Raw genomic sequence first — 137,079 nt, forward strand, 5'->3', positions numbered from 1 at the left:
TGGTCCAGAAGGAGAAGGATCGGCAGTGCCGGGGGTTGGAGCTCATCGCCTCTGAGGTGGGCTATGGGATACTTGGGACAGGGGGTGTGCCCAGTCCTGGGGGCCGGTCCAGGGGTACCCCTGCTCAGGTGGGAGCTCTGCTGCCCTGTCTCTGACCCCCTTTTTTTCCCGCAGAATTTCTGCAGCCGGGCAGCACTGGAAGCCCTGGGCTCCTGCCTCAACAACAAGTACTCAGAGGGGTACCCTGGCAAGAGGTAAAGAGTGGGAGCTGTTTCTGGGGTCAGGAGGGCACTGGAGGCATCGGGGGTCCTTTCACAGATTTAATTTAGCTGTAGGAAAGGTTAAGGGGAGCCCCAGAGCAGGAACAGGGAGGCTGTAATCTTCACCAGGGTCTTCTGTGGGGCTGGTGGTGGGAAGGCTTCCCATAGCCACCTCCCTGCTCTTCCAGGTACTATGGAGGAGCTGAGGTGGTGGACCAGATCGAACTGCTATGTGAACAGCGAGCTCTGGAGGCATTTGACCTGGATCCTGCCCACTGGGGTGTCAATGTTCAGCCCTACTCGGGATCCCCAGCCAACTTTGCGGCCTACACAGCCCTACTGCAGCCCCATGACCGCCTGATGGGGCTGGATCTGCCTGATGGGGGCCAGTAGGTAGTGGGGTGCAGTAGCCTGGGGCCTGATGCTTTCTGGGGGGTCCAGCCTGATACTGCACCTCTGCCTTCCCCTGCAGTCTCACACACGGGTACATGTCGGACATCAAGAGAATCTCAGCAACTTCCATCTTCTTCGAGTCAATGCCCTACAAACTTGATGTGAGCCAAGGGGGCAGGTTTCTGGGGGAGGGTGGGAGCTGCTGGCCAATCTGTTGATGCTGATGGTGTCCCTGGGGTACCCAAGATGCTCTGCCATCCACTGCCCTATCCTTTCCATGTCCTGACCATGTCCTTGTGCCATGGGGTGCTTGGGAGCTGCCCGTGGTTCAGCCAAATGTGCTGTGCCTCGAGCTGGAGGCAGGGAGGTGCATGTCAGCAAGCTGTCCTGTCTGTCCATCCCTTGCAGCCAGCCACGGGGCTGATTGACTATGACCAGCTGGAGGTGATGGCGCGGCTCTTCCGTCCTCGTCTCATCATCGCCGGCACCAGTGCCTATGCCCGCCTCATCGACTACGCTCGTATGAAGAAGGTACAGGCTTGAGAGCTCCATCCCGGGTGACAGGAGCTCTCAAGCCTGCAGTGGCTTCAGGGCAGTCACATCCTACTCGTGGACATGGGGAAAGGGACACCCCATGAATCCCCATGCCCTGCATCTCCAGGTGTGCGAGGAGGTGAAAGCATACCTGCTGGCGGACATGGCGCACATCAGCGGGCTGGTGGCAGCGAAGGCCATTCCTTCGCCCTTTGAGCACGCAGACGTTGTCACCAGCACCACACACAAGACCCTGCGTGGTGCCAGGTGAGGTCCCCATGGTGGGGGAGTGCGAACAAGAGGTTGTGTTTCATAATCTGGCTGGGGCCAGAGCTGAGCGGGAGGGACCTGTGGGAGGGTGGTAGCTGTGTTGGCACTGCCCTGTGGTGCCAGGGGTCCAAGCCCCTGCTCTGGGGTGACTGTGCGCAGGTGGGAGGAGTGGTACCAGCTTTTTCTTGCTGTCAGGTCAGGACTGATCTTCTACCGCAAGGGTGTACGCTCGGTGGATAAGAAGACAGGCAAGGAGACACTCTATGACCTGGAGGACAAGGTCAACTTTGCTGTCTTCCCCTCCCTGCAAGGGGGACCTCACAATCATGCTATTGCTGCTGTGGCTGTGGCCCTGAAACAGGTCTGTGCTGGGGTAATGGGCTCAGGGTTGGGAGTAACCCAGGCCCCACATTGACTTGGTCTGTCCCCTGCCAGGTCAACTCACCAGCTTTCCACCAGTACTGCCAGCAGGTACTGAAGAATGCCAAAGCCATGGCACAGGCCCTGCTCCAGCGTGGGTACACCCTGGTTTCAGGTGATGCATCCTTCCTTGCATTTTTGGGGATAAGGATGGATGAATGAGGCTGCAGTAGGATGCAAGTGGGACCACTTGGTCTTGGTGCCCCTAGGCAGCAGTGGGGACTGTGAGATGGTTGGGGGGGCAGAGAAGGGGGTGCAAGGCAGAGTGGGGCTGGGGAGGTGGAAAGGGCACAGTGCTGCAGAGCAGGGAAGGCGCTGGGATTTGGTGGTGAGAAGAGGGGTTGTTTGGGGGGTGCTTAGGACTGACTGTCACTCCTGACCCCTTTTCCTTGCTTCCCAGGTGGCACTGACAATCACCTGGTGCTGGTTGACCTGCGGCCCAAGGGCATCGATGGTGCACGGGCTGAGCGGGTGCTGGAGCTCGTCTCCATCACTGCCAACAAGAACACATGCCCAGGAGACAAGAGTGCACTCACGCCAGGGGGGCTGCGCTTGGGTGAGGGATGGGTCCTGCTTGGGGATGGGTCTTCCTGCCTCCGTCCAGTCTCTTCCCTGGGGATGGTCCCCAGGCTTTCCCCCTGGCGCATCCCCCCTCTGTTTCACCTCTCTGAGGGCTCCACATGGGAATTTGGAGCCAGTTCCTGTCTTAGAGAGGGGTACAGAACCCCATGTGGAGACCTGTGGTGGGATTGGCTGCTGCAGATGATGCCCCCAGTCCTGATGGGCTCCATCCTCCAGGTGCTCCAGCACTGACCTCTCGCCACTTCCGTGAGGAGGATTTCCAGAAAGTGGTGGCTTTCATTGATGAGGGTATTGCGCTAGCCCTAGACGTCAAGAGCAAAACCAGTGAGTGAGCAAGGCACCCCCTCTCCCTCCTTCCTGGGTGCCAGCCAGCACCTGTGTGTTTGGGGTGTGGATGTGGTGCCCTGAGGTGGTGCCAGCTGTCCTCCCTTGCCTGGGCAGGGACAGGGCTGCTGTAACGTCCCCCCACCCTTCTCACTGTCTTCCTCTCTGTCCCCAGGCAAGCTCCAGGACTTTAAGACCTTCTTGCTGCAGGATGTGGAGACGCAACGCCGCTTGGCTGACCTGCGCCAGCGTGTGGAGACCTTTGCTCGTGCCTTCCCCATGCCTGGCTTCAGTGACCACTGAGCAGAAGTTCTCACCCCTTCTGTCAGGCCAGGGCTACCTGGGAGCAAGGGGAGGCTTAAATTTCCCCCTCTGCATTCCTCCTTCCCCTTCATCCCCCACCAGCACCTTTGGGATCGGCTGAGGTGAGGGGCAGCCCACCCCAATCCTGCTCTCAGTGTTAGGGTACAGAGATGACCCCCAGACCCTGATGGGGGGAGGTACCAGTCCTTGCTCCAGCCTTGTCCCCTCTGCCCAAGCAAGTCTTGCACTTTTCTATGGTAGGCGGGTTGCTAATAAAAGTGAGGGCAGAGCGAGCATGGCTATGCAGAGCTGTGTAGGTGCTGAGCTGGGGTGGGAGAGGTCAATGATAGGGCATTGTGGGGGGACAGTGTCCCTGGGGCCCCTCAGCACTGTGCCAGGGCACTGTGGTTGGAGGCAGAGGCTCAGTTCCTCGTGTTCCCCTGTCCACAGTTGCGCTTCTGTGACCCTGGTGTTTCACTTAGCAGGTTCTGAGGTGGGGGTTTACACTGAGCCCTGGAGCAAGACAGGTACAGTGGGGACAATGTCCCAGGCTCCCCTCCCTGCTGTTCTGCTGCTGTGGGGTGCAGAGGTGCAAGCAAGACCCCTCCTTTGCCCCTTGCTCCCCATGGCACACTGCTTGGCTGGAGGCAGCCCAGCCTCTGGCAGGCCAGGCAGCTGCCTCCCCCCCCGCCCCCCCCCCCCGGCATGTCCCACTCTCCTTGGTCATCTGTTCCGTATTTACTGGCTGAGAGTTCCCCCGCAGGGCCTTGGCCAAAACAAACAGCACCAGGCGCAGCTCCTCTGCCTCTGGCACAGGCCAGGCCCTGGCCCCATGGCATGGCTGGTGAGGAGTAGGGGCTGCCCACGTGTGCAGGACATGCATATACATCTATATGCATGCACATATGACCCCTTCCACCCCACCCAGCTCTTTTCCTCTCCGGAGGGGCTGGGTTGGGACCCAGCGTGGTCCCTAGGCAGTCCCCAGGGTCCTGGAGCGTGGGAGTGTGGAAATGCAGCCCCCAGAGGCCATGAACCGCAGCTTCCAGCAGGACGTGAGCCCCCACCCCAGCCTTTAGGGGGAGGATGTTGAATGTCGCCTGTGTTTATGGGCCTGGGAAAGGGCAAGCATAACCTATTTTGCTGCTTCCCCCACCCCACCCCCCCAATAATTTATTACTCTTCTGTGAGTTTAAAGCAGGCAGGACACAAGGGCGAGCAGCATGCCTGGCAGGGTGGACAGGTATGTTGGTGACAGTGGTCACATCACTGCAGGGTGATGCAGTTTATTGGGGGGGGACACAGCCCCAGAGTTTGGGGGTGCTTGGAAAGCAGCCAGGCCAGTGAATGCAGAAACTTGGAGCTCTGGGGCAGGCAGGAGCCAGGAGGGCTGGTGGGGGCTGCAGCAGCACTGCCAGGGGTGGACATGCTCTCCCCTGACCTTGTGCCGGAGCACATCTCCAGGGCAGCTCAGAAACTGGGACGGTCCTTCTTGAGGCTCTTGTAGTCGGTGGAAACTGCCAGAAACTGGAGAAGGGAGGGACATGAGAGAGGGTTGTGTGCCCCATGACCGTCACTGCAGCGCAGTCTTAGTTGTGACATGGGGGGAACAGTGCTCCCCTCCCTAAATCTGAGTACAAGGAGCTGGAGGGCTCATGCACCTCTGTCCCAGGGCTGATGCCGCCTCTCCCCCTTCCTTGAGGAAAATGCGATGTCTTGCCCTAAACGGCCATTTCCGCGCCCCCAGAGTGCCAGGTCCCCAGTTCACCCAGTGCTCACTTTATACTGGTCCGTGGGGCTCAGCTTATTCCAGGGTTCAGGATTATTTTTTCGATCCCAGCTGTAAGTGATGATGTGCCATCAGTGCCTGTAAGGAGGGTGGGGGGAAAACACCCAATCCCACAGCCCCACCCTTCCCATTTTACCCCCATCAGTGTCCCCAGCCATGGCTCTCTGCAGAAGTAATCCCAGAGGCCATTGTAGCTGCACACCCCAGTTCTGCTGTAGTTGGCAGATGGGGGGCACTGGGTCCTTCCAGCCCCCCTGAGTGAGAAGCTGGGGTGGGAGTCAGGCAGGCTCCTGCCCAGGCTTGTGCCACAGCCAGGACTGGCTCACCCATGCTGCTGGCTGGCCCCCACCCTGGCCTACAGGCCACTGCTCTGGCAGCTGGATGTGCAGGGGTGCATGTTTGCCCCAGCCCCGCTCCCCCACCCGGCACCTCTGCAGGCACTGCCCTGTTCCGGCTGCCTTCTGGCCTTGGCTGCCCTACCTTGCCCCCTTTCCCCAAAAGCCTCCCCACCATAAGCCACACATTGTACCCCCTCCCCTATGTTTTTGGGTGGTGGGCAGAGAAGGTCTTGGCTGCTCTGTTGTGCGTGCCTGCCATGGGCAAGCGGGGACATAGCATCTGTGCAACATTTATGAGTGTGCAAGGCAAAAGCAAAATGCATGGGGTGGCTGGTTTTGGTTAGACGAAGTCTTCCCAAAGAAGACATGTCCAGTCCTGTCCCAGGAGGGGTTGTAGAAGGCCAGCAAATCCGTGGGATGGGACCCTGGAGACAGCAACTCACGTGTTTCCCTGCAATCCTCTGATGTTGGCAAAGAGCAGAATTTTCCATCTGGAAAGATATGTCTGTGTGCGTGCATGCGTGCATGTGTGAAGGGGTGTGTGTGTGTGTGGTGGGTGGCTGTCCTGCAAACGCAGACCCCTGGAGCTGTTTAATAGCCTGCTGTTGTTTTATCCCACTTGACACACGCAAGCACACCCCTGTGCTTCCACCATCAAAGACAAGGTGCCTGGATCTGCTAATTGCTGAGCTAAGTACCCTGGGCAGCTGGCGTCAAATTAAATCAATGAACGTTTTACTGGGAGCAAACAAATATTAGATAGGCATTAGACAGCATGAGGCTGCAAGGACCGTGGGCCACTGAGATACAGGGGAAAAAACAAACCAGCCTTGTGCGCCACAACATGCCTGTCAGTCCTGTGCCACTCCATCCACCCTCTATTCCCCATCGATCCAGCCTCGTATCTCTCTCCCTCTCTCTCCCTCTCTCCCTCTCCCTCCCTCCTTTTCCTCTCCATTCATCCTCACACACTGTTTTTATGCCTGTCCATCCCTCTCTCTCTCCCCATTCCTTCTCCAACCATCCATCCCACTGGTTTCCCATTCCTCTGTCAATCCATCCCTCCCGACACTGTCTTTCCCCTTCACCATCAGTCATATATGGCTTTTATCTGCCTTATCATCTACCCATCCATCCTGCTCCTTTTGGCATCCCCATAACTTCTCTCAGTTTCTCCTGCCAACCTGTAGTTTCATGGCAGCTGTTGCAGTGCCCAGAGAAGCAGGTTGTAGCCCCCCCACCCTCAAGCACGGAGAGGGCAGATGGTGCCCCAGCTTCCCTCACCCTCCTCTGGGCGCCTCTACACCTGGATTTGGCTATCCCCCCCCCCCACTGCTTGTCATGCAGGTGTCGGAGTATATCCAGACCCCTTGTGCCCCCAGGCATCAGCTCAGTCAGCTCCAGGAGAGTGGGACGAGTGAGGGGTGACCAGGGGCACCTTAACCCATACCTGACGTCTGGGCTGTACAGAGCCAGCCTCAGCAAGTAGAGGACAGCACTGCCTAGGCCAACACTGATGAAGCCAATGAGGGGAATGAGCTGCAGAGAGAGAGAGAGAGAAAAATGAAAAATACCCCAATAAAATGAATATTTATCAGGCCGACTGGAGAGTGAAAGGGAGAGCTGACACACCAGGAGATTTACAGGGGAAATATGGCAGAGCAATCCTGTAGCTGGGCTGTGGTACACAGTGTAGCTGTCAGCTTGAGTGACTGAATTAAAAGAGGGCGAGAAAAATCGGCTCATGTTGGAGAGGAATTGGATTTGGAATGAGAAATTACTTTCCCTCTGCCTGCAGCTGCCGAGTGCTGGCGCTGACTGGTGTGGCTGCACTTGCGGGCCTGGGGACCCTCTTCCCAGTGTGCACAGTGGCCCCAGTGAGGGGCTGAGCCTCAGCTAGCAATTCTTCCCCAGACAGTGCCCCTGATCCCTTTGGTCAGGCATTCCATCCCCCTGCAGGGCCAGGTGTCACACCAGCGGCCAAGATGTAGGGTCCACAGTTCTCCAGGACATGGTGACAATGCAGCTTGGGGAGCACTCAGTGCACCCCCCCCAGGAGATGCTGCAGCCCTGCAACAGGCATCCCTGTGAGCAGGAGGTCCCTTTGCCCCTTCCACACACACAGGGGCTTTTAGCGTGCCTTTACAGGGTACCAGATCCATCTTCTTGTCTCCACTCCCCCTCCGCTCGTGCTGGTGATCCCCCAGTGCCCAGGGGGACGTGGCCTCAATCGGAGCTGAGACGAGGCTGCTTTGACCTCCCCCAAATTGCCGCAGCCTCTGTGCCACGGAAGACGGTTTGAGCATAATGAACCTCCCACCATCCTGTGCCCCTGGGAAGGCAAACACGGCTGATGCCTCACAGTGCCCATTAACGCGGCACGGGGAGCGGGGCTGGCGGCACGGCAAGAACTGTGCGTGCAGTTCCCGTTGCCAGCACCTGAGCACCTGGGTTCGTTTTGCAGTTCTGCTTGGCAGCTTGAGCTCTTAGCAAGTGTCTCTGAACCCCTACCTGCCCACACAGCACACAGTGACTCAGTTTCCCCATTTGGGTGAGACTGGGTGGGGGAGTGAGTCTAAAGCATGAAGAAAACAGGCGGTCCAAATCCTTCTGTTCTCTGACAAGCACCTCAATGACCTGCATGGGGAGGGGGTCATCTGGGGAAGACACCTGGGCAGTCAGACGTCCCCCTCCCCAAGTGCTCCCTGCCCAGCCTTCAGTCCTCATCAGGCCTCCCCATCCTTTCCCAATGCCCCCAGCAAAGCCCAGCTCCTGCGCAACGGTGTCCATGCCCCAGCCAAGCAGTGTTCATGCTCATGCTGGTTGATCAAGTGCCCAGCAGATGCCAGCGCCAGTTTGGGAGGTTGGAGGCATCAGCAGATAATGATCTTTTGTGCCGTGTGCGGCTGGGTGCCAAGAGGATCTGGCAGTAGCCACTACCCAACAGCACCGGCTAATCGAGACAAACTCCACAGCATCGGGAATTGTGGTGTCTGTTGGAGGAGATTTGGGGCGACCGGTTCGTCTCACCATCTGTTGCTGACACCTTCAGGGTAATAAATGACTGGGAAGAATTCAGGGTGGGGGAGCTGGGGGAACCACTCATGCAGCAGGTGAGGGGTTCTGGAGCTGCAGGTGCAAGCAGTGGAGCCTGTTCCCCCCCCCCCAAGACATGCACAGAAATAAGACATCTTGAGAGACTGACATAAGGATCAGAGATTGATTAGGCATACGGCGAGTCAAAATGCTGTTTGTGCATTGTTTGCCCTTTAACCCTTATTGTGGGGACCTGTTTGGAGGAATGGCAAGTGCTGCCCTGCTTCCCAGGACCCTTGAAGCCCCCTGGCCAGGCATAGCTGGTCCATGCCACAGCCCAGCTGCTGCCCCAGCCACTCTCAGCACTTCCAGCACTGCCACAGTACTCCCCTGGCATGCCTGGGACGTTAATTGCTGCCAGGCAGGTGGGCAGCCGGGCTGCTGCAGGGGGAGAGTCTATTGCCAGGTGAAAGTGCTGTGGTACCTGCCTGGCAGCAGCTGCAGCTGATCATATGTAATGGATAACATGTCAAAAATTGCCCCAACCTCTGCCAGCAATAATCCTAATTAACACTGCTGACTGCATGCCAAGTACTTCACTTACAGGCCCCCAGGACCACCTCCCCTTTACACATACTGTTCAGCCTCTCTGTGCCCCTCAAGTCCCACACAGCCCTCTTGCATGAGTTGGGGAAACCATGGCAGGCATGAACAGAAAAGACCCAGAGCACCCCATTCTGCACACAGAAACACACAGCAGTGTCCCAAAGATACAGCAGAAGCCCTGGTCTGTGCTGTTAATCCCTCCACTACCACTGAGGAGGTGAAATACACCCAGGCATCCTGGCTGCCCATGCTCCTGATGCTGGCAGCACGCAGGCACCTGCCTTTCCCTGAAAGAACCCAGCGCTACGGTGCCTCCTTCTCTGGCCTTGGCCTCCCCTCCCCTGCCTGAGCTTGCCCGAGCCAGGCATCCAGATTCTCAGCCATGGCTCATCATCCTTTTCAGCCTGGCTGCTCAGCCTTCCCAAACCCAACCGCCAAGACCTTACGTGACCTTCAGCTCAGCATTTGCAGCTTGTTAACCCTCCCCAGGTCCCCAAAGGGAGGGTCCACACTGGGCAGTGGGGACAGGAAAGGGGGGCTCTGGGGACCCCCTGACAAGGCCATGTCCCTGCTGTGGGTGGGCGGGGATCCAGCATGGCAGCAAAAGAGGCTCATCCTGGCAGGGCCTGGACACTTGTCCAGCTGCCCCCATTTCGGTGGGTCTGTTGGTTATGAGGGTTAAAGCGTCTTTGTATACAAAACTCTCAGCTTGAAATTTTGACAGCAGAGGACAGGGACAGATCTGAGCTGAGAGGATGGAAATTGGCACTTCAGTCCCGAGGCTGCCAGCGGGAGTGGGAGGGGGCTTGATTTCCATTCCCATCTCCCCAAATATGCCCCTTGAGCAGTGTGCAGGGGGCAGGACATGGAGCAGCACCCTTCACCCCAGCTGCTGCCTGTGGGAGTGCCTGCCAGGGTAAGTAATAACTGTCAATGTGCTTGAAGCCCAGCCTGGCTCAGCGAAGGAGCCCTGGCCCCTTGGCAGTGCTGGAGGGAGGGAGCAGGTCAGACAGCACAGGATGGTCTCACATCTCCTCAGAAAAGGAGGTTTGGGGACTGCTGGGACCACCCAGCTTACCTGGAGAATGCTTCGAGAGCTGGGAGGACAGCATGAAGGGGAAGCTGGCAAGCAGAACAGCCCTGGGAAGGCACAGGGAGGGCAGAGAAGCTGGACCAGGAGGCTGGGAAGAGGTTTGGAGAGTGGAAGAGGGGTTTGGAGGAAGGTGCAAAGGGCATTGGAGGGCAAGAGGAATGGGGGTGGTGGGAAGGAGGGAGACGGGTGTTGGGAAGCAGGGTTCCTGAGGCACATGGGGAGAGAAGGAAAAGGGCGAGCCTGGATGGACAGGAGCTGCAGAGAGTACCTGTGACAAGGAGAGGGGCAGGAGGATGCAGAGGGATGGAAAGGAACAAGGGAATCCCTGGAGGGAGAGGATGTGGGGTGACTCACTCCGGGGTGCCGCTTCACATGCCGGGAAAACATGGTTCCAAGCAGGGCGCCCTTCATGGCGAGGGTGTGAGGAAGGTCTGGCTGCGATGACAGGCTCCCGAATGCTGTCTGAGGATGGAGGGTGGGCAGGAGATGTGAGGGAGGTGTCTGCAGCAGGGCTGGGAGGGATGGGGCGGGACAGAATGGGGATCCCGGCCAGGGACATCGGAAACTGTAAGGGGAGAGGGAGACTGAGGATTAGGTTCTGAGCCCTGGCTGCACTCTGCCCCTTTCAGCCTCTTCTGTATTGAGCCTAAATGACCAGGTTAACAACGAGCTTTGGGTTTGGACATCTGAGGTCCTCGCATGCTGCTGCACCCCAGACTGCATTCATGCCTCAGTACAAAGGGGTAGTCACTTCCCTCCACATGCAAGTCCTTCACAGGTTGCTCTGCACCTTCCTGCCAGGGCAAATGATGGGTCGTGTGATTTGTTATGAAAACTTTGCCGATGTCTGCTGCCTCCCCTCAGCACCCCCCCCTCCACCCTCCCGTTCATGATAAATGACATAACATCTAATTTACATTTAGCAATGCAAATCTCTCTGGCAGTAACAGATGCTGCTGTACATATGGAAACCAGCTATTTGTATACACTGGCTCTTAACAAAAGACTGGGGAGGTGGCTGGAGTGGGCAGCCGAAAGAAGCAGGCTAGAACTGAGCAGTGAATGGACCCCCCTGACTTTTATCCAGGGGAGGTGGTAATTCTCTGGCAGTGGCAAGAGACAGTACAGCCTCTGTCTAGCCCCCACTGTGCAGCTTTGAATTGGAGCACCCCAGGGAGTCTGCTCTCACACACACACACCCAGAGCCCTGTTGCTGCCCCCAGCCCTGTAGTCCAGTCTTCCTCCCCATCTCAGCACCCTCCAACCTAGCACAGCCCAGTGCCATTGGTGCCACTCCATCCTAACCTCATTTCTTTCAGCAAAGTATAAAAGGACATAGGGGAGAAACTTCTTTGGAGTGTGTGGAAATAAATAAACAAGGTCTGAATTGCAGCCAGCAGCGCCATGTTGAGGCCTTTGTTGATATAATTAGAGTTTTGAAATGGGATTGATTAAGTGCCACTCCCCAAGACAGAGTGCATCCTGCCCTCCGCACAAGCACGTGCGTCCTTTGCTGTGTTCCTCAGACAACAGCTGCTGTGGCACAGGGACGAGTGTGGCATGTGGGGAGGGTGTATGTGTGCGGGGTCACATAGGGGTGTGTGGGAGGGGTTCGTACACACGTGTGTAAGTGGTGGGACTCGTGCAGTGCCATAACCCCTTTGGAGCTCAGCACCAAAGCACTGACCAGGGATCCTGAGGTGTCCAGCAGCACTAGAAGCCTCGGAGATCTGTGGGATCCTGGTGCCATCACAACCAGGTCTGCTTCGGAAAAACCTGTATCTCTGCACCCCAGCCCAATGCAAACTCCAAACTCACTGCAGACAAGCCCAGGACTTCCCCTAGAGATGCAGTGGGATTCCATGCCCACAAAGCCCAGCTGTCTCCATGCTTATTAATGACTGTAATTAAGAGAGTTTAATTCTGTGCCATGCTTCCCTCTTCTGTGGTGATTACAGCGCATGCCCAGCTGCTCAGGAGCCCTCCTGGATAGGCCACCTGCAGCCCCTTGGGAGCTACCATGGTGAGGGGCTCAGCCCTTTGGAGTGCTGGGGAGGGCTCCGGCATGCTCCCCACCCACCCTGGCTCCTGATAGAGACATGATGAACACCAGCATGTAGACACTGCTCCTCTTTCATGACTTCTCCTGGCTGGGACCACACATCTGATGGGTCAGCACTTTTGGGGAAGAGCAAGACAGCCCACAAATACTTCTAGAGAGAGAAGAATTCCAGGAGCTGATCTCAAGAAGCAGGCACCTGCAAATGTAGAGTGATACATATATGTGCATCTAACCAGCGCTGTGCTCACCTACATATGCATGCCAGTGGCACATGCCTGCCTGCACAGTTACACATACCTGCACACACGTGTACAAACACCTGTGCAAATGCACATGGACGTATGGATGCCTTTATAAGCATACATATGGTTGCACATGCACATACACACAAACGCATGTGGTGAGGTGCACACACGTGTGCTGGTGTAGTCTCTGGCTCCCTGCAAGGGCTTGTGAGGAGCTGCCCCCGCAAGGTGGGAATCTGAAAAGACAAGTGGGGTGGGGGGCGGGACTGGAGAGAGCTGCAGGGCCTTGGTGTCTCCACTCACAGCTGTTGTGGCGTGTTATTTTACAACCACTCCAAAAATATTATTCAAGATGAAGGAGAATCACGGCTGCTGCGAGCGAGCGCAGGGCCGTCGTGGGGAATTTATCATTCTGAATTGGGTGCCCCCTTCACAACGCCACAGTGATGAAGTGCTTCATTAATGGGAGATGCTGCAGCTTGGGGCTGAACGTGCCTGCACCTGAGCATGCAATTTCCTGACTCGCAGCCGTGGCACTCAGCCCCTCCCGATCTCCATACAGCCCCCGAGCCACCCAAACAGCCTCCTCGGTCCACACAGCCCCATTGCATGTGGCACTGCCCCACGGTTCACAGCCTCCCTGGCCCCACAGCTGGCACCTGCTTGTTGTGTCCCCCCAGTCCTGGGAGGAGCTGCCCTGAACCTTTTTCTGGTGGTAACACAGGGTCATCCCTTGCTGCTAACAGGGACCTTTCCCTCCTTAAGGCTCTGCTCATGCTGAAGCTGTAAATCTCACTGGATTTTGGCAGGGCACAATGGAAACCATAATAAAAAATTCATACCAACTAAAGCAAACAAACAATAAACAAACAGCCAATAATTAAATGGTGAATTAATGGGATATATTTCATAGCCCCACAGAGACACACTGCAGGACAAGCCCCAGCAGAGGGAGAAGCATCCTCCCAGTACCTAGCCTCTCCTTGGAAGAGAAGTGCAGTCCTAGCCCTCAGAGCTGCTGCCTGGGACCCCTTGGCTGCACCCCAGTGCATGACTGGTCCAGCAGGAGCTGGTGAGGCTGGGCAGCTCTAGTGTGTCCATGAAGGGCATCACATGCCAGCGCTATTTTGACAGGTCATATAATGGTGGAGCAACCACTACCCTTCCTTCCTGCCAGTCATGTGCACATAGTGCTGGGATTGTCCCACTTCCCCTCACCTTAGGCTAGTGTGTGATGTCATGCTGTAACCATTGACTCAGATCTCCTTTCCCTCCCACACAGGTAGGGAAGGAAGGGGAGAAAAAGAGAGAGACTTTACTGGACCGAAAACTGAACTACAAAGCTTTATTTAAACACTAGTGATAAGAGAAAAGGTATACAATTATATACAAATGTATTCAGGAAATGTACAGAACCCCTGTTGCCTCCCCCCACCCCCAGCAACTCCCACAGCACTCTCCTTAGCTGCAAACAGTCCCGAAAAGTCCTGGAGCTGCCAGAGAAACTGTAGAGTTATGAGAGTCAGGGGAGCTCAAGCTTAGGGGTTAATGGCGATGAATGGGCAGAGTCCTCCCTGGATGCCAGCCATGGATGGAAGAAAAGGGAAGAAGAAGCAGGAAGCAGTTGTCTCTGATCTTCCTCTGAGCTTACGTAGATATATGGAACGGAATATCTCTGGCCAATTTTGCTGTCTAATTCAGCCTCCTTCGGGGAGGTTACAGATCTCTCTGTAGTGCCTGAGCCGGCAGAGTACAGATGTGACCTTGGAGACCCAGCAGTTAGAAAAACATTCCAGCTCTTATCAGCCCAAGCTGGGACACTTTGCTACTAGTTAAAAGTAAGCTTACTGAAGGAAAAAAAAAACCAAACACAAACAGTAAAAGGAAAAGTGGCTTCATCCTAGTTCAAACCAGGACACATGCCCACCCCATGACACCACAATCTCCCCCTCACTCTTGCCCAGGCCATAATGTGCCTCTGAGCACACCTGCCTACCACCACCCAGGGGCTGGCCCTGGCACCACCCTTCAAGACCTGCTCTTCCTTTTCTGGTTCCATAGCTGCCAGCCTCAACAGTGTGCTGGGTTCTGAGAGGGGTAGGGGTGACCCCCACTGCAGCCCCCCCATAGCCACAGAGGGCAGGGGCTGCAGGACGGGAGCCTTGGCAGGGAGGGTCTGGGGAGACAGCATGGAGGTCAGCTCTACCAGGGCTGCTGTCACACCAGGAGGCGTTTCCTGGAACCATCCCCGCAATTAACCACCAACTTGGTCCCATCCTGCAATATTGATTTTTTTTTTCCCATGGTTTTCTGAAGAAAAGCCCAAGCCCAGATTTGTGATTTCCAAAGCCTCTTTTATAAATAACCAGGGTCACCAGCTGCCAATTACTGTAATGCTGCCTTGATACAATTTAATAAACATAATAGCCTCTTCCTTCATTGTGACAAAGATACTGGTGGGGACCATGCTGTGCTGAGCAGAGGAACACAAAGCTGAGGCACAAGCACATGGCTGATACACACACACAGAGAGCTGAGACTGCCCCTTCTGCTGCTGCCACCCACTGTGTGGGGCCCTGGGAGAGGGCTGGGGGACAAGGACCCCCTGGTAGACACAGCCCTCATGGGACTGGCCGCAGAGCTGCTGTGGTCCCCGCTCAGCAAGGGATTCAGGGGATTCAGCCCAGTACCAGGGTCAAAGACCCCAGGCCCAAAAGACCCTGTACCACAGCCTCCCAGGGAGGCACTTGAGTGCCCTGTGGTTCCAGATGCAGAGTGGGAGAGCACCCTATGCAGCAGAAGAAGGAATGGGTCCCATCTCCCACATGGGGGCTTGTGCTGAGACCCCAGGAGCCACCACCTCTCCAGCTCTCCATGTCCCACCCCCAGATGTGTTGACTGATGCTAGAGTCTCCAAAATCAATTCCCATCCCCGCCAGGACACAGCAAGAAGGCGACAAATCACGGCTGCTGCTCTGCAGCCCCAGAGCCTCATTCTTCTTGCTGAACTTCATAATAAGAAATCAATGGCAGACGCTGCACTTCTGATGCATCTCCCCTGGGACAGGCAGCAGGTCCTTGGTGTCCCCACCCCAACTCTTGGGTCCCTTTGCCAGGCCCCAGCTCTGGCGGGGCCCACAGTGCAGGGCAGCTCCTTTCCTGTTTGTAGACCCTGACCCAACCCTAGCTCTCCAAAGGCTCCTCTCTTGGATGTGTGCAGCTGAGTACATTCAGCCCTACGCCGTTGAGTGGGGCCAGGCTGATTCCCACTGGCAGTTCAGAGGCCTGAGTGTCCTGGCCAGGAGCTCTGGCAGGTCCTGTCCTGCTGCAGCCTCCAAGGTGGTTGTGGGGTCTGGGGACCCCAAATGGGTCCCTGCACTATCATGGAGGGGTTGGGGGTGCCATGTGGCACAGAACGTGGCAAGAGAGCACCTGGCAGCCCCCTCATCCAGACCTGGGGCGGGAGGGTGTGCAGGACCCAGGCATCCTGCAGGCACAGATCTCGAGGAGGGGGGGGGGGGGGGGGGGGGCTTGCGGGGGGGGGCACACAGCTGCTGTCACGCGGCAGCTCCAGCAGCTGCAGAAGGGCCTGGGCTGGGGAGAGCCGCTCCAATTAGCTGTAATCGCACTTCCCCACGGTGCCTGACACCGAAAAACCTACATAATTACCAGCAGCGACAGGGAAGGCAGGACCAAGCGCTTGTGCTTAATTGAGTGTTTACAGCCCTGGGAGGGGGGGTAGTGGGCGATAACAGCTCTACAGAAGAGCAACCCCCCCACCACAGCCACAGAAGACACAGGACAAGGAAGGAGAGTACAGCCACATCCCTTTGGGGCAAGGTTTGCTCTGTCTTCACACCCCTTCCTGAGGCATCCCTGTCTCCAGGCAGACAGGACAGGTAGTCCCTGCCATGGCCACCACCAGCGGCCCTTGAGCTCTGGTTGACTTGCAAAGGCATCTGCGGGAGCTGGAGGTCTCACACCTGTCAGCCAGGCTGAAGTCCCCAAGGCCAGCTGGGAAGGTTCTCCACATCCAGAAGTTCCCCAGAGGTGGTGATGGGGCACAGGGACACACCTGTCCAAGATTTCAGTCTTCCTGGCAGGGTGGAAGACACAATCCCAGAGGGATGACCAGGTTTTTGTGCTGGAAGGCTCACAAAAAGGAGGGGTGATCTGTGAAGTTGTGACAGGCACCAGACTATCCTGTGGCCAACACTGGCCTGCCAACACTGTCCCCACCCCCCGCCCTGGTGGACAAAGCTCCTACCCGGCTGTTTTCTCGTTAATTTTTCATGAGAGTGATGGTAATTCTGCTCACCACATTGCCACGACCCCCATAACAATGAGCCCCAGTGCTACCACCAGGCTAGGCAACTCTGGTGTCAGGAGACAGCTGGAGCCAGAGGTCTCTAAATGGGGCACAGCCAGGGCTCTCCCCTCCGTGCCTGGTGGGCCCCTGCTGCCAGAATGAGAATGTGCTCCTGCATGTCCTCCTGTGTGGTGTGCATGGGGGCCACACGTGTGAAGTATGCACACAGACATATACATGCCAAGACACATGGGAGGATGTGCAGCAATAGGCTTGCAGGGACACACATGGAGACGTGGAAATACAGGCACAGAGATACGCACATAGAGGCATGCAAATAAAACTGCATGCATGTGCATGTGACACATCTGCCTACGCCCCCCCCCCCCCCCCCCCCCCCCACTCCCCCCCCCCCCCCCCGGCAATCTGACAGCCTGGAGGCTTTGCAGCTCATCCCATCCTGGAGGTGCTGGAGCTGACATCTTCCCTGCCCTTTGCTCTCTGTGCCCAGCAAACAAACCTGTGGGATGGGGTATCTAGGTTAGAAAAGTGTTTTCTATATACTGAAACTAGGAATGTCTGGGGGTGTCATGAGGAGAGTGGGGCACATCAATGTCCCTGTGCAACCCAAGAGGTGCCTGGGCAGAGCCCAGGTGTCCAAGGCCAGTCCTGGTGGATGCTCTGCAGCAGCCCTGTGGCTGCACAACACCACGATGCTGAGCAAGGAAGGGTTTAGGAAGGAGAGGAGGGGGGCAAACAGCTTTCTGCCATACCAAGTTCTGCCTGCCTGGTTGTCTGCCACTTTCTGATGTGCCCATCTAGAATCACTAATTCAAATAAACCCAGGCTAGATTAATTTTCATTTCCCCATGCAAATCAGTGCTAATTAGGATGGATTTAGTTCACATCACAGGGGCTGTGGGGACAGACTCTGCACACGGTCATCACTCCCCAGCCAGGCTTTGGGGTGTTTCATCCTCAGTTAATGATTTGGGAGGGAGGACCCCACAGTCTGGAGGTCAGGAGCCAGGGTAGGGGCAGCAGGTAAAGCAGGGATTGCTCAGAAAACCCTGGTCCCTCAGGCCTGGTGCAGGATCCCTGTGCTGGCCAGCATCCCTCCCCTGCCACTCATCAGGACACCCCCTATGCTGGAGCCAATTCTGTCCCCTGCAAGCCAACCCAAGAGCTTATCACTGCCTCTGATTAACGCACATGTGGGATATTACTGGCCCACAGAGGTAATGAGCAAAGTTGATGGGGCAAACATGGGTGCCAGGGAGACAAGGGGTATCTCACCACTCAAGGGCTCAGACCCATTGGGGGGATGGTGCTGGAGTAAGGGGCTACGGATTAGCATGAGACATCTACAGAAGGTGGCAGGGGTTCCATGGGGGCCCCCCTTCACCAGAAGCCTTTTAAATGCAGAAGGAACTCTGGTCTAGAGGCTGGCCGGCCTTGCAATGGGGAGCAGGTGATTGTCCCAGCACTGGCACATCTGGGACAGGCTAGCCGCATCCAGCAGGATGAGACTGTCCCCATATGACTGCAGTCTGCCCTGCTCTGCAGTGGGGCCAGGGACAGCACACCCCCCTCCAGCTCTTTCAGATTCTGCCTGTGCCTCCTCCCTTGCAAAATATTTAACTAATTAACGTTGCCTGCACGCTCCAGTTTATGAAGCTTGTTGTTGAGCCAAGGACGTCTGGCTGCCTCAGAGCAAAGACAGTGCACACTGCAAATGGGACCCCTAGGCACAAAGGTCAGCCACCCAGAGGGGCTGGGGCACCTGGACTTTCCCCACTGCTGCATTCGGTACATGGCTGAGCCCCCTCCAGCACTGGCACCCATGCTCCATGCTCAGCACTGCACAGCACACAGCTGAGACTAGCCCTGTCCCACCAAGCACCACACAGACCCCAGGACCCATGTCACATACATGCTGCATAGCCAGTGGCTTGCCCCTGGGAGAGGCCTCACTGTGAGTGGGAGACACAGCAGCAGTGTCCCCCTGTGCCATGCGTCCACACTCTGGCTGCACCACCTTTGCTCCCATCTCTCCTTCCCTGCTGAAATATTGTTTTCCTGCTTAATCTCACTCCCACCCCACAGCCCAAACGCCCCCAAACTCGTATGCACACCCAAGCATCCCTGAGCAGTACTAATCCTCTTCTGCTGCACCAGAGAGGCTGGGGCAGCCTGGAGCAGGGGCAGGAGGGGGGCATGCACCCTGCATCCTCGTTTTCACTCCCTTAGGTGAATGAGTGGGGTGTTTACAGCACTGGAAGAACAGGAGCCCTTATGCTGGTCTCTGGGTGCAGGAAAGCAATGACTCTGGTGCAGTTCCATGTCTCCAAGGGGTACAGCCTGGACGTACGGACAGCCCTAGCAGCAGGATGCTGGTCCCATTGGCTCTCAGCAGCATGGGTGCCTGCACTCCCAGCCCCCTCAGATGTGCCTAGAGACAGAGAGAAGCAGGGGGCTCAGCTGAGGGCTGTGTTGGGCATGACACTGTGCCATGCCATGGGGGGGCTGCGCAGCATGGCCAGGAGTCTAGGTGGGCTGTGAGGCCAGAGACAGCGTGACAAACAGCCAGAGGCAGTGCCTGCCTTCTGCCCTCATTAAATCCCCATAACAAGCTCAGCACTGAGCCCTGGGGCCCAGCTGGACTCAGAGCCGGTCATTACTGCTGACAAGGATCTGTCAAAGTGGGAGGTGTGGTGTGTGTCCCATCCCCACAGAGCTGGGGACACCTACCTCTGTAAATCTTTCCAGTTCCCCATGGGCCCTTTCCTTCGAGCCAGGTGGGAATTTAAGTGTGCCCTCCCCTCCATGTGCTGGAGCAGGATGGGCTCCCCCTCCTTGCCCATACTGCTGCTTGGGGATGGGGTGAGACTCGAGGTGCAGGGACCTGTGTGAGGACCCTGGGACTCCCACAGCAGCACTGCTGGGGCCACCAGGAGAATGCAGAAGAGAGGAAGGGGCACAAGGAGAGAGTGGAGGCAGCCCTGTGGAGAGAGGCATTGGTCCAGGTGGGAGGCAGCAATGGCAGGGCACTCATCCAGGGTGAAAGGGAGCAAGACTGTGGGACAGAACTGCTGTCGAGCCCTGGATTTCCCCCTCCAAGCTCCTCTCCCAGGACCTGCCTGGAGCAGGAGAGATGGAGGAGGATGACAAGCACCAAGCACAGCCTCCCCCGCCTCGAATCCCCGAGCAGCGCTGCTCCTTCCCGGGAGCACCCTGGCACAGATAAGAAGCCCCGGTGATCCCCAGGGCACATTTAATCTGGGACAGGACAGTTATTGGATAAATACCATGAATATGTAAATTGCATTTATGCTGATATATGGCTGGGGGGGCAGGTGGGGAGGGGAGACAGTTTAGTTTAGTTTAATGCATTTATTTCCCTGCCTCGAGATGGAGAACGATCTCTGAGCACTGCATCTGCCAAGTCAGCGGAGATGATTCAGGGAGAGCCAAGCAGACAGGAGCACCCCAGGGCCAGGCTGGATGTGAGGGGACTTACCTATGGTGGGCAGGCTGTGGGGTGCACCAGCTGGACATCTCCACCTCCCTCCGCACTCCTTGGACCTCACTGTCCTTAAATGAACCCCAGAAGGGGTGCACAGGAGGCAGGACACCCCATCCCCTCCATGCCAGTGCTGCTCTCCTGGGATGATGTATGGATCCAGCATGACACCAGTGGTATTTCAATTAATTTCTGGGCCTTGCAAAGACTCCTGACCTTTCATGAGACGTAGAGAGAAATTGAGGCGATTAATCTGGTGGGTCAGGGTGGTTCCACCACTCTGACATTCTCTATGTGTTACATAGGGTTGGGGTGGGTGGCAGACCCCTTTGCATAAACCAGCTGCAGAAGATTTAGCAGTGAGATGCTGAGTGTCCCCATGCCAACAGAGTCACAGCTCCTCTCTGCAAACAGCTAGGTCACAACCAGGCTGTTTGCACCAGGAATAGAAAAAAAAACACGAGGAAAACCAAACCCTAAACTTCTATCCCTTAGCCACACAACAGAGGGTTGTACATCACACTGCTTCTGGAGCACGTGCTCCCTTGAGCACACACAAACATGTCCACACTGGGAGAGCATGCAGCAAGTAGCCCTCTTGGATGCAGAGAAGCAGACACGACCACTCAGCACTACCCATCCTCTCCACAACCCTCATCCCATTGCCCACGAGGTGCAAATCACACTCCCCACCTCTCACTTACCATACAGCTGCCCCCATCGAGGAGTGAGGAGGGCAGCACAGGACTGCAAGAGGCTGCGTGGAGTACCTGGGCACCCCGGATGCACATGGCAGAGCTGGGAGGGGGGGGGGGGAACAGATTCACCTCTTGATTTCCTATTAACTGCTGATCAATCCAATTAGATCCTGCATGTAATGAAGGCCATCTGCTTGGTAGGGCTGGGCCCCAGCACTCCCTCCCCATCCCAAAGCATGTGCTATCCTGTGCAGCCACTGGAGAAGTCCATGATCACAGCAGGGAAGGGATCTGGAGAAGGGAGGTTGATGAAAGGGGTTTTACCCAATTTTTCAGATGAGTCTAATTAAGTTGTTCTCTTCAGCTGTTAAATTAGCTGGAGTCCTCCCCCCATTCCATGGGTGGTTTCCCTACTTCTCAGATGCAGCAAATCAGCTTCCAGCCAACCCCCGCTCTGCCCCACCCCCCCCTCCCCCTGCAGGGCTCTGTAAATAAATAGATAGTCCCAGTAAAATTAACCATATGAGGAGCTGCAAATGAGGTGGAAAATTTTAATGGTTTGGCAGTTAAAAGCTGTCTGACAGGAGTCAGGGATGTGAGTGGGCAGGGAGGAAACAGTCCTAGGAGTGTTGTATTGCCTTCCTCCATCCCCAGGCCTCTCCTCGATTTCGATTATTCTCTGCTGTCCTGGAGCATCCCATTTCCCAGCTAGTGGCTGAGATGCTGGGACTCGGGGAGGAGTTCCAAAGAGACCAGACATCTGTGCCTCTGCCCTCATGCCCTCTACCCAGCAGCAGACTGCAGCAGTCTCTGGGACACCTCCTGGCCCTTTGTGGTGCCAACGTGACCAGAGGTTAACCTGGACCAAGTCGGAATAGTCAGAAGTAGCAGGTGACTGGGGCAGAGGGCCATAAACCAAATTAGCTGGCAGCAAGCCCTTGGGTGAGGGGGTCTAGGGATGGGTGGTACCTGCTTCCCTGCTCCATCACCAGGACCTGCTCCTGAGCACCAGCAGCCCTGGCACAGCCCACTTGGCCAAAGAAGGTTGGAGGCAAAGCCCCTCCGAAGCCGCGGGGGAAGCAGAGCCATCTCCATACCCCCACCGACGCATCCCTATGGCCGCCCGTCACTTCAGCGAGGGCACGTCCACCTCGATGCATTGACATCTCCTGATGATTCTGCAGGCAGTAGAGGCAGAAGGGAGGGCACAGCTGCTCCGGGACTAGGGGAGCCCCTCCCCACGCCCTTGCCGGTGGTCTCCCCGGGGCGGCCCTGGCAGCGGGGTGCTGTGGCTGGGCGTAGGGCTGCGGGACGAGCGTTCGCCCCTCGCTTCGGAAGGGGGCGGCAGCGCTACGACGCCCTCCCGAGAGGCTGGGCTGGGGAGGAGGGCTACTTTGCTCCTGAATTCCCCCGTCCCCTCCCCAGCTCCTTAGCGACTGCCCGAATGTGAACATTCATGGCCGTGCCCAGGGTGACAAGGACGAGGCTTCCGCCACCTACATAGCAAGCAGCCGGCCCGGGTGGTAGAACAGGGCAGGCAGCGACCCCGGCCCCCCTGCACTCTTCGGGGGGCACCCACACACGGACGGGGATAGTGGAGCCGGCGGGGGGGGAACTGCCCGGGGGGCGTCAGCGGGCGCTGCCTCGAACCGTCCGCCAGGAGGCGCCAGAGCCTCCACCACTCACGCTGGCTCATTCGCGTATTTCTGCATACGAAGAGGTCGCGCGGCGCGTCAGCAGCGCCCCCGCCCGGCCCGCGGCCGCCCGAGCACAGCGGGACCCGTGCCCAGAGCCCCGCCGTGCGGCCCGGTCCGGCGGGTTCCACAGCGATCACGACCTCGCTGCGGCAGCCGCCGTCAGCGGCCTGGCCTGGCTGCCCCGTCCTTCGGCTGCCTGTCGCCATGGCGACGGGCGGAGTGTGGTACCGGCCGCTTTGCCTCCGCCCTGCCCATCCCCGCGGCCCCGGTTCCGGCCCGTCACCGTGGTTACCGTCCGCGTCACAGCTCCGGGACGTCACGGGCGGCCCGCGCAGCCGCCTCCACCGCGTCGCCCGGGCACCTGTTCCTGGCTCGGTTATGGCCCCCTACGTTCCAAGGACTTGTCCTGTCCCCGTGCTCCGTCACCTGTCGCCCGCTGCCCCTATTCGGCCCCCACCAGGCCCCGCGCCAGCACTCGGCAGCGCGGGCTGCGGGTGGGGTGGACCTGGAACCCCAGGGGATGGAACGGGGACGTCCTGTCCCCTTTCCTTTATACTGGGACCCGGTCAGCTCTGTGCATGCTCCTGTGAGGACCCCATACGGGGTTCTGGGGTGGAGAAAGGTGGGTTGTATGCCCACACGTGTGTGAAGCAAAGAAGCAAGACAGCACCGATGCTGCCTTATGGCCTGGTCTGCAGCAGCTGGGGCCACGCAGCCCCACAGTGACAGGCCTCCCCCATGAAATCCAAACCCGGGAGAGCAGGAAGTTGGGGACCAGACATGTATTGCCACAACACAGGGTTACACAGCTCAGAGCAGTGGGACAGGACTGCACTGACACCCCTGAGACACCCAGCACCCACCACCTCATGCAGGGGGTCTGGGTGGCCTCCAAAGCAAGTGCCCCCTCCTTGCACCCAGTATGTCTGAAGGCACTAAAAACCCCACAGAGGAAACAGCCTGAGAGGCAACTACCATATCCCCCAGCCTGTTCTGGTCCTGACAGAGATGGTCCCCCCCTGGAGACCTCGTTGCTGCAGGCATGGGAGATGGGAGTGCCTGCCATCCCCATCCCTGTCCCCATTCCCATCCCTGCCCATCTCTGACAGTTCACAGCTGGGGGACGCTGGGTCACTGCCTCACTCAGATCTCCTGCAGGAAGTCCACGGGGAAGAGCCCCACTTTTCGGCCAGTGTAGACTTTCACGTAACCATTCACCTCCTCACCTTTCTGCACCACAATCTGGGGGTGAGAAGGGTACAGGTGAGATTCTTGGGGCCCCACAGAGCAGGGGGAAGGCAGGAACCCCCAGGCAGGGGAAGGGGGCTGGGCAGAGCAGGTCTCATCCAAGGGGCTGGGGGAGGTGGGCCATGTGAGGCTAGTAATGCGGGCCAGGGCAGAGAGCAGCTGTGGGGTGCAGCAGGATGTAAGGGCAGCCATGAGGAGTGGCTACCTGCCAGAAGGCTGGGGCAGAGCTGCAGGCAGGGAGTTGGAGGACCACAGGCTGATCCTGTCTCACCTGATCCTTCTTGAGTGTGATCTGCCCAATCTCCCGGTTGCCCACAAAGGAGCGTGTCACCTTGTGCACGCGCTCGCCTGCCCGCACCCGGATGATGAAGTTTGGAGGGAAGTAGCCAATTTTTTCACCAATCTTCCCCTGAAAGAAGCCAGTGGATGGGTGCAAGGTAAGAGTTGGAGCCAATCTGTATAACACCCAGATTCTCCTATCGCAAACAGCCTGCAGATTTTGGGTTGACATGAGGACACAGAGGACACAGCAGATTTAGGGACCTGTGTCCCCCAGAGAGTGCAATCTGCACTCCTAGCTGACCTCTCCCTTTGCTTTCAGCTCTCCATCTTTCCCCTCTGTGCTTGTAGGACACCAGCCTTACCCGCCACCACTCCTCATTGGAGTCATCAACCACTGTGATCTTCTCCCCTGGTCTGTGAAGGGAAGGAAGGGCTCAGTGTCAGGGGGGCAGGGACCCTGAGACACCTAAAATTTACAACGAAAATTGCTCTTCCCACAGCACCAGCTCCTAGAGCACTATGTCAGAGGTTGAGGAATGCACACAGCCCATGGGCTCAGGGACAGGCAGGTCTTGTACATGAGCAGCTCAGCCTCAAGCCTGGGGTGCAAGAAATCAGTGAAACCACATCAAGACAAACATCAGCAGCCTTGAACATGAGGCCAAAGCCTGGGAGCTGGGAGAGCAAGGCCCCTGCTCAATGTGTAGGGCATTGGGGCAGGCAGAAAAGCCACAAAACCCAAACCACAGCCAGCATGGCTCTAATTTCTGCCCACATTCATTCACAGACCTCTCCCAGCAATGAAAACCTCACTGTTGAGGTGAAGACTTCTCCCTCTCCCCGCTAGACATGTCCCATCCTTCCCCTCATCACTCCTGTGCCCACTACATGGCTGGGAACTTACGGGAAATCCAAGTCATCTTTCTCCAGGGCTTTGAAGCGATAAAGTGCCACAAAATAGTGAGACTGTGGATAGCCACCACGAGTTCCTGGCTGTGGCTTCTTGTTCTAGAGGAGGAGGAAAGAGGGGTTTAGGGCCCTAGAGAGACTGAGGATAGCTCCGGAGAGCCCAGCAGGGAGATCCCTGCAGCCGATGCTGCTCCAAGGCTGTGGGCCTTTGGGGCACAGGGTGAGAAAGATGCCTACCTTGTCATCTGTTGGACTCTTCTCAGTCTTCTTGTTCCCTTCAGAGGTGCCTGGAAATGGGGGGAGGGGTTACATCTCCCCTGGTACTGTCTCTTTGCCCAGGACCAGTCTCCTCCCAAGGATCTCCTGTGCCCAGGTCAAAGAGGGGAAGCAGGGAGTCCCAGGGTGGAGAGCTAACTGAAGACCCCCTTTCTGCAGGGCAAAGCCCACCCTGGGAGGTGCCCCAAGTACAGTCTCCCCAGCAGGCACCCTCCCTGCCCCATGCTTCTGGCTGGAGGTCAGCCCCCCTCCAGTTCCTTGGCCATCACGTGCAGTCAGTCCTGCTGCAGCCTCAGCACTCACCGCGCTCAGTTTTGCCATCTCCTGGCTTTGTGGCCTCTGATTCCTCATCCATCATAGCAGCCAAAGGCTGCAAGGCAAAGAGCTGTCAGGGAGTGCAGAGCAGGCAGGGAGGTGGGGGTGGCAATGGGGTGCAGGCTGTGGTGCCAGGACCCTTGGGCATTTGGACCACTAGGCCAACCCTGCACTCACATTTTTCTTGTCATCCTGCCCTTTCTTGCGCTCCTTGTTGGCCATAATGACACCTGTCCGAAGGGTCTCAAACACGGGGTCGCTCCTGTTGGCTGCTGCTGGGGCACAGGGATAGTGAGAGGGGTTCAGCTACAGGATGCACCCTGATGTGGGGACACTACTTACAGAGTGGCTCCTTGACGCAGGTGTTTTGCTGGTCACTGTAGAGGGGTGAACTGTATGCCCGGCGAAACCCTGGAGGCTGGAAAGTAAAAGGAAAGAGGGGTCAGAGCATCAACCACCACTCAGGTCTGTGGACCCTTCCATGAAAGCTGAGTGGAGGAGCAGGTGGATGCTAAGGAACTCAGAGCTGACCAGCCAGCAGGGGTGGTTGATGCCTAGGCAAGTCATGGTGCCTGGGTCTTGGTCACAGAGACTGAGCTGGCTGCTCCCTCCTGTGGTGTTTTGGTTTTCCCTGTGAGGAGGTGCCCCAAGCTCAGAGCTGGTGGAAACACTCACAATTTTGCCGAAGCAGCGCTGCATCTCCACATAGGACTGGCAGTGGTGATGGATGTTGGTTTTGCAGTTCTTGCACCTCAGGCCAAATTTGTTGTTGACTGGTGGTGGGGGTGGGCAGAGGGGTGGAAAGGAGAGGCAATGTGACACTGCAGCCATGGAGATGGCTGGGCTGGAGCCCTGGCCAGCCTTGGCCCCCAGCCCTTGCCCTGACCACAGCCCCCAGCCCCAGCACCCTCAAGACTCACGGACAATCATGCGGGCACAAACATCGCAGAACTTGGGCTTTTTGAAGTAATGATCTTTGAACTTGTGGGGTTTGTCATTTACAAGTTTCTGGGGCTCAGGAGGGGGCTCAGGCTCCTCCTCCTCCTCCTCTTCATCCTCTTCATAGATGTAGTAGATGGGTCCCCCTGAAGGGCTGACCAGCTCCCCGTTGGGCTGTGGCTCTGGCGTAGTCTCCTCCTTTGGCTTTCGCTGGAAAAGTTGCTTCAGCTTCTGTATCTGCTGGGGCAGGAGAGGATGCGTTGCACACTGCAGGTGCATCAGGGGAGGCAGGCAGGGAAGCTGGTGCCTGGCTCCCCCCCTCTTTGCTCTGACCTAGAGACTCCTCCTTCCACAAGTGGGAGGAGATCCCAGGCATCCTGGGGCAGAAATGCTGCAAGGACAGGGACCCTTCACCTGGACCTGTGAGATCGCCGTGAAAGGAGGAACTGTGACTCCTGAACACGATGTAGACGTGGGCACTCTGGGGACTAGTCAAGCTGGGAAATGGCTACCCAGTGCCCAGCTGGATCAGGATCCAATGAGGCATTCTTGGCCTCACACACGCTCCTGGGGCTGAGGCAATGATGCTAGAAAGGTGGCTTCCCACTCAAGGTGCCCTGTGGGCACCCACTTACCCGGCTCTTGGGTTTCCCAGCTGAAGCAGGCGTAGCTGGTGGCTCTGGCACTTCCTTCTCTGTCATGCTATGAGGCGAAAAGAGAGATATCTTGTTGGCTAGGGCTGTTCCCACTGCAGGTATCCAGTGAGGGCAGAACTGGCCAGACCTTGCTGGATGGGAAGTATCTCCCTAGCCAGTGCCTCCCTCTGCCCCAGCAGCATCACCTCCTGCCACTCTGCCTACAGCTCCTGCCCCAACAAGGGCCAGCTCTGCTGTGGGTAAATCTCGGGGCCCCGGGATATCTGCTGGGCCCTCATGCACAGGTTGGAGGACAGCAGGCTCCCAGCCCAGCATGCACAGCACTGCTGCTTGCTTGGTGGACATGGTGCCAAGTGCTGTGAGCCAGTCTCTGGGCTTATCTGCCCATGTCCACCTCTGCCTAGACATCTCCATATCACCATTAAACTGCAAGTGGTGCCACTTTTGCCCGAGGACAAGCATACCTATGATGCTGTTTGGCATGACTGCATAGCCCTGCTTTTGTCTCCACAGAAGCACCAAACAACTATGGAGGCAGAATCTTCTCCTGCATCTCCCAAAACATCCCTGATTTCATCTTTGACTGTCAACCATTCCCACAGTCCTTCTACTCGGACATCACAATTTCTGGTGATACCCCCACTCCTCTCCCCAAGCCCCATGGAAACCAACCAGGATGACCAGCAGGGAAACAGTGATGGGGACTGGAGAGTCCTGGGGAAAGGGGTGCTGGAGCAGCAAAGAGCCCTGGAGTCTTCCAACAATGTGGGTGGAACAGGGGCCCATGAGGCTCAGTGGCCATGATAAGGGGGAGCCGCGCATGGAAACACACTCACGCTGTGTTTGGAGCTCCTGTCCTGCGATGTAAAACCCCACAAAGGGTGGCCGATGTTGGGACCTTGCTGGCTGTGCAGCCCCCAGCCCTCCGTGCAGGCGTGTAGGGAGGGGGGCAGCTGCCCTGCTCCCGTGGGAAGCGGAGTGACAGGACAGAGGGGAACCGACAGCTGAGCGCTGGCAGAGGCTGACGCTGAGAAATTGGAGCCCATGCCTGAGCCAGGCGGGGAGTGGGGTGGAGGAGCCACTGGCTATTTGCGTTAGTAGGTTGCTGGGCGTCACAGAGGCCCACCCACCCCCTGGCATGGGGCAGCAGCAGAGCAGGGGGACACCAAGTGCTCCAGCCTTGATATATTGTTTGATCTCACATTTGAAGCTCCTGCAGCTGGGACGGAAAAAGTAAAGCGTGGCAGCAGTAGAGTCTCTCACAGGGCAGCTCTCATGGCTGCCCCATACTCTCTGGCAGCAAGTCCTGCTGGGAATCCCTATTATGCTGCCCTGCAGTGGGTGCCAGGTCCCTGGACCTATGTCCCTGCCAGGCTGTGGGTGGCAGTGGGGCAGGAGCTTGCACCAAGGCTGGGGTTGGAGCCCATCCCTTCCAGGCAGCTTTTACCTCTCCACTTGCACCTGCTCTTGAAGGTAGCATCCAGATGCTGCAAGATGCTCCAGCTGCTGTGTGCAATGCCATGCTGAGTGTGATCCCAGCCCAACTCCTGTACCCAGAGGGCAGGAGAACACAGTGATACCTGCACCTATTAGCTCAAGGGCTGCTCCCCTGTAATCAGGAGGAATATGTTGCTTCTGGGCAAGTGATACAGCTGGGGACACCTCACACCCCATTCTTGCCATTGCACAACTGTATGGGCCCAGCAGCTAGGAAAAGAGGCTATGAATTTCTGAATGGGAGGAGCAGCCCCAGGTCAAAGTGCTCAGTACTTCTCTCCCAGCCTCAGCAAGCCACGAGCTCACAGTCCTTGTACATGCTAAGCACAGCAGCAGGACCTTGGCAAGAACACATCCTCCTGTGAATGCCCCTTCTGCTCCCTGGCTGTCATCTCATCCAAAGAGGCACAGCCAGCCACTAGCACTCATACTGTCAGAGAATGGGAAAGCAGCGTGAAAATGATGGTCAAGTTTTCTTTTTATATTTAAAAACAACCCCCAAATAAAATAAAACAAAAAAATAACCCCAAAATAATAATCAGATTAAATAAAATGTGCAGTCAACATACCAATCAACACCTGTATGCGCAGTTCAACACAGTGCTAAACGAAACAATATACACAGGGTAAGGTGGGCGGGCACAGGCATCACTCAAAAAATAATAATAATAAAAAAAAAAATCAATTTCTTATCTCTTAATTAGATCCATATAAATATATCCAGGAAGGAGGGGGAGAGAAATGGAGGGCAGAAAGGAAAAGAGAAGGCAGAGGGGAGTGCCCACAGTCCAGTGTGCTCTGCGCCCATGCGTGAACCCTACTGTGAGCTGGCACGCTCCAGCACCCGCAAGTCATAGTTCTTTTTGGCCACACGTAGCTTGAATCGGCTGAGAGAGTTGTTGAGTCGGAGGGAGGCATTCTGGGCAGCCAGTGGGCTGGGGAACACAGCCACGATGGTGTATAAGGCAGCAAGGTCACTGTGCCTGCCGTTCTCTGGAGTCCCATTGTTGTCCCCACTGCCCCCATCTCCATGACGCCCCTGAGTCTCTTTGAGCCACTGGATTTTGGCACCAGCCATGGCAAGCTGAGTGAAGAGCTTGTCAGCCTCTGTCCGTGTGATGCCCTCGGGCAGGTCTGTCACCTCCAGCACTCGGCCCAGCACTGCAGTGGAAAGGCAGCCCATGTCAGCGACAGCAGATTCTTGGGTGACAACAGAACAGCCAGAGCTTATGTGCAGGCTCCTCACCAGCTCTGGAGTTGAAGCAGTCACCTCTGCTTCACTCATGAAAGCAGCACTTTGCTAAGTTGCCCCCACATTAGTAAGGTATTTTTTTAAGCCTGTCACTTCCTTCCCCTCAAACTGCTCCCACCATTCCGCTCCCTGCTATGTCTCATCCTGATCCTTTCTGGTGCCCACTCACATCCTGGTCCCCACATGGCTGCTTCAAGAGGAGACTGGTATTTCCCATTTGCCCAAGGCTCCAGCAACATCAAGTCCTCCTTGCCTCATTTGGCTGGGCTTGGCTTTTCAGTCAGGGCTTTCCCTGGTACTCTGCCCCATCTTCCTACCCTGATCCCTGGGTACCAGAATTAGGACTTAACCCAGCTCTCCTGCCCTCTGTTCCTGGAAGGGAGCAAGAGTGGCTACACCCATGGAGGATGCTGACATGGGTGGATCCTGAACATGACACTGCCTTGTGTGCTTCACCCACAGGGAGGATCCTCTCCTGTGCCTAGGCCAGTGTCATGCCAACCTCTTTGCTTCTGCTCTGTGGTACCTAAACACTTCTGCTGCCTCCTGGCTCCAGCCCTGGTTTTTGAGCTTAGTGGAGGGCTGGCTGAATGGATTCTTTGCTAATATTAACACAGCATGTAACGAATATGTCAGCTGCAGGGAAAGGGGCAGCTCTCCGGCAAACAGCTCTTAAAGAGCCCCCTGCAACAAGCTGCTGTTGTTGGTGACATGGAGGTGATACAGGGGACAAGTCAGAAGCCTTCAGAGAGCTGGTGAAGACTGCCTCCCTTCCAGGCTGTCTGGCTTATGCCCAGCTAGCAAGTCTGGTATTGCTTCTCCTTCCCTCCGTCATGACTATGTGGAGACCTCCCAAGGTGAGGAACAGTGAGTCCCTTTGCTTTGGAGAGAAACAATCCGGGCATTTGAGGCCTTGCAGCCACCCCTGGAAGATCACAAAGCCCTTTACATAGGTGGAGGCCCAGCAGCTCTGGGCCTCACTGGGAAATGGAAGCATGAGAGGGAAGAGCACTTGGGAAGGCAATGGTAGGATCATGATCTCAGGGGTTTGGACACTCACTTTCTGCTGACAGAGAGCAATAAAATCACAGGAGTTCTGCCAGCTCCACCCACTCCATCACTTCAGCCCTAACAGAGGCAGGAATAGGGTCCAGGTCTCCTGGTGCTCATCCTGTCCAACAATTTCTTCCCACTCTTCCTCAAAAGCTTTGCTCTGTGCAGGCAGTGTTTACTGGGTTTCTGAGCAACCCCAGTCCTCCCACCTCCCAACAGGCACAGCTGACTGGGTCTGGCTCTGTTGCTTCCCCCCAAGCCAGGCCTCATGCAGGCTGTGGGGGGGGGGGTGTGTGTTTGTGTGTGGAGGGAGGCAGTGGCAGGCAGAACTGCCCTCCACAACCACCCCCCAATAGGTGAGGGGAATAGGTTCTGTGGAATGCTTGTGTGGGCAGAGATAATATCTGGGGTCTCTGCCAATGCCAGTTATGATCGTGCAGTGGGGACAAGTCAGAGGGCGAAGAGGGAACTGCTTGAGGAGGGTCACTTGCCTACATCACTTGTCCCAAGATCAGTGGATGCTGACTTGAGGGCCTGTCTCTTGCTCCGGTTTCCATGTTTCATTCCAGTCTGCCCCTTCAAGAAGAAAAATGGTAGCGTGTCACCTGAGGAGGCCTTGCAGTGCCCACAGAGCATCCTGGGAGCAGAGGGAAGACCAAACATGATAGGCCGTGGCTGTGAAGGGCAACGAAGATGCCCAGAAGAACCATGCACCCTCTGGAACCTTTGAGGTGACACCACACTCGGGTAGGTTAGATGAGATCAGCCATGGTTCCAGGACACTCGAAGGACTTGGGGCTGACACTGCTTCTGGACAAAGCTGGGAATGGGATGAAATTTTAACCCAATGCCAGGCTCTAGTGAAATCAATTCACAATGGCAGCCCTGCTGGAGGGATGGTAGGAGCATGGGGTAGGTAGCCTGCAACCTAATCAAGGGAATCCAAGCACAGGGCAAGGTGTGAGACTCACTTCTTACCTACTCCTGGGCCCTGATCAGAGAGGGGTTGTCTGGGGGGAGGGGGATGGTCTTGCTCTGCTCCCAGGACAGGAAAGGGTGAGTGGGTGGGGGTTTGGCCCAGTTTTACCTGGTGTGCATTGTAGTTGGGCTGGTTGTGGAGCAGCGGTGGCGGACAGATAGACAGATTATACTGCAGCGGCTGGCCCAGCAATGAGTAGCGTCCATCACCTGCAAAAAGGAAGCAAATGCTTGTGTGGGTCTGAAGAAATCACAGGAAAGACCCAGCCCCATGCTGTCTCCATGCTTTCCCCTTACCTTGTGCTGGGCCCATGGGCCGAGGGAACTGTGTGAGGACAGGGAGGGGGCTCAGCCCCGTGCAGACATTGTTGAGGTTGGTGACAGGAGATGGCGTTGGGGATTGGGTGGGGGACGTGATGGGGCTGCTCAGCTGGGTGCTGGCCTGGGGAAGGGAGAGCATTAGACAGCCCCAGTACTTGTGACTGGTCCCACACCTGTCTTGTCACCATGGGATGAGCCCACCCCTGTCTCCCAGCCCATCCAGACAGCACAGATGGTGGGGTCCTCTCTCTCGCGCCAGGCTGCCCCCAATAGATGAGCTGCCTTCTTCCCAGTCCTCTCAATACCTGAGCACTGGTGTCTGGGTTGTACAGGTCTCCTGGCTTCTGCCCCCGCTGGTCCAGGCTGTAGTACTTACAGTGGCTCCACTGCACCACAGGGGGATTCTGGGGGGCCTGGGGGCCATTGGGTACATTCAGCTGCATCACAACCATGCCAGGGCCTGATGGAGACACCCCTGGGGAGACACGACAGCAGCAGTATTGTCCAGGTTCTGCCCTTTGCTGCTTGCTGTGGGACAAGAGGCAGCCTGTCTGCATATCTTTGCACTCTTCCCTACAACACCCCCTCTGTGCTCTTTCTTCTGCCACTCTTACCTGCCCAGGTGGGCTGAAAAAAAGCCTCACCAAGGTCAGAATCCCTCTCTGATATCACAATTTACATCAGAGAGTGATGACTTTTAATCCAGGAGAAATGTGAGCAAGAGGGGACAAACTGAAGGCAACCCAGGTGATCTCTCTGAGCATCGCAGCAAAACTTCAGGCAAAGGATCTAATTACAGAGCTGGGTGCTGAGCTCTAGTCTCCTGGCTCCAGCTCACTGCCCTGCAGCTGGGACAGGATACAGGAATCCTGATGCTCCTCTCATCCACAGTGCTCCCTGGCCCCCCTGAGCTGCTCTGGTGACACTAAGCCGCGCTGCCAGCAGAGGGAGTCTGCATCCCACAGCAGCTCCTACCCTGCCTGCCCAACATGGCGAGGAGATGCCAGGTTCAGGCCAGAATCAGTCTGGAGCAAAGTTGCTGTGCCACATTCAGGAAATTCCCAGTGGACTATGGGATGGGTACGACTAAGAAAACCCATTGCACAGAAGCTGCCAGATTTGGCTGTGAATTGGTAGCTCTGTTCACTGCAGCTCCTAGGAAACTTGATCCAGTCTGTGCACAGTCAGCGCCAATCCTGACGTCTCTTACCTGAATACTGCTGTTGCATCTGCGGCGGGCTGCAGGGTGATGGGGACTGTGGCATCGGATACTGTTCAGAGCCAGGTGGCTGAAGGAACCCCACCGAAGGGCTGTGAAGGAGAGAGCACTCTGGTGAGGTGCTGGGGAGCAACAGCCCGCCCATCTGTGCAGGCAACCACCAGCTCCCTCTGCTTGAGTTGGCTGGAAACCCAGGTGCTGTTTCTGGAGAAGCACAGGAAGCACTGCATGCTGCAGGACAGCTGGTCCCAAGAAGTGCTCATTATCAGAGCTAGGACTGGGCAAGCTCAAGAGGTGACCAGCATCTATGGTGTCCAGCCATCTCCTCAACCTGCTTTGCCCTTTCAGTAGGGCAGCAAGACCCCATTCTCCCCAAAGCATGCCAGTGATATGGAAGCTTTTACCTGGTGCCATTCTGCTGGGCAGCTGGGATGACACTGTAGTAGATGGGTACCCCCCCAGCCTGAAGACCCCCCTGAACAGACTGGCTAGCTGGTACAAGCACTGGCTGCTGGAAGGGCTGCTGGACGACACTCTGAGACTCATTGGCCACAGGAACCTGTGCAGGGAGGAATGAAGCAGCCCTATGGAATGACAGATAACAAAGAGCAGAAGCAGGGAGAATTGGCCCCAGAGAGACACCAGTGAGGTTCTTACAAGGTAGAAGAGATACCAGATGGTTGTCTACTGCAGCCCAGAGCAATCTTGCCCAGGCAAGGGCAGCCTTTTCCAGCTTCTTTTGCAAACACAATGGCAAAGGGACCAGCTGGACTCAGTCCTCCTTAAGACATGTCCCACACAGGGTCAATGTGGATGTGCCTTCCCCAACCTGGCAAGCATGCACTATCTTCTCAAGCTGACTAAATCTCCATTTTTGGCTCCATCACTCAGGCACAGGAACAGGGCACTTCTTGCAAGGGCCTGCACAGTTAAGGCCCCCTACCCAGCAGCTCCTCATTGTAGACCATCTGATGCCTACCTGATACGAAGGCAGTGGAGTGTACTGGACCATCAGGCCTTGCATCTGGCTCCCCATACCGCTCCTCTGGTTGCTGAGAAGGCCAGGGGGCTGTGCCTGCTGTACTCCCATCATACTCTGCATCTGGCCCCCCATGCTGTTCCTCTGGCTGTTGAGGAGCCCAGAGGGCTGTGCCTGCTGCACTCCCATTACACCTTGGTATGTTTGCTGCTGGTTGGACATCATTGGCTGTAAACCTGTCAGAACAGGGTTTAAATGGAGCAGCTTCCCAGCTGGCCACAGGAGACAGCCCTGAAACCTGGCAGATGAGGGCTCGAATCCTGCTTCTAAAGAGTGTGAAAAAGGTTCTCCTTACAGCAGACGTAAAAAGACCTGAAGGAAACTCCTGGTTTTAAATCCACCTTGCAGCACTTCAGTGCATGCTAGGTGCTGACAGGGAGGGAAAAGACTAAAACAATCTTTGCAGCCAGGCCAAGTTTCAGCTTTCCTCTGCACAGTCAAGAGGCACTCTATAGTCATCTAGTGCACCAAAGATTGGGAGACAGGGAAGAGCAGACAGGCCTCAGAGAGTGCATGGGAGATCCTTAGGAGCCAACAAGAGTGACAGGAAAGGGAAACATGCCCCATCCCCCCTTTTATGCCCCCTTACCAGGCTGCTGGGACTGCTGGGGGAGCTGCTGAGTGCGTTGGGAGCTGTAGGCCACTGGGTGACTGAGAGATCTGTATTGCTGGCTGGAGTTTGGATACTGCCCAGGAGGGTAGTAAGAAACCTGAATCTATCAGAATCAAAAAAACATGGTGATGAGAACACAAGAGGGACTGGGTCCAAGAAAGCTGGTCCCCCAGGACCAGTTTTCTCTCTCACCTGGCCTGGTTTCTGCTGAAGGAAACCAACCAGGGCTTTGGTTCTGGCCAGATGATGGCTCCTCAGCAAACTGCAGCCCTTTCCCACTCCTCCCAGCCTCCACATCCAAGCCTTTCCCAGCACAGTAGTGCAAGAGCACAGTAGGCATAAATCTCATCACAGCTCAGGGGTCAATCCTGGAGGTCATAATGCCCTGCAGAACCCCAAAGAGAGCTTAGAGGTGTCAGCCCTGAATCTGGTCACTGTCCTTTCCCCTAACCACTCTGAGCCAGGAATAGCCAGAGGGGTCCCCAGATAAGTGCTCTGTGAGCTCAGAAGGACAAAGGGAAATCATCCTGTGCCTAGCAAGGGTGTGTGCCAACCTGAAGCTTGAATTCCCTAGTGTTGGTCCACCACAAATGAGCAGCAGAAAAAGGGGACATCCCACTCTCAAGTAACTGCTCTCTGGATTGCTCCCCAGCCACCCCTTGCTTGACAGCTTTGTGTCAAGGTGCACATCCCTTCCAGGCTTGCACATGCTCTTACTTGCTGGGGAGGCTGAATGTAGCCCTGGGGCTGCAGCACCTGCTGTGTGGTGGCCGTGTGCGCTGAGGCAGAGTAGTTGGAGGTGGGAATGGGCTGTCCAGGGGTTGCCATGATGAATCCTGTCTGCTGAGGATGCTGGGAAATGAGGGATGACTGGAACACAGCTGAGGAAGGATCTGGTGCTTCTGTAGAGCCCTGTCGGCTGAGACTGATCTGCCCAAAGGGGTTGCTGAGTTCGTCAGCCTGCATTGGGAATAAGTGGGAAGGATGGAGGAGGACAGCATGTAGGACAACAGTATGTAGCACATAGCTCTGCTGAGCAGAATGCAGACCCCTTCTCCCTACTCTGTGTGCAGGAGGTGCCTCAAGAAAGGTCCCCAGAAATGAGCCACAGACAAAGAGCATTCTGCAGGACAGGGGGTAAGGGCATGCGAGCTGCTGGGGGCCCAAATGCTTAGCGGACACTGGTGACATGCAGGGCCCCACACAGGCAGGGGTGGCCCCCGCCTAAAGGCCATGTCCCACAGGGCATGTCATTCCTGTAAGACGCAGAGGAGAAAACACAGGGCCTGACTGAGACCAGAGGGCAATCATGGCCCCTGGATCCCAGTGCTGGGCACAGGCACTGCTTCCTGGTGGAGCTCTAGGCTTGGCAACTTGCTCTTTCCCAGGCTCTTTCTAAGATCAGCCACCCCAGCAGTGTCCAGCCCTGTTGGGTCCTACAGTCTCAGGCCTCTCACTGCCTTGACCCCACTACAGCACAGAGCCTCCATGAATCCCAAATCCACTGGGTGAAGTCCATGGCATACCTGATTTGCAAAAGCTCATACAACACAAACACAGCACATGAGTACAACAGAGACAGAGCAGAAGAGGAAATGGGGTTTATACCAAGTTGTACTGCTGGGGTGGAGAGACTGGCAAGAGAACCTGGGGGCAGGAGCTTGGAGAATACTGAACAGGCTGCAGCGCTGGGACCGGCTACGACCAGCAGAGAAGGATGTGGAAAGAGATTTGGGTGGGAGGAAGGTAGGGGATGGGAAGAAGGATAGGAGGAAGGAGAGAAAGAAGGAAACAACACAGTTAGTTAACTAAGCCAATTGCAAACACACAGAGGAGGGCATTGCAGAGGGTTGGAAAGCAGAATCAGGGAGCATTCATCTCTGTGAAGACACACAGCCTGGCCATTTTCTTTGTGGAAGCTGGGAAGGCTGACCATGTCCACAAAGCAGCTCTTGCCTGGCATGAACAATGACACAAGTTCACACAGGCGAGCTATGGCCTACAGCAGCAGGTGAGCCACTTTCCCCCAGCACAACCTTTGTATCTCTCCTACTCCACTGCCCACTTGTGTGCAGTACTGAGTCCCAGCTCTTTCTGCAAGTGCTTCTTGGTCTTTCCTGTTGGTAATGTCTTCTTCGCTCTTATCTTCTGTAGGGGTTCCCCTCATTTTGTCACTGGGAGGATCTGCTGATGCCTGCTTATGACAACACCTAACTCAAGCACCACATACTGTGCTTTGGGCACTGAAACTGTAATGGTCAACACTGTTGTTTTTCTGATCACCTGATTTGACCTTTGGTGAAATGGAAGGTACACACACATGGGAGACAGTGCATTTTCAGACCTTTCACCAACAGTCAAACACAGGAAAAAAAGTTTTTCCAGGACCTAAACCATAAGAACAGCCAAACAGCAGAAGATACAGAATTAAACCCCAGCAAGACACAGTGGTCCTGCACAAGCTCCACAAGCCTGCTGTGTGTTCAAAACTTCTACCCAGGGCGCTATGCTCTGTCCCCCATGCCACATTACAGCTCTGGACAGACACTCCTGCTAGCTTTAGTGCTGGACCCTGGCTATCTCAGGGACACACCTCATCTGTAGAACTGCAGTGTTTCCCCTGAGGTTCAGTATCCTCTGCAAAGAGATGTACAACTCTGGAGTCAGTCCAGGGCCCAGGAACTACAAGTACTCCCCATCCTCATACAGAGAGCAACAGACAGCAAGGAGCTGTTCATGTTAACTGCAGTAAAAGCTGTTTGAGGAGGCTTGTTTCCTCCTCCCATTCCAGCCCACTGAAAACAGAATCACAGAACAGCCCGGGTTGGAAGGGCCCTGGGAAGGGTTGGAAGATCATCTGATTCAACCTTTCATGGGAAAGGGAACCTAGATAAGATTATCTAGCATCCTCCCTGTTCAGTTGCAGCTTGAAAACCTCCAGTGTAACTTGCAATTCTTTGCTGTAGGAGACATCATAAGCATAAGATGATGTACGAGAAAGGTTTCCTATAAAACTCATAGGCAGATTAAGGCCCAGCACTGATACGCGGCTCTGAATAGGGCAGGATGGGAAGGTACTGAGGACGCTTCCCACGCACACTGCCCAGCTCTGCACCCACTACACGTGAGGCAGCTTTACTCTCCAAATGTGCCTATCAGGGCTGGCTCCCACACCTTCCCCAGTCCAGCAGTGACAAGGGGCTTGTGCTGTGTTTTTTTACAGCCTCGGGAACACAACAAACTATGTAGCAATGACAGCCACAAGCGCTTTACAGAGGGCTCCATCCTCAGAAATAGCCCTGCAGGCTGTAAAATGTCACTTGGGTTTAACTTGGACAAGGTGTGGAGAATACACTCAGACACAGTTCTGGGTCTACCTCTCCCCAGGACTTCAGGTCACCAGCCATAGGATTTCAGTACTGGGGAGCTCAACCTCAACTACTGTTTGTGATAGTCCCACCCCAGGAGAGCAACTTTGTTACAGAACATATCCCCGCCACTCAGCAAAGGGCTACAGATCCTGTGCCAGGAGAGCTGCTGGCCTGAGCAGATACAGAAGAAGCTGGCAAGTTAAACTGTGAGCATGGCCCCCGACCTTCTCCTGCTCTCTGCCAACAGCACAAATGGACTGTAACTCCCTAAGAGGCAGCAAGGGTGAGGACACCCAAAACCCACTAGGCAAGTGTGAATCCAGAGCACCCTAGATGTATTCTGGCTCTGCTTCTACCCCCACCTGTGTGCCCAAGGAGCTCAGTGAGCCTTGGATAGTGTGCAGCAGCTCACCTGGGATATCATGTGGTTACTCATGGCTGGCTGCTGCTGGGCTGCAGGTGAAAGTCCTTGGGGCTGTGCTGGTGGCTGTTGTGGTGGCTGTGGCTGAGGCTGCTGGGCTGTGCAGGGCAGGAGGCCACCGCTGGGCTGTGAAGAAGGGGATTGGCTGCATGCTTCAGGGGCACCTAGCACCAAACCTTGAACAGAAAAAGGCATGGCAAGGTTGTTTCCTGGGAGAGAAAAACATCGATTTGCTGATGGAAAAAACATCAGAAAATTGTTAGCTTGAGTTCCAGGGTATGGGACTAAACAATATCCTTTGTCTTAGACAACTATAAAAGGAGGGAAGATCTAATGGTGAATATTGAAAAGGCAGATGATGAACCAACAGATTATGCCACCCATGTCCCATTTTAACCAGAGTCACTGACCAGAGCATCATGAGCCCCAGTCCATAGGCTATGTCTGCTAGGTGCCCTTTGGCACAAGGTGTGCAGGAGAAACAGTACAGTACCTGCCCGGGATGTTCTGCTGGCAGCGCTGCCTTTGCTACTCCCGATGCTGTCCCCTCGTGTCAGGATGGAGATGCCACTGAAGCTGCTGGCTTTGGTAACTGGTGGTCGCAGGTTGCGGACAGGGCCATCTGAGTCAGTGCTGCTCCATGGCCGAGGCTCCAGTGACTTCATTTCGCTCTCTGTGCTGCTCTGGCGGCTGCCTGAGGCCCGGTTCAAACTGTCCCGGTTGCCCCTGCAGAGACCAGAAGAGTTAGACTGCACCTTTAGTGGAAAAGGGCAGCAGCAGGACCTGCAGGTACTGCACCAGTACTGCCACACCGGGGCAGTGAGCCCACTCAGCAGCTGGCTCCGTGACACACACACCATGTGGCACTTTGTATAGGGATCTGACAGCAAACCAACACCCTGGGTCGCACGTTTCTTGGGCATGCACTGTGAAGACCCAGACACTGCTGATCTTCCTTGGCATGTGTTGAGAGTGGACTACTGGCCCATTTCCTGAGTCAGATCCCAGCCTGGAAGAGATGCCAGCAGGGTCAGAGCATGATCCCTTGCTAAAGCCCTCCTTGTCTCAGAACAGGGTGCTTTTAACAGAGGCCCTGAGACAGGCTGATGAGACCACTTTCCACACCAGCTCTGGTAAGACTTTCTGCCCAGCTGGAACAGCTACATGCTGGGATATTGCTACACTCAGAGCTGTGCTCCCACCAAGCACCCTCCCTTAGCCATAGGCTAGGTCTGACCACAGCAGGACTTCATGAAGTATTATCAAAACATCCCAAGCAGTGAGGCTGGTGGGCCTTCACTGGTGAGGAATGGTGAGGAAGACAATACTGGAAGAGATGCTCATATAATGCTGCAGGCTTAGCCTGGCAGCAGCTCCATGCAGTCGTAAGGGGAAAAGAGCGAGAGGAAGAATATCAGCAGGTCCTGGGAGGAGTTTCTGAGGTGATGTCCTGAGCTGCTGGGAGCATGTAAAAGCAAAATAAAATACATCTCTTGAAAAACAAGTACAATGGTTATATGTCTAAAGAGATGAAATAATTGGGACTATGCAACCTCAAATGACCAAATTAGAGTTGAGCCAGTAAGCATCACTGTCAACCTCCTGGGCTCTTTCAAACCTAAACTCTGAAAGCTGCTGCTGGGGACGTTCAGGGAGGTGGGGACAGCATGTGTGTAGGGAAGGGGCATGTCATGGCCTCTGTTCTGACTCAGCTGCAAACTCTGGTTTCCTGAGAATACAGACCCCTCTCAAGCCGATTACTGCTAACCCAGGAGCATATTGGTTCTGGTTTTTCTACAAATGCTCTCCTAACTCCAGGCACACTACCACACCCTTGCTCTCTGAGAGCACTGCCCTAGCAGCTTCAGCTATGCCATTCTCTCCCTTAGCCCTACCACAGTCTTTCAAGTGTGTCCACCAGCAGAACGCCGAAGCACACAGATCTGTGCTTCAGCAGCATTAATACAGGGCTTTCAAGTCAGCGAAACAGACAGCTAGATTGCTTTGAATGCTGGGCTTCGAGGGCAGTATGTCTGGAGTTCACACAGACCTCAACTCCAGCACCACCGAGGGAATCCCAGTCTCCTCCAGAGCTTGTCTATCTCAAGATAGACATCTTGTTCAGAGCTCAAAATGGCTGCAAAGTGCAGATATCCTCCCTCTCCATACGATGGGAACCACAAAACAAAGACAGCAGGTTAACCAAGTTCTCTAGGGACTGGGCACAACAGCTAGAAAAGCTCCTACTGTAGCATTGGCTGCAGCTCAGCTCTTAAGAGCTGCAATCACATCAGCAGTGGGTTTTTTGCCATTTTGCTGGGTAAGTTTTGCCACAGCCTCATGGCTGATCTGAAAATTATTTCATCTTGTTCTTTATCCTCATACCTTCAGCAGCCTCCTGCAGCAGTGGTCTGTGCAAGGCAACTCAGCAGGCTAACTCCACCCTTCCAGCCCCTTCACCCACAGGAAAACTACTTAATATGAAGATGCTGCTCAAAAATATTTCCAGTGCCTTCTGCAGCATCCTCTGGTCAAAATGGAAGCTTGAGACACTTCATTTCCACCATTTAATAAACCAGCCTTTATAATCAGGGATTAGGGACAGCCCCAGTTTATCTGGATGCTGATCCCGTCATTCTAAGCGCAAGGGATTTCCTACTCTTTTGGGAAAGAAGAGGTGGAATGCTTTGAAAAGTGCTGGAATCCTCTGGCCTCCCCGTTCCTCCCTGCCATTCCCACCTTCCACCCCTCCATTTTAGCTGATGAATCAGAAAAAAAGGACTCAGAAATTGATGTTGCAAAAAATACAACTTCAGTAACTTCACAAGCAGCCATGCATGGGGCAAACTTACTCAGCAGGAAATTGTACAAAGTCACACAGAGATACCTAAAAATCTGCTTCCATTTGTGTGAACTAGAAGAAAAGCCTTCTTTGGAGATTCTGTCGGTTAACATCAGAAAAAAACATCATTATAGAGCCATGCAGTCCTCCATAGAGAAAGCCAGACATACAAACAGTGTCTGCTAAACAGTACTAACCTGCTGTCAGTGAGATATCCATTCTGGCCAGTCTGGAAGCACGGATAAGACATGGAGGTAGGAAAGAAAAGGGACAGTCAGTAATTTTGAAAGCAGCAAACCTAGGCAATTTGAAAGCAAAGAGGAGCAAAGCACTAACAGTATGGGACTCAGACACAGTTAGTGCTGTGCACCAGTTACGTGGTCACTCAGGATTCTTGCTGAGTCTTCTGCACACCAGTCCCATTCGACTCTTCATCCAGGCCCATTAGGAACCCTTCCTGACACCTGCAACCCTGAGATCTCTCTAAGAGTTTGCAAATCAGAGTCCTTAACTCTCTATTTCATTGCTCTAAGGCAGCTTTGATGGTAGCTTTGTCAATGGAACGGTCAAAGCCAATCATACAAGAGTCCTTATTTGCTAAATGCAGGCCCAATTATCAGAGCCATGAAAAAAAGACAAAGGGCTCAAAGCCAGCCCAGCTCATCCTGCGATAGACAACCCTGCCTCTGGAAGTCAGATACAAAGCACCAGCTCAGCCCATGAACACAGAGCAAGGGCAAGTACATGCCCAGTGTAGAGCTAACATGGGACAGCACCTGCTTTGGGCCTGTGCATGTCAGACAAGCCCATGACCACACCCAGCTGGAGAGTCATCAGCTGAAACCTGGTGACTTGACTAGGGACTAAGCACAGTGGCTGCCTTCACAACCTCCTTGGACAGGCACACAACAATTCCCCTTAGGACAAATGAAAGATGTTGTCCCCAAGATGCTCAAATGCAGCAGGCAAGGAGTTGGACTTTGAACATGATACGAGGCAGACGGGCACTTGGAATTGTCCCTGATTCCATCATTTGCCGCTTGGCACAGCACTGAGAGTTGCCTCCAGCTGGCAGGCAGTACTCAACACAGCAGAGCACAGCAGCCTGAGCCAGATGTGAGCAAGAAACACAGAAAAGGAAACCAGCTTGAAGGAGTTTCATGTAGGTAGCAGAGATCTCAAGGAAGCAATAACCACGCTGCACACTTCGTAAAAAGTACAATAAATGCACTGCCCAGATTGACTCTATAAAGGCACAGAGCCCTGACTGATGCTCCAAGGCCATCATTGTTTGGTCAGGAGGTCGAAGCTGCAGCACTGGAGAGAAGCTTGGGGAGACAGCTGCTGCTCCTTTCAGGTTCATCAACTGATTTGTTAATAATCCCAGAAATGTGACTGCATAAGCTTATTATCTTGCTGGGCAGCAAGGAGCAGAACTGCCTCCTCTGTCAGTCCCCACACATCTACTGCCCCCAAACAGGCAATTTAGGGAAGAGGCAGACTGGGGATTGGAGGTGTGGCTCCTCTATCCCAATGTCTTAGATAATTTTGCTAGGAGCTGGAATTCAATGATAGATACCAAGAACACTGGGAAATTTGTAGAGAAGGCAATGATGAGATCTGACCTTTTAGCATTCTCAAGGACACCTTCTGCCATAAAATTCCAGAAGGTGCCTGGCAAGCAAGTTGCCCAAGCTTACCTCTCGTGCAAATATCCGCTCCCTGACCCGCTGATACTCTTCCTCTCGCTCTTCTATAGATTTGCTTCTTCTCCCATCCTGCAAGGGGAGTCTGATCTGAAGGGACAAACACATCTCAGCGGGTCAGCGGTTGCCAATGGTAGCAGGGGGCACAGTCAGCTGGTGCTATTTTTATGTAGCTGTGCAAGTGGATGTGGAGTACGGAGTGTGTGCACAATGACTGGATGCAATGACACAGCCTCTGCCTTTACACCTACCTTCTGGACACCTATCTCTAGGGATGAATATCCTGGAGGTCTTAGCACAACCACTCTGCCTGAACTCTGCCTGATTTGGAAAGGAAAGATCAGGAAAATTGCCATTGGCTTCTGAAAGGCAATCTGCTCCCAGGGCTTAACAGGTAAATGCCACTCTTTGGAGCATATGCCAATACAGCAAACTCCTGCTCAGTCATGGATTCTGTGCTTCATGGATAGCTGCATTATGTGCAGAGTGCCATCACTGGGAAACCAGAAACTGATCTCAGTGACCAGCTCCTCATCCTCACAACTTAAGTTCAGAAACACAACCTAAAGCAAGGGATAGGGATATGCTGGGGCAAAATAAAGATGGAAGCTGCAAGAGCAAAGAGCATGAGATCCCTGGTGAGAAGGTCTCCTGTCTCTTGCCCCATTTTTTACATTCAAGATTCTGTCTGACACAAGCTGAGAAACTAGCCACAGATGAAATAGCTCTGCATTATGGGTGTGGTGCCACCTGTGACAGCCTGAAGGCAGCCAAAGACTCAGAAGGGGTTTTAGCTCTCATGACTGGCAAAGCTGTGATCTCAAAGTGTTTCATTTTGCTGATGGTTTCCTTCCAGCAGCACTGTGAGGTCCTGATGACTCCACAGCCTGACTCACTCCAAGCCCCTGGGAGGAGTGGGAGAGATGCTTGGCAATGCTCAGCTCTGGGACATCTCAAGGAAACCTTAGCAAAATGCTTCATCTTAAAGCCTGACCCAGTCACTAGTTAATATTCCGGGTACAGAAAAGTACCACCCCGCCCCCCACAGAACCCACACAAATTCCTCATGTGTCTCCCCAGTATTTTATAAAGTTTTCATCATATATCTAGATGCTGTGGCTTGGGTGGGGTGGAAGCTTCTAGTAAAGAAGGTTACTACAGGAAACCCAAAAAAATGCATAGTTGTTCTCATCTTAGAAAAGGCACATTTGACCTTTACAAAGTATGCAGATACCTGACTGCCATCCCCCACCTGATTATCATCTCGGTCCGTGCTGGTATCATCTCGTTTTAGGATAAACCTCTGTGGGAACTCCACATTCTTCTCATCTTTGATATGCTCAGAGAACCTCTGCTCAGGGCTGCAGGAAGAACCAGCCATTGTTAGAAGGGCAAAAATGGGCATAGAACCGTCTTCACAAAACCACTGCTTCAGAGGGAGTGAGAGGGTGTGAAAAGGTGTTTGTTGTGTTAAATCCCTCCTCTGTCTGATGGCAACAAGAGCTCCTGCGCATTCTCTGAGAATTAGAGAGAGCTAGGAAGGGCTTGAAAATACATATGCTTAGGACTGGAAGTGAAGGATTCTTGTCTTCTAGAGAGGGGACCTGCCTTTCTTAGGGAGGTAAAAAAATGTGGTGTGGAATCCATCCTCCTCTGGACCATGTCAGGGCTCTGTGCTCAGGGGTCATGTACCACAATGCAGGGATGGGAAGGGGATGCCAGCCCAGTTGTTCTCCCTTCCTCCCCCTTACATTCGTGTGTTACTGGTCTTGTTGATAATGACCGCCTTCCCAGTTTGGTCAACGTTGTGGTCCATGCCGAAGTAGGCAGCTACCCGGTGCAGCAGCATCCTATGATACGAGGTCATCTGAGGGAACTTCTTAAACTGATTGCTAAGAAGGAGGGAGAAAGCATTAGAATTTAGAAGGCCTTGAAACAGATTATGACAATCTGACACCAAAAGAGAGATCAAAGCCAGAGGTGCCTCAACCAGATCTCAGATCAGACCATGCCACCTATTCCAAGAAGTTGGACATGACTCAAGTGCTGATTCTTACACTGAGCACAAGCATGGGCTTACACTGCTTTGCCAGACAGACTTGAGCTGATTCAAGGGCTCAAGTTAAATATGCCTTTCCTCAAACAAGACCAGCTTGTACAGAAATGTATGTCTCCTTCCAAGAAGGAACAGGAATCATAATTAGTACTTATACTGTGACCTCTCTGATCCTATCAGATAAAGAAGTTTGCAAGTTCTGCTGCAGACACCTATTCTATCTCTCATTCTGGGATGTGAATCCTGCCCCTGGTTTCTCCACCCCCATTTTATGCTAGGAAGAGTAGCACAATGGCACTAATCTCCTTCATCATGGATATAGTGCAAAAGCAATTGATACCAAATCAGTATGATAGTCAGAAATCTTTTGGATGGACAAAAGGAGGTGGAGGATGTACAAGAGAATAGGCTCCTAACTAGTGTGTCCAAAAGGCACTTCCTTCTCCCCTTGGTTCCCAAGCTCCTAAATTGTTACAAACCTCTTTTACTTGACACAAACTTGGTGATGACTTACTTGTTATCACTAATAAATTCCAGAATCTCCTGTTCTAACTTTAGTAGCATCATTCTATCCCTGTTAAGAAAAAGGAAAAGGCCACCTTCAGAAACAACAAAAAAAAAAGCTTTCTCTGCCTGGTATCCCCCTCCCTGCAACAGAGAAAAGTCACAAATATCTGGAGCAAGCAACACTATTAAGAAGGCTTCACATATCCTCCACAGGAATGAACTAAAAAACTCCACATTTTTTCATATATAGTAACTTAATTGCCAGATTTTTTTTTCCAGTTTATAGTTGTTACTTTGCTAACAGAACTCGGCTTTTGCTAATAATGAATCTCTGCTCTGCTGGATGCTCCACTGGTAGAGACCCCAACTTTGCTATTCCTTTGGCAGCACTTGGCTTGATTACACTTATTACTGACAAAGCAGCAGTTCCTTTAGAGACTGGTGTTTGACAATTATTTATAGAAAGGGTTTTAAAGCAATCAAGATTCCTTCCTGCTTGCATTCAAACAAATTACTTTTCCTCTTCCTCTCTCTCCATAGTACACAATGAGATGTTTTGATTGACTGCAGTGTATAGAATTACAGTTGTGCTTTTTGTTTTTATATTACACCAGCTCTAGTAATACTCTCTAAATTCCAAAACGTAAAACAGACTTTCAGGTAGTTGCTATAGTTCCCCGCTTCTCAAGGTACACTAACACATACATACATACACACACATTCAAACAAAACACCATGGGTTTAAGAGTCAATCAAAGCAGCATTGGTTGCCAGGTACTCCCTCCCTTCACTCCATTAGCAAGTACTTTTACTGACTAGGGACCTACCGTGGGTTTTTTTTCAGTGTATTTACTAAAAACTCATGCAAATCTATTCCAGTGGAGTCTGTATATTCCTGGCTGGAATCTGAAACAACAACAGTAGCAGAACAAATTAACAAAACACTGTGACAGAATAAACTGAATGGAAGAGGTGTGTGCCTCACTACATGCATGAGGATTGCTGCCAGAAGAAATTCAGCCTCATTTTCAGCACCAGCTATTCACGACAGGAAGAGAGGAAGAAAAGCCCACCTTGTTACAGAACCGCACAGGCTGGGACCTGTATCACCTGGGCTCAAGTCCAGTTTCTAGCACAGGCTCAGACTGCAACCTCTAGGTCACGTTTCTGAATCTGTAAAATAGGGACTGTATATCCTTTCCCCTGGGGGCAGCAGGAGAATCAGTATGCTAAATGCAAGGTACTATGAGCACAAGGTCCCACTAGAAAGATGCCAGAGAGAGCGAGATCAGATCAGGTCATGGAAAGAAACCTTGCCTCCAAAACCATCAACCCAGAGAACACTCAGGATATCCCATGCTGTTACAGGAGGCCCCTGCAAGTGTAGCATATCATACTTTTGTACAAGCAACTTCTGCACCTTTGATCCCACAAGTTATTTAACTGGAAAGCCCCACTGGACACGTTCTTCCCCTCTCCCAATATTTTTCTTAATGTAATGGTAATCATGGAAAAAAATAGTAAGTTACACTGAATCTGCACCTATGCAGATCTGATGTCAGTACAAGGTTTCAAGGTGCAGTGTGCTCACCAGATTAAATGTTTACCTTTTAGTAACTTCTGTGCCGCAAATCCTACACAGGATCACACAGCAAAAACTTAGCTCACCTCCTTGCAATCTCACGTCTTGCCACCTGTGGCAGGTTTTATAAAATCAAATCTAAACTGAATGCAGAAGTCTATACAGTGGGTCTTCTTGGGTTTGCATCTGCACGTTTAAAAAGCCACCGGATCAATATAAACTATGCTGGAATTGTGCAAGTTTGTTGGGTCATATGCCAATCTAGAGAAACCTTTCTCCTTCCCTGTGCTGTGCTCCCTAAAGTTTGTTATAAAACCGATACATTTCTCTACAGTCATCAGCAGAGTAACTGCTCTGCTTCCGACAACTGTACCACTGGCCAGCGGAATCCTCAAAGCCAGTAAGACACAACTTGCCCTGTTCAAATGAGCACCTGACCTCGAGACAGCATTCTCCTTGGTGTCTTTTCTTTATTCTTGTCTTTTTCTTCTTTCTCAGCCCCATCTTTTGTGGACTTTTCCTCTTCCTTGTCAGAGGGGCAGCTAACGTGCAACTGAATGATATCCTGGAACAAAACAAACCAGGCTGGTCTGAGTAACTTGAACACTCCCTGGAATCACTGCCATGACTGGAGATGCTGGCAGCTGAGAAATGCATCACGGAAAGGCAGGGGATTCAGGTCATAAACCTGAGACATTTCACAAGAGGCCCCAAACTGAAAGCAGCCAAAGTAGTCTCTCTCCCCACCCTCCACCCAACAAGAAGCCTTCAGCAGGCTTTGAGAGGACTCTCAAAAGCATTTTTAACTGTTGAAAACCTGCCTTGCCTGAACCACCTCAGAACCTAAGTTACACATTTCCCTGTTTGAAGTTGATAAAATGCTATCACACTTTGGACTCAGGAGTGCCTAAGGTGAGGTAGGTCCTGCAACATTTCAATAAGACTCTATGATCTAACCTGGAAAGAGAAACGTCATGAGGAGAAAACAGAATATGAAGCAAAAACCAAATGTGGTGTAATGAGTGGTCCCTGTGCCACATGGGGTTTTCTGCTGTTTCTTTTCACCTCCTCTCTTGAGTTTTAGCAGCCCAGCATAGCCTGAGGATTCACTCTGCTTCATGGGAAGAAATGTTAAACAACAGTGGGATATTCAAAGGCAACATCAGATGCCACAAAGACTCAAATTCAAGTTAAAACTGACTATAAAACCACTACCCCTTGTGACAGCTGACCTTTCCTTGTCCTCCCTTCATGCTAGTGTGTTTCTGTGGCATCACAATGTGTGTTTAGGGTCACTTTAAAAGTCCTCCTAGTGACCCTAGAGCTCTAAGTGAAACCCACAAAAAAGAGAGCAGAGGGCCTTTGCAGCTGAGAGCCTCCACACAAGGAAGGCTTAGAGGCCAAGTACCCCATTCACCACAAGGGTGAGGTGGTCTGGGTAGCACTCAGCGCTGGCACAGGCCACGTTTGTCCTTCTCAATGGAAAGTAACATAGAGGTCTCTGATCTAGCACCACAGACCTAAGCTGGTGACTCTGCATGGTGCAGTACTGTATCAGCTGTAGCTAGCCACAACCTCATCTACAATGAGTCTGCTCACATCTCCACACACTGCAACATCCTGTGATTCTAAAAGGGCAGAGAAAGCTCAACCCATCTGCTCTTGCTGGGGCAGACAGGTTCTCAGCGCCTCCCTCGCTGCTGCCCACCTTCAAGCTTCCGCTTCTCTGTCACTGCCCACAAGGGACCACAGATGGGGATCACCTCTGCAGAGCACTGCATACCACTTCTCTGTGGGCTGGCTGCTTTCAGTCACTGTACTCTGAGCTGCAAGGAAAGGACTTGTATAAACATCCTTCCTGTGCCCAAAACCCCAGGGATTTTGTAAAGGCAAAGTGTCATTCCATTTTCAGGGGCATAAACCTGCACAGCTCAAGTAGTTGAGGGTGCCCAGTGAGTTGATGCAGACAATTCCTTGTAAGAGAAGGTTTGTGACTGTAAGCATGTAAGTGGTGCTCGCAGGCATGATTGCCTCCTTCAAAAGCAGCCTCTTGTGAGAAATTCTTGGCTCTTAGAAGCACAAGCTCAGTACAGAACAAAACTTCTAGACAGATGGGAATTTTCTGGGCTTCCACACTCCACTGATTATCTCATTCTAGGCCTACCTGGGATTCCAGAAGCCCATCTACAAAGGGGCTAGACGATTCTTCACATACAGCCAAACTCCTGACCAGTTTAAGTTTAGAATTAGACTGGAGAAGGAAAAGAAAGAGTATAGTTAAGACACCTCAGCCAAAATGCACACACATAATTAGGATCTGAACAAACCAAAATTTGCATTAGAAAGTTCTCTGCCTTAATTCATGTGCTCTTTGACCTCTTCAACCAGAGCAAGTCCAGCCTCTCCCCTCTTCACCTGGCAAAAATTAAAAACATTAAAAATAGATATAGCTGAAGTCAACTATTTTATTGTTTTTTAAGATGTAGAGTGAAAATTGTTACTGTTCTTAATTAAAAGGCTGCCATCCTATTTACACCTCACCTGTCTGACCTGATAACTTTGGTTATTTTGGGTTCTGTAGTAGTGCTCAGAGAAAATACTTAAAATAAAACCTGCAGTTTCAGGACTCTCAGCAAGTTGACTCACTTGGGTGACAAATAAGAAAAAACGTATCAAGGAGTCACATGAGATCTCAGGCAGGATAAAAAATATGGAGAAAGGGCTGAGGTGCACAAATGCATTCTGCCCTACATATGGACAGGGCAGTGCACTGGCCTGTTACACCCTCCAGTTAAAAACTATTTAAGTATAACTGTCTGGTCTCACATTGGAAAATACCACATTTGCTCCCGTAACAATAGCATGTGCATATTAGCAAATCCAAATTTTTTGTTAGTAATGCACACACGGACATGAGTGTTCTAGAACATTGTTTGTAGACAAAATCTTCAGGTAAAAATGCAGCCATTGCGTGTTTTGTTTTGTTTCCTTTTCTTAGCCTTAATCCAAGTTTTTCTCTGCAAAATTTGTTAGTAACTACTGAAGCATCTTATCAAAAGTGGTTGCGTATCTTCCAAAATTTCATTTTTGGCTTCTTGGGCTCTGGGGAAGGGACGAGTGTGGCAGTTAAGATCACTAACAATTTCTTCATGGGTGTGTATTAAAAAGGAGCACTCATGCTCTTCCATATCATGTGCTGAATGCTGCTTCTGGAGACAGAAAAGACTTGAGAGTACCATCCGAAGGCTGGGATCATGACTCAGCTCAGAATGGGCAAAAGAGCAGGACATCAGAAGAGGTCATACCTTGGCTCTTTTTCTGGCATGTCCATGAGTTGAAGTTCGCCTCTGTGAAGAAAGGACAGAGAATGCAGTAAGCTTAATCTTTGTGTAAACTGGAATTGGTATTTGCTGTGCAAGGCAGCAAAACACTGAGCACGTAAAATTACTCTGAAGAAAACCTCTATCTGACAGCAATGGAAGCACGTGCAAACAGTAAGACCTGGAGAACTGTCCTGTCAGGACCTATGTGGGGAAAAACTGCTTAAGAAAACTAATGTGGAATTGACCAAACTCCTCTGTTTCTGAGAGAACCAGCACAACTGTGGGATCACAGGGCATACAGGTGGAGGTGCATGACACTTCTAAATGGGAAAACTAGAAGACGCAAAGGGGGTTCTAATACAGCTAGATCATGAGAGAGACACTGCTGCTCTGATTTAAGAGACACTGAGTCATCTGCCATGCCTACCTTCTAAGAAACCTTTCCCCATTCCGCACTGCAAAGTGACCAAATTCAGGGTCTTTCTGAGCAACACTAGTATCTGCCTGTGCTGCTGTTCAACAAATCTGGTGCCAACCCCCAGCTTTAAATGCAAAAAGCATTCAACACGTTGATGATGGTGGACATTCCTTCAAGCTCAACGAACACTAAGCCAAAAGCATATGTGACAGGAGAGCAGAGAGGCAGGAATGAGTCCCGGCACCCTTAAAATGATACTTGCATAGATTTTTTTTTTTTTCCTTGCTGGAATGAAATCCCAAAATATTCACTTCCTATTTGGGCATTTTTAATAGCAGCAAACAATGGCCAAGCACCAGTCATGACACCAAACTCTCCTTCACATTGTCATTAACTGACCTTTAGGTCAACAAAAGAAGAAAAAAAAAAAAAAAAAGGAGTAATAGTCATGGGACTATGGGACTAGAACCTGGTGACTGGACACACATAACCCCCAGGAGAACACCAGGCTCATTTTCTCCCAGGCTCAAAGAATATTTAAATTATCCCACTCTGAGCAGAACAGATTCAGCTAAAGAGCAGTCTGTGAACACCACAGTCCATACAGCATGGTAGCCCTTGGGAGGTGGTAGTACGGGCTTAGGCCGCTTTCAGAAGGGATAGCAAGTAGCTTGTTTGACAAATAGAAGGAGGTGGCCCATGCTCTGCAAACTGGCAGAAGGGACCACCCACTTACCTGAGATTCCTGGCGTATGCTGACCTCCTCTCCTCCATCCTTCTCCATCTCCTCCTTGCTTGGTGACCTGGATACACATTTGGTTTTGTTCACAGATTCCTCAACCACCTTTTTTTCAGTCTCTTTCATTATTTCCAGTGACTCCTGTGTTGTGCTGCTGTTTGACATCTTCAGAGTCCTGCAACGTAGCAATGGACACCTGCCAGAAGAGGTGACAGAATGGATAAGAAGGGAGTCAAGGGGTGGATAGAGTTTCTATCCAGAACACAAACTTGCACACATGGGTTGTAACTTCTTTGTAACTCATCTTGTGTATGAAGACCCCAAACCAAGCACTCCAATGATAGCCCACCCATTCATCTCCTTGGATGCAGCCCTTTGCAGCACTTGGCTGCACCTGACCTTGCAGGAGTTTCAGTGATTCTCACCAGACTCTGGAGACACCGACAGGGTTGAACAAAGCCTCTTAGATATACAGAGGTCTCCAGTGAAAGCACTCTGCCCTTTAACTTCTTTCACGCGAGGGAGAGACTAAGGGTAGTCCTAATGCTACCAAACATCCAGAAGCAAGGAATTCAGTAGGTGAAATAAACTCAAGCAATGAGAGGTGTACTCTGCCCCAGGACAAACAAAACCCAAAAATCTGCATTTTTTCCTCCAAATCGCAGCCCACTCCTTCTCGCAGTTAGACAAATCTTCAGTGAGAAAACAGCCTCATACCCAAGACATTGCTCTGGTTCTTCCTGTAAAATAAGATAAACCCTGATATCTTTTCTCTAGCTGCCTACGGTTATATACATCAGGAAAAGTAGTAGCCAAACAAAAACAGTCAAATTACAGATTAAGATGAAAAAATGCTTCCTGAGAGAGCTGTGTTGAATTGCTTCCTTTTGATTAGCAAGAACACAGACCAGAGAGTCCCTGAAACCACCTCTGAATTAGAGCGAAATCTAGAAAGGGCAGCAACATGTGCCTCAGTCTGCTGACAGCCTTCAACAGTAGTGAAAACGTCACATACCCATTCATCAAATTAAGAGCTAATTTCAAACCAGTTGTCTAGAATTGAAACATCAGCCCTCTCGACTAACTCAAAGCAGGCCTCTTTGAGCCTGAGTGAGGGCTAAACCAGCTTACGTAGGACTATGGAGGGATTCTGGTACTGAGAAAAATGTTTGTAGAGACATAGCCTGTGCAGAACCCCATGTTCATCCTGATGACAGATGAAGGGGCTGGATAAATGCAGGATAAAAGGCAAGCCCTTTCAGACAAGTTTCCAAAAAGGGGAAGCCTAAATTTGAGAGAGGCTCAAAAAGAACTGGACACTGAAAAACAGAGATGATATTTAACAACTTGTTTTATTAATTACTTTTGCCAAACATGGCTGAGTGAGATCTTGCAGAGATTTAGCAATTCTTGGCTCTGCATGGGAACTGCTAATATTCATTAACTAATTCAGCCTCATTCCCCTTTAATTTGTGGGACTGCTGAACATAAAACATACATTTGACTGTTATTATAGCTACTTGAATCAGTTTCAGATACAGAAAGCAACTGAGCACAATCAACTGCTTCTAGTTCACAGATTCTTATAGGGGTTTATAACAAACTTAAGATTTTCAGGGCAGAAAACACTCCGTGTTACAGGAAAACCCCATGGTTGGGCTGGAGCCAGAGAAACCACAGTACCATGCCTAGGAGATGATGCCAGCACTGCACTGGATCTCAGTGAGAGGATGGGACAGAATGCATACTGAAAGAAGGAGGAAGCTACAGTCACCTTAGCTTTCCTTCACACCTATCACAGCCTGTTCTAGACTTATGATGAGCTTTCCCCAGAAATAAGACTCACTGCTGTCGGGTTCAGAGTCACAGATGGGAGAATGATTTCCAAGCATGTATGTGGCCTCAAATGCCAGGTGGAGAAGAGGGCGAGAGCACTTCAATCTGCTATTCTGAATGCTCATCAATGTAGATCCCTGCAATGCATGGATCACTTGCTGCTCCCCACCACTCCCTGGCACAGTTCCAGGGGACAGCAAGCAGCACCACTGACAATCCCATTGACAGGCATCTCCTGGAGCACTCCTGCAGGAAGCAGCTTCCCTCTGTCATCACTGAGGCATCCATCCTCCAGCTCTGAGGGCTTGGCCTTCATCCAGGTGCTCGGTATCCAGCAGTTGCCAACAGGAACTGCAACTGAGCTCCCAAGTTTAGAGCAAGCATGCTGCATGAGGTGATGAGCCCCCACATGAGGGAGCCGTGCTCAGCTGCCATGCCTCCGACACAGGGAGCTAGGTCAGAAAAGGAAAAGGGAACACTTGCTTGATTTGCATGCCAACCTCCTTAGTAGGAGTCTGGATTATGCAGGGGGTGAAGCTGGTAGACTCTTGCCTTACTCCTTCCCCAAAATGTTCCATGCTGTAGGAAACTGTTCCAGCCTTGTGTCCAGGTCAGGAGCCTGGGTTGTTAACAAGCCAGGAGGATCTGTAGTAGATTTGGAGAAGGGTGGCAGGAGGAGGCACCTGAAATGCACACATGACACTTATCTAAAGGGGGAATTTCTGCACTAAAATAAAGGACCAGATTTTGGTCTTTCTCTTTCCAACAGCCACACTCTTAAAAAGTTTTTACCCTCAAGCCAAACACCTCAGTCAAATCTGAGAAGGGTAAAGGGACTCTTTCTCATTGTACTGCAATGTAACTTCGGCATCACAACAAAGGGAGTATCGTTATCTTCTGTCTCCTCTCCCAAAAAAGACTACTCAGAGCCACTGAACTGACATTTGTATGCTGCCCTCTCCTGATTAAACTTCCATCTCTGACAGCAGTCCTCCAAGATACTTCCCTGCATGTAAAACTCAAAGATACATACACTGCCAGTGCTTCTTCACAGCAATGCTTTCTAGAGGAGGTTCTCCTTCTGTATGAATGAATCAGCTCTGCTCCCCCAGGACAGACGTGGGATGCAGCGAGGGGGTGGCAGACATGATCTGCTGTGACAGACAGCAGCTTGCAGAGAAAGTGGAAGTTCAGAGGACTTGGTAGGGTGGGTGGGACTGAGCTGTACCATGCCAGGGAGATTAAAAGACTACATATACGCAACGCTAAGGAAGCCACAAAATCTGTGTCATAAGAGGACAACAGAGCAACTGAAGGTGGGTGAGCTGCCATTGATTTTTTTATTTGGGTCTGGAGGCTAGCAAAGCAAACAGGCCAGTCAAGGCAGTGACAGTAAAAACATTTTGTGCATGCTGGTCAAGGGCCAGGTGAACGGCTAGCCAGGATGGATTTACGTCCTCTTCTTCACCTTGAAGGGCAACATTGAATTCCACCTCTGCTGCCTTCTTGCTACATGCAATTCGCAGCCGCCAAGCCACAACAATGCAGGCAGCAGCTGGTCCTGGTTAGGCAGGGAACAGAAGCAAGAAACTTCTGCGTTTGCAGTTAGGATGGATTCAGCAGCAAATCTTGGAAATGCAGGAAGCATACTGATAAATACACTCTCTTCCTGACCTTGTTTCTCTGCGTACAGGCACACTCCTTTGAGCTAAATGAGGGTGCAAAGGAGACATATGGCTGCTTAGCAGCAGTTGCCTACATGCATGTCCCACAATGCGAGAGCGTTAAGCTACCTCTCAGCTTTCAGGGGGAAAAGAAACAAGTGTGAGTGGGCTCCACTTTCTCAGCCCCTGTCCAAAGTAAATTATGAGCACTGAGAGGAGGAGAACAGGGCAGGAAGAGGTGACCCAGCTCAACAGAGGTTTTCTGGTGCAACTGGTAATTAAAATCAACAAACCAGCCTGTAAGGGTGAAGGGGAAAGCAGTGGCCTTTTTCCAGCATCTGAGTCTTTCACTTCACTGTGTAAGGCTTTAGTATTAGCATCATGTATCACTGAATAAGTACCTTTTGCAAGGTTAAATGATGATGCTCTCGTGAACCATTTGCTCATTGGCTTCCAGGTCAACCAATTGGAATCAAAGCTCCATGGCAACAGGCTCTATCACTAGGAGCAACCAGACAAGTTTGGGGGGTAATTTAGATTCCCCCTAACTCCTCTTCCCCAGCAGAGAGCCTGCAGCAGAAAAAGGTTTTCACAGGAGACAGTGGAGGCGAGGTGGAGAGGGTGCTGCAGATTCAGAGCATTAAAGCTTCCTCAGTTCGACTAAGTCAGGCAGCACAGTGCTTCCTCTCTGCTCCAAGGGATCTTCAAGAGAGGCTTTTGTCTTCTCCTTTTCTGCCAGGGCACAGCAGCTAGTAAATTTTTTACTGTATTAAAGGGCACCTACTAGATGCAACAAGAGGCTGCAATGAAAGGCTTTGCTAGTACAACCAACAAAGGCCACCTAGCTCCTGAAACATTTCCCTTCTAGGGTCCATTTGGGCTCACAGACTGCTCTGCAAAATGTAAGATGCCTGCACCCACATTGCTGACTGGGGCATCCCCAGCAATCCCTATAAAGTCTAGAGGCTCAGTTTGAAAACAAAGAGGTAAAGAGCCTTCCGCACACACTCTCTCCCTTTGCCTTTTGTTGCAGAAAACGGCTTCCCACCAGAGGTAACAGCTCTAGTTAGGATGAGCACTTAGTTCAGCAGAAAGCCCTGAAACCTTACTCAGAAACACTCAAACTGCAACTGTCTCAGCCAATGAAGCAACCTCTCCTGAATTCTCTCCACTCCTTTATTACCAGTTGAAAAAAAGGGCTGCATTCTTCACTACCATACAGTTCCTACAAAACCTAGCAAAAAACCCAAACCAAACACAAAAAAATACACAAACAGAAGGACAGATGTATTTGACTGCACAGTGCATAGACTCCCAATGCTTAGTCATTGCTTTAAATCTTAATCTCCACCCCCACATTACATCAAAAGAGGTGAAATTGTGATGCAGATGGAAGGGTTCGACTTCAGGTGGAAAGGGGGGAAAATAACATATGAACAAGGGAACAGGAAATGCAGATGAGATAGAAAGCCCTCCTAGTTAATTCTCCAGAATATCAGGAGGTCTCCAGAATATCCCTCCCAAGTAATTCTAAGAAGGGCAATATAACACCAGTAAAATTACTTTTATGCACAGCTGAGGAAAGCCCACATATCAAGCTCTACTTCGCATTTGCTGAGCAAATGGCTACACCAGCTTAAGGTGCTAATGGCTCTCCTGGCTGCTCACATAACTAGTATCTGTGTTGTAAGGCAGGGCTGCTAGAAGAGAATCCCTTCAGAGGGGCCCATCTGTGCACCTCAGCAGAGCCACTGCTTTTGGTTTTCAGTGGATTAAGCTCAAGGGCTACTGGGCTTGTTTCACCAAGTGTAATCCCTAGGAAAAGGCCAGTGTCTGCAACAGCCTAGCTTTGGTGACCATGGTTAGCCTCTGCATCTTTGGCTGAAGGTAGGAATTGGAGCCTAGAGAAGGGATGTGATCCTAGAGCTCCTCTTAATTTCAAATACTTTTTAAAAGGCTGTTCACTAACTAATATAGGTGCAGTCAGCCCTGATAAATGGCACAATACCCAGTAGGTGTGTTAAGGGAAACATCTGAATTATCACCAAGGCAGTAGTTTTCAGTTATATGGTACATGCATGTTTTTAATTACGTAGAACATCTCAAACCACATTATAATTTCAGAGGGAAGAAAAAGAATCAGTTATTTTGTTACCTTTCTCAATCAATGCAAGCACTAAAATAAAAATACTTGTCAACTTGCTATTACTGTACTCCAAGAGTGTGACAAAATTGTGGTGTCACAACTGCCAAAATCCTCTTCATGTGATACATGGGAATCAAATGTGCCAGAACAATCGAGGTGGGTTGACATCTGAGGAAATAGACTCAAAAAGATACAGCATGCTTTGCCTGTGGGCTTCGAAAGCCAAACTTCGATAGCGTGCCATTTCCATCCGGATGCAACTCACGGTTTCTATGCAGAACTCTGCTGTCACAGCTGAGTCTGGTCCCTTGGAAAGCAGTAGGCAGGACACACCACAGTACAGAGGGCCTTTCCAGCACTGCGCTGATGACTCACAGCATGTTTGACAAACAGCATTCTTGTGAGCAGGCTACTACCTCCCCAGGGCAGGTTTACTTCCCTCACCTTTGTGAATTACCTGCTTTATCTAGGTATCTTAGTTCATCAAAATAAGGGGCAGCACCTCAGACCCTGGGCAGGCATGGAAGCAGTAAGAATGCAGCAGGACCTCCCTTGCCTTTGGAACCACATCACCCCAGGGATGGGTAAGCACCTACATTACTGCAGTCTGAGAGCTGCTATTAAAAAAACACAAAACATATCTTGCCTATATACAATGGAGTAGTTTTCACTAAAAATGAGTATTTCAGCAGAAGACAAAACAAAAAGCACCACTTAAATGAAAACACATGGGGCAGAGCAGCTGTTGTGAAGGGAGCACACAGCAGAGGTAATTGCCTGCCATGCAGATGAGCTCCAGGCAGGCAAGCTCCATTGCACCAAACAATCAGGAAAATGCCACTTTAACTCAAGTCATGGTTGTTTCTCATTTAACCATCAACACAAGAACAAGGCCGTCTTCATCCCAGATTTGAAGAAACATCTGGACCTAGATAGAAACTTCATCAAATCTTGTAGGGTAAGCAACACAGTGCCCTGGGCAGCACATGGAAGGCAGAAGTCCTTTTAGGAGTGGTAGAAGTGTCCATTCTTCCCTGTGAGGGAAGGAAACTGAAGATGCTGTTGAGGCATATCTGAAACATAAATGTGTCTACACACCTACCCAGTGCGTCTATGTGCTCTGGAGAGGATTCTCAGTTTTTAATCTGATGCCCATTGTGTTGAGATCCAGTCTCTTGCAGAAGGAAAAATTATTTCTTTTCCCCTCATGATGTTCCCACTCAAGACAGGTCTTTGCTTCCTGCCCGAAAGGCCAAACTGTTCTTTTTGTGCAACTTAAATTGTTAGCTTTCACATCAGAGCTAGCTGAATTTCAGTAGCAGAGGAGATAACTTACATTCACAACACAGCCTTGATCCTTTAGAATGGGAGAAAATATCAAACCAAGGAAGGATTCCCTACTAGTTAAGAGGGTATGCCAGAATACTTAACATGTCCTGCCACCTCCAGGTGTAATGCTTGGAAACAGCCCTGCCACATGAACCAACATGGAGGGGAGAAATGACACATCAGTGAAGCAACACAGATTCTTTTCATTTGCCAGGAATACAAAGGTGGCGATGTCCACCACACCATCCAGTCAGCTGCCTTTACCGACTCAACTGAAGGACTCAAGGGCTCATAACCAAAGGAAAACAGCAAAACGACAAAGAAAGAGCATGCTGGGTTTTTTCACCCCATGCTGATTGGGAGTCGTAGCAGCAAGAAGAGTTGCCACATGCCTGACAGGAAACTTCAATGTAGACTTGACCAATGTGTTCACAGAATCCAGCTTTCTTTTTACTCCCAAAGCAGCCTATATGCTATGCAAGATCAGAGCTCCCATCTGTTTTCTACTGTGAAAAGTTGGCAACACAGAAAAGAAGGCAACCACTGGATTCAGGCATGCTGGAGATCTCCTGGGAAAGATAATTCAGTTCAGCATCAAAGCCAGAGGCTGTAAAGATCCCCACATCCTAACTGAAAGCCTCATTCCCAGCCTAACCAGGCTTACTGCTCGACTTTTGACGCATGTTTCCTTTTTATATGCATCAAGAGAAGAAAATGCTGTGTGGAGGGAGGCGTAACATGAAGATGCAAGTGAGCAAACATGACAAATCATGAAAAATCAGTTTAAAATAATGCATCCGTTATTGACTGTTATGGCACCATGCATTGTAATAGCTTTTATGTTCAAAGGACCTGCCAAGAAAAGGAGAATGGAATTCTGATAGCTGACAGTGGTATTTCCCTGTCTCACCACTGAGGCACCTTGATACCAGCTCTTTGCAAGACAGTTCACTTGCATTTCAAGCACTGTAGTGCCCTAGCTGGGAACACCAGATGCAATCAGCAATCCAGTATATTTGCTGCTCTACAGTACTTCTGGCTATGAAAATCTATTAAGTACTTTGAACTGGATGGGTGAACTTTGCTTGCACCTGTTTTGTGGGCATGGAAAAGGACATGCAGAGAATTCCTGCCACAGTTAGCAGATGCACCCAGCTCTACAGGCCTTCCAGAAGCTGACAGATTGGATAGATAGGACAACACTGGAAGAAAGGAACCTACTGCAGAGACACCACAGGAGGGCTTGCAAAGAGGGAGTGTTCAAATTATACTGAAGAAAGCAGGCTTTAAAAGTCTCAGCCTTAAAAATTCTGTCAGCCTGAAGTTCGCAGCAATAGCAGCCATCTTCAGACCTTTTGTTTTCCCCTCTGTTAGTCTAAGGGAATATTATTTGTTTATGACAAAAACCAACCAAACAAAAACCAGTAATGCTGTTCTTCTCTTTTCCTTTTATTTTGGGAGCTGCAGAGAAGCTGAACAAGAAATCTCTCATCCCTTGTTTACAGAATCTGGGGGGAGGAAAAACAAACCCAACAGGTAATAGTTAAAAAGTGAGAGAAGCACAGAAGCCATCGATACAAACGGTTCTTGAGAAGAAAAAGCTTACATTCAGTCCAAACACCGAGCTGTAAATTTTTGTGCACAGTTCCTCTAAGGGTCCCTACGCAGAACAGTGGGAAAAGGAAAAGATAAATCTGAGCTGAGAATCTCCCCATCAGAGAGTTCCCTTCTCCACACCGGTTTTCCTTTCCCCACCACGAGCTATTCCTGTATTCATTCAAAGACCAGGGAACTGCTCTTGTGACGTCAAAGCAGTTTCCCAGCAACAATTAATGAGGGTTGTCCACCACAGGGGTTTCCTGAAAAGCTAGCAAGGAGTTATCCACCTACTTTCTACAGTGTCAAGATGCAATAGGACAACACTGAACAGGAACTTACGTTAACCCTTCCATGGCTCAGAGGAAAACCCAAGCACAGTTCCCACTGACACTTGTCCTAATTCTTTTGGAGAACCCCAAGCAGAACTCCTTCCACCTGAACCCATTCATAATGAAATATAACATCAGGTAGTAAACACGAGAAAAAACTTCTTTACTGTGAGAGTAACAGAGCACTGGAACAGGCTGTCCAGAGAGGTTGTGGAGTCTCCTTCGCTGGCGACATTCAAAACCCGCCTGGACGTGTTCCTGCGTGATGTTCTCTAGGTGATCCTGCTCTGGCAGGGGCGTTGGACTAGATGACCTTTTGAGGTCCCTTCCAACCCCTAAGATTCTGTGATTTTGTAGGAGACACTTGAAGATACAGAGGTTGCAACTAGGCTCAGGAAAAACAATAGCAATAGCTCTTATCCTCTTGCTGGTACACTTTTCTTGTGTCACGCCTGTGTCAGTCAGATGCATAAGCACAAACATTAAAAAGCTGGATAAGAGAGCAAGTTATTACTCAGCCCAGCTTACTGTTTCCTAGCTAACAAAGCAGATCCTAAAACTTTACTAATAAGACTCTAAGCATTCCAGCTGCCAGCAACTTCCTTCACCTTTTGGCTGCCAGCTGCAAAAGTTACATTTGACAGTGAAGGTTGAGTCTGAAGAGCGGGTTCCAACAGCCTTCAGCAAGATGAACTCAGCCTTCACCTGCTGAAGTGCTCACCATTCGCTGCAGCAGCTGTTGCTGCTGCTTGCAGATCCTCAAGCCACAGGTGATGCTTCCAGTTTAAATAAGCATTTTAAAGACATAAAGGGAAAGGAGACAGGTCCAACACATCTAAACAAAGATCCTGCAGTACAGTAACTGACTAATACCTCAAGCCCAAGAAAACCATCTCCTACCTCTAAATATCAAATGAAGGGAGTATTATTTCCATTATCTTGTTTTTTAGGCAGGACTGGATGATGAACATGTGTGAGAAGGAGAAAAAGGCAATCCAAACTCCTGATTGCACTAAATCCAAACATAATTCAGTAATAGGTTTAAAATAATAAATAAATGGGGTTAGCATATATGTGAACACTAATATAGTCCTACAGAACACCAAATTGCATAAGCTAACCTGAAAACGTCATATGGCACATAGCCAACATTTCTCATCAACTAGCCAGCTTCAAACAAGTAAATCCATTAAAGTATAATCAGCAGAAGAGCAGGAAGTATTTTGTCTTTGCAAAAGTAACAGAAACTACCCAGGAGCAAGCTGTGTAAACACCAAGCTAAGACACAAGGACAACCCATGAGGCTGTCACAGGGAACTCCTTAATGACATGGTACAGTACGCTTATTAGGGATTCCCCTGTCTCCTGTAGATGCATCCCCAGCACCACAAGAGGAGGAAGGATAAAGCTCCCCTCACACTCTCAAGTCCCAAATAGGATTATAGAGCCACATTCTTTTTAGTAGAGCACCATTTTAAATTAACCACATCAAGCAGAAGAAATTCTACCACTTACTCATCAGACACAAATCATGTCAGGTCCCCATCCCCCAAACACTCACATGCATTTATACCTATATTTTGCATGGTGGGGGTATGGGGAGAGGAAAATAAAAATCTCAGGTAAATCTTTCTCAAGACCAAAATAATCAAAGACTTACTCTCAAAAGAAACTGACTGTGGTGTTTTTGCACTCCCAGCAGGTCATCTGTTTTCCGATTTCAATGGAGACTTCATTGCCACAACCAGTTCTAGAGGAATTTTGCCAAGATAATATTGCTTCTTAGAAGCCCTCACCAGCTCCCAACACTAGATAAAATGCTAGCGATCTTTACTGCTGCTACAGCAAGCTATTTGCTCTGACAAGCAGCTCTGAAGCAAAGCAGAGCCCAGCTGTTCAGAGGGATGTCGGAGAGCCCTGCCAATAGCCACATGCACACCCCCCTCCTGCTTTCATTCAAATACTTCAATGGAACTGCCTCCGCACAGCCCTGAGAAGGCTTTAAAGACACAGTATCCTTCCCCTGCCTGGCACAGGAGCAATACAAATGCAAGTGCTGGAGCAAAGGAGAGATACCACAGTAAGCATCAGCATCTTCCAGAAGAATTCAAGTGGACTACACTTTGCAGAATGCCCTGCACATACTCAGGTAGGTTATAGCCAGCCTTGCTTCACTCCTATCATTGTTGACATAATGTTACCAAGGGGTCAGTTTGTAATGGTTTCATTTAAATTATTTTTTTCTTCCTCATTTATTAGTGATTAAATATTGAAACAGGAGACAAGAAATGGAAATGGCCCTAGAGAGATTTTAAAACAATCAATTGCTTAAATTTTTCCCAGAAAGGGCTTTTCCATCCCAGACCTGGCAACTCTACAGGTGCACAGAATGTGATGAAGTCTCCTCTCCATATTACAGCTTACTCTCATGCACACAAGGCAGTATTGCTGAGTGTCATGCACACGCAGACTCTGTGATGGATCAGAAATTGCTTCTTTTTGGATTATGGACATCTTCTGACTACAGCTCTAAACACTGGTCAACAGCAGGTATGGGTCATTCTTATTCTGCACCAATGGTTCATGCCGTCCCAGGCAAGTTGCCGGCAGCGCTGAAGAGAGTGCACTCCTGTAGGGTCAGTGCTGACTTCAAACATTATCAGCTCAGTCAGCAGCTGGTCTTGAGGAGGTTCCTTGCTCAGGCTGAGCTCTGGCAGTGCTGGAGCTGACAGCAGAGCAAGGGGCAGCAGAGCTCACAGGGCAGCTGTCTAAAGACAAAAGCTTTGAAGAGAAAGGAAATGAAGATGAGAAGGCAGAATTAGCTCTGGGCTCAAGGCGACAGAGAGGCTGAAGTGAGACACTTGAAAAAAGGTTGAGATACACAGCTTTAACTGACAGCATCCATTGCAAATGGCGTAGTGCGGTGCTGGTAAAGCCTCTTCAGGACTTGCCTTTACCACTTGTGCTAAGTTAATGTTGCTTCTTCTGAATGGACCCTTGCTACGGCCAAAGAAACAGTCCAGTAAAGCTTTTAAAAAGCAAGGAGATAGACAACAGAAACCAGATACATTTCAGCTTCATGGCAAATTGAGGTTGAAGTTTGTAAAGAAGCCCTGCTCTGAAAAGGACTTAAGCTTAAATGTATGCCTGAGCTTCTGTCTTAACCTGCTTCAAAGCGTTCTGAATGAAGCCTGTCATATCCATGCAGAAATAAGCTTAGCATTCCTGGGCAGCTGTCCTCCTCTTCCTGCTGAAACTGCTGTGATTCTGGCTCCATGTAAACAGCTCCATGTTTCTGCCCACAGCAATACTGAGATTTAAAGAGGGGGTACCACGGCTAGAAAGACCAGAGAGAAAGGAATGACAGAGACGGCAAGGCAGACAGGGAGTAATAAGATCAAAGTCACTTGCAATGCTATACCAGGGTTTTCAAGTGGAGAGTCACAACTAATCAACCCCATATTGCCTGAATGCAAAGGCTTAATGGATGTTATATCACATTCCCCCATCAGAAGGTGCAAGGAAGACAGATCCAGAAGATTCAGATTACTTTTATGCCTTCTATTTCTGGCCACTTCAAGTTCTTTCCTCCCAATTCTGCAAAGAACTATTAAAATGAAGGTGCCTGTCCAAGGAAACTGAACCATGGTCTCCCAAGCTCTTTGAGAAACAGTCACCACTGTCTGAGCAGTGCAAGCTTGCAGGATGAGGGTCTTCAGCTGAGCTCACAGGCTCTGATATGACAGCTTCTTGGTCTGCTGCACAGCCGGCCCTGAGAAGTAGCAAGTGACCGCGTTGGCAACAGCTCCACAGATTGCTCACCAGGAAGTGAGCCTGGACATTCACATTCTCCTGGCAGAAAGCATGTGCTCAGAGTGACTCCCTGTGGCAGATGAACCCAGCAAAGCTGCAAGATGCAGACAGAGGGTAGGTTAACAGCTCAGCATCATCTATTTTGGGTTTGTTAATTCCTGTCACCTAGCACTCAGGCAGGCACCAGGAGTTTCAAACCCAGAGTTCTGAGCCTTGAAGAAGCTCCAGCAGCTACTTTGCAAATGAAACAACAGAAAGGGTCGAAAGAGTTGACCAGGTCCAGGAACAGTGCTCTAGCATGCCTTGCCCTGGCCAACGATCTTTGCTCCACACAGACAAGAGCCTTAAAAGCTCCACAAAATCCAGTGAAACCAACAGAGTTTTGTTTTGCAAAGGATCTGTGGTCTGCTGCATTTTGCTTCAGCATCATCAAAGACAGTTGCTGGCACCCTCCATTCCAGAGTCCTGCAGTAGCAAGATTAGTACTCTAAAATAAGGGAACTTTGGAAGCAGTTCTTCTCTTTTACCAGGTTTTCCTCTTTCTAAAGAAGCCCAGCTAGAGCACATGAAGCGAACAAGAACATACAATCAGCCTAGGACCCTTCCTTGAAACCCCACTGTCAGTTCTTAACATTAAGGGAGAAAGAAAAGAAGCTCCAGAACCTGAGCCTACAAATCTGATCTCTAGGACTTAGATGCCTGACAGATGGCTCAGCAAGGACAGATTTCTGAGTGAGAAAGCCTTCCAGCCCTAGGACACAAGCACCTGCCCTAGACAGTACAGATGCAGCCTCCTTTGCTCTTTCAAAAACCATTGCCCATTATCTCTATGAGTTGGCAGCATTTTATCTTCATGAAACACACGTGTTTGAGAGGATTTCCTAAACTGCATCTTTCTCCTTAGATGGAGAGACAGTAAACTCTGGGTGGAGGGAGAAGGAGAAGGAATAGTGAGTCAGCCCCACCAGCAGTCTTGACAAAGCCCTACAGAGAGGGCTCTTGTCTTTCAGACCGAAGAGCCATTTGCTCATACTGCCTGTGTGCGTGCCCAAGTATGTTAGTTCACACACAGAGTGGAAGTAGGTCAGTGAAAGCAGGGCACAGAAAAGATGCAGCAGCTCTAGGTATTGTCTGTGCTTCCAGCTTGCCAGAAGCTGCCTATGCCTAACACAGTAATATGGCAGAGCAAACAAAGAAAAAAAGCAACAAGACGTGTTGCCTACCTCCCTGGCAGATGTGTATCAAAAGAGCCTAGTCTCTAATCTGCCCAGCCCATCTTCTGCTAGGAGAAGGCACTTCAAATAGGCAGTGGATATCATCCCATCAGAAGGGGGGTAAAAAAGTCAAGACTGGTGGGATAGCACTGGTGCAAACCCACACCATCAGCCCAAGATTGGACTCCCCCAGACATGACAGACATGTACCAGGAAGATTGCATCAGACACCTACAGCAGCTGGAAAAGGAGAGCACTACCAATGGACTTCAAATGCTTCCATTTATCCTCCCAGACCCAAAAACTCCCTCTCCCCTTAAAAAAGGGGAAAAAAATCCAAACAAAAGAGCTTCGGACAGACTTCTCGTTGCAGGCAAGTCAAACATCAGCACTCACTTCCACCAGCCTCAGCTACCACAGCACCATGGGGATGAGTGAGACAAAGGAATCATCCAGCAGTTACACAGACCGCTCTTTGGGTTGGAACAGACCTTGCTCACTGCATCCAGCAGCAGGCTGCAAGGTTAATTACTGAAGTGCATTGGTAGAAACACATTCTTCAGACAGCATACACTTCCAAGGACATTATGAGCATGCAGAGTGCAGGAGAGATTTGGCGAGCTGACTCCCTAGTGTGACTCCACTGTGCTGTCAGGTATACACCAAGCACCTGAGCTAAGGGATCAGCTTGGACAACACCCTTAGGCAGACATGGTAATCACTACCACACATGACAAGTCAAAGATCTTTCAAAGTCCTCCGGGCCACAAGACTCGTTTTGTTTTGCAGAACTATGTGCATCACAGAATTACTTCGCGTTTGGAGTCAGGAAGTGGGAAGGATGGGAATTGAGAGCACATTGCTGCTGGGAGCTACCTACTCTAACACGTCCCATGAAAACAGCTCTGCGAACATGCAGAAGCACAGCAGCCACCCATAGAAAAGCAGGACACCAGCAGACACTCCACAGTTGGGGCTGAAAGAAAGATGTTCTGGTCTTACTCATCCTTTTCCATGGGACACACAAATGGAAGAGGGGGAGAACAGCCAGACTTTCTCATTGAGACCATGACTACCTAAAAGATCTCTCCACATAAGTCCTAGAACCAGCACATTTCTCATAACAGGCACAAAGTCTCCTCAGAAGAGATCACAATAAAGGACCAGGGGGTATACTGAAGGAAAAAAAATTAAATAGCTGCACAGTGGAGACACCACTCTCAAAAGTCACAAGTCAGAGTGTTGTGTGGTAGACAACACTCTGAGGAGGACAGAGAAACTCAGGCCATCGAGAACTTTCTCTGAATTGCTTCTACTACCAGAAAAGAGAAAAACTTGGCTTATGCCCAAAGAAACAAGATTCAAGAGTCAAGCCCCAGCCCACCCTGTTGTCAGCTTACTCTGCTGCTGGAAATCAGTGTCATTCCAAGTGCTGCACAAACACACACAAACTAAAGGAACCCACTACTCTTACACACCTAGTACCAAAAACCAACATGAGGACAGGGGTGGGGCTCCTGAAACTAGGAGAAATTATACAAGAACCCTTGAAGAATCTTACTTGGCCTTAGAGAGAAGAATGTGGAAATTAGATTGTAAGGCAGAATTAGTACTTCACTTTGAAGCCTAGCAGAAAAAAAAACCACAGTGCCCTAGATCTGGGTTTCATTGGACTAAAGCATTTAGCTTAGTAGTAATCACAGCTGCATTTTCACAGCACACTGCAGAACATTGCACTGGTCAGCTGCTCAAAGCCACAGTGCTCACAGTAAGCTGCATCCCTGAAAAACATGGACTGCCAAGTCCCTTGCTCAACTGTTACCAGGACCACCTTGCCCTCTAAATTCTAACCCCCTTCAGCCCTCCCACCACTTTATGCCAAAGACATAAAGGCACAGAAATCCTCATGTCACTAATGATACACAGGCGAGTACCCACTTGCTCTGTGCCAGCAACACATTCCCAGTGTGGGAGCTGAAGCTGGCACCAAGTGACTTTTCTAATTGCAGAAGTTTCTGGACTTACTCTGCAAGGGGAAAGCAACAGGGCAGCTCTTTCCTCCAGCCAGACCCTTCCCTCCTCCAGTTTGACTGAAAGGACGGCAGTCTGCCCCGCTCCATTAGGAAGAAAGTCCAGAAGCAGCAGAGATGTACAGTAGCCTAATCCATCAGCTCAAAGTTACAAAACAAAGGCAAAGAAATACAGGAGAGCCAGAGGAAGGGCAGAAAAAAAAGGAAGGGATAGCAGGAGAAAATATAAATGCTGAGAAACACTCAAGGAAGAAAGGGGAAATGGCAAATCAAATTTATTAAGTAGCTGGAAAAACCCTTCAGAGAGGAAACATCTTGCCCACCAGCTCCATTTAAAGGCTGTGCTGTCATCTCTGATGGGTAAGGGTGCCTGCAGCAGATGTGGCAGGGAGGAACAGAGAAGGATTTTAAATTTAAAAGAAATTACCATTTTCTACCAAGTGAAAATTAAACACCTCTCTCACAAAGGAGCTTTGAGTCAACCTCAGCTATGCCCACAGTCTCTGTTGCTGCCTTCTCCTCTGCACGTGCATGCACACACACGTGCATGGAGGTGTCTTCTTGCTAAGCTGCAGCCAGTCTCTGGGCAGTAAAAGATATCTTTTAATTTTATTTTTTAAAAAGGGAACGTCCACTAAAATCTGGCTCAGCTGAGGATGCGTCATCACAGCAACCATCCCCCTCCCTGTCTGCCCCAGCAAGGAGAGTATTAAACACACAGAGATCTGAATGATCCTGCACTGGCACAGGCTGCGACCAAGCCAAATCATGCCCTCCAGCCCCTCTCCAAGCTGAGGCTAGCATCATTTGACATGAAGCAAATCTGTCAATGGCTCAAGACAGACACGTGGGCAATAATGAGCAGTGGAAAAAACGTAGCACACTCCATTCAGCTACAAACACTGATAAATAATTCAGGAAGAGAAATGCCGCAATACAGAGCACAGCCCAGTTTAAAAATAGAACATGTGCTGATGCCAGAGGAGTGGAGGGGAGGGAGAGAAAATCAGAGAGAGGTGGCAAGAACTAAAAAGCACATGTGTCAACAAACTGGTCAGCTCATGGATACTGAAACAACCTAGCTGTATATATTAATCACAGCAGATGTTTATTTGCTTACCCTTTAAATTGGTAATCCAAAACAATTATTAACACAGCAACACCAAACAGAGCTACCCCTTCTGGATCAGAGCCCTGCAGCAAGTCATATACCCAAAAAGAGAGAAACAGCCTCCACACTGAAGAGCTTGCAGGAAGTACATGGGTGGAAGTATGCACAGAAAGTGTGTTCCTGCTCATGCCCTTGTGGCTCTGTAGCAGTGTGAGCACCTGCTGCCTGGTGTCCAGGGTCAGGAATAATCCGTTACCTGTGCATCCTCCTCAGGTGTGAGGCTCATACACAGTTCAGATAATGGAGGCTGAGCTTTTCTGAAAACTCACTTGCTATAAACTGTTTTCTATTGCGGGTGAAGGGGAAACAAGTACCAACTGTTTCTAATGGGAAAGTTAGCCTTTTTCCCTACTGAGCTGTTCTTTTCTAAAACCAGCTACCTGAAATTCAGACACTTTCACTTACCATTCATAACATCGGTTGCTGGCCAATTGTCCCAACATTCATAGCCCACAAAAAATATACAAAAATACTACAAAAACATCACCACCACCACTCCCCTGTTAGGCAACATGCACTAAGAGCTCAGAAAACTGTTCTCTCGGGATTCCATTGCCCTTCCTGCATTATTAACTGGATGTTAAAAAAAAACAACTTCATGCTAGCCTAAAATATTCAACTGCCTGAGCAAGTTGGCAATATAGGTGTCACCTGTATTTTCATGTCGGGAATTAGGACACAGCAGAAGTGATGTAAGTAAGGTTAGAAAGGTCATTATCAGAGCCAAGAGTTCCTCCTTCAAGCTGCAGAACCCAACACATTTGACATTTACTAATTATGAAGAAGCCTTGGTCACAGATACAGCCCCCCCTTTATCCCAGTTTGCCATTGCGCTGCTCCAAAGAAAAAGATGTTTTTTCCAGGTTCTGCAAAACCTGAGAAAATACTTTGACAGATGGCTGCTTTTTTTCCCTCCTCACAGTTTCAAAAAATAACACCAAAAAGACACCAATCTTCCTGCTTTCTTGTGAAGAACAATACCAGTTTCCCAAGTTCTCGTGAAACACAGAACTGCTGCTAATAAGCAAATACAGTAAAATTTTAACAAGGAAAAATAAAATACTGTCATATACAGTTAATTCAAAACCCAAGAAATCTGTACACAGAAGCAGCTTTCCATAAATAGTTTTTTATTTTCTCCCCAAATGTAAAAAAAAAAATAAATTGAAGACATGAAGGAATAAAAAAAAATTAATAATTTTTAAAAGAGAAAGAAAGTAAAAGGAGAGAGGAAGTTCAATAGACAGGCCTGATGCCTGCTTGTAAGGAACCTCAGTTTCAAAGAGGAATTGCTCTCTTGAGCAATTTTAATGGCAATCTTGCCTAAAATTGAGTATGTTGCCTTCTTGCATTTTCATGTGGTCCTGTTATCTTACTCAACTCCTAATGTAGTCTTAACTACATGATCACATTTAAACTGAAGTGTGAACTGCTGCCAAGGTCAAATCACAACAGAAGTACTGGGCTTAAAGAACCATTCATTTTGTTTTGGACATAGGGAAGGAGGCAGGACAGGATGCTATTTGCTAAGACAGTATATCTAAAGGCTCCCAAAAGAGGTCAGTTTCTGTGATACAGGGAACATATTCTGTAATAATGTGGCCCTGGTCTCTACACCCAGCTCAGGAGAAATTAGTTTCTCAAATAAATGAATGCCAAAGCAATATAAAATTCAAAAATGTTAAAGTTTAATTAAAAATACAAGCGACCTGCTATAAAGAGTAGGCTGCATCTGCCCACACTCAATAATCATCACCAAATTCACTGGGAGGCAGCAGTGACTCAGCCTGCAGTGCTCAAAGACAGCCTCTGCTTCCAATACATAACGAAACTGGGCTTTATACAAAGTCACCAATCCGCATGCGTCACAATGAAAAGACACACGGAAAGGGAATCCCAGCACTGACAGTCAGGCTGCTGCCTGACTCCTCTTGCTGCTGCCCACACTCAGACACAAAAACATCTCTGCAGAAACACACTTCACCTTTGCTCCAATTCAGGAAGTAGGTCATATTGTCTTCCAGCTGGGTTTACTAGGACTCGGAAATCAAGACAAGGTTCAAAAAAACATAGAGCAGAGTGTGATACCTTTGAAGGGAGAGGAAAACTAACTCTGGTCCTCAACTACATCCCACTATAATTTCAAATGTCACCTCCTGCTCTCAAAACTAAACAAACAAAAAAAAGAGAGGCAGAAATCTAGACATAGTTTTATTAAATTGCTCCATTGTATGAATGGATTAATCATACTTCCAGTAGGCATATAACAACTGCAGTTCACCTCCTGCCCAACAGTCATGAGAAACACAGTGTTTTCTTGCAGATTGTACTATTTGCTCCTACACTCATGTTGTTACATTACTTAAAAAAAAAAGTTTCTCAGCGACACTTTCTGTGCTGGCCTCCAGAAAAAACTCCTTCATCCAGACATCATCAGCCTTTATCTCAGAACAATCACTAGCTCCTATGAAAAGTAACTGATATGTAAGGCCGCTCACCACAACATTGTCACATCCTGTTTGTTTTGTCCACTACTGTTCCACGTTCTGCCTCTATTTCCTGACATTATATTTCTCCCAATGGATGGATGTATGTGAAAACTTTTGAAATGAGGGGTATAATCCTGTAGCACCTAGAGTACTGATAGGGTCTATGCAAGTGTTAACTGAGAGTAGGCACTTCAGTTATAACTTTCTAAAAATAATTTCCATTTAGGCCAGACTAACAAGCACTTTCCTGTTTATGGAAAGTTGAAAAGCAAGTAGTTCAATTAGGTATCTGCATTTTCATGCTGCCAGGCAGCCAATTTCTGAGTGATTCTAAAGCAGCTATACAGAAAGAAAAAATAAGCAGGATATACGCTAGATCGTTGATGGATCTAGGCATTAATGAAGCAACTTACAAGACCCTTCTGGAACTTGGCCACATCTCTGCAACAGTGCCAGAGTGGGCAGGGAAACCAACAGTGTTTGAGATGATATAACTAGCATCGCTCCCTAACACTGCATGAGTAGCAGTGTCTCTTTTACCAGCACTCTTCTACATTAAGCAAGTCAAATGTATTTTAAATGCCTGATAACTGCTGAATATATGGGTGACAGTAGGTCTCTTAGCTGGTTTTCTATAAAGTCAGCTTGGTCTTTGAAGCTGGGTATCTTAATGGACAGAGATACAAAGCAGTTATTGCTAAGGAAATTAACAGGTGGCACTAATGACCTCTAGTTGACAGCCAAATCGTTCCACAGATGAGCCAGAGAACAAGCCTATAGGCATTAAAAAAAAAAAAAAAAAAAAAAAATTACAAACACCCTTTTTCACCTTGCAGGACTGAGGAGAGCATGCCACCACCCGCTGGAGGTGCTGCATCCATCTGTGAAGTCCATGAAAACAAACAGCATTCAAATATGAAGACCTAGATATCCAGGGCTTTCAGCACCACTGCAACAAACATACAGCAACAACATAATCAACTTCCAGAAATTTATACTTTATAAACCAGCAATGGTCAACTAGAGAGGTGAAGTCAGCCTTCCAGTAATATCTAGCACCAGGAAAAGGAATCCTTGAGATCAGTTCATTCAGGCAGAGGAGGTGTTTGCAGGTCAGGACTCTGCACTCTTTTCAAGCCACTTCCATGCCATGCTACAAGCTGCCTAACAGTACAGAAGTGTTACTTACACCCTATCTATTCCTAGGGCAACTGCTGCTCTTAAGGAACCGAGATTCTTGGATGAAAGAAACCAGGAGAAGGACTATGACTGATATTGACATAAAATGGAAATAGCATCCAAACCCAAACCAAACTATTCTACCTATTTAAGGCTAATGCTTTAGCCTCTGCTAGTGAGATGCAAAGAAAGGTAGCACCACCTGAAGTGCTGCCTTTCCTTGCACAGACCCAGCAGCATTAATCAGCTTTGCAATTTGTTTCTCAGACCTCCCCAACTCTTCAAGATAAACCACCATCTACCGCTGCACAGGCACTTCCAAAATACATAATAAAAAAAAGACTCAGACTAAAGTAAAAGTTCCTCCCAACATTCCACTTCCATGCCAGGGCTATGTCAACAAGCAAAGAGAAACAAATGTCTTCTGCCTTTTTTTTGCTTTAGGGGCTGAAAAACAAGTTTTCTGACCCGGCAGCGCCATGGTGAACAGTTCGTCATAATTTCAGCAGCATCAAGTCCTTTTGATGTGGGTTTCAATCTCTGCTGGGGCCACTGGATCACACAAAAGTATATTTGTGAAGAATTAAAGGCAAAAAATGTAACTTGGCACAGGCATGCAGAGGAAGTACCAGAGGCACAGAATGCTGGCAAAATCGTTTTATTATGTGTTTATCTTTAGCCAAATAATACCCCTTTTAAAAGTCTTCAGCACTCAGGTGCCAAGCTGCATTTCCTGCCTCTCGCTGCACCATTATACTGGACTCCTTGCTCCAAATTACCCAGAAAGTAGCAGATTGCTGGGCAACACCAAAACCTGCTGTACTTGAGGAGTGATTGAGGAAGCAAGAAAGACAGCTCCAAAACCTGTTCTGAAAGTTTTGATGCATATCCTGCTGTATAGCCTCTTTGGCAGCCACCTCCTCCATAAAAAAATACATAAATGAAAAAAAAATCAAGTTCTTAAAATGAGTACTGATTTAGTTGAAGTTCACTAATAATCAATATAATGAGATAAAGCACATTATGTATGTGCATATATACACTCACAAACATTGATGCTGGGACTACCTGCAGGTCTCCTTCACACTTTTCAAACAACTCTGCCCATTTTGGCATGACAGCACTCTCTGTTCCTCCATCTCATTCTAGGTAAAAATCGTGCAATGACAAAATCACTCGTAGTTAACATTTCTCCAATACACTAGTTCTTTTCTTCATCTGTCAGAATTTACCACATGAAGTAAGACAAGAAATAAAAAGTTAAAATAGACAAATTGAAAGTCTAGAAGAGCGTGGGGGAAACCCAGACCTGCGTCTGGGTATTTGTCACACAAGCAAAAAAAAAATTAAAAAAATGCAGCATCATGCTTGTTTAAACCAGCTACATTATGTTTCTAGCTAAATTTGATGCAGAGTATTGCAATCAAAACACACTGGCTCTGCTCTCAGCCACAAGGAAAACTCAAAAACTTAAGCCCTGCATAACCAATTCCAAAATATTCCTCTAGCAGTGAGTTTTTAGGGAGCTTGGAGCAACCATTTAGACACAGAAAGAATACTCTGCCCCACTAAGTGAATAATTTGAACTGTCAGCACAGCACATAGCTCAGCACACCACACAGCAAGCTGCTGAGAAAGGCCCCAGGTAACACGGGAGCCAGAAAGACGGAGCTAGTTTTACGCAAGCGCAGTGTCTGGGTAAATCAAACTGTGTCTGGGACCCCAAGAAGCACCACTGCATGAGGAGTACACAAACAGACCAGCTTCCTTAAGCATCTCATGAGGCAAGAGATGACCTACAAGTATCTAAGAATTTCTAACGTTGCAACTCATGGGATATAAGAACCCGCAGTCTGGGATAAGTTGCATTATGTTCTGGCAAGCTAGACAGCTGTATTTAGACACAGCTGCTTCTTGCAGCCCAATGACCAGTACCCTGGGAGACTGCAAATCCTGTCCCAAAACATCAAGAAACAACAAATATACCCAAGAAGAAAACTGAGAGAACTAACTAGTTTTTCTAAAGTCTACTCTACTGAACAGACTACCAGTCTAGAGACTTGACTCTCACAAGTCAGATGGCTGCAGCTCAAAGTAGCACTTAACTAACTAGCATTATATATATATATATTTATAAAAATGGAGAGAAATACAGCTAAGCCACATAATATAACTTCTCAGTTTCAATCCTAGGAAGGTCTAAGCAAACAAAGCTACTAAGACCCAGCCAAAGAGGAGGTCAATGCTACAAACCACTGTCTGATGTTAAATCACTTCAAGTTGCACCTTGTTCTTGCTATGCAGGTAGCTCAACCTGTCCCTTAGGAACCACTCAGCAAAAACTGCAGTGCCTGGTAACTGACGGGTCAGTTGGCTCCATATTCTACTCACCTCTAAGGCACCAGTGCCCACGCAGAAGCAGGAGGAGAGATAAGAGAACAGACCATATCCAAGCAATGTTTCTCCTTTACAATTTGCAGGACTTGATTTGGGAGTCTTAATCCAGCTCCTCAAAAGCAACGTGGCTGTCACCAACAAAGCACCATCATTGTAAGAAACCTGTTGAGATCCATCCTTGCTTGTGCAGTCTCTGGAGTAATGGTTTACTATCCAGTGAAGCTGCCGTGAATCATCACACTGCCATCTTGGTGGACAGGGAAGAAGAAAATAAGTATTTTTTTTCTCATAATCTAGTTTGTTCCATTTACAAGCAAAAAACTTTTATCTGTAAATACAAAGCCACAATGGAATAAGTTTTCTATACAGAGAGAATCTGTCTGTGCATTCCAAAGAAACAGGAATAAACAGGGAACCTGTGGATGGAGAAGTTTGACCCTAAGAGAACACCTGTTGAAAGAAAGAGATTTCAGCAAATCACCTGTGAACAGCTGAACTACCATTTAATCAGGAAGGAAAATGACAGCAAGCACACCTGATACAATTTAATTGAGCATTTCCAGCACAAATTCAAGAAGGACACAGAAGTGATGTCAGTTAGCCTTAATAGGCTATAGGTAGTCAACAGGATAGAAATAAAAAAGAATGGAGCATAATGCATCAGAACTATCTGAAGTAACTACAGGGAATCAGGTCCCATTTCTCAAAGGGAAATGGAGAAGAGGTCAAGGCAAGAGGCAAGATTCTCAACAAGTACCAGTGACAGAAAACCAAACTGAGACCAGCCATGTGTGGAACGTCTCTGCATACTGCCAGTAGGAAAAGGAACACTGAGACAAAGATTGAGAATTAGCAAGGGCACTTTTGATTTGTAAACAGGCATGTGTTAATCTGCTTTCTGACAAGCAAACCAGGTCCCACAACGTACTCTGACTGCTCCCCATGCAGATGGAGGAAAACAAGTCTTATGCAAACCAATGATTTGGGATATCTGTGGCCTCAAACATGCTCCCCACTCCAGTATCTAGTATTTGCAACACGAGCCAGCCTTTTTAGCACAGCTGGCAATTAAGTCTCTGCTGTTCCATGGGTCTTGAAGAACCAGCCATACACCATACCAAGTAACTTCTCCCTTCCCTTCTGTTAGGACATAACTCTTCAGCTGATTCTTTTTTTTTTTTTTGTGATAGACCAGTGGCAAAGCTTGGCAATATCTTCAGCTCCCCAAGCAGTTTATCTCCCTTTACTAAGTCTTCTTTTCAGCACTTCTCTCCCCTAACCATGTGGGTTCCTTACACTTTTAAAGTTTTGACTTTACTCCAAAAATGAAGACAGCCAGTAACCTGCACCTACTCAGCACACGTGCAGGATTAACAGCAGCTCTGCATTTCCAGCTCTCAGCATCTGAATCCTCTTCAGCAGGGTGGTTCAGATTCTAATGGATCACTTTGCATGAACAGAGGCTGCAAAAGCAGCAGAAGCTATAATAAACTCAAGGTTCCTTTGAACTCACAATTGCAGCGGAATCCTTGAGCTGTAAGGAAAATAACGCCTGTCCTGGAAAGCTGGATGCTTCACACTTCTGCCAGAAGCTTGCTTCATGTTCCTTGCAGAGAAGCTCATTCCGTTATCACTCCCACCTAGCTAGGCACACCTAGCTGCATTATCAGCATATATGGCTAGAAATACAACCTTGTTTTTCTGACATCTTTTGTCAACATTGAAGCACCACAACAGTATACAAAGAACAGGAAGAGCTAAAGCAGTTGAGCTCTGCTTTAAGCATGCAGGAGAAAACCTAACACATTTCCGAGCTGATCAGCCTCTGTGTTAAGAAGCAACAGGTCATTCAGACTATGAATGCACTGAGTGGCATGCTTGGTAGTATCCACAAACTGGTAAAACAGCCTCCAGAAAAAGGAATCAATTCACCCCTCCAAAAATCTAATACATGGGTTTGGGCACAATTACCCTATGCGAAACCATAGCAGACAGATCTCAGACAAAAATGCAAGGGAGGTGGGATGACTATCCAGGTCACATTTTAGCTGAGATACAAAATTGGAAACCAATGTGGGGGAATTTTAAATTCCCCAAGAGGTCACAAGTCAAAGAATTCAGGAATGAAGAACAAGGATTCTGGTGATACTCCTTCCCTCCTTTTTTAAAAAAAAGTTTATTATTTTTTTATTTGGAGCAGGGAGTTGCCTCGCAAGAACCACTCCACAGTGCATGGGGTACCGTTTGCAAAGCACTGCTGAAAGTCAGAAAGAACAAGAATGTAAACCTTATGTCCAAATTATAACTCAAGGCAATGTTTAGAATGGGTCTACAGGCAGTCTTAATGTCCTGACCACCTTGTCTTTGTTGCTTTTGACAGATAAGCTAAGTGTAGTTCAGGTCAGTCAGGCTCACTTCAGTCAGGCTCACCAGTACACAGTGTACACACTACAGTGAATAGTGAGCCTGAGGCTGTGTGAGAAACGGGTGAAGACAAGGCAGAAAAGGGCATATCCTGGGACAGAATGGAATAAGAGGGATCTTACACCAAACCCTGTGCAGGACAGGGTTTGGCTGGAGTAAGTAAAAAAGAACACAGCTGTAGAAGAAGCAATAGAGATCCTAGAGAAAAGAGGCAAATAAGGACAAGTTCAGATTCTCTGTGGCCTCAAAGAGCTAGAATAGCTGCTGATTTAAGGAACAATAAATAATAAAAGAGACAGCAGAAAACGACTGAAGTCTACAAACCACACTCAATGAGTCAGTTATGAACTGGCTAGAAACTTGCCCCCCATTTCAGAAACTGGCATAGTCTTTGCACAGCACTCCCTCAAGATCTGTGATGCCCTTTTGAAAGGCAGCAAACACACTTCTATAAGCAGTTTCTGGAAAACAAAGAATCATCAAGCCCTTTATAATATCAGAGGCCAGCGCAGCAGCCGAGGCCTGAGCTCAGCTTTCTTGCCCACCTCAAAACAAAAAGAAGGAGGCCAGAAAGAAAGATCAGAAACCAGAAAAGATTGCCATTGATAAAAGATACAACCTACATTATATTCTTAAGGACATAAGGGAAGGGATTAAAATAGATTCACACCATGAGTGACAGAAGAGAGGTAACAATCCACCAACTGCATCTATTCACACGCTGTATCAGGAGGTCAGTAGGACAACCTCTACCAGACCATTCCATACAGATTAGAGGAAGACTTCAAGTAATACCAACTTACCTGTGGAACTTGCTGCCAGAACAGTACACTGGCAAGAGTCAGAGGCAACTCTGATACTCAGGCAGACAGCCCAAACATCTACAGATACCCAAAAAAAGCCTTGTGAGAATTTAAACGTGTCACGGGGCAGAGAACATGGAGTAACAAGCAACAAAAAAATCCATGTGTCCTGTTAGCGGCCTACACAGACCCTCTGAAATCCCTCCTGAATGCACTCCAGCCAAGCCAGAAGGCAACTAATTCTCCAACATTTTCAATCCTCTCGTTATACACCAAGGCCTCAGAAGCCAGAAATGCTTCCAGAAAAGCGTTTCAAAGCAAAGCTGTTACTGTGCTTCCCAGGTCCTAGAATGGATCCCTGGTCATCAACAACGTGAGACCTCCTCTCCCACCTGTGGCTCTCTTTCCTTCTCAGCCTCTTGCAAGTGCTTCCCTGCATGCAGAAAGCTGGGGAACAAGGCAGCCACAGCAAGCTCAGGCACTTTCAGAACACACAGGGATGCCCCTTGTGTCCAAGCCTGCCAGAGATGCACGGTGTAGGGGAGCTCCCAGCTACCATGTGCTCCGCAAACTAGCCGAGGCAAGCGGCCCGCCACAGACTCCTTCGCGCACCAACACCACAGCGAGCCTCACAAGCCCCGACGGCCAGGAACGCCTGGAGATGGCGGAGACCCAGCCTGACACCGCCACCGAACGCTTCCCGAGAGGGGCAGCCCAGGAGTCAGACATTGCCGCCGGGCGCGCTCCACAGACCCGCTGTCCCCCAGCGGCAGGAACACCGGGGACGCACCAGAGCGAGGACCGCGGCTCCCGCCAAGACTAGGGAAGGAACAGAAACACGGGAAACATCGCAGGCAGGTTCCCCGCGGGCAGCGCGTCCCCGCCCGGCCTGGGGCCATCGCTGACCATCCTGCCGGCCCCGAACGCCAGGCCCAGCCCGCCCCGCCCGGCTCGGACTTCGACCGCGGCCCCTGCCCCCGGTGGCGCACACTTACCGGGCCGGGCCGGGCCCTGCGCCTCAGGGCCGCCGCCGCCGCCACCACCACCCCGGGCCGGGCCAGCGCGGGCCGCCCGGGCGGGGCGGCGGAGACGGCGGGCAGGCGGTGGGACAGTGAGGAGGGGGGGAAGGAGGTGGGGGTGACCAGAACGGGAAGAAAAGGGGAAAGAAACAGAAAAGAAAAAGAAAAAAAAAAAAAGAAAAAAAAAAAAAAAGAAGAAAAAAAAAGAAGTGGCGGGCCCCTCCCCCGGCGGGCGGGCGCGTGCGTCACTGCTGCGGGCGGCCTGCGTCACCATCCCGCGCCCGCCGTGAGTCCGTTGTCGTAGCAACCTGTCGGACGCGGCGCCGTGGAAGGCGGGTAGGACGCAGCAGCGCCTCCTGGCGCAGCGGAGGGCGCAGCGGGGAACAGAGACGCCACCGCCTTCAGGGGTGAAGCCAGCACTTGGCACGCGGGGAGGGCCCGGGGCGGGGCCGCCGCGCCAGTCTCCACCCGCCATGGCCCCCTCCCAGTGCGCAGCCGCAGGGGTGATGGCTCTGCTCGGGGACAGCCCTCGCCTTTGGGGGTTCCTCATCTCCCGGGGGGCCGCCGCACCACACCATGGGGGCCCCATACTGCTCTCTGGGCACCCTCCGTCGTCCTGGGGGCCCACGCCATACGGGAGGACCCCTGCCATTTACCTGGCGCCCACTCTTGTGTTGGGCAGCGGGGTGGGGCCGTGGTGGTCTCCCTCGGCTGGAGCAGGTTGCTCGGGGCCGAAGCCCAGCGCCCGGGCAGCCCCTACCGAGCGTATAGCCCTGGGCTGAGCCCTTCGGGCGGGAGCTCCGTCTGACTGGGTCCACCTTAATCTGCTGTGCTCCAGCTGCCCTGTGCCCGGGAGGGGCTTCTGCGGGATCACAGGGGCGTTTATCTTGCCCGAGATCAGCCAATATTTGTGGTCACGTCAGGAGAACGAGCCGTTCCTTACACTGCTGCTGCGGAGTCCAGCGCTGCCGCCCTGCCACCACGCTCTGCTCTTCCGGCTGTAAGCGCTGCTGTCCCAGAGGAACGCTATTTGCTGAGACCCCCAAACTCTCACCTTCTGGCACCGGAGATGGCAGCCATGACGGTTTTCCTGCTCCTGAGCCTTCTGAGGATGGCGGCTCCCAGGGGACTGTGGTGCCCAGCCTGCGGGCTGTCAGCTCTGGCCCCTACCACACAGCGGGACATTCTCATCGCACTGGCAAAGCAGAGCATCCTCTCTAAGCTCCACTTGCCAGACAGGCCCAACATCACTCAGCCCACATCCAGGGGAGCCCTGCTGACTGCTCTCCGCAGGATGCGTATGCAGCACATGGATCAGGCTGTGTCACCAGGGATGCCCCATGACAGCAGCGTCCCACACCTGGGTGTGCAGGAATACGAGATCTTGAGCTTTGCTGAGTCAGGTCTGTATAGACCCCACATCCCATGGGCATGGTGGGACAGGCCTTGAGGTAGGGGGCACAGAGGGAAGGAAAGTTTTGCCTGGAGGAAGGTGATGAGAGGTTTCCCCCTCTGCACAGGCATTTAAAAAGCTCTGCAAAGGGGCATCACACTCCTGCAAGCAATGCCAGGCTATGCACTGGGCCAGTGGGCACACTGCTGCTGGAAGGCTTCATATCCAGAACTTTTACATCCATGTTCCATGCTTACTCCAACCAGCCACCCCATGCTATGAGAAGGAGAAGCACTGCTGAAGCTCTGGGGCCTCTCATTTACATGTGGGATATGTTGAGGCAGGAGCAAAGATGGACTGCTGTATCCATGTGAGGTTTTTTGTCCATTTCTGTTGAACCCTCCCTACTTTTGCTAGAGGTGGAAGGGTCAGATGGTGATGTTTTTCAAAACATTATTTTAAGAATAGATTCCTCATCAGCTTGTAGTGTGTGTACTTAGATCTCCAAAGCCTGTTTGCTCCCCACACTCAGCCATGTCTCAACTTCCTACCAGAAGTGGTGGGCTGCCACATTTCACTCGAATCAGTAGGAGAGCTCCCCAAAACGTGCTTAGGAGTCCTAACAATTATCACTGGAAAAAAAGTGTCCTATACCCCCCACTTCTCACATGCAAATGCAGCCTGCTTTGGAAAAGAAGCAGAATCGCTAATCCATTCTGGAGAGCATCTTTCTGCACCACCACTTTGCCCAGCCCAAACCGCTGGTCAGTGCAGTGTGGGGGGCTCATACTCCTCTTGCCAGTCTTTGTGTGGTCTGCATGCCTGTTGTGGGCTAGTGAGGGCTTGCCATGTTGTGGAAGACATCTGGGAGAAATGCTCCTCTGCAGTATGTTGTGTTCCCACACATGAGGATGATGGGGAGTTGTCTCCTGGCTTTGTGGTGTGAGCCACTGGGCTGAGCCCAGTTTCTCACCCTGCTGCATTGTGCCAGACCACAGAGGAGGGGGATTGTGTCCTCATGGGCAGAGCTGTGCCTGGGCACCCAGCACTGCTCAGTCCCCATCAGCCCTTTCTTTGTGAGGAGGAGAGGCAGCTCTGCAGCCTCAGCAGCATCAAGGGTGGGACATGCTGGAGCAATGTCAGCTGACGTTTCCAGCCATGGAAACCAGAGGTAATCCTGGAGGTGCAAATCAGCATGACTGCCTTAAAGCCAAGGCTGGATTTACACAGCCAAATAACCTACTCCAAAATCCTCCAGCACCTATAATGACAAGCGGGATATCAGGCCAGAGGAAGTGGAACCAAGCTGGGTTGGTATATTCACTAGGCCCAGATTCTGCTGCTTTAGAGCGGCATCAGAAGGAGGAGCAGCAGCAGTGCAGGGAAGTGGGGGCCCCTTTACACCTGTACGTACTGTGCCCTGCACAGTACATACCTTCCATTTGCTCCAACTCAGCGGCACCTGGTTGGAGTGCCCTTTTCACCTCGACTCTGCTTTTGGTTCTGTCTGCAGGGTCCTCCACCTCCCGCAGCATTTGCCTACATTTCCACTTCACCCAGGAGCTGACTGGGAGCACCGAGATCCTGCAAGCCACCCTATACCTGTTCTGGGCAATCCCTGGCCCTGGGACACACCCTGTCATAGTCAGACTCTTGCAGCCAGACCCGGCAGGGCTCAACATGACTGTGGCCAGCGAGACACGACTGGAAGTACAGAGAGCTGGCTGGGTCACGCTGGATGTGGGCCAAGCTGTCCGGAGCCTCCTTGGCCAAGGGAGCCAGAGGCTTACTGTGGAGCTGGAGGTGGTGGAGAACAGGGGGTCTCTCCTCCTGGCTGGCCACAGTGATTCGCACTGGCCATTTGTAGCAGCCCAGGCCCGAGCCAGGAAATCCCACCGGGTCCAGCGGCGTGGCATTGATTGCAGTGGGGACTCTCGGATGTGCTGCCGCAAGGAATTCTTCATAGACTTCAAAGAGATCGGCTGGGAGGACTGGATCATCCAGCCCAAAGGATATCACATGAACTACTGTTCAGGACTCTGCCCCCTGCACATGGCTGGCATCCCTGGCCTCGCCGCCTCCTTCCACACTGCTGTCCTCAACCTCATCAAAGCCAACAATGCAGATGCAGCGGTGGACTCCTGCTGTGTGCCCACACAGCGTCGCCCCCTCTCTCTGCTCTACTATGACCGGGACAGCAACATTGTAAAGACTGACATCCCTGACATGATTGTCGATGCCTGTGGTTGTACCTGACCGGCTGCCTGAGGAAGCAGGAGGGCAGGACCTGTGCTGTGCAGGGCGTCCTTCCTCCTATTCTCTCTCTGGCAGTGCGTGACCTGGCGAGCTGCTGAGAGATGAGAACCCTGCCAAGGTGTTTTCCTGAAGCTTAAGTATCCAGGGTGATACTGAATCTGCAAGTCCTCTCTTCCCTCACCTCCCACATGGCTCCCTTCCCCCTGCCCACAGATTCCTCTCTGCCCATGAGCCATGGCCTCTGAGATTGGCTCCTGGTGGACACTGGACCCTTCTACCTGGCAGGACTGTGCAAAGCACGACTCCCCAGGCAGCTCAGGGCAGCCCTGGCACGCTCTGCTGCTGGTCCCAGACCAAGCCCATGGTGCAGCCCTCAATGCTGCAATACAAACACATGCTCTTCAGGTAACAGGTCCCAGCAGCAGCCACCTCAGGCTGCTTGGCAGAGATAAAAGCTGAAAAGATACTGGAGGACAGCTAGACCAGAAGGAAGATGGCCGTCCATGGGGCCTCACTCGTCAGCTGGACATGAAGTTAAGGGGGTGAAGAAGGGGAAGTTGATCCCAGTGGGAGGATAGTGTCTCCCTCTCCGAGCATCCCAGCTACCTGGTATTCAATAAAAGACTCCCAGCTGCAGTGTACACATGTGTGTGTACGCATGTATGTGTGCTCTGTCATTAGCCAGCACATCTTCCACCTCTTCCCAAGGTGCAAGGTGATGGATATGCCCTACCATAGACAGCCCTGAGATGGCACAGAACTGACCCACTCTGTGGGTCCTCTTCTAGCCAGCAACTTCTTTATGAAATCCAGGCAGTGGGGTTGGGCATCTACCACCAGGACACACTATGCCCAAATATGGCAATGCTTCTGGCCTCCAAGGCTCTTAGCTCTCTGCCCTTCGGCTGCCTCTTCCAGGAGGATGCAGAACCCCTGAATTGTCTCAACCAGATCCAGGGCATAGTATGGGAGGCTCTGGACACAGAGGAATTGTGATTCCCACTAGGGAAGGCACCATTCCTTGGCTGGGCCAAATTTTCCAATCCACAAAAACCATATGTATTTGACCATTCCTCTCCCAAGTCAGGACAAAACTGGGCAACTCTTCTCCCTTTTAAAGTGGACACAGACTGCCAAGCAAGACTGCCTAAGCCACAGTGCCCAGGCCACCCTCACTTGCCTACAACCCCATGCCAGCTCCCTTACTGGGGAGCAACCTCTTCGCACATCCCTGGCCTGTGGCCCAGAGCAGCTGCCCCTGTCACTGCCCCTTGCCAGCATGGCTGGTGGCAAAGTGGGACATGTCAGTGCCATGAGAGCTGGGGGCAAAGGGCAGCTCTGCCCATTACATAATCTTGTGTTAGGGTTTCTCCACTGCTTCCTACGTGACCCCCATGTGTGAGGGCTGAGAAAGCAGGGAGAGGGTGCTGGGGTAGGAGAAGGAGGTTCACAACAGGAGCTTCTGGAGCAATCTCCCACAGTGAGGTGGAACTGGGTGACTGCAGTCCTGTGGTCCACCCTGCAAGCACTGATGACCCCACCTCAGAGGCTGGAGGCAGAACTGAACCAGGTGGGAAGAGGGTCATCAGAGGGAGGAGGATGGTGTCAGACCCTTTCCCCATCTGGTTTGAAGGATGACTTTGCACCTGCTGTCCCACTCCAGGATCAAGCTGAGGTGGTTGGAGCCATGAGCAGCTCTGGCTGGAGCAAGGGCCAGGATGTACGTTGCCCATGAGGACCTGTGACAACTTTGGCAGGGATGGAACAACCACTAGCCTGAGACAGTGTTTGCTCACATTGCATGTGTTCTGAGGCAATCACTTCCACCAAGCCTTGCTGAAGGTGGGACCTACATCTCCACATTAGGTTGCAGCAGCCACTGTGCTAACATCCAGACTTCCAGGCCCTGGTGCCTCCAGGACTCAGGCCTGAAGGGTTCCTGCTGACTCAGCTGTTACACAGGCAGGGTGGAAGACTTGGGGATCAATATTGTCTGGGAATCAAGGCCACTTGCGCAAACCTGAAGAGGGTTTGGTGGTGGTTTTTTTGTTGGGTTTTCTTGTTGTTGTTTTTTTTTGGGGGGGTTTCCCCTGGGGTTTTTTCTGGTTTTGGGGTTTTTTTTGGGTTTTGTTCTTTTTGTTTGCTTGTTTGTTTGTTTGTTTTTATTTGGTGTTGTTGGTTTGGTTTTTTGCTTTCCGTTTTTTCTTTGCGTCTTTTCACTGTCTGTATTTATTGACCAAACAGCCTTCCTGAGGCCAGTACTGAGCTCTCTAGGCTGCAGTGGGCACATGCAGAAGGGGGGCACATGAGAAGCTGTGGATTGCCAACCACCTGAAAACGTGCCTTCTGCAGTGCCTTCAGGTCAGAGGTTCCCCAGATGAGCAGGATCCAAGGTCCTGCAGCACAGGCCCCACTCTCCATGCATGCAGTTTGTCCTGCTCCCATGGAAAACAGGATGTCTGGGTGCAGCCTACAGCCCTTTCCCCACTCACAACATGGAGCAAAGGTGACTAAGGTTCTGGAATTCCATGGTGGCATTCCCACCTGAGGTACACCAGAGGGTGAGGAGGGTGAAGTCAAGGAAGGGTCATCCCCTGGAGACGGGCACAACCCCCTCCCTGCCTGCCATGGGAGTGGCACAGGGCAGGGGCTGATGGCAAGTAGGGGACCCCAGCACACACAGAGAGCTGCTAAACCCCCATGGCTGGCAGGCCAGGTAGGATCTATGTATTTATAGCCCTAACAAGCTGCAAATGGAAAAGTGACTATCTAGGCTTCACCACAGCCCTGGCTTATTTTGCAAATCTTCTCCCTCATCAGTGAAAGTAACCTCAGTTAAAGTATGAAGGCAGAGTGCCAGGTCAGGCTTTTCAGACAGCAGACCAGAAAACCTGAGAGCAGGTGCAACTTCCCACTAGGCATCCAATCCTCCTTCACTGCTCGGAAAAGAAGAGGGATGAGGGCAGTGTTCACATTATCACAGAATTGTCACAGTTGAAAAAGACCTCTAAGATCATAGAGTCCAACCATCCACTCAGGGTAAAGAAAAAAAAAAAAAGATAACTAAAAAATCCAACCCAAAACAACAAACCACAACCACACACTCCACACCACCACCACCAACGCACAACCACAAAAAACCCAGCATACCCACTAGAACATGCCCTGAAGTGCCACATCTACACCTTTCAAAAATACCTCCAGGGATGGTGATTATGGTTTCCCTTACCCCCTTGCTGTTACACCACAGTTCTGCTGGAGTCCCCTGTTCACTCAGGGGGCTTTGGAGGGGGTGTCTCAGGCAGGCATGCCCAGCTGCTGTGAGATACTGCTGTACCGGTCCTCCTGTGACGAGTAAGCCTAGCGGGCAGCCCGGCCTAGCAGGGAAGGTGCCATGCAGACAGCATCGACCCAGCACTTGGGCTGTGCCAGGTCAGACAACGACGGGAACACAGTGCTTTGTGAGGTGCCATCTCCTTGGCCTCTGCTCCCGAAGCAGAGAGGAATCTACAGCTGCTGCCGTGTGCCACGGTGTCCCTTGGCAGTGTCTGACTCTCAGGGGAGGGGTGGGAATTCCTGAAAGCCCCCGGTGTTGCCTTGAAAACGGTTAATTTTTAATTTTCAGTCTCACGGGCAGTTTCCAGCCAGCAGCCCCCGGCTCAGAGGCACCCGGTGATCTGAGCTGGACGTCTTCGGCTCGGCTGGTGTGAGGTGTTGGTACCGCACTGCCCCCTGCGTGCCGGGGCATCTCATCGCCCTGGGCGCCCCGTCCCGAAGGGCCGCCCGGCGCCCGCCAGCCCTGGCCCCGCGGCGGAGATGGGCGGCCCCGGGAACGGCTTTGCTCCGTGCCGCCCGACGGCGCCCGCGGGCCGCGAAAGGCTCCCCCCGGCTCGGGGAAGCGCCGGGACGAGGGCAGCGGGGCTGGGTCAGCGGCGCTGGGCCGGAGCTGGCCTCGGGGAGCTGGGGCAGGCCGCTCGCCCTTCCTTCTCTTGGCGGGCGCCGAGGGAGGCAGTCCGGACCGCTGCAGCAGGGTGAGAAACACGAGCACCCAGGGGAGCAGGGCTGCCGACCTTCCCTCCCTGCCCTTGAGCCCTGGCTTCGATCCCTTCCCACAGCTGGACGCCAGCCTGCCTGGCCCCGCCAGCCCAGCGCTTCTAGCTCTCCCCCAGTCCTTGCCCCGGCCTCCTTCTCTGTGCTGACCCCTTGGCACCAGGGGCTGCCCCCCGGCACTGCCCTTGTGCCAACACTTGCTGTACCGTCAGTGCTGTCAGCTGTCCTCCTGAGCGCCCAGTCTGGGTACCTCTCCAGTCTGTGGCCTCCAGTGCTTGCCCCAGGGAACACAGGCCTGTGGGGAGGAAGTTTTTCACTGCCAGAGCCTGGCTTACGCCATGGCCCCCCAGGGTGGGGGTGACAGCTGGCTTTGGGTACTTCCTTGGCTGACATGGGTGGCAGAGCCACGCAGGAATAGGTGTTCTGGCAGGAGCCACGCACAGGTGCCGGTGCATGAGCTCTTTGGTGGGTCCCTGCTTAACCCAGTCCATTAGCACCTCTAGGTCAGGTCATCAGGTGCTACGCTTGCCACACCGGACACGAGGTTGGAGGCCGAGAAGCCATGTGTGCAGCAAGTGCTGGAGGGACCCAGGCGGGTATTTTGGTCAGGCTGGTCCCTGGGCTTTGCTTTCTGGGAACTGCTTAATCAACAACACACTTATGCAATGGGTGCAAGAACCTCTCACAGCTCTGTGCTGACCCCTTGCCTAGATCTGGTGGGCCAGAATGTGCGGTGGGGGTGGGGGATGCAGCTGCTGTGCAAGGGGGCAGGCAGATCAGATGCTCTTGCTAAGCAGGAGGTGAAATGGGGGTTTGTGGCAGCAGCCATGGGGTGCTGGCCAGTGCAGAGGGATCCAGGCAAGTTCAAAGGGATTATTCCCATTGGGGAGACCCTGCTTCCCAGCCTAAAAGGGATGTTGGGTTAGAGTAGTCATCCTTTTTGCCTTAACTTATTGCCTCCTCTGTTTCATGCTGTCCCACAGCCCTGATCCTGCCTCTATGGATCTGGCAGGGAAGGAGAAATTCAGCACAGCATCATGCCCAGGTTTCCTGCATGTGTGAAGCTCTGGTGTGGCCACTGAGAGGTGGTGGTGACACAGGGGTTTTAATGTCTCCCCTGCCCTGTCATTTGGGTCAGTGCCACTCAGTGATGCAGCCTGGGACTCCCTCCAGCTTGCTGCATGTGAAGGTGGAGGGACCTGGTTCCCTCCATGAGTTGATGGTGGCATCTCAGTCCTGCTGGTGCCCAGGTAGTGCTGCCTGTGTGCTGCCTGCAGCCAGGGCTCACAGGCCCTTTGGGAGCTGGGTCCCCAGGCCACGCTATGCCCACTCTTTCCTCCCTGTTGACATTCCTGGGCTATTCTGGGAGCTGCCAGCAAGCCCAGCCAGCTGAGAACTTTGCCCCTTGCACTATAGTTGCATCATTTCTGGTGGGTGCTTTTTCCCAGACAGCCCACTCTATTTACATGTCACCTCTGTGCTTGGCAGGGGCTCTGTGTGGTCAAGACCTTGGAGTCAGCGCTGCACGGCACAGTGGGCACAGGACATGCCTGAAGGGTTGGCTGGGCTTCAGGTTCCCACTGCACTCTGTGGGTTCCCTGCTCTGGCACAAGAGCACTGGGCTCTCCTGCTGCCCCCACAACATTGCAATCTTGCATCACTTTCAGGAGATTTCTACAGGACCCTGTCCTCGCTCAGGCTGTGTGCCCTGCTTTAAGCACAGCATCTGGGGCTAAGGATCCAAAGAACATCTTCAGGTTGATATGACACTGGCTGCCACCTCATGAACCCTCAGTACATACAAATGTCCATTTTAATTTGTGGGGAAGAGGGAGCATAGCATACACCTTCACTAGCCCTGCCCAGCTCTGTCCTAGCGTGAGGCTGGACGAGGCAGTCCAAAGGATAAACTTGGACCCCCAGACTCATCACATGGTAGGAGTGACAAGAGCCCAGAGAGGTGAACAGTCCCCAGGGAGCTGTGAACAGTCAGTCCCCAGGTCATCCTGTGAAGAGCGCCTGATCCCTGCTGTGTCCTCTGCCAGCAATAAATGAGATTGGGCCTGCTAGGATGGCTAAGGTGGTGCCTAGGGGAAATGCACAGACTGTGGGTGCAGGTCTGTAGGCTCCATGGGCAGGCAGGTGAGGCTGGGATCCTGCTGGCAGGCTGCTTGGCCGTCAGTGGTCCTCCGCCTGTCCACAATTTGCCCCAGCTCTCACTTCCTGCAGGTTTTGGAGCAGGTAGGGAAGCTCAGCACTCTGCTGTCCCCGCAGGGATACCTGGCCAGGTCCCTCTGCACCCCTGGGCAGATGCTGGGTGAGCTCCAGGCAGGCAGAGTCCTATGCACACTTATATGTGCAAAGCACTTGGGCACACTCCGCCCTGCACACTCATATGAAGCTCCCCGAGCACAGCCTCCTGTCTGCCCCCCTACTTGTGTCCAGCCTGGCCGCGTTGGGGCCGGAGACAGATGTTTGGTCCCTCTCGAGGCCCGTGTCTGGCTGGAGGACCCCTTCCGTGGGGACCCGACAGCCTGGCGTGGAGCAGAGGGGTGGGGATGGTGGTGGGGCGTGTAACAGCGCCCCGCTGCTCGGGGAGCCCCTTTCCCGGGACAGCGGGGCGCCGTCCGCCAGCCGCCCCCGCCGCGGGGGGGTGCTAATCCCGGTAATCCCCCGCCCCGGCCGCGGCCCGACGGGACGGGACAGGCAGGTGAGCCGGCCAATGGCGGGGGGACACCGGGCCCGCCCCCGGCCGCAGGTGCCCAAAGCGGGCGGGCTGCGCCGCACCACTCCCGGTGCCGGTCCGGTCCGTTCCGTCGGTGCCGATGGCGGCGCGAGGCGCGGGCCCGTGGCTGCTGCTGGCGGCAGTGCTCTGCGCGGCAGCGGAGCCGCGCTGCCCGTCGTGTGCGGCGGGCGCCGAGCGGCGGCTGCTGGAGGAGGCGGCCAAGCGGCAGCTGCTGGAGAAACTGCGGCTCCGCGAGCGGCCGAGGCTCTCCCACGTCGTGCCCCGCGCCGCAGTGGCCCGCGCTCTGCGGCGGCTGCAGGCGGGCGGCACCCGCCGGGGCCCCGACGACGATGATCGGGGCTACGAGATCATCAGCTTCGCGGAGCCAGGTGGGTGCGCGGGACCCGCGAGCGGTCGGGCACGACCCCCGTAGTCGCCCACACGCGGCCGTTGAGGGCCAGGACCACCGACAGGGCTCGGGAGAGCTGGGCCGACCCCTGGGGGCAGGGTCTTTTTGCCTTGGGCTGGTGGAGACCCGCAAGGATGCGCAGCCCCTGAACCTCAAGGCACTACAGCACTGCTGGGGGCAGGCTCCTGGCCATCTGCCTCCTTGCCGTGGGGTCAGGGTGCCTGGAGCCATGCAGGCTGCGATTAAATCATTGGTGACTGCCCAGCGCTGCTGATGCAGCAAAGCTCAGCCTAGGAGAAGGAGAGATGGTCCCTCTTCTGCATTGGCCAGTAGGGACCTGACACCTGAAGTGTTGCGATGCCTGTACCCTTCCTGAAGGATGGGGGCAACGGAGGGTGTCTGGGACTCCCACTAGTTGGAGGTTGCAAGGACTAGCTCGAGGTGGCGGGGTGGGGGGGAGGGGGTGTGGCTGGGAACACTCTCCAGCCTTGCAGTGTGCAAGCAAAAGGAAAAGGCCAGAAAGGGCAAGGTGGGAGCAGGTATACCCTTCTGTGCCCATTCTGCCAGGTAGGGTGGGACAGTCCCCCATTCCAACACTCCCCCCTCCACCCCCCCGTGGTAGCATTCCCAAGGAAGGGAGACGGACAGACTGAGGGGCCTATAGAGGGAGGGAAGGTTGTAGGACTTTGCTGAGAAGAAGCTGAAAGAGATTGACCTTAATGTGCAGGATGGTGGTGCAGCCTTACCTTCCCTAGCATCCTGCACCATTCATCTCCTCACCCCTTTTTTCCCATCAGAGCCCATGTCTTCCTCTGGCTTGGGGCTGCAGTTCCAGTTCAGCCATACACAAGACCAGGACATTCACATCCTTCAGGCTCAGCTTTGGCTCTACCTTCGAGTTCCCCAAGACATGGTAGCCAGCCTCACCCTGAGAATCTTCCTTGCTGGTGAGGAAGGTGATTTGGTGGGAGGCAATCGCACATTGCTGAGCGAGAGGCAACTGAGTGCTAAGGGCAGTGGCTGGCATGCCTTCACCCTCACGCCTGCCATGCAGAGGTTCTTTGGGGGACGGCGCAGGACCCTGCGGCTAGAACTGGAAAGCCATGGGGACAGGGGTGATATAACGGCAATAGTCAATGCCAGCTGGTCCCATCAGCCCTTCTTGGTGGCCAAAGCAAAGGTGTGGGACCCAGGACACCATGTGGCCAAGCGCAGCCTTCGCTGCAGTCAGAACTCCAACTTCTGCTGCCGCAAGGACTACTACGTGGATTTCCGAGACATCGGTTGGAACGACTGGATCATTAAGCCTGAGGGCTATCAGATAAACTACTGTGTGGGCCAATGCCCTACGCATGTGGCAGGCAGCCCTGGGATGGCCTCTTCTTTCCACACAGCTGTCTTCAACCTTGTCAAAGCTAACAACATCCAGGCATCGGGGCACTCTTGCTGTGTGCCCACACGACGACGCCCGCTCTCTGTCCTCTACTTTGATCGCAATAGCAACATTGTCAAGACTGATATCCCTGACATGATTGTTGATGCCTGTGGCTGTAGCTAGGGTTTGGGGAGCTGTTCTGGGTACCCTCCTTCTCCAGAACTGTCACTTGGGGGGGGGTGGGTAGGTGGGATGGAGCTGGAGTCAGACCATAGTGCAATTTTCCCCCTTTGGAAAGAGAGGGAGGGAGAGGGTCTCATCAGAGGGAGCAGGGGTTGTTGCCAGATAGTACCTGGTAAAGAGTTCTCTGGGGACATGTGGGACAGAGCCTAGGCCACATAAGACTACCTGAACCTGAGCTGTGGGTGGTTGGTGACTCTGGGCATCCATGCCCTAACTGGCAGCATCCGTCTGTTCCCAAGCTGATCCCACATTTCTGGTGGTTGTGTTCCTCTCTATGTGTGGGGTGAGGGGCCCCTGCTTTGTTCACATCCAGAGTGTTTGGTGACAACTTGGGACTCTGCCTCCTTGAGAGCAGAGTGGGATGTGGGAAAGGGTCTGTTTCTTCCAAGTAAGAAATGTGAGGATGAGAGGCAGTCCCACTTTTTTCCCCTACTTTGGGCCTGTTGTTTGAGACAGGTGGAATGAGGCACAAATAACAGGCCTGGAAGATAAGGATGAAGGGTATGACTTCGTCAAGAACCCCAAAACTGCAATGACTGGACATAGTCCTCTGCTCCCAGGAGGGCATGGAGCTGTGAAGGATGACCTTGCTTCCTAGCCAGTTCTTGTGTTTTTTCCCTTTCATTTTCCTGGGTTTTGTGGTTTTCTTCCCTGCTGCCCACCCCACAGTCAGGTCTTTTCTAGCCCAGTGCCTCCTTACAAGGAGGTCTGACTCAGACTTTGCCTTTAAGACCATACTAAAGGTATTTGCCTCTAGTTTTACAGCTATTACTACTTACATGGTAGAGGTCTCTGCAGCTGTTGGGACTCCCTGGTGCTCCATCCTGTCTACTCACCACTCTACTGAAGATCCCACTCTGCCTTTGCCTTCCTGATACTCATGTATGCAATGCATCCATGGGGCCTGTGCTTTTAATTTATTTTAATACTTTGGTACAGCTTCCCCAATAAATGGGTGGAAATGCAACATCCAGGCTCTGACTGCTTTCTCCTGGCACCACCTGAATTACTGGGGTGGGGAAAATGGTCCTGCTTTGCCAGAAGGTCCTGCTTCTGGGCTGGCCCCCTCAGGCTCTGGCTGGGGAGGATGTTGGGTTCTGGGGCTGGAGCAGTGCAGGAGCTGCAAGCCATTATCAGCTTTGGGCAGCACTGCTGTGCTGGGATGTGAGAGGAGCTGTAGTGCTTCTAGGGCTCCCTGGCTACTATGGGGTGTTGCACACTGAGACCCTGTGTTAGCAGGGCTATGCAGGGGGCTCTTCCCCCTGGATGGGGCACTCAGGAATAGGGCAGCACCTGGGAACGGAGTGCCACCTCAGTGGGGGCTGGAGAAGGGTGGCCTGTAATGTGAGCATCAAAGAAGCTGTTTCCCATCAGGGCAGGTACTGCTGGGGGGCATAACCCAACCTGAAGATGCTGTTCTCCACCTGGATCAGTCCTGAATGAGCTCAAAATACTACAGCTCTGGAGCTACAGTCCACCCCCCAAATCCTGTGCCTGCATTGTAAATAGCAGAGATTGTACCCTAATCATGCCTCACTGACCTCTCCAATCCCCTCTCCTATGCTCTCCTAACCACCACTCAGTGGCCCCAGTCTCAACCTCATAGCAGCCAGTCATAGAACCTGGCTATGCCCAAGCTTCTGGATGATGGGGAGTCTCCTACACAATTTAGGGTAGGAAGCTTCAGGAGTGGGAGACAATGCCCCCTGCTCATCCCTCTGGAATCCCACATGGCTTGCTTGGGTCCTTGTTGCGCAAGTATCCGCTCAAAGCTCAGTTTGGGGCCCTTTTATCTGGGGACAAGCCCACTTGCTTTCCCAGCTTGACCCTGTGCTGCACCCTGCAAGCGGACAAAGGGCAGCTTTCATCAGCCGGCCACAGTGGGCATCCCCCCAGGCTGCAGGGGCAGCATGGCCATTACCCATAATCCTCAAAATATCTCCACCTGTGGGGAAAAGCTGACTGCACCTGCAGGATGCTTCAGTCTTCTGGGCACTCCCACAGTCCCAGCCACATGCATTGCCAACACACCAGGACAGCTTGCCGGTATACATGCCTCCAGGAGCACGTGCTGCCATGCACATGCTGAGAGTTGCAGGCATGAATTTCAGGTAGGCACGCAGGGATGTGCACAGTTGCATTAGAGTCTCTCTGCTTCCTCCCTGTGTTGACAGTCTTGCTCTAGTCAATGCAACTGGTGGGGGGCAGGTGGAGAAGCATCCCACAAAGATGCCAGGTATCATGTTTTCCTTTGCGAACAACATAGAGTCTTCCCTGTTGTAGTGAGTGTGTTTCCATGTGTCTGTGGGGAGATTGTCCACAGGCGTGTGCATGATGTGCTGACTCACTGACACACTGACCCACCAGCCCAGACCTGAGATGCTGAGCTTGCTGTGGTGGCACTGTTAAGTCTTTAATCTGGGTGATCATCTGGCTCTGCTCTGAGCCGCTTTAACTTTCCTAAACAGGAGGCCAATATTAACCATGGGGTGGAAGACGTTGCAGGGTTGGGAGTGTGGCAGTTGAGAGCCACTGGTGGGGGGGACCTAATAAAGCATTGTTTCCACCCAGGAGGCTCAAAGCTAGTGGCAAAATGGACCTAGGCCTGTCTGCCATAGAGTTGGCCCCTTGTCAAGAGGTGGGCGGTCTTGGGGCAAGTCCGCAAACCCCAGGATGCGGTGGTGTGGGTGGCTGGGCTGGCCCTTCACAGTGCCCAGTGCCTCGGCAGGCCCTTCCTGGCAGCTTAGCTGGGGTCACACTCAGCTCAGGAGTAAATCTGCTGAGCTGCTTATGCCTATTACAAAATGGGTATGCAGGCAACCCCTCTCACCTGCACTCACCACCCTGCCTTAGCGCTGATACTGTGGGACTCAATCCACTGCAGCAGTCTGGAGGCACCCCAGAAGACACAGCAAGCTGTTCTCCCCTTGCGCCAGAAGAAGGAGGGAACTGTGTAGGCATCATCACCTCTCCTGTGTGCATGGACCTCCTGGGGGAGCAGAGACACTCCTCGCCCCTTGCTGTGTTGTGGGTGGCTGGCAGGGAAAGGAACTAATCTCAGACTAGGACAGGGAAGGGAAAATGAGGCAGGGAACAGTCTTTTGCAGGCTATGGCTGGTAGCTAAGGTATCTCCTCTCTCTCTCACTGTAATCCCCATGTTGTCCTTCTGCTCTGGGGGACCCACACAGCCAGTGGAGAGGGTATTTCCCAGAGCTGTGGCATGGGTCATGCCACAAATCTACTCCTGTGGTATACTAGACATCTGCAGTGCGTGATGACACACAGGGGCACTGGGAGGACAGGCTAATGCTGAGGAAGGCAGAGGGCCCACAGAGGCGGTAATCCTGCTAAGAGGCTCTGAGGTCAGGCTGGGCATGTGGTACAGCTCCTATCACCTTTGAGGCTTACACTAGACACAGGCAGCATGGTCCTGGAGAGCAGGATGGAGCTCACAGGAGCCGTGTGTGGCTGAGCACTGGGGCAGGGTGAGAATGAGCATGTCCCCAAGAAATGTGCATCTGGGGTCAGCTGGGGAGCTGATCATGAACAGGGTGGGGAAGTGCTCCCTATAAGCAGGCTCTCCTCCTGCAGGCTCTCCTCCTACAGGAGCGCCCAGGAACAGCCCTTTGCCATGACCGACTCCTAGTCCATCCTCCAGCCCTCATGGTCCCCTTGTCCTGTCTGCTCCAGGCTGCAAGGCTTCGTGAGACCACCATCTCAGGCGCAGAATTCTCATGTGGGCTGTCCAGACAGGGGGTTCGTAGCTTTGAACTCAAGTTCTCAGCAGTCAGGGAGTAAGGACTAGGGCAGACAAGGAGAGGGGGCAGAGCTGCATGAAGAAGCAGGGTCCCCAGGCCTAAACAGGTCTGAAGGAAGTAATGCTGCCTCCCCACCGTGCCCTGCTGACATTGACCCATGCTGTCATGTTCTGGCTAGGGACAGGTGGGCAAAGACCAGTTTCCCTGAAATAGCTGCTTGCATCCAGGGCCAGCCTGGCTCTTCCCCTACATTTAGCCACTGTGGCACAGAGGGGAACTGACCTTCATTGTAAAAACAAACAACAAAGAAAAGCAGAGCTGCTGGGTGAGAAATTAGCTTCCTTTTAACTACTCCTTCTCCCCTCCTCAGTCCCTGGAGCTCCCAGGTCCCATTTCTTGCTCTCATTCAGACACCGGCATTCTCTCGTGCTTCCCTTGGGGCCAGTACAACCATTGCTTTGTTTTTCCTTCATATGTGACAGGACCTGGCTATCTGCAGACCCTGAGAGCTAGATGAGGCTAGGCTGTTTCAGGGGAAGGAGCTAGACTCTTTGTGGCATAGGACCCATTTGGTGAAGGGAGTAGAATGCTCTGCAATCTGCTTTCTGAGCTGCTACAGCCCCAGCTCTCTGGTTGCCTTCTATTCAGTGACACAAATGAAACATGAGACTTGACTTTGCCCTCATGGGGAGGTACAGCTGTGGTGGCAGCTGTGGAGTATGTGTCTGTATGCAAATGACAATTGCTGTCAGGCCCTGCAGTGCATTTTATCCTCACCCTCTCCACCAGTGGTAGTCAGTTGATGCAATGGAGAAACATCTGGATGGTGAATAGCAGGCTGAACTACAGGCACTGGTGCCACACTGGGACATGGCTGGGAGAACTGCTGGGATAGCAGTCAGGCTATGGCCATGGGGCAAGCAGCCATGGGAGCTTTTGGGGTGGGTGAATGTTTTTTGAGCCATAGACGTGGTAGCTAAACAAGGAACGCATCCGGGGTCTTGCCAGGGCAGCCCAACAAGGACTGCTGAGCACCTCAGTGACTTGTAAGATGGGGATGCAGGAGGATTTCCAAGTGGAAATGAAAAGGCTCAGCTCCTTAACCAGCTGAATGGGATCACCTGGAAGAAGGGGAGGACTAGTTTAAGGGGAAGGAAGAGGTTTCAGAGCATGCCCCCTGTGGACAAGGTCACCTTAGAAACATCACTGGCACCTAGCACCTCTGGTTCTGCAGGTAGACTCATGAGGTGCAGTTGGTCTCAGGCAACCCAGGGAGAAAGGAAGGTCTGGTCCCCACCTCCATCTAGCTGTCCCATTGCAGTGGGACCCTGGTGGGCAAGGTAGTATGGGAGCACTGCAGGCCCAGTGGCACTCCAGCTCTGACCTCACAAAGTAGGTGATGATGAATGAGGGGCCATAGCAGCCCCCAGGCCTGCATCCTCCCAGCCTGCCGAGGTGCCAGGGACCACTCCTGCTTCATCTCACTCCCTCGAGGAATGGAGCACCCGAAATCCTGCTCTCTGTCCATCATTTCAAGGCGAGGTGAGATAAAGAGAGCGATGTTCCCCCGGCGCCCACGCCCGTAACGCTGGGGAAGGGCCCCAGCGGCCCGTGGGCCAAAGAAGGGGGACAACGACTCGACCGGGCCACGGGGCCCAGCGGGTGCCCGGCCGGGAGCGGGAGCGAGCGCCTGCAAGTGCCGGCAGGGAGGCGGCTCCGCCCGTCGCCACCAGGGGGCGCTGCCCCCCGGTTCGCCGTGTCTGGTCCCGCTCCGCGGGGGCCTGAGTGTCCGTCCCCGTACCCTCCGGCACACGGAGAGCACAGCCGGGTTGCCTGGTGGCTTGGCCGGGGACCTCACGGCGTGCTGGGTGAGGGCAACTCTGGACACTCAGAGGGGTGGCCAGGGTGATCCGTGGTCCCAGCGGCTGAGACTGCTGTTGGCATCTACTCTGCCCTGCCCGGCTGTGCTGCCGCCCGTGCCTCTGCAGCGCCTGAGGGAGGCGGGGATCCAAGCGGCACTTTTCAGAATCCTGCCCTGCGGCGTCACTGCCACGAGCCTTTGCCAGACTACGGTTGCCCTTCCAGACCACGGACAATGCACAGAGTTTCCTGTCAATCTCAGTTCCCTCTCCGGGCAGTTCTCCCCCAAACCACAAGCCAGCTCAGGGTTTGCTTGGCAGCGTCCTGGGCAGAAAGTCTTGCTGAAGCCACCGGCACCCTTCATCCCCGCCAGAGGTCTCCTGGGGAGATGGGTTCAGTCCTGCTGAGTGGCAGTAGCCGTGCTGGGGAGGGTGGTCTCTGCTCAGCGGTGCCTGGGCACTGGTGCAGACTCTGTCTGGATCCTCAGCAGTGTCTGGGCTACACGAGATGCCGAACCTGCGGGGCCCTGCTGGGAGGTGTCAGCCTGAGAATTAGATCTGCTTACTCAGCCCAGGACACCTTGCACCGCGAGCTTCAGCCTTTCCCAGCTGGGGCGATGGGAAGCACTTGCTGCCCCAGCTGCCTCAGTGGGTGCCAGGCTGGGCATTAGACTAGGAGTGTTGGTTGGTGGCTGTGCATCTTTCATGTGCATGCGCTGTATTTGTGCTTTACACGTAGTCGTGCTCTGTGCACGCAGGGTGTGTGTGCGTATGTGTCTGTTTAGACGTGCACAAATGCATGTCTGCCTGCTTCTGCGCATGGGTGTATGCAGGTATGTGTGCAAGGGTGCCTGTGTGTATCCTCATGCATGCATGTGTACTCACCTCTGTGTATGTATGTGCTGATGTCTGCAGATGTTACAAGTGTGTACACAAGGGCATGCGGGAACTTGTGCCCGTGTGTGGGATCTGTGCATGGACACAGGTGCACGTGTGCGCAGGTGTGAATGTGTAGGGCGGCCCGCGTGCGGGACCTATGCATGCGCACGGAGGATGCATATGGGGTGCACGGGGGCTCCGCGCGTGTGGAGGGCTGTGGCAGGCGCGCGTGCCCCGCGGTGCGGGATCCAGCCCGGGTTTTCGGAGTGGCTGGAGCCGGCGGCGCTCCCGGCCGGGGTCTCCGTCCCAAGCGCGCTCGGCGCCGCCGCCGCCCAAGTTGGCGGAGCGGGACCCGCCGCCCCGCGGGCTCCGCCAGCTTTGCCGGGACGCGCCGCCCCCGCGGGGCTCGGGCAACTTTCTCTGGGCGCCCGGGGCGGGCCGGGGAAGTGCGGGGGGCGCCGCGCCGTCCCGCCCCGACCGCCAGGGTCCCCCTGGATGTGCCGCTTCTCGCCCGGACCGAGCCGCAGCTGCAGCCGAGGGAAGGGAGAGCGCGGAGCCGCGGGAATCGCCGCCCCGGCCGGGGTCGCTCGGAGCCGCTCGGAGGTAGGAGCCGTCGGACGAGTTGGGGCCGCGGGCAGGGGCTCGGGGAATCCGCGGGCTTTCGCTCCCCGGGGGAGCCGGTGTGGCGCCAAAGCCTCCGCCGGGCCACAGCGGGGCCGTCCCGCTCCCGCGTCCCGTCGGCGCCGGGGAACTTCAACCGGGGCTACTAGTGCGGAGCCCGGCGGGGCGCGGGCCGGGAGCGGCAGCTGCGTTGGTCTGTACGGAGCGGCCGGGGCCGACCTGGCTCGGACGGAGGGAGCGCGTTCGGGGGAGAACCGGCAGCACGAGACGGGCAGAGTCATGTACACTGGCACCCACTCCCTCACGCTCACGCCGCGCTTCGTGCGCCGAGTGAGTAGGCGGGTGGGCTGCTACCACCACGCCGTTGCTGTGCATGCTCGGTGAAGTCCCTCGCAGCCCGAGGAGGGGAGTGCTAGGCCGGAGCAAAGTGCTTCAGGTTCCTCGGCAGGCAGCCCTGGCTCTAGGCAGCTCTACTGCTGCCTGAGTGGAGTGTGTTGGATCAGGAGCAGGAACCGGGTTGGAAGTTACTGCCCTGGCCCAAGTGACCTAGCAGCAGCTGCAGGACTGTTCCCAAGTGCACGTGAACTGGCAGCAGTGCCGCTCACACTGCTGGTGCAAGCTCCTGGCTATCCTAAGCCCTCTTACCCTGGGCCAGTGTTGGTGTCCATGAGGCTCTGCAGCTGCCTTGTGGGCCTCTGCACCCAGCTGCTGTGGCAGGGCACAGAGGTGGCTGGTTCAGCCTATGTGCCTTGCAGCCAAAGCAAACGGCTGTATCCCCACGGACAGTACCTACCGTTCCCAGGGTCCTGTGCAAGTCTCCGAGGGGAAGAGGGTTTGATGCTGAGACAATGGGTTCCACTGATCCCCTGGCAGCCTGCCAGGCCATGTGGGCAAGCATTTGGCAGGAGTGGGGCACAGGGAAATTCTGCATACCCCAAGGAGGCTCCCAGAAACTGCTGCAAAATGCCCAGATTCTGGTGCACGTCAGCTTCCTAGCCCTCATCCCACGGGCCCTGGGGCTGTGCTTCTTCACTCTTCATGTGGGCTGTAGTGGAGGCTGCTACAGAAGTGTCCTGCTTGGAAACCTGGAATCATAGAACAGCCCAGGTTGGGAGGGACCTTGAAAGGTCACCTGGTCAACTGTTTGTGGGAAAGGGAGCCTAAATTAGTTTATCAAACCTCTGGTTTTGTGGGGAGGGCAGTGCTACTTTTTCATATCACTTGTGGAGCACCTTGAGTCCTTGCCTATGCTGGTTCTGAGTGTCTGTCAGTCCCCCTGCACTCTGGCACAAGGACTGCTGCTGGCTTTAGTACTTGGGAGGGGCTGGGGGCAGGTGGGTTGGGTGAGGGAGGTCAGCCTTGAGCCCCTACAGCTGAGACCAGGCTTGACCTCTCTGGCAAATGTGTCCAAGTGCCTCCCATGCCCCACTGGGTGCTGACCCTTTGGCTGCTTTTCTAAAGCCCCCAGGACTGTTGGGTTCAGGTGATGGCTCTGCATCACTCCCTGGCTGGCATGAGGCAGAGCAGGCTGGCCAGGGTCAGGCATGGCACAGAGGAGGAGGGAGCTGGTGTTGCCAGCATGAGAAGCCCCTGAGCAGGCCATTGTGAGACATGGTCAGCCCAGTTTGCAGCTGAGCATGAGCTGACCAGGACTATGTGGGTGCAGGCTACCCTTTTTGGGATCTAACTAGAACTGCTTGCCAAGACTGCACTAAGCCCTCAGTGAACCAGGAGTACAGGAAGGCTAAAGGCAGAGGAAGTGTCTTTCTGAAGAATTACCCTCTCTGTGTCATGGTGCCCTGGCCCAGGGCCTGTGTCTACCTGTGAAGTCCAGATGGTCTGTAACCAGAATGGGAGCACTCTGCACTGCAGTGACAGCCTGAGGGCTGCACCTCTCCTGTAAGGGTGGAGAGGCAGGCAACTGGTTCTGAGCAAGACTGGATGGCTGTGACATTTGCAATGCTGCATTTGGGGTCTGGGAAACTAGTAGATACTCCAGTCACAGCAAGGGTCCTGTGCCCAACCCAGGGATGTGGGGGCCCAGCAGATGCTGCTGGATACCAAAATACCTGAGTTTTCCCCCACTCTGATCTGTTGGCTAGGTGTGACAAACCTGAGCTGAGGAATGCAACCTCTTCAGGGTGGGCATTGGGTTTTGGTGCAAGGGCAGGTTGAGGGGGAGGGAAGAGGAAGCAGCTGGATGAAGTCTGTCCTTCAGAAATTCAGGCCTAGGAAGACATCCCAGTGTGACTAGGTCTGCTGTGTCCAGCTGAGGCAGAAGCTGCCTCTGTGGGAGACAGAGGATGGCAGAGGCACCTACTGTCCCCTCTGTGCTCTTGTGGGTGTTTGAAGCTAGTTTACTGATGCACGGATCTCTGTCTAGCGCAACGTGGGTTCGTCCATGCCTTCTCTTGAGCCTTTCCCCACCCAACATAGTTAAGGTTACTCAGCAAGGTACTTTGAGGACAAGGCAGTCAAGACCCTGGAGCTGATCAACACCAAAACTCCCTCTGCTTGGTAGGACCCCAAATTCCTCAACTACCGAGGATCCCAGCACCTCTGAGGTACTGACCTGAGCCCACCAGTGCATACCCTCATGCATCTGCTAGCCCAGCTGCCACTGTGTGCATGCATGAGCTCCTAGTAATGCTTGTGAGTGGACTTGCGAGGTCCTCCAGGCATTTGCTTTTGGCTAAGTCACTGGTTTCTTGTGGGGAGGTCCTCATCTCCCTCATGTTCTAGGATCTTTTCTATCACAAAGACAAGCACAAAATCAGGAGCAGGTTGGGAGCGAAAGGTCACCAGGCCCCTGTGGCTGGTTTAGTGGGAAGTGGTGGAACAAACTCAGTACTGTGTTCATCTTGTGATGCCGGAGCTGTCTGAGCTGTGAGAATCTCTCTGGACCAGGGGATGTTTCCATCTTGGGGAGTGAGTCAGCGTGGACACCTTGTGAGAGTGCTGTCATGTCAGGGCAGCCTGAGGAGACTGGGTGTTGAGCTCGGGCTTGGTGAGGGATTTGCAGCTCGCTGTCCAGAATGTGTGGAGGGTGGGCAGATGTATGGGCTGGAAGACATAAAGGCCCTTCTTCCAGTGCAACTAGAAGATGCTGCTAGTGACATGTACTGCAGCTCAGGATTCCAGTGTCAGTGCTAGAGAGGCTGACCAGCATGTAGTCCCTGGGGAATACCATTCTTCCCACCACTCCGACATGCTGTATGAATGTGCACACCCTTGCACATCCATACACATGCATGCACCCTCATGTACATGCATCTACACATGTTCACTTGTGCACAGACATATTCACACCTATACATGCTCATACCCATGTGTGACATGGTTTCACAAGAAGATATTTGTGGTGTTGTCTTTCCGTCTTCTGCAGGCCACTGAGCCTCTTCTTGTTCATCTGTACTGACATAGTAGAAGAGGGAAACCTTGGGTGTCTGCTAGTTGGTCAGAAATGAGAGCAACCCTTCTACACCCAGAGCAGCCTCCAGGGGCATGTATGAGTGTGCACACCTGTGGACATGTATACAGAGGATCCTGTGTGTGTGTATGCACAATTATCTGCCTGGGTGTTGACTTGCATCTGTGGTACTGGAGGCTCTCTGTGTGCTTCAGTTTCTCTTTATATTTTCTCCTGGTGTTTAGCAATCCCATTGATGTGATAAATTACAAAAAAGGTCTATTGGATAGGATTCTGAGGGGATTCTTCTACAGAAATCCTCACAGGAACACAGCAAGTGCACCCACACCAATCTTTATGGCACATCAAAACCCTTCAAAAGCTGCAGAATGACAAGGTGAACAGCTGATAAAATAACTGCCTCTGAGTGGGAACAAAGTAGCAAAAACACAGAGTAGGGTTTCAGCTCTGCTGCATTCAGGTCTGAAGCTGGGGTGGGATGGAGGGGATGTTTCCAGATGTGGTGCAACCCCACTGTCAGTCTCCTACCCCCAATCTAGAGGGGGCAAAGCTCTGTCTGGTACCCCCCATAGTGGCAGAGAACATGGCCCTAAGTGATGGGATTGCTGTGTGTATGGGCAGAGCAGGTCTCCAGTCAAAGAAGGGGAAAGCAGGTGCCTGTGCCATCCACCTCCACCAGTGGCAGATGCTTCAGGAGAGACGAATGTGTACCAGCAGGTAAGGGATTGATGGGGACTTTTGGAAACAGTCCGAGGGCATCCTCCCCAGCCCTCCCCCTCCACCCCACCTCTCAGCAGACGGAGCTCTCCTGCCCCAAAGAAGGAGAAATTTATGCTCCCTAAAGCTTCAAGAGCTGTACTTACCTTACTCCATGATCAGCATGTCAAGAGACAGGCAGTTCCACAGATTAAAAGGAATTGCTATGGTATAGCTAATCTTTTAATGACTGACTGCTGACGTAAGTCCCTGCCAGGTCCTGCGCATCCTTCTGCTCCCATCTTCTGAGGAATCCTGTAGGGTGGAGCTGTTGGGGAGGGAACAGACTTTGTATGAGCTACCCTGACTGCAGTAGGAGGACAAAGGACACTGCAGCCCACTGCCTTCCATGTCCTACCTTCTCTCCCTCAGGATAGCAGGATTTTCTGCATTGCAGCCCCTGTTCTGGGGGTGTCCCCTCATGTAACATGTGAGCATGCTGGGGGTGTTGCCTTGATGCCACGGGAAGAAGCTGTGCCTGGCAGGGGCTCCCACAGCCACGACTCAGAGCTGAGCTTTTATGGGTCCCACATGTTCAATTTTGCTGTTTTCTTCCAGCACTGAGAAGGAAGGGGGAAGCATAAAAATTCCTTATAGCAGCTGCTGCCATATGTGCACCCCCCTTACCCTCACCCTAAAACCTTGCCCCCACCCAGACTCCAGCGTAACGAAGGTAGGGGCCAGGGAAATGGCTTTATGTGAGCAATGTGCAAGGGTGGTGTGTGCTGGGGGCCAAAGCAAACAACATGCAATGACAATTGCATGCCTGCCTTGGGACCACCTATCAAGCACCACCACTCCTGCCTGGCTTGCCACAGCTTCCTGAGTGGCTCAGCTTGTGGTTGAGGGCCGGTGGTCCCTGCTTTACAGGGGCAATAGGCACAGGGAACATGGAGCTGTGAGCTCCTACCCTGCAGCCCTCTTCCTTGTGCTGTCTGTGCCCTGGGATACATTTGAGACTGGGCATCCAGGGCTGCAACCCAGGCTGGCCTGCCTTCCTCTCTTCCCAAAGCACACGTGTGTTAGTGTGTTAATTTGTCTAGAGGCATGTCAGTGCATGGTCATGAGTGGCTGTGGATGCATGTGAGAGTGAGGGTCTGCATTGTTTTGTCCCCTACTGAGATGCAGCCTGTAGGGCAGTGGTGTACTGTGGCTTGCTTAAGGCTGTGTTGCTGGAGGGACAGGCGGGCAGGGGAGGGACCTCTGGTCCTCACTGGAAGTGGTGCGAAGGGCAGAGCAGAATTTTGGCATGGGATAGGAAATGAGTATGTATTATGTTTTCTGAAGGTGGTGGCTGGGGATAGAAAAGGGAGGGGGAACTGAGTGGAGGATGTCCTGAATTTATCCTGGCATGGATGCTTCTGCCCCTTTTCCTCCATACGTGTCTAAACTTCCCCCAGCTCTGGTTCTTCTCTGCCTCATCTTTTCCTGGCAAGGGACCACCTTGGAAAGAGCTTGGCAGCCCACACCAGCATGGGATCACGACCCTGAATTGTCTCCTTTCAGACCTCCTGAACCTGAAGCAATCTGCTTTGTGGCAGCTGCAGTCCTGGGCAGATTAACTGCCCCATGCAGAGGAGCTTGGGCTAGCCCTAAAGGTCTGGCCTAACAGTAGGGTCAGATGCATAGCAAGGCAGCTGGGCAGAAGGTCTGCACATCAATTCTGCTGGAGGTAGAGATGAGAAAGCATGTGGGGTCAGGGGAAGCAGCTTTCCAGTGCAGACTGACCTGAGCTCAACTTCGTCCCAGGGCAGGGAAAAGGGGCCTCTTCCAGCGGGGAGTTTCACTGTCTTTGCCTCACTGTCAGTGGCCTTTCCCCACCCCAACGGGTGCCAGCTGTGCTACCTGGGGAGGCTGCACAGCATGCAGGAGACATCATAGCTGGGGAGGAGTGTGTTGACACTGCCAGACCCCACCTGGCCTGGGAGGCAGCTGGGATGTGTCCTTTTTGATCCTGGACTTTTACTGGCATGAGGCAGTGTTGGCTTCCCAGCAGCTCCTTTCCAGCCTCACTGCTTGCACCTACGTGCTGCAATTCTGCCTGGCCCTCTGCCCTGTTCTTGTTCTGTGTCTGCAGAACTGCCCCAGCTGCAGCTCTATCTGAGCTGCTGCCTCAGTGTGGGAAGGCAGATCTTAAGCCAGATCAATGCTTTTCCTAAGGCCCTGTAGGGTTAAACTAACTGGTCATGTGGCTGACTTTGGGTCACAAAATGGTTGAGGCGAGAGGTGCAGGATTGCCGGCAGGGCTCTCTTTGCCTCTGGTGGGCTCAGGGGTTTGCCTGCCCCTCTCCTGAGGGGAGGAAAAGGGTATGCAGGGGTGGCCTTCTGGGGTGACTCTACTATACCTTAGCCTCTTCTCCTTTGCTCCGGCCCTCCTTTGCTCCCTCAGTCAGTAAGGGTTTGGGGTGGCCAGGCCTGCAAACATATAGCAGCCCCCCTTAGCTACTGCTGTAGCTCCCAACACGAACATGTAGACATGCACACATGCGCATTCCATACATATGTAGACATGCACACATGCAAGCATGCATGCAAACACAGACATCTGCGAGTACTTATACACAAGCACCCACCCAAAATATACTTGCACATAGACACAAATCCCTCTCCACACATACAAACACATATGGTCAAACTTTTGCATTCACACAACATGCTTACAGAAACACAAATGCCCTCATGCATACACACCCAGAGCCCTCCCCCAGGCCCCCCACGCTGGGGGCTGTGCTGGGCGGGTTGATGGATTGTGCCACACACAGCTCAGCGCTGCTAGTCTATCGGCTGGGATCTCGGCCGCACAGGCTAATCCAGCCCTGACATCACATTCCTCCACAGTGGGACTCCAGGATGGTTAACCCTGCTGGGGCTGAACCTGGGGCAGGAGACGATGGGGACAATGCTGAGGCAGAGATGGATATCCCCACTACCCCTGTGAGCTGAGCTGGATGACAGCCACCCTGTTGCAGCATGCTGCACCCGTTGCTGTGGGCTGGCTGGCCCTGGGGCTGTCAGAGCTAGTCAGAGCGGGGAGCGTTCCTGGTGTTGGTGCAAGGCAAGAGCTGGGGGGGTTCTGCCCTGTGGCAGGGTGCGGTGGGGTGCAGCCCACCTCCTCCTCTTGCAGCCAGGTCTCCTAAGGGCGTGCAATTCCCCTGTCAGCGCCTACGTCTGTGTCTCCCTCCTTCCTGCCGCCTCTGCTCCGCCACCCACCAGTGTGGGCATCCCAACTATCGTCCTGTGGTACAAGCTCACTACATCTCTTTTCCCTCTTGCCTTTTGTGCTTTCTCTTCTGTCTCCTTCCCTTTCCCGCCCCGTTCCCTAATGTCCTCGGGAAACTGGAGCCAGATGACAGATCTTAGATGTGTTTGCAGGAAATAAAAGGCAAGGAGCTGTGGGGGAAGGGGGACGGCCAGTCCCGACCCCCTCCTGCGCGAGGTTTTGGCGTCTGGAGCCAGCCCTGCTTCAACTGCTCCTGCCGCTGGCTGCGCTCCTTGTTTTCTTGGCAGAGAGAAGGAGGAATGTGTTTCAGTTTGAGTTTCTTGGCAGGAGGAGACCGAGGGAAGATTCCCCTCAATCCCGGCTGCGCCTGGCTCTCAAATTTATGCCCATAGGCTGCGACTTGGGTGGGCCGAGGCGGTGTGCGGCAGGCGGGGGAGGCGAGCGCGGCGGGTGGGGGGGAGCCGCGGAATGGTTCCCATTGGCTCCCGGTGTCCCCGGCCCACTCCAGCTTCCCCTGCTCATGGGGCCACCAGGGTCCGGGGAGCCCCTGCGGACCCCGTGGGCTGAGTGGACCATCCTGCAGCTAGCACCCCGGGCACTTTCTGCCTTGCACAGCCACCCGCTATCCCTCCTGTCCCCCCGCCCCTGCTGGTGCTTAGCACGGGGAACGTGCAGGGTCGGAGAGGTGTGACGCTGCTGTCACGCTCGCCTAGCACCCACCTGCCTCCAGCCTGTTCCAGTGGGGGGATCCGGCCCTTGACAGGCTGGGTCTGCTCGCCAAACTCCTCTCTGCCCAGAGCGAGGAAGGAGCGGCTGTCTTGACACAGCATGACCCATACCCTTCTGCTGTACCTAGGCAGCCAGGGACTGGGGGTGGTGGGGACCAGAGCCCCACTGAGCTGCCTCCAAGCCTGCATGATGGGTGCTGGATGGGGTGAAGAGGGCATATCTCCCCAGGCTGGAGATGGTGCACAAGGTTGGGGAGTCTTGAGGTGTGGTGATGTGCCTTATGCTACATGCCTATGTGTTCCCTGTGTGTGGTGGTATGCTGTGTGTGCATGTGTGCTCCATGTGCCCATATGTGCTCTGTGCATGTTTAAATTTCACCTGTCCACATGCATATGTTGTGTGCTGTGTGCTGTGTGCATGTAGCTTTGCGTTTGTTCCATTGGACTTGCATGTTTTCTGGTGTGTGTAAGTGCATGTGTGCACTGCATGTTACACAGGTGCTGTGTGCCTGCATATGGAGTTTGTGTAGTGGTCACTCTGCAGGTGTGTGTACATGTGCTATGTGTATGACTGTGTAGGGATATAGCTGGTGGCGTGCATGACAGGGCCTGGCATAGCTGTGCATAGCAAGGTGAATGGAGCAAACAGTCAGCAAGGTAAAGGGGACATCACAAAGGCTATGGGTCAATTAGCCCTTTTCCTGGAAGTGCTTGATATCCCACAGGTGGTGCCCCATCTGCTTGGAGCTCAGGGCAGCAAGTCCCCAGTTCAGGCCAGGGTGGGGATCTGTAGGCTTGTAGGAGCCAGCTGGGCCCAGACAGAGCCCATCATCCCATTGCTGCTGCAGCAGGTGGGTGTGGTGGGCTAAGACAAGGTCTGGGGCAGCCTGAGGGAGCTCAAGTGATGGTTCTTGGGAGGAGGAGACAGGGGGCTTTGGCTTTGCTGAACTCCACATACCCCATCTCCCAGCTGCACGTGGCTCTCCAGATATGTGCAAATGTATGCTCATGCATCCGTGTGTGTGTGTCTGTGCATGTGTGAGTAACTGTGCACAAAGGGCTGGGGGGATACTGTGGTTGACTCCACAGCTAGACAAACTTTTGTGAGGGACTTGCAAGCCCTCTCTTCATTAGATGTTGTGGCTGGGGTAGGGGGCAGGTAGGGGGCTTCCCCTGGAGCAAACCCCCCAATCTTTGCTGCAAGGACCAGGTCCGGCAGACAGGTAAGAGGCCCTTCCTTTGCACCCCCCACCCCCGCCCCTTGTTTCCCGGTCATCACTCTTTCCATTGCCTGTCCCTAGGCTACCACCTTCTCGGATACCTCCCTCCCCCTTTGCCTGCCCTGCTGTCCCCCCCATCCCCATTCTTCCTGGCTGACACTCTCACAAAGCCCTGAGACAAGCTTTCAAAGGGGCAACTCATGCGGAAGAATTGCTGCCCCCCTCAGCGCGCTTCCCCCTTCCCCCCCGAGCTCCAAATTCAACCCAGCACTTTCACAGTGGGGTGAGGGGCTCCAGCTCCCCCAGACCCCTTGTTTGGGGCGATTGCCTTGATCTCTCGAAGGGGAGGGTGAGGGGGCAGGAGGCCTTGTTCCCAACACCACTCTCATGTGCCTCTCTCTCACCCTGTGGTCGTTCCTCCTCTCAGAGCCTCTGTCCTTCGTGTAAGCCCTTTGGGGTTTTGAGGCAGGACAGTGACTGTAGGTGGGGATGGATTAGTGCGCCAGGAGCTGGGTGCAGATGCCAAAGGCACAGCCATGTTTGGAGATCTGACCGTGGAGAGGGCCAGGCAGAGCAGCAGGTGGAAATGAGACCCAGACACAGGGCAGGAACCTGCCGGCAGGGATGTGATAGTGGGCTGGGCTGAGCCCTGTGGGCACGGGTGTGACGTGTGGGTAGAGCAGGGGAGGGTGTCGGCCTGCAGGCAGGGTGGGGACCCATGGGCAAGGCAGGACTAGGTGGGACCTGCAGATTGCTGCAGGGACCCATGAGGAGGGCAGAGCAGGGTGTCAGCTCGTGTCCTTTGACCAAGAATGGTTCTAACCATCTGTGCCTTAATTTCTCCTTTTGGCAGACAGCGCTCATAATTTTTCTGTAGAATCACAGAATGGTTAAGGTTGGAAGAGACCTTGAAGATCATCTATGTGTGCTTGAGTGTGAATGTTTGTATGGGTGTCTGGGTGCACATATATATATTTCATTCCCTTTGCAACAGACACTGCAGTGGGCTTGGGACTCTTGTTGGGACAGTGGCAAAGTTTAATGTTGGGTTGGTAATTAAATGAATGACCGATGATCTCTATTATGAGACTTTACTGAAAAGTAAAATTGATACAAAGAAAATTGCTTCCGTCCTGGCTCAAACCAGGGCAGACAGGACTCTCTTAGTACAGCGCCAAGCACGAGCATGCCTTGCTAAATCAGGGATGCTTGTGATGGGTGGCCCCCACAGGAGTGTCACCGCTTGTGCCTGGCTATCAGACGTGACCTTGAACTGGGCTGTGATCTGATCTGTACTGCAGGGAACAGCAAGGTGTGTACGTGGGGGAGGGGGCAAGGGAAATTGCCAGGGGCCATCACAGCAGGTTGGGGGTCTCCAAAGTTTTAGGGTATGTGGAGATGTTGATAGGTGGTTGAGTTGGATGCTCTCTAGCCCAGTTCCTCTGCCTAGGACACTCGTTGTTCGTGTCTGTGCCCCAGAATGAGGGTCACAGGGTTTCCCCCATTGTCACCTGCCTTTCCCGCCTTAGCAGTGCCCCCGGGACTTCCCTTTGCCGTGGTCTCAGGGCAGAGGTCTGGGCTGGGGGCTGCAGTGAAGCGACAGCAGAGAGGGTTGTGCACCCTGGGCAGGTGGGTGCGGGGCCACGGTGGACGTGGGATGTGAGGAGGCGCAGGGCGGGGGCTCTGGCAGAACCTCCGTGCCCGGGCGGCTCCGTGTCTGGGGGTCCCCGTGCCGCGGGGCCCAGCGCGGCTGCGCTGTGCCGCAGCGCTCCCTGGCGGGCACGAGGCAGCGCCGGCCGGGATGGCAGCACACCCCTGTTTCCTCAGGCCCCGCCCGACTTCGCCCCTCGCCGAGGACCAGATGTGCTCCTGAACCTGGCCAGGCCCCGCCGCGACATGTTCAAACCCGTCAGCCCCCCTGTCACCAGCTACGCTGAGCACTGTTGCCTGCACCCACCCCACGGACCAGCCCCAGGTGCCGCAGGTCCACAAGGTCGGTCGTAGTCCTCTTGTCCTGGCCAGCGCCTGGGCCTGAGCTGTGCCTGCCACAGGCGCCAGGGCACCTGACTTCAGATTCAGCCCTTGGATTCAGGGATACTCTGGGGATTTCCTCTCCCCTGTGTGCCACCCACCCTAATACATCTTCCCATCTTTCTCTTCCCCTCTGCCAGGACTTGATTTCCCTTTACGCCATCAGTCAAACCTCATGGGCAGTCACTGTGGTTATGGGTTTGTGCCAGGATCCGAGCACCCAGGCAGTAGTGATGGTAAGTCTCTAGTCTTGGGAGGGCATAGGGCAGGTAGGGGTTCTAGAAGGGTTTTAGGCATCTCCTGGTCATTTTATTGATTGTGTCAGGACTGCAGGTGTGTGCGCTGAGGGGGTCGGGCAGTGCTGGGGACAGTAATGCCTGTAATGAGGGAGGAGACTGCTGGGCCTTCAGGTTTCTTTCCTGGGACAGTGATGCTTGTGTGAACAGGAGGATTTGTGTTGGTTGTGGCCAAAGGGATCAGGTACTTCTATTGGGATTATATCAGCTGTAGCAGGGAGTACGTGTGTGTCAAGGGGTTCAGGTACCTCGTAGGAACATTGATGTCTGTGGTAAGGAGAGGATGACACTTTTGAGCTTTGGCACAGTCTAAAGTCAGCAACAAGTATAAATTGGGAGATGAGTAGCTGTAAAGCATCCCTGCGGAAAGGAATCTGGGAGTGATGGGTGGCAGCAGGCTCAAGAGTAGCCAGCAGTGTGCCCTGGCAGCCAAGAGGGCAAAGTGCATCCTGGAGCACATCAAACACAGTGTAACCAGCCGGTCAAAAGAGGTGATTATCCTGCTATATTCAGTGTCAGTGTGGTCTCACCTTGAGTGCTAAGAAGGATGTGAAGGTCCCCAGATGTGTCCAGAGGAGGGCAACAAAGCTGATGGAAGGGGCTGGAAGGCATGTCCTGTGAGGAGTGGCTGAGGACTTTGGGTGTATTTAGTCTGGAGAAAAGGAGGCTGAGGGCCTGGCTCATGGCTCCCTACAGTTTCTTGAGAAGGGGAAGTAGAGAGGGAGGTATTGATCTCCTCTCCCTGATAGCCACTAGTAGGACATAAGGGAATGGTTCAGAGCTGTGCCAGGGGGGGTTTAGACTGGATGTTAGAAAGCATTTTGTTACTGAGGCAGTGGGCAAACACTGGAACAGGCTTCCTAGAGGGCTGGTCAATGCCCCAAGCCTGTCAGTGTTTAAAAGGCATTTGGACAATGCTCTTAATAATGTGCTCTGACTTTTGGTTGGCCCTGAAGTGGTCAGGCAGTTGAACTAGATGATAATTCTAGGCCCCTTCCAACCGAAATATTGTATTTTCTATTCTATTCTAAATCAGAAGCTAAGCAGCACACTCAGGGTACTTGTGTCCTTGGGGGTTGTTACTTCAGCCTCCTAGGACCCATGCTGAGAGGAGTGCCCCCCACTCTCTGCTGCCATCCCAGGCTCACGGTTCTCAACACCCCGTGGTGCAGGCAAACTGGGCAAGAAGCGAGCACTGTCCATCTCACCTTTGTCAGACTCTAGCATTGACCTGCAGACGGTAATCCGCACCTCACCCAACTCCCTCGTTGCGTTCATCAACTCCCGCTGCACCTCTGCCAGTGGCTCCTATGGCCACCTCTCCATCAGCACCATCAGGTGGGCACCAGACTTCAGCCCCACTGGCATGCATGCAGACTGTCAGTCTGGGAGCCTGAATGCCGATTCCCTACTTGGGGAGTGCCTGGGGTGAGGGTTAGGGAAGCCAGGAGCAGAGTGGGATGGTGGGTTAGGGAAGGAGTGGCTGGGAGTTCAGACACCTGGGATCCCTGGCTCAGAAGATTTAAATTTCTGTCCTCTGTTATTGTCATCTGCTTATCCTTCTTGCTCTTTGCAGTCCATCACTGGGGTATCAGAGTCCACCAGGTCAGCAGAAGAGCCAAGGCCACCTGTACAGCCACACCCTCCCCCCCCCACCATGTAGCTCCCATGATCACCTGTCCACCCTCCCAGGGTTCCTGCATCATGCCCCAGCTCATGGGACCCTCAAACATTGTCAGGTAAGGGGGCTTTGCATCCATATAAGCAGTACATCCCATATAAGCACTCAGTGGGCATTTCAGTGTGCTGACTGCTTTCTGCTTTACCCCTCCCCTGGTAGCAGCTAAAGTTGGAGTGGAGCCTGAGCAGCCCTCTGACTGTCAAATACCCAGAGGAGACACCTGAAGGTGACATCTCCAGTCCAGCATCCACAGGCACTCAGGTACTCCCCAGGTTTCGAAACCTCAGAACTTCCTCAGGCATCTACACTCCTCCCTGGTACCACTCCCAGTAACAGGCAACACAAAGGGTTGTAACGGGGAGTGCTCATCTCGCTGTGCTTCCCCCAGGACCCCTTGTTGGGAATGCTCGATGTTCGGGAAGATCTGGAGAAAGATGATGGGAAACCTGAATCTGAGACTGTGTACGAAACCAGTTGCTACTGGGATGGCTGTGCCAAGGAGTTTGATACGCAGGATCAGCTGGTGCACGTGAGTTAGGTCCTGCCTGGGTATGCCCAGTCACAAAGCCTGCCCTCGGGCTGCTGGCTGACATTCCCGTGTGTCAACCCACAAATCCTACTATAAGACTGTCTTACACTGGGCCAGTGCCGTCCCCTTCACCTGGAGAACTCACCATACAGGTGCACTGTTAGAAGTTGCCCCTAGGAAGGGAGGGACATGCATGCTTCACTTCTTGTGGGCAAGTGACCTCCCCCCATATCATGCCCTAGGGGGAACACCCAGCCTGGCCTTCCTCACCCCTGGGGCAGCTCTCCTGGACCACTGCTGCACTGAGACTGCCTCCTTTGCTCTTTTCCTTCAGAGACTCAAACTCTCCTATATCGCCTTGACCGCCCTCAGACCACCTTGAGCCCTGTGTCATCTCTTAGTCCTCCCAAAATAATCCCCAGTCCTCTCCTGTATCCCCAGCCTACTCCAGACACCATCTGACCACTCTCTTTTCCCCTGACCCCTATGTCTCCACCCACCATCCCAGTCCCTACATGTGCATTTCTCCCATAATATTCTCCTAAGATGTCTGTATCTCCCTGACCCTCGACACACTCCACAATGCCACCAGTGATGTCCCTCTCTCCTCAGCACATCAACAATGAGCATATCCATGGGGAAAAGAAGGAGTTTGTGTGCCACTGGGCAGCATGTTCCCGGGAGCAGAGGCCCTTCAAGGCTCAGTACATGTTGGTGGTGCATATGCGACGTCACACAGGCGAGAAACCTCACAAATGCACGGTGAGCTGGCATGAGCCTTTGCAAAGCTAAGCTGTGGTGCCTCACACCAGACAGAGCTCAAGGCAGGGTGCCCCCCCACCCTCACCTGATATGTGGCATTGAGGGGGACACATGGTTGGAAAAATGAGGTGGGACAGACAGGGTGGTCAGGAGCATGGTAGTGCATGATAGAGTGGGGTTCATGTATGGCAGGCCAGAGCAGTCGCATGGCAGAGATGCATGTGAGGTAGAGACATGTAGCAGTTTGGGTACAGCATGGCCATATGGCCAGCGCATAGTGAGGTGGTGTGACATAGGCCAGAAGGGTAAAGGGCTGTGCAGTGTTGTGGGGACGTGCTGGTGAAGGAGGGCAGATGTGTTAATTGGGAAGGGTGGTATGTGTCCATGGTAGATGGGCCATGGTAATGTGATGTGGTACAGGGTCTGTTGTGGGTGTGTGGCATGTTTCACCCTGCTTACCTGCACAGTTTGAGGGATGTAACAAAGCCTACTCACGCCTGGAGAACCTCAAGACACATCTGCGCTCACACACGGGAGAAAAACCCTATGTGTGTGAACATGACGGTTGCAACAAGGCCTTCTCCAATGCTTCTGACCGGGCCAAGCATCAGAACCGCACTCACTCCAATGAGGTACAGACCTATCTTAGCCTTACTGCACCCCTTTGGGCTCTCCCTATGCCTCCTGACTAGTCCTGTATTCTGTAAGCAATCTGCATTCTTTTTTTTTTTTTTCCCCCGTCTACCCAACTCCCTCTTTTCATGCTCTGATGAAGTATGGCCCTTGCTTCTTTCCTTGGTCACCTATGTTTCTGCCAAGCTCCCTTTATTCCCTGCCCCACCCCTGTGGAGCACCATCCTTGCATTCTTCCTCTGGCTCCCTATGAGCTCCTCTAAGGCCTTGCTGTGGCACCTAATATGCCCCCTCCAAGGGGCCTGAACCTCCTTGATCCCTTTCCATCTGCATTTCCCTCAGTTCTTGGGCCTACTCAGAGAGGGAGGAGGATTTATTTCCTGCCAAGCGGTACTTTATTATTATTATTATTAGAGGGGTCTCTAGGGCACCCTCCCCTCCACTGTGCCTACCTGTTTTACCTGGCAGAAGCCATACGTGTGCAAGATTCCAGGCTGCACCAAGCGCTACACAGACCCCAGTTCCCTCCGCAAACATGTGAAGACAGTTCATGGTCCTGATGCCCATGTCACCAAGAAACACCGAGGGGATGTGGTGCCAGGCCGTACACTGCCCACCCCCAGTGGCCCACCAGACCTGAAGCAGGAGAAAGACACTGAGGCCCGGAAGGATGACAGCAAACTCGTGGTGCCTGATTTGGCTTTGGTAAGGAGCTGGGGGTGTGATGATGGAGGGAGGTCTGGCCAGGCCTGTTGGAAGAGTCAGTTTACCTGGCAGGAGAGTCATCTCCACATCTGGCAGGGTACAGGCTGGCAGGCTGCATTAAGTGTGTAGTGGATATCTGAGGCCGTTTTCCTTGGTTAATGTTTTGGGTTCCCCTTAGAAGCCACAGCCCAGTCCAGGTGGGCAATCGTCATGCAGCAGCGACCACTCCCCACTCGGAAGCACCACCAACAATGACAGTGGTGTGGAGATGGCGGGCAATGCAGGTGGGAGCTACGAGGATCTGTCCACACTGGAGGATGTGGTGCCTAATGAACCCATGGGCACCTCAGGGCTCATGGCCCTCCACAAGCTAGAAAATCTTCGCATAGACAAACTGAAGCAGATGAGGAAGCCATCAGTTACCAAGGGCCTGAGTTTGCCAGCCATCCCTGGAGCCGGTGAGACTGTGATTCCCTCCTACCTGGATGTGGGGCCAGTCCCATGGGCACTGTGTCAAGGGACAACTGGTTTCCACACTTTCGATAGTGGGGGACCCCCACATCTGGGCTGTGTTCCGTCTTTGGCATCAATGATCTTAAAGGTCTTTTCCAACCTAAATGGTTCTAAATGATCTTCTGCCCCCTCTGTGTTGCCACGGCTTGAATCTGCTTCCTGTCCTGGCAGGCACTAACTATGGAAGAGGCCACATCCTGGTAACTGGACGTGCCTGCCTGTTCCTTTGACCACTGTTACCACACTGTATCCCAAGTGCCCTGGTGTAACTCCTCCTTTTCTTTCCTTAGGCCTGCCTGGGGAGGTGCCTGGGATCTCCATGCTGCCGCTGGCTGCCTCTCGCCGACGCATTGCAGAGCTATCGGCAGCAGAGACGGCCATGCCACTGAATGAGCGCCGGAGCAGCGTCACCAGTACTGTAAGCTCAGCCTACACCGTGAGCCGGCGCTCCTCCCTGGTGTCCCCATACCTGGCTGGACCATGTCTGGGTGGTGAGGCGGGGGCAATGCCTGGCGGGGTGGGCCTGGCAGATGGCTATGACCCCATCTCTCCGGATGAGTCACGACGCTCCAGTGATGCCAGCCACTGTGGAGGGCTGCCAGGTGTGGGCAGCCTTACCCCGGCCCAGCGCTACCGTCTCAAGGCCAAATATGCTGCAGCCACAGGTGGCCCACCCCCAACTCCCCTACCCAGCATGGAACTGGTGGGCATGGGTGGCCACAGCAGCTTACCTGGGGACTACCTTGGGCCAGCCGAACTCTGCTGCTTTGCAAATGGTTTGCTGCGAAGGCACAGTTCCAATGACTACCCTGGCTATGCAGGCAGCCTTCCCCCTCCCCCAGTGCCTCGGAACAGTGGACGGCGGGCCAGCGACCCTGCCCAGACCGCGGCCAACCCTCATGCTGCGCCCAAGGTGCATCGTTTTAAGAGCATGGGTAACGTGAATGTGCCAGGAGTGGGCAGAACTGCTTTGCAGCCCTTGGGTGGTTCTGATGCCAATCTTCAGCGCCATGTCTTCTCCCCACGCCCACCCAGCATCAGTGAAAATGTCTTTCTGGAGAGTGTGAGTATAGAAGGCCCTGGCCCAGGCACAGAGTCTGGCTTGCTAGAGATGGAACAATACTTGAACTGCCCCGAGGAAGGCTTCCCATGCCAGGGGACAGGTGTGGAGCTTCAGTGTCAAGGCCTCTACAGCAGTGCTCACCGGACCATGGGGGGTATGCAGCTGAAGCCTGGAAGACATGGAGGTACAGAGGAGGGGTTGCTTCAGTCCGAGTTTTCCCTCCCTCAGTGCCAGATGAACCAGCACTTCATGGGTATGCATGCTGGCAATGGGATCATACCAGTTCCTTGGGATGAACCTCCCCAAGGTGATCTGGAGATGAGCTCTAGGCAGTCGAGTGTCAGTGCCTCCACTGCTGCCATGTCTCGGCCACACTGTCACCATCAAAATACGGAGTACCAACTACCCGGTTCTTGTGGGCAGCAACCCAAACGTGTGAGCTCATGCCAGGACAGTGGATTATCTGGGGGGCACCAGCTTAGCCGACTACAGATCAAATCTGAGCAGTGTTACCCAGCACCTACACCAGCACTTGCTCCCTGCCAAAACACCAAGCTTGCTGGGTCTGTGCAGCCTCCTGCATCATACGGCCAAGCCACGAATGTAAGGCCCGATGGTTACCAGTCTGAGGCATCTGTCGGTTACATGGGCATGTTGAGCCTGGGCAGTCGAAGAGCCCAGACTCCCACCATGCAGACCAAAGAAGTGATGGTCCGTAGTTACGTACAAGCCCAGCAGACTCTGATGTGGGGAGACCAACTAGCCTCAAAGGGAGGGGAGGCTGGTATGGGGCTCAGCAGTGAAGCTGGGCAGTGCCAAGTCATGCAGGCACCACTGTACCTCAGCTACAAGTACTCGGGTTACCAAGCCAAACCAGATCACCTGCAGGGTCTGGCAGAGACCGAACACCTCCTAAATACCCCATGCTTCAACCCAGAGATGGTGCCACATCCACCTGGTGACCCTAAACCACCCAGTCACCAAAACAGTCTGAACTACACAGGCAACCTGGCTCAGCCAAGTAATTCCTATGAGGGAGTGGAAGCCAGCTCCCGGCATGTACTTCGCTTGCCTCCTGCCTGCCCCACACATGAGGGACCCAGTAATGCCTTGCTGTATTACCCAGGCCAGGGCACACATGTGCAGGTGGGCAAAGGTGGGCAGAAGCTGCTGGGCCAGATGGCAGCAAGCTGTGGGAATCCCAGGCATTATGGTGGGAGCTTGGAAGGACTCAAAGGCAGCCCATATTACTCCCTGGATTCAGGGGAGCAGGTGGCCAACAGCCTGGACTCCCTGGACCTGGAAAATACGCACCTTGACTTTGCTGCCATTGTGGAAGATCCAGAGACAAGTACGCTGCTGCCTGGGCCCCCAAGCCCTGCTGGTGGTCTCCTGCTGCCTACGTCTGGTGGTGCTAACATGGCTGTGGGTGACATGAGCTCCATGTTGAGTACTCTGGCAGGGGAGAGCCATTTCCTCAACTCCCTGTCCTAACTACGAGGTACCAGCCATCAGGTGGGCATGTCTGCAGGGGAGCAGGGGGGCCAAACCACGTCTGGGCAGAGGCGTGAAATCCTTTCCCACATGCAGGTTTATGCACAGTACAGGGTGGAGGTGGTGGAGGTGGAGAAATATCCCTGGAGACTCCCCTTCTCCAGTGTCTGGGTGTCAGGCTCTCTCAGGGGAGCGACATCGCTGTGTCCCAGACAGCCGCAACCTGATCAGACACTTCAGATCACCTTTCTCATGTGAGGAACTGGTTTTACTGAGCCCTTCCGTTAACAGCATCTGGAATCTTTCCCTGCATTCCCTGGTCCTCTGAACAGGGTGGCACTGCACAGTCCTAATGTTGAAACCAAAGAGTTCCACCCTCTCCAACCCTGTGGGCAGGCCTCGTGTCTATTCCCACTGCACCTCCCCCTGCCTTAAATCACAGTCTTTATCATGATAGCAGTCACTCGTTGCTTGGCAAGCCCTTCATCTTGCTCAAGGAGGAAGGGGGAGGCAATTCTCGACCACAAGGATGGTGGCGGGGGGCTTGGGGTGCACAGCACTCCCTATGTCACTCTGTACATTGTGTGTATATGTGTATGTCTCTCCTGTGGGTGTTATCCCAGCCTTCTTTTTTTTTTTTGCTTGTTTGAAAGAAACAGCAGTGCCTCCCCTCCCCATTAAACCCTTTCTCAGGGGCGTATTAGCTGTGTGCCTTTTTATCCCAGCAGATGGGCTCCAAGCTAGACCCCTGTGCCAGATGCTGTACAACCCCCCCACCCCCCTCTTGCTTTTTCCCCTCTTGTGCGAGGCTCTGCAAAAGCACCCCTGCCCTCTCTCGGGTTGTGGATCCAGTTATAGCATGTGCTGCACAGGCCAGCCACACACTGATTCCCACTGCAGGGGTGGGGGGAAAAAAGGGCAGTACTGCCCCTGTGTTGCAGAGCTGGCAGCATTGAACAAAAGCACCAGCAGCAGCACACCAAGACCCACGTACACTTGAAGGCATAGTATCAAGGTACGGCTCAGTGCTTCTGGGGCTATATTGGGTTCTGAGGCTTTTTCTTCAGACCATCTTGGCATGTCTGGGGGCTACTCTGGCCTCTTCCATAGGTGCTGGGGCACCACCTTGGATCTCTAGGGCTGCTCTGAGTGCTGGGGACTCTCTAGGGTCTCTGGGACTGTCTAGGTATGTTTGGGGCTTCTCTGAGGCTTTTCTGAGTGGCCTTTTGATGGCTCTGAGCTGCTGTGTTCTCCAGTGTTCTGAGAGCTGCTTTGCTGCTTCTGCAAGCGGAGTGCACTTCCCAAGGCCCCTAAGTGCCTGCACTTCAGGGCAGCACTCGGCATTTCTAACCTGGTGTCTCTGGGGATGCTCCAGGACTCCAAGTCTCTGAGTGAATGTCTTTGTGCTGCTTGAGCTGCTTCAGGTGTGCTCAGGCATTCCCAGTTATTCCAAGACTCCTGCAGATTCGCTGGGCTTTTCCAGAACCTCCAAGTCATGGCTCAAGAACATCATTCCTGGTTCTTGGGTCTGTTCTCAGACCAACTGGGGTTCTTTCAGGGTCTGAAGGTGTCCTGCCAGAGTCTCAGGGAAGTGTTCAGTGTCACCAGGGCTTTCCCCCATTCCTCCTCTGTGGCTTGCTGGTCTTTTCTTTCCAGGCGGTCACAAGGGTCCCTGCATTCCTTTCCAAGCCCTCGGTGATGACTTTGCCATTATTAAATAAATCAAAGATATGAACAACTCCAAATTGGAAACAAAATAGTAGAATTTTAGTTTTTAAAACAAATAGATTTATAGAATCAAATAGAATTGGCAAGTGGGAGTGTTTAGACTTACAGAATCAAATAGAATTGGCAAGTGGGAGTGTTTAATGCTTAAAGTATAACGTAGCCATACATAAGTCTGGAGGCAATAACGACTTCTGCTTAGAATCAAAAGAGTAATCAAAGCTTTAGATTTTTAAATAAAGAGAAACAAAAATGAATCATTAAGTAATGGCTACATTTAAATGCTGGTATTAAAAAAATTCCCAGGCAGTAGTGATTCACAACCAGAACTAAGATAACGTTAAAAGATTGAGATGTAAAATTAGAAAACTAAATGTGAGTCATGACTGCCTAAATTTAAACATAGGCCGCTTTTTTTTTTTCGGGGGGGGTGTGTGGGGGGAAGCCCATCACATGTACTAATGATTTCCAAGTAGAGCTAAAATAAAAGTAATGCAAATTAAATCAGATTAACAGATTTAAAAAACATTTAGAACAGTAATTGGCCATCATGCCTATTATTTAATACTAGCAATGTTAAATTTATGCATTAATGATGCCCAAACAGTATTATAATAAAATTTTTTTCCAGTTACGAAGTAGAAATAGAATAGTAATTGTGAGCAGTTTATTGTAATAATCTTATTGTAACCATAGTAATTAAAGTACTCCTAACTAGGTTTCAAGTTCATAATCTGAAATAATGATTTAGAATAGTAATTGACCTTTTGTGTCTGATTTTTGTCCTTTGTCTCATTTTCCATTTTTCCTGCAGCAGTAGTAAATGAAGCACTTTTTGGGTGAAAGCCATTAATTAATTGTATTTTATAATATTAAACTATTTAATTAGGCCATTTAAGTAATATAATATTATCCAATTCAAGAATTAGATAAAATACAAGGAATTAACTAATTGCAAAGGAGTATTTAATACTGCTGCACCAGTGCTGTGACTTATTTATGTCATTACTGGACTGTCATGCTTTCATATACCCGTCATTCCTGTTCTAATTAGCAGTAACTACTGATCACAATATTCATAAAAATAGGTCGTTGCAACCTATAATTAGTAATGGTGATCAAATAGCAATTATTGCTTAAATTTACCAATAACGCAGTGATTCCAAATACGGCTTTTCCCCCTAACCCCGCACATCCTTAGTCACACCTCATTATTTACAAGACCCCTCGCCCTTCGGTTAAGTGGCCCCACGCATCCACCGAGCACCGGCCGCAGCCCGAGCCAGCGCCGAAACGAGGGAAGCACCGCCACGGCGCCCGCGCTCCGCCAGCGGCTGTAGCCCGCTGCAAGCGCGGCGAAACGGACGCAGCCCGCGGCAACGGCGCCCGTTACCGCTAATACCCGCACGAGAGGCCACGAGAGCCGGAGAAACGCCCTCACGGAGGAACACGGGTACCGGGCCTCAGAGACCGGCATCCGGAGGATTAAGCGGCGCCTCCAGGGCGCCGGCGGGCTCCCCGCCACAGGGAGCGGCTTCTCCGCTACGAACAAGACTCCCCCATCGTCCCGGAGCGAGGGCCGAGCCGCCCGGGGAAGGGAGTTACACGCACCCGAGGCCCTCCCGGAAGCGCCCATCAGTCCTCCAGCAGTAACACTCTATGGGCCGGCAGTCCTCCAGGACTCCGGCAGCGCAGGGAGCCTTGTTTCGTAGCTCGGCTCGGTCAAGAATAGGAGAATGCGGAGACGGACCGTTAAACCTTTAGGGGTCTAAGCAAGGCCGGAAACCCAGTGTTGGTGGGGCTTCGGAAGAGGTGCCACGGAAAGGCGAGGGACAACGACCACTGGCGAAACGCGTTCCGCCGATGGATGCCGGCACCACCTCTAGCGACAGCCCCGCTTGTGGAAGAGCGGTGGGGAATACGAGCCACCGCGCCTACTCGGGGGCTGTGTCGGCTCTGGGGCTTCCCTGGCAGCAGAGGTCACCAGTTCTTGGAGCCGAAGGCAGCCTTACTCGGGCAGGTGAGACCTGATGTTTGGAGAAGCGGAGGTGGCTGTTTGAGGTAAGAGCTTTAGGATCAGCTGAAGTTCAGCTGCATATAACAGAGAATACACTTCTGTGCACCTTTTTTTTTTTTTTTTTTTTTTTTTCAGGTCAGTAGTTTTATCTTGTGTATTCAGGGATGGCAGCCTTGGAGCAGTGGAGCAGCATGCCAACAGGCCGTCTGTGAGGATGAGCTGGGTGTCAGCCAGGTTGGTGTCTAAGAGAAAGTTACCTGTAGGAACTGAGTGAAACATTTACCTTTTGGGTTTGTAGGTGCCATGCAGGCTGCCGTTGGGATTGGATGGGTGTTGGGCTGAGCCAGGGTGGTAGCAAGGAAGGTCATGGGACTTGTCACAAGAACAGCAGTAATTTTGGGTCTTTTGGTGTCTTAGGTGCCACAAGCAAGGATGGCCTTGGCATCTGATTCTGGAACCAGCAGGTGAGCAGAACACCATGGGAGTTCTGAGCAGGGGATGTTGAAGGGCTTGGCAGCAGCTGATATGATGCTTACCAGCACTGATTGTGGGTTTGTTGTTTTTTTTTTCAGATCACTATAAGGAGCCTGGCGATGGCAGGAACATCCCAGTGAGGATGGCTTGTTGAGGAGGATGGCTGCAGAGCCCTGGCCATCTGAAAGCTAAGTTGAGGGGCTGGGAGGAGGGGACAAGGTTGGGGATTGCAGGGAGGGTTTTTAAAATTGGTGTAGGTGAGAGGGCTGGCAAGGCACAGTCCCCTTGGGGCAGGTCAAGGGAGCGAGTTACTCTTCAGCACAATGTCAGTGTGTACAGGGCAGGGCAGCTCCAACCTGTGTCTGACATGTACTTTGTGTTGTCTGTCTTCTGTGTCTTAGACTGCATGTTCCTTGGGTCTTGGTGCCTCCATAGCTTGGTGACCAGCAGGCACCTCGGTAGCCCTCCCAAGAGTCCAGAATGCATCGCTTCATTGAAACTGAGCCTGTTGAGCCCTTCTCATCTCACAATTACAGCTTAATGCGTGGATCTCTTTGGCGTGTGTCACATCCTGGCTGTTTGAGCAGTCATCTCTTGAAGTGGCCAGCCAGGTGCTGCCCACAGCTCTGTTCTTGAGACTTCTGTTTCTACAGAGTCATCTTCTGGGGTTTCATCCCCATGTCCTTACTGGTCTTCGGTCTTCAAGCTCAGCTTCTCAGGCATCCCTCATTCTGGTTTTGATGGCAGCTTTCTCTTGTGTGTGGCAGCAGTCGCCTCTCTTTGGCAGGACCACTGTGGAAGCATCCATGCTATCATAGCACTGCAGGGCTTCTCTGCTGGCATCATCTTCCCTATGGGAGTCTTTCACTGAGCAAGGACAAGAGACTTATAGAAAGTTACAAAGTGAAACAAAGATCCTGATCTTGTTAAAAAAAGAAGACAGGGAAGTATGTGCTTTGCTTAAAATGTGGCAGAGTTGCCGAAGTTGCTGTAGATGAGTGACCTCTGCTCATGCCAAAATCATCAATATGAAAAGCAAACGTCCAGCACCTAGGCTGCCTAGCTCCAACCGAAGACCTAACTACTGTGGGTGCTGTACCTCTAAATCAGAACGAGAAATTTGCTAACCAGAGTAACTGTGAATGTGTATTAGGTGGAGAAAACTAATCACAAGCGCATAAATATACAGAGCTTTGTGACTTCAGGGAGCAGCTTTGTGTCTTACCACCTCGCACCCCATGTTTGTGCAAATGTGCAATAAATGAAAATATCTTGGCTCTGTATATTTTGGCATCTGGCACACTGGGTAAATGACCCTGCTTGTGGGATAACAACATTGCTTGTGGCGTCTGTGTGTGAGGGTTGGAGCTGCCCTGCCCAGGGGTGCAGCAGTACTGAAGATGACAGGGTAGTGTAGCTTTATGGTGGTGTGGAAATAAGTTCATTTGGACCAATTCTGTTGGCAGAGACCATACAGTCCATCTCTGGGCAAGTAGGTGTAGGCAGCTGCCACAGTTGTGTTCACTTTTCTTTACGGTCTGGGGCTAGGATTGGGTCCAGCTGCACCTAGGCTCCTCTGAAGAGTTTAGAAAGCAAGGGGGTCCAGTCTGAACCTCGTGACTGGTTGGGAGCAGCAGTAAGTGTGGAAGGGGAGCGGGTTGGGTCTGCAAGGTGCCTTAGCTTGCACAGATGGGGCTTGATAGCTGGGTTTTCTTCTTCTAGCTGTAGTTAGAAAGTATATGCAAAAAGCAGACAGACCTCTGGTCTCGTCAAGCTACTTGTCATCATGCCGGTGACTTGCTTTACAGGGTTTGTTTGATTTTTTTTCAGATGCAGAGCAACAAGCTGCACACCAACGAGCACGAAATAGGGGAGCGGAGTGCTGGCTGAAGAAGGACAGGCATCCAGCCTCAGAGTATCAGCAGGACAGCTGGTGGTTCTGACAAGCTTATGCTTCTCTGGCCGTATTTTCTGGGTCACAATCAAAGTGTGATGTTATTACTGGAGTGGCCTCTGGCTTCCATTCTCTTTTTTCTCATCTCCCCCCTCTCTCATTTTTTACTCAGCTTCTCCTTCTCTCCCTCTCTTTTTTTAACCAGCTTCTCTCTATTTTACCACCTCTTCTCTTGACCATATTTCCCCCCCCCCCCCTTTTCTTTCTCTCTCCCTTTTTGGTCGCCCCCACCTTCTCTCTCTATTTTGTTTTGTCCCTTCTCTTTCTCACTTAAAAAAATATTTACAGCTCCTGCTTATTTGTCTCTGTTATTTTGTCACTTCCTTTTCTCTTTCTTTGTTGGCCACCTTTTTGTCTTTTGCCCCCCCCTTCTTTTTCTGTCCCTCCATTTTTCTATTTTATTGGCACATTCCCCCTTTTCTTTCTGACACCTTATTCTCTTTTTGCCCTCCCTCTTTCTCTCTTTGCTTTCTTTTGCCCCTCCTTCTCTTTCTTTTTTCAGCTCCTCTTCTCTCTCCCTTTTTTTCATTTCACCCTTCTCTCTTTTTTGTCACCCTCCTTACTCTCCCTATTTATCATTCTCCTCTCTTTGCCCCGCCCCCTACCCCTTGTATTTTTGCTCTCCTCTGTCTTTCTGTTCTTCACTCAACTTCTCTCTCTTGGTTCTTGTTGGCTCCCCCTTCTTTGATTCCCTCCCCCCCCTTCTCTCACATTCTTATTCTCAAAGCCATGACTTCTCTCTCACTTTCTTTGTCAGCTCCCCTTTCTCTCTCTGTCTTTTTGTTTTTACTTTGTCCCCCCGGAATTTCTCTGCTTTCTACAGCAGCGTCTTCTGACCCCTTCCTTGTGCTCTGGAGTCCGAGCCCCGCACCATAGAGAGTTAACTGGAACCATAGAGTCCAAGTCCGGAAGTACAGAGCGTACACCGGAACTATAGAGTCCGAGCAAGGAAGTACAGAGAGAGTACACCGGAACCATAGCTTTCCTGTGACACCGGAAGTGTCCCCCAAACCTCCCAAAACGTCATTTCCGAGCTACATCGACCCTAATGCTGCCCATAATGACACAGGAAGGGCACAGTCCCAAACCGGAAGCAACCTAGAAAGCACTCCCCACCCACCATACGTCCCTGGAAATGCACCCACACAAGCCCGCAGACCGGAAACACTCGCCCAGAAGTGTGGAACACCTTAAGCGTTCCCGCACTGGAACAGAGCAACACCACGTAGAGTCCCACAGCCACACTAGCAATAGTGGTTAGGATTACAATGTTTACAAGTTAGGGTGTTAGGGTGTGGGTGAGGGTTAGTGGTTAGGGTGAGGGTTTAGGGTTAGGGTTAGTTAAGGTTTGGGTACGGGTTAGTTAGGGTTAGGCTTAGGGTTAGGGTTTAAGTTAGGGTTAGGGTTAGTGATTAGTGTTAGGGTTAGGTTTTAGTGTTAGGGTTTAGCGTTAGGGTTAGGTTTGCGGATTAGGGTTTAGGGTTATGTTTTGGGTTAAGCGGTTAGGGTTAGTGCTTAGGGTTAGGTTTAGATGTTACGGTTACGGTTAGGGTTTTGGTTAGATTTGGGTTAAGTGGTTAGGGTTAGTTTTAGGTGTTAGGTTTAGGGTTTAGGGTTAGGTTTTAGGGTTATGGTTTGTGTTGTGTGGTTAGGGGTAGCGGTTAGAGTTTGGATTAAGTTTAGGGGTTAGGGTTAGGTTTTAGGGGTTAGGGGGAGGGGTTAGGTTTAGGGGTTAGGATTAGTGTTTACAGTTGTGGTTTGGATTAAGTGCTTAAGGTAAGTGGTTAGAATTAGGGTTATGGGTAGGGATTAGGGTTTAGGTTAGAATTTGACTTAAGTGGTTAGGGTTAGTAGTTAGAATTAGGATTAGGGGTTAGGGTTAGTGGTTAGGGGTTAGGGTTTAGGGTTAGGGATATGGTTAGGGGTTAGAGCTAGGGTTTAGTGTTAGGGTTTGGGTTAAGTGCTTATTGTAAGTGGTTAGGGTTAGGGGTTTAGGTTAGGGTTTTTTGTTCAAGTGGTTTGGGGTTAGTGTCAGTGTTTAGTATTAGGGTTAGGGTTTAATTTAGGGTTTTTGTTAAGAGGTTAGGGTTATTGATTAGGGTTAGTGGTTAGGGTTAGTGGTTATGGTTAGGGGTTAGGGTTTATGTTAGTGTTTCAATCAGGGTTAATGTTAGGGTTAGTGTTAAGTGGTTATGTTTAGTGGTTAGGTTTAGAGGTTAGGGGTTAGATTTAAGGATAAGTTGTTAGGAGTAGTGTTTAAAGTTAGGGTTAGGGGCTAGCATGAGGGTTAGGGTTTGGGTTGAGTGGGTTGGGTTAGAGTTTAGCATTAGGGTTAGGGTTAGTGGTTAGAGAGGACCCCAAATGAGATGGACAGAGAAATCAGCTCTAAGAGAAAGAGCAAAGGGCAGTGGTAGAAGCGATTAGCAAAGACATGAGCCCAGTGGATGTGGTACACGAGCTGTTTATTGGTGGGTTAGGGGGTTCCTAGGGATAATTAGGGGGTCCCAGTGGCAATTAGGGAGTTCCTAGGGGTAATTAGGGGGTCCAGTGGCAATTAGGTGTTCCTAGGGGCAATTAGGGGGTTCAGTGGCAATTAGGGGTTGCTAGGGATAATTAGGGGGTCCCAGGGGCAAGTAGGAGGTCCCCAGGATATATAGGGGGTTCCTAGGGGCAATTACAGGGTTCCTAGGGGTAATTAGGAGGTCTCAGGTGTTGTGCCCAAGGGCCCAGGAGGTGTCCCCAAGGTCTCAGGAGGTGTCCCCAAGAGTCCAAAAGATGTCCCCAAGGGCCCAAGAGGTGTCCCCAAGGTCTCCTGTTGTCCCCAAGGGTCCAAGAGGTGTCCCCAAGGTCTCTTGTTGTCCTCAAGGGCTCAGGATTGTCCCCAAGGGTCCCAGAGGTGTCCCCAAGTGTCCAAGAAGTGTCCACAAGGGCCCAAGAGGTGTCTCCAAGGTCTCCTGTTGTTCCCAAGGGTCCAAGAATTGTTCCCAAGGGCTCTGGAGGTGTCTCCAAGGCCTCTGGTTGTTCCCAAGGACCCTGGCGGTGTCTCCAAGGGTCCAAGAGGTGTCCTCAAGGTGTCTGGTTGTCCCCAAGGCCCCTCCATTGGTCCTAGTGGCAATTAGGGTGTTCCTAGGGGCAAGTAGGGGGTTTCTTGGGGTAATTAGGTGGTTCCTAATGGTAATTAGCGGGTCTCAGTGGCAATGAGGGGTTCCCTATGGGCAATTAGGGGGTCCCAGGGGCAAGTGGGTGGTGTTTAGGGGCAATTAGGGGTTTCCTAGCGGTTATTAGGAGGTCCCAGTGGCAATTAGGTGGTTCCTAGGGGCAATTAGGGGTCTCAGTGGCAATTAGGTGGTTCCTAGGGGTAATTAGGGAGCTTCTAGAGGTAATCAGGAGGTTCCTAGGTGTAATTAGGGGTTTCCTAGGGGCAATTAGGGTGTTCCTAGGGGTAATTAGGAGCTCCCAGTGACAATTAGGGAGTTCCTAGAGTTAATTAGGGGGTCCCAAGGTCAATTAGGGGAGTCCCCAGGATATTTAGGGAATTACTAGGGGTTTCTAGGGGGTCCACATGGCAAATAGAGGCTTCCTAGGGGTAATTAGAGAGTCCCAGTGGCAATTAGGGTGTTCCTGGGGGTAATGAGGGGCTCCCAGTCATAATTAGGGTATTCCTAGGTGCAATTAGGGTGTTCCTAGAGGCAATTAGGGGGTTCCTAGAGGCAATTAGGGGGTTCCAGTAGCACTTAGAGGGTAGCTAGGGGATTCCTTGGGGTAATTAGGGGGTCCTAGTGGCTATTTCCGTAAGTTGCGCTATTGACGTAAGTTGCTCTATTCGCGTAACTTGCGCTATTTGCGTAAGTTACGCTATTTGCCTAACTTGAGCTTTCGGTTTCCTAGGGCGATTTAGGGGCTTCCAAGGGGCAGTTAGAGGGTTCCTAGGTGTAAATAGGGCGTTCCTAGAGGCAATTAGAGGGGTTCCTAGGGGTATTTAGGGGGTCCAAGTGACAATTAGGAGGTTCCTAGGGTTAATTATGGGGGTCCAAAGTTCAATTAGGAGGTCCCCAGGATATTTAGGGGATTCCTAGGGGTAATTAGGGGGTGCAAGTGGCAACTGGGGGATTCCTAGACGTAATTAGGGGGTCTCAGTGGCACTTAGGGGGTTCCTAGAGGCAATTACGGGGTTCCTATGAGTAGTTAGAGGGTCCAAGTGGCAATAAGGGGGTTCCTAGGGGTAATTAGGGGGTTTCTAGGGGTAATTAGGAGTTCCTAGGTGCAATTAGGGGGTACCTAGGGGCAAGTAGGGTGTTCCTAGGGGTAATTAGGGGCTCCCAGTGACAATTAGGGGGTTCTTAGGGTTAATTAGGGGCTCCCAGTGACAATTAGGGAGTCCCCAGGATATTTAGGGGATTCCTAGGGGTTATTAGGGGGTCCACGTGGCAAATAAGGGCTTCCTAGGGGTAATTAGAGAGTCCTAGTGGCAAGTAGGGTGTTCCTAGGGGTAATTAGGAGGTCCCAGTAGCAATTAGGGGGCTCCTAGGGGCAATTAGAGGGTCCCAGTGACAATTAGTGGGTTTCTATGGGTTAATTAGGGGGTCCCAAGGTCAATTAGGAGGTCCCCAAGAGGTGTCCCCAAGGGTCTAAAAGATGTCACCAAGGTCTCTGGTTCTCCCCAAGGGTGCAAGAGGTGTCCCCGAGGGCCCTTGAGGTGTCCCCGAGGGCCCTTGAAGTGTCCCCAAGGACTCCTGTTGTTGCCAAGGGTCGAAGAGGTGTCCCCAAGGTCTGTTTTTGTCCCCTAGGGCCCTGGAGGTGTCCCCAAGGGTCCAAGAGGTGTCCCCAAGGGCTCTGGTTGTCCCCAAGGGCCCTAGAGGTGTCCCCAGGTCCTCAGGGTTGTCTCCAAAGGGCTCTGGAGGCGTCCCCAAGGATCCAAGAAGTGTCACCAAGGCTTCTGGTTGTCCCCAAGGGTCCAAGAGGTGTTCCCAAGGCTTCTGGTTTTCCCCGAGGGCCCTGAAGTTGTCCCAAAGCCTCAGGGTTGTCCCCAAGGGCTCTGGAGGTGTCCCAAGGGTACAAGAGGTGTCCCCAAGGCCTCTGGTTGTCCCCAAGGGCCCTTGAGGTGTCCCCAGGGGCCCAAGAGGTGTCCCCAAGGGTCCAAGTGGTGTCTCTCAGGGTCTCCTGTTGTCTCCAAGGGTCCAATGTGTAATTAGGGGGTTCCTAGGGGCAATTAGGGTGTTCCTAGGGGTAATTAGGGGCTCCCAGTGACAATGAGGGGCTTCCTAGAGGCAATTAGGGGCTTCCTAGAGGCAATTAGGGGGTTCCTAGAGGCAATTAGGGGGTTCCTAGGGGTAATTAGGGGGGTCCTAGCGGCTATTTGCGTGAGTTGCGCTATTTGCGTAAGTTGAGCTTTCGGTTTCCTAGGGCGATTTAGGAGCTTCCAAGGGGCAGTTAGAGGGTTCCTAGGTGTAATTATGGGGTTCCTAGGTGTGAATAGGGCGTTCCTAGAGGCAATTAGAGGGGTTCCTAGGGGTATTTAGGGGGTCCAAGTGACAATTAGGAGGTTCCTAGGGTTAATTATGGGGGTCCAAAGTTCAATTAGGGGGTCCCCATGATATTTAGGAGATTCCTAGGGGTAATTAGGGGGTGCAAGTGGCAACTGGGGGATTCCTAGACGTAATTAGGGGGTCTCAGTGGCACTTAGGGGGATCCTAGAGGCAATTACGGGGTTCCTATGAGTAGTTAGAGGGTCCAAGTGGCAATAAGGGGGTTCCTAGGGGTAATTAGGGGGTTCTTAGGGGTAATTAGGGAGTTCCTAGGTATAATTAGGGGGTTCCTAGGGGCAAGTAGGGTGTTCCTATGGGCAATTAGGGGCTCCCAGTGACAATTAGGGGGTTCTTAGGGTTAATTAGGGGCTCCCAGTGACAATTATGGGCTTCCTAGAGGCAATTGGGAGTTCCTAGAGGGAATTAAGGGGTTCCTGGGAGCAATTAGGGGGCTCCTAGAGGTAATTAGGGGGTCTCAGTGGCAACTAGGGGCTTCCTAGAGGCAATTAGGGGTTTCTGAGGGGTAATGAAGGTGTTCCTAGGTGTAATTAGGGGTTCCTAGAGGCAATTATGGGGTTCCTATGGATAGTTAGAGGGTCCAAGTGGCATGAAGGGTGTTCTTAGGGGTAATTAGGGGGTCCCAGTGGCAATTATGGGGTACCCAGGATATTTAGGGGATTCCTAGGGGTAATTAGGGGGTCCCAGTGGCAATTAGGGGATTCCTAGGGGCAATTAGGGGTTTCTAGGTGGAATTAGGGGATTCCTAGGGAAAATGAGGGGGTTCCTAGGAGTAATTAGGGGGTTCGTAGAGGTAATTAGGGGCTCCCAGTGACAATTAGAGGCTTCCTAGGGGCAATTAGGTGGTTCCTAGAGGCAATTAGGGGGTTAGAGTAGCAATTAGGGGGTTCCTAGTGGCAATTAAGGAGTTCCTAGGTGCAATTAGGGGGTCCTAGTGGCTATTCGCGAGTTGCGCTATTTGCGTGAGTTGCGCTATTTGCGTGAGTTGCGCTATTTGCGTAAGTTCCCTATTTGCGTAAGTTGAGCTTTCGGTTTCCTAGGGCTAATTAGGGGCTTCCAACGGGCGTTAGAGGGTTCCTAGGTGTAATTAGGGGGTTCCTAGGTGTGAATAGGGCATTTCTAGAGGAAATTAGAGGGGTTCGTAGGGGTAAATGCGGTGTCCAAGTGACAATGAGGAGGTTCCTAGGGTTAATTAATGGGTCCAAAGGTCAATTAGGGGGTCCCCAGGATGTTTAGGGGATTCCTAGGGGTAATTAGGGGGTGCAAGTGGCAATTAGGGTGTTCCTAGGGGCAATTAGGGGCTCCCAGTGACAATTAGGGGGTCCTAGGGGCAATTAGGGCGTTCCTAGAGGCAATTAGGTGGTTCCAGTAGCAATTAGGGGGTTCCTAGTGGCAATTAGGGAGTTCCTTGGGGAAATTAGGTGGTTTCCTGGGGTAATTAGGTGGTTCCTAATGGTAATTAGCGGGTCTGCGGGGAAATGAGGGGGTTCCTATGGGCAATTAGTGGGTCCCAGTGGCAGTTAGGGGGTTCGTAGGGTTAATTAGGGGGGGTCCAAAGTTCAATTAGGCAGTCCCCAGGATATTTAGGGGTTTCCTAGGGGTAATTAGGGGGTCCCGGTGGCAATTAGAAGGTTCCGACGGGTAATTAGGTGCTCCCAGTGGCAATTATGGGCTTCCTAGAGGCAATTGGGGGTTCCTAGAGGCAATGAGGGGGTTCCTGGGAGCAATTAGGGGGCTCCTAGAGGTAATTAGGGGGTCTCAGTGGCAACTAGGGGCTTCCGAGAGGCAATTAGGGGTTTCCGAGGGGTAATGAAGGTGTTCCTAGGTGTAATTAGGGAGTTCCTAGGGGAATTACGGGGTTTCTAGGTGGAATTAGGGGATTCCTAGGGAAAAATAGGGGGTTCCTAGGGGTAATTAGGGGGTTCGTAGAGGTAATTAGGGGCTCCCAGTGACAATTAGAGGCTTCCTAGGCGCAATTAGGGGGTTCCAGTATCAATTAGGGGGTTCCTAGTGGCAATTAGGGAGTACCTTGGGGCAATTAGGGGGTCCTAGTTGCTATTCGCGTGAGTTGCGCTATTTGCGTAATTTTGGCTATTTGCGTAACTTGCGGTATTTGCGTAAGTTGCGTTATTTCCGTAAGTTGCGCTTTTAGCGTAAGTTGCGCTATTTGCGTAAGTTGAGCTTTCGGTTTCCTAGGGCTAATTAGGGGCTTCCAACGGGCGTTAGAGGGTTCCTAGGTGTAATTAGGGGGTTCCTAGGTGTGAATAGGGCATTTCTAGAGGCAATTAGAGGGGTTCGTAGGGATAATTAGGGGGTCCTAGTGACAATGAGGAGGTTCCTAGGGTTAATTAATGGCTCCAAAGGTTATTAGGGGGTCCCCAGGATATTTAGGGGATTCCTAGGGGTAATTAGGGGGTCCCAGTGGCAATTAGGGGCTTCCTAGGGGCAATTAGGGCGTTCCTAGAGGCAATTAGGAGGTTCCAATAGCAATTAGGGGGTTCCTAGTGGCAATTAGGGAGTTCCTACGGGCATTTAGGTGGTTTCTTGGGGTAATTAGGTGGTTCCTAATGGTAATTAGCAGGTCTGAGGGGAAATGAGGGGGTTCCTATGGGCAATTAGGGGGTCCCAGTGGCAGTTAGGGGGTTCCTAGGGTTAATTAGGGGGTCCAAAGTTCAATTAGGAGGTCCCCAGGATATTTAGGGGTTTCCTAGTGGTAATTTGGGGCTCCCAGTGACAATTAGGGGGTTCCTAGGGGTAATTAGGGGGTTCCTAGTGGCAATTAGGGAGTTCCTTGGGGTAATTAGGGGGTTCCTAGAGGCAATTATGGGGTTCCTATGGGTAGTTAGAGGGTCCAAGTGGCAATAAGGGGGTTCTTAGGGGTAATTAGGGGGTCCCAGTGGCAATTATGGGATTCATAGGGGCAATTAGGGCGTTCCTGAGGGTAATGAGGGAGTTCCTAGGGGCAATTAGGGAGTTTCCAGGTGCAATGAGGGGATTCCTAGGGAAAATGAGGGGGTTCCTAGGGGTAATTAGGGGGTTCCTAGGTGTAAATAGGGCGTTCCTAGAGGCAATTAGAGGGGTTCGTAGGGGTAAATGTGGTGTCCAAGTGACAATGAGGAGGTTCCTGGGGTTAATTAATGGGTCCAAAGGTCAATTAGGGGGTCCCCAGGATGTTTAGGGGATTCCTAGGGGTAATTAGGGGGTGCAAGTGGCAATTAGGGTGTTCCTAGGGGTAATTAGGGGCTCCCAGTGACAATTAGGGGCTTCCTAGGGGCAATTAGGGGGTTTCTTGGGGTAATTAGGTGGTTCCTTATGGTAATTAGCAGGTCCCAGGGGAAATTAAGGGGTTCCTATGGGTAAGTTTGGGGTTTCTTGGGGTAATTAATTGGTTCCTAATGGTAATTAGCGGATCCCAGTGGCAATGAGGGGGTTCCTATGGGCAATTAGGGGTCCCAGGGGCAAGTGGGGGGTTGTTAGGGGCAATTAGTTGGTTCCTAGGGGTAATTAGGGGGTCTCAGTGGCAATAAGGGGCTTCCTAGTTGCAATTAAGGAGCTTCTAGAGGTCATCAGGGGGTTCCTAAGTGTAATTAGGGGGTTCTTAGGGGCAAATCGTGGGTTCCTAGCGGTTATTAGGGGGTTTCTTTTGGTAATTAGGGGGTCCTGGGGGGTCTGCAGGGGTTTGGGGGGTGCAGGGTGGGTCTGGGGGTGTCCTGGGGGGTTGTGGGGGGGGGTTGTGGGGGGTCCTGGTGCCTGCCCGGGGGGGCAGGGTTGGTTTTGGGGGGCTTGGAGGGGTGTCCTGGGGGGGGGGTTGGGGGGGGGGCGGATCTTGGGGGTCATCCATGGGGTTTTGGGGGGATCTTGGGGGGCTTCCAGGGGGTTTTGGGGGCTTCGGGGGGGGGGGGGGGGGGGGGGGGGGGGGGGGGGGGGGGTGGGGGGAGGCAAGATGGGTGGGGGCTTTGGGGCGTTTCTGGGGGGCTCTGGGTAGGTCCCTGTGTTAGACACCCCCCACACACCTCTAGCCCCTCCCCCACGTGTTCCACGGCGCAGCGGTTTTGGGGGGTTGAGGGGCTTGGGGGGGGGTGTGTGTGGGGGGATGGGTGTGAGGGGGGGGGCATTTATGGGGTGATTATGGGGCAGTTTTGGGGCATTTAGGGTGTATAAGTTTATAACATCTTTCTTTCTTTCTGTCTTTCTCTCTCTCTTTCTCTCTCTCTCCTTATAACCATGTTAGGTCAGGTGCCAAGGGGATGCTTTGGTTCTAGCAGACAGTGACAAAGCAGTAAGTAGCTCGTTCACTTAGGGATTCTGTAAAATCTGGGAAGAGAAAAACATCTTTACAGAATATGTACATTGCTGTAGACTTAGAAGTGAAATGACCGTGTGCGTGTACACGTCCTTTTGACGGACTAAACCAGTGGCCTAGGATTAAGGTAATACAAGTGTCAGCGTGTTTGAGTTCTTTCCCTTTTTGTACAGACGAGCGAGGTGCCAGCGTGCAGCCTGCGCTCCGCTCTCCGGCTCGCAGGAACCCCGGGCGCTCCGGGCCGGGGCCGCCCCCGTCGCTGTCCCCGCCTGCCCCGTCGCTGCCGCCGCCCCCGCCGCTTCGAGCCGCCCGCTGCGGCAGGTCCCGTTCCGCTGGGGGGGAGCCGGGCCGGGGCAGCGGGGGCAGGGGAGCGGGGCAGGGGGCGGACACCGCCGGGCACGGGCGCCGGGCACCTCCCCGCCCGGCCAGAGCCCCCCTGAGCCTCCCCCGGCCCCGCTCGCCCCGGGCAGCCCCAGCCCCTCCCCTGCAGCCGCTCCCCGAGCCCCCTCCTGCCCCGCCCGCTGCCCGCGGAGCGTGTCCAGAAGCCCCGCGCGAGGAGGGCCCGGCCGGGGCAGCTGCGGGAGCGGCGGGCACCGCTGCTGCTTTCCCTCTCCGGGGCCGCGCTTGCCCCTTCCTGCCCCGGGGATGCCCGTTTGCATCTTGCCCGGCTCTAACACAGCGAGACCAGTAATTCTGAGATCCCTTTCATCAGTCTCTTCACCCGAGTAGTCCTCGAGAGATCTTTCCAGGGGCGGTTTCTCGTGGGCAGGTCCTCACTGCTGTCTTTTCCGTCCCCGCCCCGGGGCGTGTCCCCAGAGGCAGGTGACAGGACCAGCTGCTGCTCCCCAGCCCTTAATTCCAGCTGGTGTTCCAGCTGCCCCTATTCCCAGGGGATTGTGGGGAGGGCCCTGGGCGGGGCCCGGGATATATGAGCCCCCACCTGTGACTGGGGAGCTCAGTCTGCTCTGGGGCTGTGCCAGGGTTGGGGGACTGAGGCCGGGGTCTCTGCTGGGGCTGCAGCTGGTGGAGCTTTAGAGCTGTGTGAGTGTGTTTTGAAGCTCCTTGGAACAGGGGCACCCGTGTTGTGCAAGAGGCTCTGGGTAAGCAGTGTATGTTGTCAGAAGGGTGTTGGTTGCCTGCAGCTTTTTCTGCTGGAGGTAACTTCATATGGGCTGTTTTGGGGTGAGAAGGTGGTTTAACATTCTGTGGTGCATCTTTCTTTTCTGCAGGTGATGAGGGACCTGCTGACTGTGGGACTCGTGGAGTTGATGAACTGTGGAGCTTTCTTTAAACAAGGATGGCCTGAGACCTGTGGCCCCTGAAAGCTAAGTTGAGGGATGGGTGCTGGGGGGAACAAAGTTGGGAATTGCAGGGAAGGGTTTTAAAGTCAAGAGCTGGGGAGAGGGTTGTCTGGGAACTGTCCCTTTGGGCAGGTAAAGGCAGTGGGTTACTCTTCAGCGTGATGTCAGCGTGTGCCGGGCAGGGCAGCTCCAGCCTGCGTGTGTCATGGTATAGTTTGTGTGGTCTGTTGTCTTTTGTGTCTCAAACCCTCCTTGGGTCCCGTCTCCTCTTTGTGCTCCAGGAGCACAGCACTCGCCTTGCAGCCCATCCTTAGGTCTTGAGCATCATCTGTGCTCACCATCGTAGTGCCCGTGGGGCGCTGCTTTTCTTGCCTGAACTCAAAAGCCCCGCTGGGCCTCGCGACTCGGGTGTCTCCTCTTGATCCTCTTTTTGCGCCGGTGTTGCGGTCGGTGTCGTCAGCCCCGCTCTGGAGGCTTCTCTTTCACAGGGAGAATCTCTTTTTTTCTGGGCATTCTTCCCTGTGTCCTTGCATTCTTGGGTCTTGCCAAGGCTTCTCGTGCATCCATGTGTTTTGGTTCTGACTGTAGCTTCTTGTCACGGTTTGCCATGTTTGACCTTTCTCTGGGGCTGCCTTACGGGCTCCTTACTGCTGAAATCACGAGTGAATTGAGTATAGGAATATTGGGGCTAATGTGTTAATTAAAGGGATATCAGTTCAAATTGCATGCCTGTTAAAGACTTGTGCAAACTGACCACTCCTTGACCTAAGTGACTTGACTTTGGACTGGACTGGTGACTTGACTTAGCCTGAGTATCTGGAGTGATGAGGCCTTAGGCTGCCATTCTAATTAATCTTTTGCTGAACTCCTGTGATGAGCCTTAGTTAGACCTTGACTCTACCAGCTGTAATAATATGGAAACAAGATGTGGGCAAGGTAATTACTCAAGACGATCTTCTGAACTGGGAAGATGCATTGACTGAAAGTTAAGTGGGAGCAATTGGACAAAATCAGAATATGGAAGATTTTTCCAGCTGAGAAACAAGTGGAAGAGAACAAGGCTGGAAGCACCCAGCTTGAGCTGCAGTAAAATGGTTCTGTGGCAGAACTGAGGGTCTGAGCTTCTCTCTCAGGTTGGAGGTGAAGACTGGATCCAGTTGCACCTAGGCTCTGCCCTGAGAAGAAGCTGAGAAACCAAGGAGGTCCTGTCTGAAGCTCACAACTCAAAAGGAGGGACTTTTGGGACTCCTCACCTGGTGGCATCTGCATTGGAGGAGGAGTTTTTTTGTTGCTGAGAATTTCCTCTTGTGCTTGTGTCACATCCTTTGTGTTTGTGTGTTGTGTCTCTGTGCTGTTGGGTTGGAGCTGCTCTCTCTGGAGGCTGTAGCAGCTGTGGGGTTGGGAGAAGACTAGCAAGGAGAGCCTGTGGTTCGTGTTGCTGTGCTGTCTGTGACTGTTGGGGCACAGATGGAGCATTTGAAGTGAAGTAGCAGCCCTCAGCAGGGGAGGGTGGTAATTTTCCTAGTGTTTTTGAGAGGGGGTGGCTGGAGCCACCTGGGAGAGGCTGCTGGAGCCATAGCCAAGCAAGTTGGGTGCCCAGGTTGTTAAGGCCTGAATGTGTGTGGCGTAATGTTAACTTGTTTTTT

General features: G+C 52.4%; 7 protein-coding genes across 28 annotated transcripts in view; 4 read left to right on the forward strand and 3 right to left on the reverse strand.

Moving 5' to 3' along the window:
* SHMT2 (serine hydroxymethyltransferase 2) overlaps positions 1 to 3,379 on the forward strand; it is a 4,576-nt gene extending 1,197 nt beyond the window's left edge. Inside the window, exons 2-12 of the mRNA XM_051641466.1 lie at positions 1 to 56; positions 175 to 254; positions 449 to 649; positions 733 to 814; positions 1,062 to 1,184; positions 1,315 to 1,454; positions 1,653 to 1,818; positions 1,893 to 1,992; positions 2,278 to 2,433; positions 2,676 to 2,783; positions 2,959 to 3,379. The exon at positions 1 to 56 is cut by the window's left edge and continues 142 nt beyond it. Coding sequence (XP_051497426.1) covers positions 1 to 56; positions 175 to 254; positions 449 to 649; positions 733 to 814; positions 1,062 to 1,184; positions 1,315 to 1,454; positions 1,653 to 1,818; positions 1,893 to 1,992; positions 2,278 to 2,433; positions 2,676 to 2,783; positions 2,959 to 3,086 — 1,340 coding nt within the window. The 3' untranslated portion in view covers positions 3,087 to 3,379. The remainder of the gene's footprint in view (positions 57 to 174; positions 255 to 448; positions 650 to 732; positions 815 to 1,061; positions 1,185 to 1,314; positions 1,455 to 1,652; positions 1,819 to 1,892; positions 1,993 to 2,277; positions 2,434 to 2,675; positions 2,784 to 2,958) is intronic.
* A 977-nt stretch (positions 3,380 to 4,356) lies between these two features.
* Positions 4,357 to 10,802, reverse strand: NDUFA4L2 (NDUFA4 mitochondrial complex associated like 2). The gene is made up of 4 exons (XM_051641467.1): positions 10,303 to 10,802; positions 6,664 to 6,752; positions 4,866 to 4,926; positions 4,357 to 4,613 (listed from the first exon to the last, which is right to left on the reverse strand). The coding sequence occupies exons 1-4, from the start codon at positions 10,357 to 10,359 to the stop codon at positions 4,557 to 4,559; spliced, it is 264 nt and encodes an 87-aa protein (XP_051497427.1). The 5' UTR covers positions 10,360 to 10,802; the 3' UTR covers positions 4,357 to 4,556.
* Positions 10,803 to 23,249: 12,447 nt separating this feature from the next.
* STAC3 (SH3 and cysteine rich domain 3) lies at positions 23,250 to 28,176 on the reverse strand. 4 transcript variants are annotated; one of them, XM_051641524.1, is made up of 12 exons: positions 27,944 to 28,176; positions 27,087 to 27,153; positions 26,433 to 26,691; positions 26,188 to 26,285; positions 25,855 to 25,930; positions 25,690 to 25,784; positions 25,501 to 25,567; positions 25,159 to 25,208; positions 24,917 to 25,020; positions 24,375 to 24,426; positions 24,002 to 24,139; positions 23,250 to 23,724 (listed from the first exon to the last, which is right to left on the reverse strand). In XM_051641524.1, the coding sequence occupies exons 2-12, from the start codon at positions 27,150 to 27,152 to the stop codon at positions 23,626 to 23,628; spliced, it is 1,104 nt and encodes a 367-aa protein (XP_051497484.1). In that variant the 5' UTR covers position 27,153; positions 27,944 to 28,176; the 3' UTR covers positions 23,250 to 23,625. The 4 variants fall into 4 exon arrangements, with proteins under 4 accessions (XP_051497484.1, XP_051497482.1, XP_051497483.1 ...); XM_051641522.1 differs by having other exon boundaries at positions 25,501 to 25,582; XM_051641523.1 differs by having other exon boundaries at positions 25,501 to 25,582; positions 26,433 to 26,688; positions 27,944 to 28,121.
* Positions 28,177 to 29,064: 888 nt separating this feature from the next.
* R3HDM2 (R3H domain containing 2) lies at positions 29,065 to 80,178 on the reverse strand. 15 transcript variants are annotated; one of them, XM_051641400.1, is made up of 25 exons: positions 80,143 to 80,178; positions 52,042 to 52,240; positions 50,870 to 50,911; positions 49,729 to 49,815; positions 48,003 to 48,129; positions 46,810 to 46,888; positions 45,990 to 46,049; positions 45,171 to 45,311; positions 44,672 to 44,780; positions 43,414 to 43,509; positions 41,911 to 41,942; positions 41,759 to 41,812; positions 39,365 to 39,597; positions 38,863 to 39,047; positions 36,688 to 36,777; positions 35,797 to 36,039; positions 35,056 to 35,182; positions 34,407 to 34,642; positions 33,832 to 33,986; positions 33,419 to 33,519; positions 32,514 to 32,683; positions 32,185 to 32,329; positions 31,997 to 32,097; positions 31,401 to 31,485; positions 29,065 to 29,765 (listed from the first exon to the last, which is right to left on the reverse strand). In XM_051641400.1, exons 2-25 carry the CDS (start codon positions 52,207 to 52,209, stop codon positions 29,422 to 29,424), a joined length of 3,210 nt encoding a protein of 1,069 aa, XP_051497360.1. In that variant the 5' UTR covers positions 52,210 to 52,240; positions 80,143 to 80,178; the 3' UTR covers positions 29,065 to 29,421. The 15 variants fall into 15 exon arrangements, with proteins under 15 accessions (XP_051497360.1, XP_051497351.1, XP_051497348.1 ...); XM_051641391.1 differs by lacking the exon at positions 80,143 to 80,178 and adding an exon at positions 79,463 to 79,597 and having other exon boundaries at positions 35,836 to 36,039; XM_051641388.1 differs by lacking the exon at positions 80,143 to 80,178 and adding an exon at positions 79,463 to 79,597.
* A 132-nt stretch (positions 80,179 to 80,310) lies between these two features.
* On the forward strand, positions 80,311 to 83,776 carry INHBC (inhibin subunit beta C). Its single transcript, XM_051641404.1, has 2 exons — positions 80,311 to 80,889; positions 82,393 to 83,776. The coding sequence occupies exons 1-2, from the start codon at positions 80,556 to 80,558 to the stop codon at positions 83,133 to 83,135; spliced, it is 1,077 nt and encodes a 358-aa protein (XP_051497364.1). The 5' UTR covers positions 80,311 to 80,555; the 3' UTR covers positions 83,136 to 83,776.
* A 4,168-nt stretch (positions 83,777 to 87,944) lies between these two features.
* Positions 87,945 to 92,904, forward strand: LOC127395076 (inhibin beta E chain-like). Its single transcript, XM_051641516.1, has 2 exons — positions 87,945 to 90,299; positions 91,117 to 92,904. The coding sequence occupies exons 1-2, from the start codon at positions 90,011 to 90,013 to the stop codon at positions 91,875 to 91,877; spliced, it is 1,050 nt and encodes a 349-aa protein (XP_051497476.1). The 5' UTR covers positions 87,945 to 90,010; the 3' UTR covers positions 91,878 to 92,904.
* Positions 92,905 to 98,786: 5,882 nt separating this feature from the next.
* On the forward strand, positions 98,787 to 118,812 carry GLI1 (GLI family zinc finger 1). 5 transcript variants are annotated; one of them, XM_051641532.1, is made up of 12 exons: positions 98,787 to 99,037; positions 110,237 to 110,402; positions 110,581 to 110,676; positions 111,879 to 112,074; positions 112,313 to 112,475; positions 112,577 to 112,678; positions 112,806 to 112,946; positions 113,559 to 113,708; positions 114,176 to 114,340; positions 114,810 to 115,046; positions 115,225 to 115,504; positions 115,850 to 118,812. In XM_051641532.1, exons 1-12 carry the CDS (start codon positions 98,930 to 98,932, stop codon positions 118,114 to 118,116), a joined length of 4,071 nt encoding a protein of 1,356 aa, XP_051497492.1. In that variant the 5' UTR covers positions 98,787 to 98,929; the 3' UTR covers positions 118,117 to 118,812. The 5 variants fall into 5 exon arrangements, with proteins under 5 accessions (XP_051497492.1, XP_051497494.1, XP_051497493.1 ...); XM_051641534.1 differs by having other exon boundaries at positions 115,228 to 115,504; XM_051641533.1 differs by having other exon boundaries at positions 112,580 to 112,678.
* The last annotated feature ends 18,267 nt before the right edge of the window (positions 118,813 to 137,079 follow it).

This window comes from Apus apus, chromosome 28 (assembly GCF_020740795.1).
Source record: "Apus apus isolate bApuApu2 chromosome 28, bApuApu2.pri.cur, whole genome shotgun sequence".
NCBI classification, from domain to species: domain Eukaryota; kingdom Metazoa; phylum Chordata; class Aves; order Apodiformes; family Apodidae; genus Apus; species Apus apus.

What these genes read in the sequence shown, in the direction of transcription:
- R3HDM2 (XM_051641400.1), bottom strand. Translation starts at nt 52,209, where the DNA reads ATGTCAAACAGCAGCACAACACAGGAGTCACTGGAAATAATGAAAGAG. An exon ending in ACATTCAGCCTCCCCAGCAA is followed by an intron (nt 35,183 to 35,796) that starts GTAAGAGCATGT and finishes TGATTCTGATAG; the next exon opens with ATTCAGGTTTCTTACTACCC. An exon ending in CTCCACTGCCTTCGTATCAG is followed by an intron (nt 33,987 to 34,406) that starts GTAGGCATCAGA and finishes CTCCCTGCACAG; the next exon opens with GTTCCTGTGGCCAATGAGTC.
- LOC127395076 (XM_051641516.1), top strand. Translation starts at nt 90,011, where the DNA reads ATGGCGGCGCGAGGCGCGGGCCCGTGGCTGCTGCTGGCGGCAGTGCTC. An exon ending in CATCAGCTTCGCGGAGCCAG is followed by an intron (nt 90,300 to 91,116) that starts GTGGGTGCGCGG and finishes TTTTCCCATCAG; the next exon opens with AGCCCATGTCTTCCTCTGGC.
- STAC3 (XM_051641522.1), bottom strand. Translation starts at nt 27,152, where the DNA reads ATGACAGAGAAGGAAGTGCCAGAGCCACCAGCTACGCCTGCTTCAGCT. An exon ending in GGCAGGATGACAAGAAAAAT is followed by an intron (nt 25,583 to 25,689) that starts GTGAGTGCAGGG and finishes ACTCCCTGACAG; the next exon opens with CTCTTTGCCTTGCAGCCTTT. An exon ending in AGATGGCAAAACTGAGCGCG is followed by an intron (nt 25,209 to 25,500) that starts GTGAGTGCTGAG and finishes CCCCATTTCCAG; the next exon opens with GCACCTCTGAAGGGAACAAG.
- NDUFA4L2 (XM_051641467.1), bottom strand. Translation starts at nt 10,359, where the DNA reads ATGAAGGGCGCCCTGCTTGGAACCATGTTTTCCCGGCATGTGAAGCGG. An exon ending in CTGTACAGCCCAGACGTCAG is followed by an intron (nt 4,927 to 6,663) that starts GTATGGGTTAAG and finishes CATCACTTACAG; the next exon opens with CTGGGATCGAAAAAATAATC. An exon ending in GCCCCACGGACCAGTATAAA is followed by an intron (nt 4,614 to 4,865) that starts GTGAGCACTGGG and finishes TCCCTTCTCCAG; the next exon opens with TTTCTGGCAGTTTCCACCGA.
- INHBC (XM_051641404.1), top strand. Translation starts at nt 80,556, where the DNA reads ATGGCAGCCATGACGGTTTTCCTGCTCCTGAGCCTTCTGAGGATGGCG. An exon ending in CTTGAGCTTTGCTGAGTCAG is followed by an intron (nt 80,890 to 82,392) that starts GTCTGTATAGAC and finishes TTCTGTCTGCAG; the next exon opens with GGTCCTCCACCTCCCGCAGC.
- GLI1 (XM_051641532.1), top strand. Translation starts at nt 98,930, where the DNA reads ATGTGCCGCTTCTCGCCCGGACCGAGCCGCAGCTGCAGCCGAGGGAAG. An exon ending in TCGCTCGGAGCCGCTCGGAG is followed by an intron (nt 99,038 to 110,236) that starts GTAGGAGCCGTC and finishes CTGTTTCCTCAG; the next exon opens with GCCCCGCCCGACTTCGCCCC. An exon ending in CTCTCCATCAGCACCATCAG is followed by an intron (nt 112,075 to 112,312) that starts GTGGGCACCAGA and finishes TGCTCTTTGCAG; the next exon opens with TCCATCACTGGGGTATCAGA.